This window comes from Centroberyx affinis, unplaced genomic scaffold (assembly GCF_046629955.1).
Source record: "Centroberyx affinis isolate AG114_WGS23_722 - 3 ecotype Tasmania unplaced genomic scaffold, CSIRO-AGI_Caff_v1 ptg003462l_1, whole genome shotgun sequence".
Taxonomy (NCBI): domain Eukaryota; kingdom Metazoa; phylum Chordata; class Actinopteri; order Beryciformes; family Berycidae; genus Centroberyx; species Centroberyx affinis.
Genome location: NW_027281426.1, coordinates 508,606 through 651,203, shown reverse-complemented (window position 1 = coordinate 651,203; position 142,598 = coordinate 508,606). Strand labels below are relative to the sequence as shown.

Below are 142,598 nucleotides of genomic sequence, written 5' to 3'. Positions count from 1 at the left end.
TTCATATGTTTGGTTAAAGTATGTGTCCAAGTAAAACTGACTAATTCTGTTAAACTCTGAATCGGACCTCCACAGGAATGCTCACCTAGGTCTGGTTGATAATTCAATATTATCGTTTATCGTCTTTCAGTGGAATCATATCGTGATGATATGAAGATATTTTGATATCGTGACACACATTTCTGCTGTCTGAATTGATGATGACAAGCAAATTTTACTTAAAAACTCTGATAAAATGAGGTATGGTAGGAATATTATTTGAATATTTCTGTTTTGTTTGACATCACACCTAACATTACCATTCGGTTCAATGAGATGAACATTAATTTGATTATTTAACGGGATTTTGCATACATGAACCAGATCGTGATATATATTGATAGAGAAAAATCCTTGGCCCTGGTTTAACCCTAATAAATACATCAATATATCATCTGGCCTCATTGGTCAAACAAAACAAAAGCAAACAAATATAGGGCAGGTACGCTGCAAAATGTCAATTTATTGTGATCAAAATAAGAATAATTCTTAAATCAGGGGCTGGATCAGGAATAAGATTAGAAATAGGAGTAGCACTGGGATCATGATATTGATTTCAACCATATCCCCCAGCCCTATGCTCACCTTGGATTATGGCACAAGGGATATTAACATCATATCCTGTGTATTGATAAATGCTGAGACATAGGTGTGACAGCCTGATTTGAGTGATTTCAGTAATGCAATTACCCTATATTCTAGTATTATTTACCATTGAAAGCTGATGTAAACAGTATTTTCTAGTATAATTTACCACTGAAAGCTGAGGTGAACAGTATCTTCTAGTAGTAATTGTAGTAAAAGCTGAGCAGAACAGTATTTTCAAGTTGGAAGTTCGTGTCTACCGTGTGTTTCCCACGTGAGTTCAAAATAACGGACAAAAATAACATCATAGTGACATTAGCAGTATAAGACTCCTAGATACTAACTAGTTCGGCTCCACTTTTCCAGTTTAAAAATTGGAGATTTAATCAAATTAGTTCTGCTTGGTAGTTCGGTATGACGGTAAAATGATGTGGCTTCCAGTTCTAAGAGGTAAGTACGTTTGCCGGTGTTCTACCATAATTGGTGACCCATCAGATTCTGTGACCTGCAGTGTTGGTTAGGTTTAGGCATGAGGAGTGAGATGGTTTTGGTTAGGGTAAGAATATAAGGGCAGGTCACAGAATCTGATGGGTCACCAAATTCGGTGTAACACCGGTAAGGAAAACGTTAAGTGTGACTTTAAAGTACATATAAGTGAAAATGCTCAGAGGAATGACAAAAGTAAGTTAGCCGCATTACCTGAAGTGTTTTCCCCACAGTCAGAGCCTGTTTTCGATTCTCACGTGTGTAATGCAACCTCCGACCCGGAAGTGGAAAGAAGCGTCATTTCATTGGAAACGAGTGGAAACGAGCAACGATAGTAAAGGTTCCGCTTACAAAAACGTGCTTCGTTTTCTTCACTTATTTTAATTGTGTGGCCGTTGGCAATCAACTTATTGGTGCATTACTGCCGTCAAGTGGACCGGAGTATGAATCGGGAAACTAACTATAATCTGCTTGATCTCTAGCTAGTTAAATAAATTAACGGCATAGGCTATGAATCGTTCTAGTTGCTTTGCCACTTCTTATTTTCTCTCTTCATCACTGACTTTGCCTCAGCTTTATTTAGGAAGGAATATCTTCACTTGGCTTTCTCTGGTTGCCTCTTTAGCACATCTTAAAACTGGACAAGTCCCGTGTCTACAGACTGCAATAGTATAGCATTCTTAGGACAGACAGCTTCCATCCATACTAGTCTCAAGAACAACATCGCATCCGGACCGTTTCAGAGACTGCGCAGGATCTGTGATGAGGAGGAGGACTTCAAAACAAAAGCAGGAGAGAATGATGCAAACAAGGTTCACAGAAAGGGGATACAAACCACACCTTCTTAACAAATCCATGGAAAAAGCAAAGTCATTGGACAGAAAAAAATCTCCTGCAACCGTGTACTAGGCCAGCCTTTTTCATATCGAGGACCCCTAATTTAGTCCACATTAGAGCCACGAACCCCCATTTGATGAGATTTTGTCTCTCGGATCCAAATCTGAGAATATTTTTATCGTTAGATATGATTTTGTCCAGAATTCCATGACTATCTGTATTGTAGGTAGAGAGATATCAGAGAAACTATGATCAAAATAGTAATTATTCTACATTCTCCTGTGTTAACTTCTTGTAAATGAAATAATGGTGAAGTTAAACAATTCATCAATTTGCTGGGGTCCCCGTGGAACCCCTTCAAGGACCCCTGGTGGTCCCCGGACCCCACATTGGGAACCACTGTACTAGACCCTCCAAAAATGACCAGCTGTACTACGTGATTCAGTTTAGACAGGCAGACAAGGCAATTGGAGGCTGATGGGAGAAGCAGTCAGTATAATACAGATTATACTGTATACACCTGTGTTTGCAGCCTCCTGTATGTTTCATTGTTCCCTGAAGAAGGCCTGGTGGGGGGGAGCGTATCTATGTTCCCAGGGTCCTATGTTCCTCAGTTCTACATATGTGCTCTCTCAGGGTCCTATGTTCCTCAGTTCTACATATGTGCTCTCTCAGGGTCCTATGTTCCCAGGGTCCTATGTTCCTCAGTTCTACATATGTGCTCTCCCAGGGTCCTATGTTCCCAGGGTCCTAAAAATCTACAAACAACCAACCTAACCCTAAACCCTAAACCCTAACCCTAACCTTGACTAACCATATTAAGCGAATACAGAGCTGGGGAACATCTTTTTCAGGTTCTCATTATGTGCTATATAGAGCTGGGGGACATAGGACCCTGGGAACATAGGACCCTGGGAACACAGGACTTTGGGAACATAGGACCCTGGGAACACAGGACCTTGAGAACATAGTACCCTGGGAACACAGGACCTTGGGAACATAGGACCCTAGGAACATAGGACCCTGGGAACACAGGACCTTGAGAACATAGAACCCTGGGAACACAGGACCTTGGGAACATAGGACCCTGGGAACATAGGACCCTGGTAACATAGGACCTTGGGAACATAGGACCTTGGGAACATAGGACCCTGGGAACATAGGACCTTGGGAACATAGGACCCTGGGAACATAGGACCTTGGGAACATAGGACCCTGGGAACATAGGACCCTGGGAACATAGGACCTTGGGAACATAGGACCCTGGGAGAGCACATATGTAGAACTGGGGAACATAGGACCCTGGGAACATAGGAATGACTCCTGGTGGGGCTGCAACGCGTTGGTGCGTTTTAACATGAAATAGCCATGGTCAATAAAGGCTTTTTAACTTCAGGAGAGTGCCTTGGATTTTCTCTTCTCTTCTCTTCACATGTGGACTCCCCACATGAGCACCTCCAGTGAAGACGTCTGAAGCCCAGCAGCGTTCCTCTTCTGATCAACAATAAGTCCCATGCATGTTTTCAATTCATATAGCCATGATAGCCATGAGAAGTTTTTGACTTGGGTGGCCCAAGTGGGGCACTGACTTATGCAGGGGTGGCATGAAGTACGAGCACACACACACACACACACGTCAGAATAGCATTAATTTACCATTTTTGTCTCCACTACCCATATCTACTTTAATTACCAACATTACAGTGTCTTACATTCCTGTGTTTAAAGTTTAATTTAAAAGATAAATAGACCTACCAATCACAACACAACAGAGTGGCACCATACAAATGTAATATAAAGCATCCATACTTTATTCTTTAAAGAAATTGTACCTCCAAACATAGGCTGCATACAAAAGAAAACAATGCACATTCAAAAATACAGTCACAGTATAAAGTGCCAACAAAATTAAAATAAATAAGTTGCACCTATTGCACCTATAAACGAAAGTTTGGTTTACTCGTCAAACAGTTCAAACTAAGTCCCGCCTCTGACTGGGCAGATAGCCAATCATAGTTTAGGATAATGGGGTGGCCAATCAGATTTCAGGGGTGGCCCGTCCCACCCCAGGCCACTCCCTGGACACGCCCCTGCTGGACATTAAGCAAAGGCAGCCCCAACTGTTCCTTCCATTGGCTCTTTAGACCCGTCTGTATAAACTGAGAGGAATCCATAATAGTTTGTGCTCATATATGAAGATACCATACTTTGACTTAGCTCTACATCCCTCTTCTTCCTCACTTTATCCCTTGATCAACCTCAGGATATGGTAAGCCCCGTGATGTTGGATTTTGTGGAAGCCTCTCTGCCGGGAATGAGATTTGTTGCTTTTCTCCCAGCATGGATCAAACACCAGTGCATAAATCTGGGTGTTATCTTTGATAACAAACGTAACTTTGACCAGCAGGTGAAGTCAGTCGTTAAATTGTGCTTTCTGCAACTTTGTAATATCTCGAAAATGAGATCTTTTTCATCTGCTAAGAATCTAGAAACTGTTATCCACGCTTTCATTTCATCCCGCTTAGACTATCGTAACTCGCTGTATTCCTGTCTCTCTCAATACAACCTCTCCAAACTCCAACTAGTTCAAAATGGTGCAGCAAGACTACTCACAAAATCCAATAGAAGAGTCCACATAACGCCTATTTTAGCATCTCTACACTGGTTACCTGTACGTTTTAGAATTGATTTAAAAATTTTAATGATTACTTTTAAAGCACGTTTGGGGTTGGCCCTGGATTATATCTCTGATTTACTAACCCCTTACGAGCCTAAATGCAGCCTGAGATCCTCCGGCAGAGGTCTGTTAGTAATCCCTAGGTCAAGGCTAAAAACCAGAGGAGACCGAGCCTTTGGAATCACGGCCCCCACGACTCTGGGATGTCCTGCCGGAGGAGATCAGGCTAGCTCTGTTTCTTCTTTCAAATCTCTCTTAAAACACTTTTTCAGAATTGCCTTCTCTTGAATCGGTTACTCTTCCATTTTATTTTATTTGTTTTATTGTGTTTTTGTAATCCATACCTCGCTTGTCATGATTACTGTATCAATTCTGCTTTTATTTTTTATCTGGTAATTTCTATTGTTTTTATGTCTTTGTAAAGCACTTTATAACTTGTTTTTGAAAAGTGAGTTTTTCCCAACCAAGTTTTTGGTTGGGAAACTATCATCGTGACCTAAAAGTTCACCCAATACATAACAGCAAGCTGTTTCCTTCTCATCTCTCAAGGCATTCCTCCTACCTCTACCTGTAGTGCTGGCATTGCAGTGGTTCTGTGGGCTCTAAAACAAATCCTCAAAGCCTGGGCTTGAATCACATCCAGCTTTTTAAGCAAACTGCTTGCTGCAGATCCATATGCCACACCACCATAGTCAAATACAAAAAAACCCTCTTAAGAAAAAAAATCTTCTCAAGTGCCATTTTTTTCTTAACTTTAGTCTTAAGAAAAAAAAAACCTAAGAAAAAATCCTATTCTCAAAAACAGTTCTTATATATTTTCTTAACTTTCTTATGTTTCTTCCTAAGAAAAAACGTATGAATAAATGGTATTCTTGAAATGAAAGTTCTCAAATTTGTTCTTGATTTTTTTCTTAACTTTAAGACGGCCCTTCACCTGTCTTAAAACTCCTACAGTGAAAAGGTAAGCCTCTAATATCATATATTTAAACACTTTTTAGACAAGTAGGTTATAGTTCAAAGTCTTCATAGGTTCCCCTACACCTAACATTAAGATGAACATTTATTGTAAAGCTTTATTTGGTGTAGGGCCAGGTAGGCCTCTGTCTCATGTCTGTTGGAAATAAGCTGAAAATTTTACAGTTACCAACAGCAACCAATGTTTAAATCTTTGCTCTAGTTGCTCTAAATAGGTTTTTCCCCAATTGTTTTGTAGATGGAAGCACTTTGGGTTGCCTCCTAGCCTTGTCTCCTAGCCTCCTAGCCTTGTCTCCTAGCCTCCTAGCCTTGTCTCCTAGCCTCAGTGGCAGTAAGCCTAAAGTTTATTAACCCGAATTAATTCAGGCCCTATTTTGAGAAGTTCTTAAGTTGGAAAATTAAAGAAATTCATAAGAAATGAGACTGTTACTAAGAAATTATTGAGGAATTGCACTTAAGAGCCTTCTTAAGAACTTCCTAAAATTTCCTCTTATGTCATTTCTTAAGATCTATCTTAAGAACACATTGGTGAATCCGGTCCCTGATTAAACCAATATAGTTAATTCTCAATGCAGATCTATCTGCTCCCCATTCACTTCCTGCCAAAATGAGTTCCATTGCCTGTCGCATTACATTCGATACTTTCTCATATTTGGTTACAACATTGTTTATATTTATGATTTATTTTATTTATTTACCTTTATTTATTCAGGGTGGACAATTGAGAGCAGGTGCCCTCTTTTACAATGACGCAATACACAATAATATACAAAATGATACAAAATGATAAAACAATCAAAAATAAAACAATAAAACCGCAAAAAAAAAATGCTAAAATCAATTAATAAGACATCAAAAAAGACATTAAATGAAACACATTTGCAGGTCAGTAAAACCAGGAACACTCCACTGTTACCATATCATTCAATAAAAGCTTAAAATAACTGAGTGATGTATGTATGTAAGTCATGAATAAATCAATAAAAAATTGGTCATAAAAAAAAAAAAGATTGAGTGAAACAATCTGTTTTAGTTCCAGCACTTCCTGCAACCTGCTCCACTTCTCCAGTGCATAGAAACTAAAAGCTAATGTCCCAGGTTCAGTGTTAATGAAGAGTTTCAAAAGACAGACATTCCTGTGCACGTGTCTTAGATAGATTTGAGCTTTATACTGCTAAGACAGTGTTGTTCCCTTCTAACACTGAGCGAAGGTCATGCTAATTTCAGATAAAGTAAACAGTGGTGTGCTCTGAAACTATCCCCAGTTATAAACCTCAAGGCACTATGGTAGAATGTATTTAGTGACTTCAGAGTTGTAGGGGCTGCATGCATATAAAGTGTATCACCATAAAGCATGATCTATTTCTGTAGAGAGATCCCAGTTTAATCCTCAGCTTCTTTTTGAGTTCAAATATGTGAGTTTTAAATTATAGCCTTTCATCTAATCAAATACCTAGGGCTGGGTATTGAGAACCGGCTCCAATTTAGTCCCGGTTCCAAATTGACTAATTTACCGGAATCACTAAGCGGCCACATTAACGATACCTCTTATCGATTATTAAGCATTTTAAACAGCTGGACTCTTCTCCAGTAGTTGTGCCACAACCTTTTTGACCCTGTCTGTGGGCCGTCAATTACAAACAATAATGTAACTTGAGGCAGACGGGTCACATACATCATCACCCTCATGACAAACCATGGCAGCCTTTTTCAGAACAACAGAAGTTTCTTTAGAGTATCAAAAACAGCAAATAAAAAGGTCATAAAATTACTCCAAACAGCGCATGCAGCATAATCAAAGTGTTCTGAAGCCAAACGATTCCACTGTGGGTCCAAAAGTCCAATATTTACCTCATTATCTCTCACTTTTTCTGCATGGTGCCAACCGTCACTACAAGTAGATGCTGCCTTTAAGTGCTGTCGTAAATATCATAATAACGGGTCAGTAGCAAATATTTTGTTTTTGTTCTGTGATGTTGACCTCCACTTACTTGCATTTTTTTTTCCACTTGTTCTTGTATTTTGTTCTCTAAAGCAGTGGTTCTCAACGTGGGGTCCGGGGACCACCAGGGGTCCTTGAGGGGGTTCCAGGGGGTCCCCAGCAAATTGATGAATCGTTAAACTTCAGCATTATTTCATTTACAAGAAGTTAACACAATCAGAGAATGTAGAAGTGACTGTTTTGATCATAATTTCTCTGTTATCTCTCTACCTACAATACAGATAGTCATGGAATTCTGGACAAAATCATATCTGACAATAAAAATATTCTCAGATTTGACAAAATCTCATCAAATGGGGGTCCGTGGCTCTAATGTGGACTAAATTAGGGGTCCTTGATATGAAAAAGGTTGAGAATCACTGCTCTAAAGTAAGGCATTATGCCAAATGTAATTCAATAGTAATTTCTGAGACAAAGGTAACTCTACACAGCAGTGTCTGTCTTGAGTAATAAAACATACACATACATACACCTTTAGTTAACTCCACTAAAGGTGTATGTAGTCTTTTACCCCTGGAAATTCATACAGTAGGAACTGATAAGGGAATCTATAAAGAATCGGACCGATAAGAAGAATCGATATTGGTAAAATCCTAATGATACCCAGCCCTACAGATACCTAGATATTTGTACGAGGCTACAAGCTGAATTTGGGCCCCATTAAGGGAGCAAACATTTATTGCTTTGTTGTTTTGGCTTCTGGCCCTTGAGAAGAGCACACTTAGTCTTGTTGAGGACTAGTCTGAGGTCTTTCAAGGATTTCTGAACAAATATTTTATGTTCAGCCCAAGTAAGATTTGAGTCAAACCACACTCCAAGGAATCTAAAGGATGTCACTCGTTCTGTCTGGCTCCAGCCGTGACTAGTTTTTTCCTTGTGTTTCTCTGTGTTCCCTTCCTCCCTCGTGTCTCCACCTCCCCGGTCTGTCTCTCTGTGTAAGTCTGTGTCTGTTAGTGTGTGTGTGTGGCGTGGGTGTTGCTCCCTCTCTCCCCTAGCTCCCGGGCTCCTGCTTCACCTACACACCTGTACCTCATCACTCATCACCACCAGTATATGGACCCCGGCTCTCCATCCACTCACCGCCAGATTGTTCCGCCTTGCTCCTGGTAGTCACTCTCTCGGCCGCTCAGTATCTAGGGCTGTCCCGAATACCATTTTTTGGGCTTCGGAGATTCGGCAGTAATCAACAGCGAATATTCGAAGCTTCGGCCGCAGCGAGGGAGGGGGGGGGGGGGGGGGGTCGAGCGAGCTAGAGAGAGAGAGAGATGGTCGAGCGAGCTAGAAAGTGAATGAAGAGAGGGAGCGGTAGTAGCGAGAAAGCCGGTGAATCAGAGAAATAAAACGTTATTTTCTGATTGTTTCACAGCGGTTACGTTCTAAAGCGCAGAGAGAGAGAGAGAGAGGGAGAGAGAGAGAGAGAGAGAGCCCCGTATCAAAATACCGGTAGCCTACCTTAGATTTTAAAAAAAAGATCAATGGAGAAATGTCTTGCTGCTGCTTCTCCTGGGTTTTGTTCAGCAAATTTGACAACTGACAGCTTGAATTTCAGGTCGTACTTTTTTCTCTGTGCCACCATGGCGATCAACAAATGTGACTGACATTTGAATGCAAGTAAAAAAAAAACGAATTTAATTAATTTTTTAAAAAAAATATCCGAATTCCATAATTGAAAACCGAATACCTACCCAACGAACGAATACCCGAATAGTCGAATATTCGGGTCCAGCCCTATCAGTATCAAGTATACCTGAGTTCATTCCTGTGTTTCCTCATGCCTGTTTGCTGACAGTGTTCCTCCTGTGTTCAGGATTCCTCGTGCCCTCTCCTCCGTGTGTCAGCTTGCCTGTCCGCGCCATTCCAACCAGCCGGTCCGATCGTCTGTTTGTCTTCCTTCCTGCCTGCCGGCTCAGCCCGGATCAGCCACGCCACTCTGCCCCGCTGCCTTCTGCCTCAACCCTTCTCTCTGTTCCATTCCCAAATCGACATCAGCCTAACAATAAACCTTTTTTTCCATCTCCATCCATCGTCGTCTGTGTCTGCATTTGGGTCCAAGAAACTAACCGTAACGCGTTCTAGTTCGCTCCCATAGAGTTTGATGGCTGCGGTCGAATAGTCTTTTTTGCTTAGGAAGGTTCCTAACTGAGTGAAATGACCCGGAAGTACCTAAGTGGCAGCCATGATAAGAGCTGTTGGAATTCTCTAAATGCTAAGGAAAGGTGCTTCAATGCTTCCTTACTTAGCTCCTTTAGCATAGGATACACTGGACCATCCTTTACCAAAGGAAAGGAGGTAATGCTGTCCCACAATTCCTTGCAGCAGCAACATTTAAAGCGACGCACCATCCGGCCGTTCACAAAAACAAACGATCATGACCGACAAGGGACGCAGATCATCATGCAAGTTACTGTTGCTTATTAAGCATTTTCCATCTTATGCCATAACTTGCTAATATGCGAAGAGGCGAACTATGAACGTTACGCTGCTGTTGTAAAATGATCAAAGTGAAGTTAACGTTGTAGTGTAACCTATGCTCAGTTTGCATTAGTTATTTCTTCATTCTGAGCGTTGTTGTATTGCAGCCTTTAGGAATATCATTCATTCATTTGACTTCAGTCACAGATGCTGAAGCCCTTGCCTTACTGTAATAAAGGCCTGTATCAGCCAGAACAACTTCAGAGCACAATCAAGTCAACATTTCAAGGCGTTTACTGAGTTGTGTGGTGGTTCTTAAGCTCTTATATGCATAGGCTTATAATCAGATCATAATCAGCATATTAACCATAACACAGAAGTCTGTCTTTCAAGAAAAAGGGATATGAGACGTTTTTAGCCAGATGATGTTTTTAATTCAACATGTTTGAAACTTAAGAATGATGATATGTACAGTAGTAGATTTGTAGGTTTGTAACATGTTATGCCTATCTTGCATGAATTTAACAATTATTTTTATACAGTCATACTAATTGGGATTCATGTGGATAAATATGAGTGGACAGGAGGGTGAGCGTGAGCAACCATTCTCAATGTGACAACCATTTCCTTTCATTTTTGTGACTGGTAGCCTATATTCCTTTTTTATTTCAATTCCAACCTTGGTGATGAAGTAATATTTTTCACCGGGTCGTCCACGTTTATACAGCCTGCATGAAACACGGTAAGAACACACGGGGCCAAGTATCTAAGATGCTTTTAGTCGTCCATCTTAGGAACATTGTAGTTTCACACGGCAGACCCACGTCATTAACATCCGCCGTCTCATCATCACGTAGCCTAGTGTCATTGCAGTGGGATTCTCTTAGCACCGCGGTTGTCTTTTCCTAAACCCTTATGTTGGAATTCTCCTTCACATCTTTCCTTGACCTCGCTGGAAAATGTCATGAGGTCAAGGAAAGATGTGAAGGAGAATTGGTTAGGAATAGGAGTTAGGACGTATTTTTTTGACTATTCGACCGCAGCCCAAGTTTCAAATCATCTTGTGACTACCATAGAGGGGGAGGTCACTGGGGATTTGACCCTTAGCTATTCCACCTACAATTGAGCTAGGGAGGGGGAACCTGACCACAGTCAATTGCATAGGTTAACTTCAATGACAAAGCTGAAACAATCAGTGTGGGTCAACTTGTTCGCATTGAACAACATTGCTCATTTGTGACAATCACATAGCGATAGTAATCATAGTTAGCTAGCGAACAACGTTTCACTTTTCTTTTCCACATGTACAGGCAATAATAGTCGGCCCGTTTCATTGTCACTTCCGTTGTTATGTTGTGGCTTTTGCGTTTGTGTTTTCTGTTAACGCGCTCGTGTTTTTCGAATTTGCAAAGCGTTTTGGATATGCAGTTCGTTCGACACGTCTAGGCCACCGTAGATACCAAACCGTGTCTTGGCTTCATTCACGTTTTTGCGATCGGATGGCTATCTGATCAGCTCAAGACGCATGAAGTGGCTCAGTGTAACGCAGCATCACACATTAATAGACTCCAGCAGGATTTTTCAGAGATTTGATAGTAGTTCCTTGCTTCCTTGCACACACGTTTTCAGTGCATGTGAAGGATTATACAGGCTCAAAACACTGATAATGGACTATGATGTTTGAGTGTGAATGAAGCTAACAAACCACACATACACAACACAAAGAGAGAGAGATAAAGAGATAAATGTAGCCAAGACTAAATACTTAAGATAACATTAAACATGTTTGATTTTGTTGTAATGGCTAAGACGAGAAAAAAGATGCATTACGCTTCATGGTTGTGCAATAGTATTACATTATCCACTGTATCCTATTATTATTATATTTGTATTTTGCACTGCTACTTTGCACTTTATTCTACTCTGACCTTGAGAAATTGTGACTGAAAAAATGTCCCCCAGGGATGAATAAAGTCTTCTGAATCGAAATCTGAATCTGAATTAAGATGGCTCCGACTGAGTTTTCCACCTAACAAATTGTGGTGTCGGGAGCCACTGACTCCGAAATTTTCTAAAACTGGGAAATTGCTTCAAATATTGTCTAGTGTCATGATGGGAGTGGAATTTTACATGACAATACCACCGTCCACAGGGCATGAACGGTCACTGAATGGTTTGATGAGCATGAAAACGATTGTAAACTATATATCCTAGCAGTGTGATCTAGTGGTTAGAGAAACTCTCAGGTCTTCAGTCCTGGTCCTCTGGACCCAGAGGACCAGTTGGCTCTCTATCCTAAACCAGGTAGTTAAAGGAATAGTTCACCCAAAAATGAAAATTCTGTCATCATCTACTCCCCCTCATGCCAGTTGAAACACAGGTGAAGTTGTCCATATAACACACAGGGAGGTTGCCAGCACAACTCCATAGCAGCCTTCTCCAAAACAACTGAAGTCAGTGGGGACCAGTTCTTCAGAGTTCCAAAAAGACCTACAGTATATTTACACCATCATTTAGAGCAAATCTTAACTACAGCTGATTGATTTGCAACAAATAATATAGGTCTTTCTATTCACAGTGTGATTGTTTGGCTGTTTTTCTTTTGGAACTCTAAAGAACAGGGGGGTATTCCATCAACGCAGCTAATGAAAGCCGTGCTTACTTGAAAAAGCCCGGCTTGAATTAATGTTGACTCTCACTTAGGGCTCGAGCCGTTCCACTAACACAATCCCGCCGTGTCTAGTCAACGTTAACTCTAACCGCCACCCACACTCACTGCTCAAACGACCCAAATCTTCCCACAGGCATTACAGGTGGCATTTATGGAAAATATTATATGTCTGTAGCGTTCTAATAAAATGGTATACAGACTGCTCATGGAGTGACATCTTGGAATAGATATAAAAAAAGTCTCTTCGTTTCACTGTGGGTGTGTGATACAACTGTGCAGTGGTGGAAAGTAACTAAGTACATTTACTCAAGTACTGTACTTAAGTACAATTTTGAGATACTTGTACTTTACTTGAGTATTTCCATTTGATGCTACTTTATACTTCCACCCCACTACATTTCAGAGGGAAATACTGTACTTTCTACTCCACTACATTTATTTGACAGCATTAGTTACTTTTCAGATAACCCTAACTCTTGACACAATGGATAATATAACAAGCTTTTAAAATACAACACATTGTTAAAGATGAAACCAGTGGTTTCCAACCTTTTTGGCTTTTGACGTCTTACAAAAAGCAGTGTGTAGTCGGTCACATTTCAGATGTCTATGAGTTGTTAACAGCTCCACCAAATAGTTATTTTTCCCTCTAAACCTAACATGATTTCATTTCAATAAATGTTCAGATTATCCAATATTTCAGCAAAAATCAAAGATTAGAGAAAAAGTCCAAAAACTGAAAACAGATTTGTGTATCAGAACTTTGTTTTTTCTTCTTTCCTCTCCCATCAATCATCTCATGACCCCTCAGATTTATCTGGTGACCCTTTGGAGGGGCCCGCCCCCTAGGTTGGGAACCACTGGACTAAACTAGCTAACTGTATATAAAGTAGTTCAAACTAGCTCCACCTCCAGCAGCTACAACAGTAACATGCTGCTTACACACTGATGCTTCAGTATTAATAATCTAATGATGTCATATATAATAAAATATCAGTCAGAGGGACCAAACCACTACTTTTACTTTAATACTTTAACTACATTTTGTTGCTAATACTTATGTACTTTTACTTAAGTAGGATTTTTCATGCAGGACTTTTACTTGTAATGGAGTATTTTTACATTGCTGTATTACTACTTTTACTTAAGTAAAGGATCAGAGTACTTCTTCCACCACTGCTAGTGAATATGTCATTTAGATTAGTTAGTTAGTGAATGTATCATTTACAGGAGGGGGCTAGTGAATGTAACATTTAGATTAGATGTCTTATGAATGTAATAGATTAGGTGGTTAGTGAATAGAACAATTCGATTAGATGGTTAGTGAATAACATTTAGAGCAGATGGCCAGTGAATGGAAAACTTGGATTACGTGGCTGGTGAATGTAACATTTAGATTAAGTGATTAATGAAGTAACATTAGATCAGTGGTTCTCAACGTGGGGTACGGGGACCACCAGGGGTCCATGAGACGGTTCCAGGGGGTCCTCAGCAAATTGATGAATTGTTAAACTTCAACATTATTTCATTTCTTCTGACATCTGAACTGGGCTTCTGCATGAATGTTCATCTTGGATAATGGCACAAAGGACTGCAAATCAGAGTGTGTGTATGTAAATGACTAAATTAAATAGTGAGCAAATTCTTTAAAACTCCAGTAACATATCTTTATTTTTGATCATTTTAAAACGACTATAAATTATTGATCACTTTAAAACGACTATAAATTCAATAGTCTTACTACAAAAACGAGCCATATGTATTATTAATAAGGCTGGTTATTATGATCACACTAATCCACTGTTTATAAAATCCCATGCTATGAAATTTAATGATTTGGTATATTATAAAATAATGCAAATAATGTTCAGAGCTAAAACAAAGTCACTCCCAGACTGTGTACAAAGGTTTCTTTCAATGCAGGAGTGCAAATATGATTTGAGAGATGTTTGTAAGTTTACCGTACAAAAATGTATTTCTATTGTTGGGGTTAAATTATGGAACAATGCTAATATAAATTTAAGAATGTGTAACTCGCTTTTGTTTTCAAAAGAATGGTTTATAAAGCTATTTTTGAGGGTTACAAGTGTGAATGATTTTATATTTTATTTATTTTTTATTTCTGGAGGGCAGCTTAAATTGATAAGAATGTAGGATAGGCATATATAAGCATTATGCTTCTGCCTGTGCCTTTTCAATCACTACTTAATACATAGATTGTTGATTTCGTTTATACTGTCTAGACTGCTAATACTTATTGTATATTAGATTGTATATTGTATATACTGTTTATACTTATTGTATCAGAATCAGAATCAGGATCAGAATCAGGTTTATTGCCAAGTAAGTTTTCACAATACAAGGAATTTGCCTTGGTATGAAGGTGCATACAATAAACATAAAACATGGAGAAAAATAATAGGAAAATAATAGGATAGGTTAGGAGGAAGTACTGCAAGTCAACAAAGTCAAGAAACATAAATAATACAGGATATGAAAAATATATAATAAAAATATAATAAAAATATAATAGAAACAAATATGTGCAATATATCTGTTTTTTTTAAGTGAATGAAAAAGATGTACAGTTTGTACAGGAATGTGCAAAATATTGACCAGAGAATGTGCAAAGGTTAACAGTATGGAGTATAGAGGAGTATGGAGTATGGAGTATAGAGTATTGTGTGTGATGACTGAATAAAATACTACTACTAAATACTACTACATCATCACACAGCAAATGAAGTAAATTCATCATTCCTCACTGTTCAAACTATTCATTGAGTCAATATTAACAAAGTAGGAGAATGATTTCCTTTCCTTCGTACAGTAGAATTCTCTAAAAGTAATACCAAACATAGTTAAGCATAACACGGGATAGAAAATGCACCATCAAGTGTAAGTCAGCTGGCCCCTATTTTGATTTTGACACCCCGGTTACCCAGCTAGACATTTTTCGTTCTACAAACGTTCTGAGAATGTTACCTACAATGTTCTAGTAATGTTTTCAGCGGGAAGTTTTTTTTTTGTTCCCAGAATGTTCTAGGATAACATTCTCTAAAAAAACATTCTAAAAATGTTTTGTGGTAACATTCTTAAAATGTTTTTGCTAACATTGTCAGAACATTATGCCCTGACATTCTTAGAACGTTTTCAGCGGGAAGTTTTTTTTTTGTTCCCCAGAATGTTCTAGGTTAACATTCTCTAAAAAACATTCTAAAAATGTTTTGTGGTAACATTCTTAAAATGTTTTTGCTAACATTGTCAGAACATTATGCCCTGACATTCTTAAAACGTTTTCAGTGGTAAGTTTTTTTTTCCCCCCCAGAATGTTCTAGGATAATGTTCTCTAAAAACATTCTAAAAATGTTTTGTGGTAACATTCTTAAAATGTTTTTGCTAACATTGTCAGAACATTATGCCCTGACATTCTTAAAATGTTTTCAGTGGGAAGTTTTTTTTTTTGTTCCCAGAATGTTCTAGGATAATGTTCTCTAAAAACATTCTAAAAAATGTTTTGTGGTAACATTCTTAAAATGTTTTTGCTAACATTGTCAGAACATTATGCCCTGACATTCTTAAAACGTTTTCAGTGGGAAGTTTCCCCCCCCCCCCCCCCCTGATGTTCTAGGATAATGTTCCCCTAAAACATTCTAAAAATGTTTTGTGGTAACATTCTAAAAATGTTTTGTGGTAACATTCTTAAAATGTTTTTGCTAACATTGTCAGAACATTATGCCCTGACATTCTTAAAACGTTTTCAGTGGGAAGTTTTTTTTTTGTTCCCCAGAATGTTCTAGGATAACGTTCTCTAAAGACATTCTAAAAATGTTTGGTGATAACCTTCTTAAAATGTTTAGTGATAACATTCTTAAAATGTTTTTGCTAACATTGTCAGAACATTATTCCTAACATTCTTAAAACATTCTTTGAACATTAGATTAAAACCTTTTCTTTAAAACATTATTAGAACTTGTAGGTAACGTTAGCCAATGTTGTGGGAACGTTCCCTGCTAGCTGGGTAGTGCCACAGAAAGTTTAGAATCATATAGCCATGCCTGCTGCTACAGAAAAAAGAGAAAAAGTTTTTGATTAACTCCTGCTTGTTCTGGACTGGTCTTTGAATAATGCAGGCAGTCATTGCTGGGGGAGGGATTACAACAGAATAACAGGCACAGGAGTAGAAATTTGAGACCTTTGATCAAGAACAGGACAGGACCAACTAGGTCTGAGGTTTTTTTTGGTTTTCAGACAGATCTCAAGAACTACAACTGCCACGCCAAAGCCAAGGAGACCAGGCTAGTCAAACCCATCATCTTTTAACTCATTTTTAAATAGTCACTTTTAAAGACTTGCTTTATTTAATAATTGCATTTTTTTTTTCTTTTATCTGCTATGAAATGTAAAGCAGTGAAATGAAATGTAAATTTGTGACGTTGTTTTCTTTTTGGTGTTGTTGTTCTTTTCAATACAAATAGACTTTAGTGAGATTACTGTAAATAAATGTGTTCAGGAAAATAGGTGAAATCCACCAAAAGAGTCACATGAATCCAAAAACTAATTCTAAATGTCATTGGTAAGGCATGTCGTTTTATGCAAATTGGCCAATTTTGCAACAACGCTGTGTGTTCCCATACATGCACGGATGGATTACTGAACGGGCCAACCGGGCACAGGCCCAGGGGCCCAAGAGCTTAGGGGGGGGCCCCTAAGCCAGAGCCTGATACATGATGATGCTGTCACTAACTTTACATTTACTGTCCTGCAGTCAAAGGGCTTAGTCATTTATATCAGTGGTTCTCAACGTGGGGTCCGGGGGGGCTCACCAGGGGGTCCTTGAGGGGTTCCAGGGGGTCCCCAGCAAATTGATGAATTGTTAAACTTCACAATTATTTCATTTACAAGAAGTTAACACTATTAGAGAATATAGAAGAATGACTGTTTTGATCATAGTTTCTCTGTTATCTCTCTACCTACAAAACAGACAGTCATAGGATTCTGGACAAAATCATATCTAATAATATTCTCAGATTTGGGTCTGAGTGACAAAATCTCATCAAATGGGGGTCCTAATGTGGACTAGATTAGGGGTCCTTGATGTGAAAAAGGTTGAGAATCACTGATTTATATCAACACCAAAGCCCCAAAATCCCCCCTATAATAACCTAAACATTTGTTTTGAAGGTGTCAACATGTCTCTGTCACAGTGAGTGTTCCCCTCAGTTCATCTATAGTGCTTTAGCAGTAAAGCTCTGCATTATTGTCCAAAACCATGCAGCTACTGTGTGGCTATACAGTAGATTTTGGGGCATTGCAATTGCAATTGCAATTAGAGGCATTTTGCATTTTAACATATGTTTTTGGCCTAAGTAATTGTTTATTTAGTTTGTCTCCCATAAGTGCAATAACAAAAAAAGATAATAGCCATAGCAATATTATATAGCCTACGCCAGTGGTTCTCAACGTATAGTAGTTTCACTGTTATCTCTCTACCTACAGTACAGATAGTCATGGAATTCTGGACAAAATCATATCTGACAATAAAAAATATTCTCAGATTTGGGTCCGAGAGACAAAATCTCATCAAATGGGGGTCCGTGGCTCTAATGTGGACTAAATTAGGGGTCCTTGATATGAAAAAGGTTGAGAACCTCTGCTCTAAAGGGTCTCCTGGTGTTGGCTGTCTGCCTCTCTCTCTCTCTCTCTCTCTCTCTCTCTTTTTCCCTGTGCCTCTCCCTCTTTCTCTATCTCCCTGCTAGGCATTCTGTCATATTTTTGTCGAGAATCCTAAATGTTTCATCATGTCCATTTGGACTGAGATGCCACATCAAAGAGTCAATATTTATTAACAAATTGTTTCTGATAGTCTATTCCAGTGGTTCTCAACGTGGGGTCCGGAGTCCTTGAGGGGGTTCCAGGGGGTCCCCAGCAAATGGATGAATTGTTAAACTCTCAGCATTATTTCATTTACAAGAAGTTAACACAGTTAGAGAATGTCGAAGAAAGACTGTTTTGGTCATAGTTTCACTGTTATCTCTCTACCTACAATACATCATCATGGAATTCTGGACAAAATCATATGTAATAATACAAATATTCTCAGATTTGGGTCCGAGAGACAAAATCTCATCAAATAGGGGTCTGTGGCCCTAATGTGGACTAAATTAGGGTCCTTGATATGAAAAGGGTTGAGAATCACTGGCCTACGCAATGAGGGCATACAATAGTTTTTTTATGTTCATCTCACTTTTGTATTTGTATTTTGTATACAAAACTGTTTTGAATATGAATTCGAATGCAATCTAATAGCCTAGTATCCCTACATATGTTATCATCTTTCAAAAAAGATTAGCTGATAGGCTTCCACTTTCGTTTCCATCCTCACTAGATTAACGGGTGTGTTAGACTATTTTATGATTCGTTTAGCCTTCAGAGGTCTACCTGCTATTTCATTTGAGTTTTTCTAACGTGCTGTTGGCTTTGAGTGTGTAAATTCTGAGCTGTGAATCTTGAGTTGAGATTCAGGTGATATTGGCTCTGCGTATACTTGTGCTGTTTACTTGTTGCAATAATTTCTTGTTGTGGTAGCACATGGGCTGGGCTTAGTAGGTATCTTTGTCTCATAATCCGCCTATGCATACATGGGTTTCTGAGTATGTAGGTTTGTGTCAGCATGGTGTTTTTTTTGCCAGTCACCTGTCCCTCCTATGGGTGCTTCCAAAGTGGATGGGGGTGATACTGCTGCTAAAGCTTGTTTGAGAAAACAAAAATTGAGTTCCACGTTGTCCGTGGTCAGCTGGCATCCGAGGCGGTTGCCTATTATGTTATATGTCATCCACTGAATCTGCTGGTTGAGATTTTAGACGGGTGCCCTCACTCCCACCAGGATCAGTTCTACCCCACACCCACGTCATTCATAATCATCTAAAATCATAACAATATGTTTCCTTCGATATACAGCCACCTTTTTATTTATTTTCTTTTAGAAAGCCAGATAAACAAGTTACTTACCACTCCTATGTCCAGGCTTAATCATAGGTGTATTAGCATTTGGCTATTATCATTATGTATTTATGATCATTATAAATAAATATGGTTGACTTAAGCCAAGAAGGCCTACACTGTGCATTCAGTGAATGCAAATACACATACAATCACACTAAATCATGAGATTAATAGGGTGTACAAGGGTAGCTACCAGACAATGGGGCAGTTTTTATTTTATTCTGTGGAACATGACTTGGATGTCTGAAAAATGTATTTTCTGAAAAGGATCCCTGACATGAGGGTCTATGGGACTAAGTCCTCTAGGGACTTAGGGAGGAAAGGGAAATCATGCAAAATTTGCAACCAAGGGACTAAGACTTTAATCTGTGATGTCACACTGAGGTAGAGACTACAGGTCCCGAACCCTAACCCAACCTCTGTTGACAATGAATGGTAGTAGTCTGATGGGATGTTTGAACATAATAGTTTTTTTCCCCACCATTCCCCAGTCACTCAAACAACGGGTTGAATAGACCAGGGATTCTCAACCTTTTTCATATCAAGGACCCTAATTTAGTCCACATTAGAGCCACGGATCCCCATTTTATGAGATTTTGTCTACCCAAATCTGATTTTTATTGTTAGATATGATTTTGTTCAGAATTCCATGATTATCTGCAGAGTAGGTTGAGAGATAACAGTGAAACTATGATCAAAATAATAATTCTTCTACATTCTCTAATTGTGTTAACTTCTTGTAAATGAAATAATGCTGAGGTTTAACACTTCATCAATTTGCTGGGGAGCCCCCTCAAGGACCCCCGGTGGTCCTCGGACCCCATGTTGAGAACCACTGGAATAGACTATCAGAAACAATTTGTTTATAAATACTGACTCTTTGATGTGGCATCTCAGTCCAAATGGACATGATGACATTAAGGATTCTCGACAAAAACATAACAGAAATGCCTAGCAGGGAGATAGAGAAAGAGGGAGAGGCAGAGAGAGAGAGAGAGAGAGAGAGAGAGAGAGCGAGGCAGAGGCAGGCAGACAGCCAACACCAGGAGACCCTTTAGAGCAGAGGTTCTCAACCTTTTTCATATCAAGGACCCCTAATTTAGTCCACATTAGAGCCACGGACCCCCATTTGATGACATTTTGTCTCTCGGACCCAAATCTGAGAATATTTTTTCTTGTCAGATATGATTTTGTCCAGAATTCCATGACTATCTGTACTGTAGGTAGAGAGATAACAGTGAAACTATGATCGAAATAGTCATTCTAAAATGACAAAATAATGAAGTTTAACAATTCATCAATTTGCTGGGGACCCCCTGGAATGCCCCTCAGGGACTGCTGGTGGTCCCCGGACCCCACGTTGAGAACCACTGCTTTAGAGCTGATGACCCACTGTAAACTACTGATTTGGTGTGAATCGATGTAATCTGAGATGACCCAATAATGTGATATTTTTCATGAGCTTAATCTCCCTATTGATGTCCTCCATTATTGCAGCTGTGTGTGTGTGTGTGTGTGTGTGTGTGTGTGTGCGTGCGAGAGAGAGAGAGAGAGAGAGAGAGAGAGAAAGGCAGAGAGAGACAGAGACAGAAATGAATTGATTGTAGGTATTTTTTGAGTTGAAACAGAAATAATTTCGCCTCTCAACCTAACAAACACATACTATACATGTAATGCAGTCAATAGGAAATGGCGTGCCCCGCCATGGTTCATGACTCATATTCCTTCTTGCACATGTACGTTGGCTTGACAATGACGTAGGGCTCATACTGTGAAAATACACACGGGACTCTTACATAAGCTATGTTTTGAAAAACAGAACGTATACTTCTAGAAATAAAATCCGTGTGTGCTGTTTTCTATATGGAGAAATGGTCAGCATAGCACTAGTTTGGTGTATAACAGGTAATCCATATTCATCCGCTTCTACATGACTGTCCAGAGCCATAGCAAGTACCCGGATGGACTGTCATGGCCGCCGTCGCTGAGCTGCCACAGTGAAGAGAAAAGGAAGGCAAATGTTCTCCAGCGTGTGTTTTTAAAGCTTACTTCCACAATATCGGATGTCGACAGGACGCCGCGTGATCTGCCATCAAGTTAACGGTAAGAAATGACTGTTTTTCCTTAAATTTCTATGTCTTCGCGTGGGTGTGGGGCTTTATTTTGTTGTCAAATAACTGGTTAATAAACTCCACAGACACTATATTTCCGCGAAGTAGCTCAGATATTTTAGAACTATCGAGACTGAAATTGGCATGGCGCTGTAAAATGTATATCTATAACGCCTATAGTGCTTTGCTACTGTTTATCTACAGGCTTAATTTTCCTCCTGGTGCAGCGCTCCTTCGCGTTTCCTAAACTTGTGAGACTATGGAGAGCCAGTCACCCGGAAAAGTACAAAATAAATTCAACAAAGATGTCATATCTTACTAATATTTAGGCTGGTATTCGCGTCTTTGCCCACATAATGGACTTGTCTGTATATCAGCCTTTAAGTCATTATGGCCATGGGAATGCCAGTTTTGGGACACTCTGCAACTTTTATTGTTATCTATAAGCTTCACTTATATCTCATTTTTAGATTGTGTGGCTAGTTCAGCCTGCTCTCTGTAGTCCAGGTGTGCTGTGAAGTCCTTCCCAGGTTTTACTATAGGTTATCTGATCACTAGTTTCCTTTGCATTAATGACAGGTAAGTGGGCCTATTTCCTGTACATTTTAATTTGATTTGGATAGTATAATCCTCATTTTATTCAGAGTACATCAAAAGGGTGTTGAATATTTTGCCCTAAACGTTTTGTGAAGACAATGTTAACAGACACTTTTTAATTTTCATAGATTGAACTAGCTGGTGCAGATAAGTCATAAAATCCTGGCAGCCATTTTTTTCCCAACATGGCTCCCTCAGATCCACAGGGTTGACAGCTGACTGAGACATATGGAGCATGCAGAATTACAGCCACACAACTCCTCTTGAATTTAGAATTTGAAGTGTAATGTTGAATTGAGGTTGTAACGCCTGTTATCAACATTTTCCTATTTTTGAAGGAAAAGACCCTGTTGCATTTTCCTTATGTGGCCGGGCCTGTTTTCCTGAATGTCAGTCACCTTGGGTGCACAGGAAATGCAACCCTGTGTACAAATCCTCCATGCTGATTTTTGTTACCTCTATGTAGTCATCCACTGTCTGTTCCTCGGAATTTGTTCGCATTAGAAAAGCCGTAAAAAATAAATGTAAATCTTACGGAAAAAACTAGGTCTGCAAATAACGATTATTTTCATGGTCGATCAATCTGTCGATAGAGGAGTAAAGAAACCAGAAAATATCCACATTTAAGAAGCTGGAATCAGAGAATTTTGACGTATTTTTCTTTAAAAAATTAACCGATTAATCGATTATCAAAATAGTTGCCGATTAATTTAATAGTTGACAACTAATCGATTAATCGTTGCAGCTCTAGAAAAAAAAAAAACAACCCGAACATGCTTTTAAGCATGCTTAAGTTTGAGGAAAAGAAATGTATTTCATATGGTTCAACTTAGTTAATAGTAGTATAATACTACGTATGTATTGTTTTGTTTTCCTTTTTCATGTAATAATTGTGAACTATCTGACTGTAAAAGTGATTTTGACAATTTGACAATTGACTCTAATGAGTAATGTAAAGGAGGCTTCATTTATACTTTGATCAGTAAAATCAAAAATATAGTCAAAAAAGAAAAATGGTCAGTGAAAAGTCAGTCGATAACATATACTCCTGTAGCAGAAATCAAGTGCTAGAATCATGTGCTGTCATTCTTGTATGTGTACACACACACACACACACACACACACACACACACACACACACACGCACACACACACAGATCAAACTGGAGCTGCTGCTACTGAAACATCATCAGTGGTTATACAGTGGTCATGACCACAGTGGCCGCTCACTCTGGCCATGATTCCCCAAAACATAAGGGTTATACGCAAATTACTTCTGCATTCTGTTAAAACGGATTTACTAGTTTCCGGTTCAGTTTCTCTTTACGGAAAGCTCCTTGTTGTAGCAGCTATGTGTGGATATGGTGGTGTTTTATTCACCCTGTCTTCGGAAGCTGCCAGAGACGAGCATTTCCGATGCACCTTGTATATGCAGGTTGACCTCCAAGACTCCCACGACCAAACTGGATAAAGTGTTTAAGCTATGGGCTTCTTCATACATCTGCAACTATGAGGGAAGCTGTCTACTAGCTAGATGGGTAGCTATCCAGGTAGCTCACTACCTAACACTGTTGTTAAGAGAGTCTCTCCCCAGCAAGTTTCTGAATAATTATTGCCAGAGGTGGGATGTAACAAAGTGAAAATACTTAATTACGGTACTTAGGTAAGATTTTCAAGTATCTGTACTTTACTCAGGTTTTTCTTTCACCGAAGACTTGTTACTTCTACTCACTACATTTCAAAAGAAAAATCTGTACTTTCTACTCACTACACTTTCAAAACAGACTCGTTACTCTCGGGAAATCAGCTGATTATCTAAAAAAAATGTATTTTCAGCATCAGACGGCTTCCATCCCGGAAGCAGCTGATCAAGAGCCAGATGTGATCGGCTGCTTGTTCAGCAAAGCGGCACCAAAAATGAGAGAAAGGGACAGAGAGAGAAGCAAGACGAAGAGGAGAGAAGCAACAAGAGAGAGAATTAACATTCATTCAGCTGCTAGGGTTCAGGTTAGTGATCTGAGCTGCAGACTCTTTCTCATCTGGGATTCAGAGGAACGCTCAACAGAAAACCAGTTTAGAACATGAGAAATGACTTTTTTAGAGAACGACTTTTACTTTTATACTTGAAGTAAATTGAAGACCACGTACTTTTATACTTTGACTTAAGTAAAGGATTTGAAATGGTACTTCAACTTCTACCAGAGTATATTTTTAAATGAGTATTTGTACTTTTACTTGAGTAGGGAATTTGTGTACTTCTGCCACCTCTGATTATTGTTTTTCAGGAGCGAAACTGAACCAGAAACTAGTAAATCCGTTTTACCAAAATTGCATAAGTAAGTTGCACATAACCCCTATTGTTGCTAGTAGTGTGTTACAATCAAAATGTCCTTCACCCCCATGGTTTTCCTTACTATAGACAAAATCAAGAGAATGTGACCTCCTGAACATTACTAACATTTGAAATTGGTCAAAACTAGAGCTGACGGGTCTGACGTAACCCATGTGTGACACCAAACTAAGCTTAGTTTAAACTGACAATGTAGATGCCTGTTAGAGAAGGCAATAGTTTTGTCAACCGTTGTGTAAACGTTGTTGTTTTAATGTGAGCCCTCGAAAGAATGATTATTTAGATGAGTCTTACTCATTTTGTACAGTGCAGGTGGGGCTGGACAGGGCAAACTGACTGATGTGTATTCAGAAGTCTTCCCCTTCCCCATATTACACAACAGATCAAAATCAGCAAGAATCAGCAGCATGAATAAAAATATTCATTATTTTCTTTCAACAAGTTCAAAAGAGCCGATTGTCAAAAGGTCAAACTTTTCAAAACTGTTTTCTGCCTTGAAAGAAGAATAAGAAATGAGCGCTTCTTGGATCTGAGAAAGAAGATAGCAAAAAAACAGGTGCTCAGTGGTTGGCGAGTACAATACTGAAGAAAATATAGTAGGGATATTCCTTGCCAGTCACGTAGATATATATGAGAAAACAAAGGCATGCATTCCCCAAAGAAAAACCACGGCACTCGTCTGCAGGTACAAACAGGTAAAAATACTTTATTATAATGGATCCATATTACAAACAGTGACTAACGCGTATCAACCAAGAACTGCTCTTTGTCAAAGTGCTAAAGAGCACCCAAAAAACAGCCTATATATAGAGAGAAGAAAAACAATCATGATTAGATAATTGACATAATCACAATCCACCTGGCCACACTGGCATCAAAAGGGGGGGGAGGGGGGTACATAAAAATGTACACATACTGCCTAATGGCCACAATTATGAAGAAGCCAGTATACAACCATAATCAAGATAAACATTCTTCAAACCCACACAAGCAAATGGGAAGGGCCCCCCCCAATAAAGTACCCTACTACAAATATGGAGAATAATCAATATCATCATTCAAACCCGGGTATAGGCTATACTGACTCTTAATGTTACAATCCAGAAGGTCTCATGCTGTAACGATTTTTTCAGTCCATCACCACCTCTGATAGGCTTGCTCACCCATTTGCACAGCTAATTAACATTAGCTGTGCAAATGGCATTTTTGTGCTCAGCTAGTCCGTCCTTTTTAAACGTCTTTTTGTCCAGCCTGTGTGAAAACACCCACAGGGACTCTCCAGGTGATACAACATTAGTAGAATCACAGGTGGTAGATCTTGGTAGAGGCCACATCAACAAGTTCCTTAGTTTTTACAACATTTTGACAGTGTGAGCAGTTACCACATGGATAAGAGCCCAACGGCTTGTGAAGCCAGGTCCTTTTTTTTTTCTCTTGTGGACGATAACTCCACACCAGCTTATCTCTTAAGAAGGGCGCGTGACGAAAAGGAAAGGAAGGTGGTTCAGAAAACACGGTATTCAAAGTGGAATCACTTTCAAGGATGCCCCAATTGCGTTTAATGATCTCTTTCATTTTAAAAGCCTGCGCACTATAGAGATAGAATTTGATTAGCGTCATCACGATCGCCGCGGCCATATTGTTGACATTGGCATAGTGCTGCAGCTGTCAATAAGTGATAGCCTAGGTTAGGGCTGGGCAATATATCAATATTATATCGATATCGTGATATGAGACTAGATATCGTCTTAGATTTTGGATATCGTAATATCGTGATATGGCATAAGTGTCTTTTCCTGGTTTTAAAGGCTGCATTACAGTAAAGTGATGTCATTTTCTGAACTTACCAGACTGTTCTAGCTGTTCTATTATTTGCCTTTACCCACTTAGTCATTATATCCACATTACTGATGATTATTTATCAAAAATCTCATTGTGTAAATATTTTGTGAAAGCACCAATAGTCATCCCTACAATACTGTCGCAATATCGATATTGAGGTATTTGGTCAAAAATATTGTGATATTTGATTATGTCCATATCGCCCAGCCCTAGGTGTGGTGTAGCTGCTTCTCCAGCTTCCCCACCTCCTCCTTCTCCAATCTCGGAACCCATCGTCTATCGGTCTGATGACGATTAGACTCTGGGGGCGACGGCCAATATTTCGGGGTTTCCGGTGTAGCCGGCGGACATCCGGGCCAAGACTTCCTCTTCCGTGCGCCGGTCATTGTTTATCGGACTGTAAACAGGAGATATGTTTAGAGGAAGTCTTGGCCCGGATGTCCGCTGACTACACCGGAAACCCCAAAATATTGGCCGCCGCTCCCGGGGTCTAATCTTCGTCAGACCGATAGACGATGGATTCCGAGATTGGGTAACCGGTGACACTTCTCTGTAGGTACGTTTAGCTTAGCTATTAGCCTTTATTCATAGTCCGTTGCGAGGTTTGTCCTTTGGAGCCTCTGCAGTCCAGCACTTTTGCTGTGGTTTATTTACAAATGTGTTGTGATTTCTGTCACCCTGTAGTGGTCGGAAAAATCGCTTAGTGCAGCTCTAAATAGATGTTAGCCATTTAGGTGTAACTTAACAAATTAGGCCTTTGGCAACTATTCACACTCGCTCCAAAGGCTCATATTTTACTCAATAGCCTTTGTGGCCAAATAGGTGCCCTTTGCCCCTAAAATGATGTAAATGACCAATTCCAGGCCAGAATTGTATATAACACACTCAAATGACTCTTGGCAATGAGGCATGCATCCATCTGTCCATTAATGTAGATGACAGATTGGACTAAAATGCATTTTTTTCCATTTCCCCTCAATTTACTCAAAGCAATAGATTAATTTCCAGTGTGAAGTCACAGCAACCATCTTTCTTTAATTTAGGCTCCGCATCAACAGCAAATTAATTACAGCATTTGTTTGCCAGCTTTGCTATTAAAACATGTGTTAGGTATTATTTACTCATTAAAGCATCATTATTACTATTAAATTGAGTTATGGCAGCCCCCGGCTGTATTTGCTACAATTTACCGAATGTATATATATCTTTATAACTATCTTCTAACTATGCCTCTCCACCCCTCTCTCCTCCAATAGGTTCTGCGGCCACTCCACAAGTTCCTGTCCTTCAAAGAGAAGATGTGTTGATGTGGATGTTAAAGTTTTTTCCAGAAGAATAAGGGTAAACATATATTTCTATTGAATGCATACTAATTGGTAAATGTTTTTTTTGTTTTTGTTTGTTTGGTCGCAGCAGTGTAACCAAAAAGCCCAGGCAAGTCTCATGATTTTCCCTAAGAAAAAAATACTAAGCCGAAGTTTGGTATTTTCAAAAACTACTAAAGAATATAGGTGATATCTGGTAAAGGCTAGTCCATTTTAGAATGACAGAGCTGGTAGAGCTTAAAGCATAAGTTTGATGATTTTGGACCTATATATAATTTGTCTCTTACTTACCTGTAGTACTTGTGTAGTAGGACCTGCAAAGAATGCTGATTCCCGAGTCATCTCTCGGTTGAAAAGGCGAGCTCACTCACTAGGCCTTTGCTGCTAACAATGACTACGTTTACATGGACTGCAATAATCCGACTATTGACCTTATTCTAAATAAGACAATATTTCGATTAAGGTGTTTACATGAGTTGCTTATAGAATATTCCATTCATATTCCCGTTTACATGCTACAGAGTATAGCCCGATTAATGGCAGTGTCTTATTCAGAGTATTGTCTTAATCGGGTTAATATCAGAATATTGCAGTCCATGTAAAGGTGCTCATTGAGTCCAAATGGGATTTGTCAAAATATCTCCCAAAAAGCCATGTAGGCTCCTCATGGGAGTTGAGAGTAAACATGTCACAATTTTGGCATTACGCATAGGGCTGGGCAGTAAATCGATATTATATCGATATGTCGTGATATGAGACTAGATATCGTCTTAGATTTTGGATATCGTAATATGGTGATATGGCATAAGTGTCTTTTCCTGGTTTTAAAGGCTGCATTACAGTAAAGTGATGTCATTTTCTGAACTTACCAGACTGTTCTAGCTGTTCTATTATTTGCCTTTACCCACTTAGTCATTATATCCACATTACTGATGATTATTTATCAAAAATCTCATTGTGTAAATATTTTGTGAAAGCACCAATAGTCATCCCTACAATATTGTCGCAATATCGATATCGAGGTATTTGGTCAAAAATATTGTGATATTTGATTTTGTCCATATCGCCCAGCCCTACTTACAACTGAACATTTAGCCCACTTCGTAGCAAATACCGAGATATATATCGTGTATCGCCATTCAGCCTAAAAATACCGAGATATGATTTTTGGTCCATATCGCCCAGCCCTAATTACACACACTTTCACTAATAAGGAAATCACGCAACTATTTTTCTGTGTGAAAATGCATTATTGGCGGCATGATCTAGTTTTGCAGACGGTCAGGTCAGATTGTAAAGCGATGCCGCTGCTTTCTGGGCTGTGGATATGTCGGTTGGTCGCCATATCGTTTTCACAGACTCAGGAGTCAATATTCTCTGCGCTTTCCTTTTTTATCTTTAGTACTTTTATTACTTATTACTTTTATCACGGACTGATACTAGTATGGTGTCTTACTCTCGGCAGCAGCAGATCGCCCAGACGCCAGCCGCCGGTCCAGGGCTGAGCGATTTACCAGCCGAGCTGCTGGCTCGATGGAGAGGGAAGAGAGTGGGTGTGAAGGTCAGCAATGAGATTTAAACCCTCTCATCCACCTAATGTCACGGGGAACATGAGGTATTTCCCTGCCAAAATGATTTGAGCATGAAGAATGAATTATTTTAACGAGAAAAATGGATCTGTGGTCTCAACACAGTCCTTTCAGTTACATTTGTACACTTGCACGTCAGTTTGGTGCATGCAGACCAAGTCCAGTGACCTTTGACCCCTTGCTGAAAAAGCTTTGCAGCATGAGTGCAAGGATCGTAAGTGTGTGATCAGTAATTTGCAAGCAAGGTGGTGGGAGCTAAAAGTGAGAGCTAGTATTCTGATTGGTGGGAGGTGTGTCTTCTAACCAGTCTGTAGCTTTCATTGACCAGCATGCTCTGCAGTGATTGGATAAAGAAGCATGGCTACCAACAAGCAGGATAGTTCTTCATTTTCTCTCTTCTTTTGCCATATTAATAGTAAAAACACTATCAATATCATCATGGTAACAGTAAAAGACGCCACCAAATGTGCCGTTTGGGTTCTTAAAATGTTGTTCTGTATGCACCTTTACTGCAACCTTTGTTATATGGTTGTTATATGATTCGTGAAATGTTAAGTTAGAGTACTCGGCACTGGGGTATTTCTACCCAGGGTTATGTGAATGACCTCGCATGTTGGGGTACCTGTTGTACCTAAAAAGACCCAGCAGTGGGTTGCATGTTATTCTCTTGCTTTGTTACTGTCAACTGAGATATTTGTATTTGTTTTGTATTTTATATTTTTAATAACCACCCCTTTTCCACCCTGGGTCTTCTATTTCTGGTACTCAAATGAAATAAGTGAAATTACTAAAGAAAAGAAACGGCTTGTAAAGCAACACAAATCAGTTAAATGTGAAAGTTGCTAATATAACAAATGTTTTGCACTTTCATCAGTATTTATTTGTTGAGATGCCATAGTGAGATCAACCTGCAAAGCAATCTTGTTATGTCAAGAAGCAGTAAATTTGTACAACCTGAAAATCAAAACTCAAACCATGAATGAAATCAAATTATAGTTAATTTCAATTTATAAAGTGTAATTAGTTCAAATGGCCAAACTGTAAACTCATAGCACAGTGTGGGAAATTAATAGTGACTCTGGGCCAAATTACCATTGGAACATTCATGAAATGGTCCTGTATAAACCATGTCATGTCAATCCACTGGAATTTAACACACAAGACATTGAATTTTACACTGGGTTTAAAAAGTAAGCCTAAATATTTTTACAGAAAATTATTATCAGCTAGTCCACACAAGTGATAAACGGTGATAAAAATGGGTGGAACACCGACAATAAAAGCTGATGAGGCTATTAGGCAGTAATTCTATGAATCTGCATTGTATTTGGCTGTGGACATATGTTAGATTAAAATGTCAGTATTATATAATGGGACTAGGGGTCAAAGTGGATTTATCTAAGAAACTTGATGACAGGGACGTTTGTTCCAGGTAGTGGGTGACCAACAGACTGCAAGAATTCCCATACAGGGAAACATTGCTTAGGGCAGTTGATATCAAACATGTAAAAACATTATGAAAATTGCCCTGAACAATGTCCTGTCCTGCAGTATGGAGAGTAGGGCTGAACAATTACTTGAAATTCTAATATCGCAAATCATATCGCAATTGCAATATCAGTCAAAATATTCGCAATTAGATATTTTTTCAAAATCGTTCAGTCCTAATGGAGAGCGGTGTGTGTCGCATCAAATATTTTAGGCTAATACAGTGATTAATTATCAATAATTAATTAAAAGAGAATTAAGTTAAACTATTTATAAACCGATTAATGAAAATGCTTTTAAATTAGCCATTTAAAGAGTAACTAAACCCCACCCAAATATGTGGTGAAGCCTGACATCTACTGGTGAAAAGTCGGGTACTGAACTGGCCATCTGCTATTGGCTGGTGTTTGTGCCAGGTGATGTCACCTTCCATAGAGTACAACAGGTGGTGACATCACCTGGCACAAAAACCAGGCAATAGCAGATGAGCCATGAGGTACCCTACTTTTCACCATTAGGTGTCAGGCTTCACCACAGATTTGGGTTTGGGGTTCAGTTACTCCTTAATAAAACCCAAAATTTCATTTGCAAAATGGCTTTTAAAAAGACATTTATCTTTTCATTTTTTAATTTGCTCACTCATTTTCCTGTTCCTTTCCATTAAGTAAATGCTAACTAAAGCCACAGGGACCAAGAGTGCCAAGCTAATAATAATCCAAAGTCCCACCCACAGAGCAGTAACACAAGCTCTCATTGGCCAGCTGCTGCTCTGTGGTTTCTAACTCTCTCTATCTGCAGTCAGTAGGTTGTAGCATGTTGCTAACGCTAGCAAGCCAGCACAGTGTCATGGACGGGTCTGGCAGACCAGATGGAGCACTACCTGACTGTGTGCTGTCACAGTCCTCCTCCAAGCCATCTAACATCTAACAGCAGTGGAGCAATCCAGTGGACGGTAAGAGGAAGCATTAGCTGTTAGCCGGCTAACTTTAGTTTTACCACCAGCGATTAGCTTGTGAGCCCCCTAGCTACTAGCACGCTCAGCAAAGTAAGTGGTACTACCAAAAGCAATTTGAGTCGAGACGAGTTGAGCCGGTACCATGCGACGGAAAAGCGGCACATGAGAAACTGGGATTTGTTCAGTATGCTGGTGGGATTGCTTGATAGCTTGCAAGCTCATTGCTGGTGGTAAAACCAAAGTTTACCCCCAGCTAACAGCTAATGCTTGCTCTTACCATCCACTGGTTTAACTTACTCCACTGCTGTTAGATGGCTTGGAGGAGGACTGTGATAGTAGACAGTCAGGTTAGTGCTCCATCTGGTCTGCCAGACCAGGCTAAAGCTGAGGAACCCCCGTCCCTGACATTGCCCAGCTACCAAAATCGGTCTGTAGCTTATTTTATTCATTTGAAGCTGACTACATACTGTAGCTCTGCATCAGCTTTCTGGAATAAAGGTCAACTGTAGTGAGAAAGAGTGACTGAGTGAGACCAGCAGCATTGAACTCAAGCCTAGAGTCTCCCGGTGTGAAAACTATTGTGAAACTTAAAACTCCACAATTTGCTCCAAACGTGCCTGTTAGTAACAGGATGTAAACAGTAACTTGATAACTCGTCTTCTGCTGCTCTACAAACTTTAATGGTAGGTAACATTATTACCTTGTGGTTTTAAGTAAAATTAGTGGAATTAGGTCTTTGTGTCAATGCTTCAATGCATTGAATTGACTTGAATTGAGTTGAACACTGTCCAAGATATGTGCTTGTTTTTAACAGACAAAATAGCTTAAATTCAACTGCTAGATGAATCCAACACTGAACATAAAAACACATTCTTGGCATGGAAAAACAAAATATCCCTCATGCCGCCGTGTGCAATGTGGAGGTAGAAGGTCTGGTGAGAGAGAGAGTGAGAGACAGAGGGAGAGTGAGAGACAGAGAGAGAGAGTGAGAGACAGAGAGAGAGAGTGAGAGACAGACAGAGAGAGGGAGAGACAGACCACACAAAGAGACTACTTCTATTTGGATCTCTTCCCAACTCGTCTCTCCCTAACATTGTCGTCTCATTTTTATTTGACGAAAGTGTCAATACATTTCGTCATAGTTTTTGTCATCATAAATTATTATTTATATTATAGTTATTGTCTCGTTTTCATCAATGAAAAAATGTCGTTGCCGAAAATTATTTGTCAAAGAAATTAACAGTGGTGTAAGGGGAACCAAGTAGGGGTTGAGGGAGGCAGAATTGGGACCCTGGTTCAGGTTAGGGATTAAGGTTGGAGGGGAGGGTGAAGGCCTAGGCAGGGGGGCAGCAGGTTAGAGGGCGAAATGGAGTCTGAAGAGATGATTTTTTTCTTATGGTTGAATCACAGTCTTTAGGTGTGGGGGTGCTATGTCCTTGGTCTCCTTGTAGGCTAACAGTGTTTTAAATTGGATGTGAGAAGCCACTGCGAGCCAGTGGAGTGAGGATAGGAGAGGGGGTTACATGGGAGAATTTAGGGAGGTTGAAGACAAGCTGGACTGCAGCATTCTGTAGCTATAAAGGTCTAAGAGTGGATGTAGGGAGTAGAGGTCTTCACGGGTCCAAAATGACGGACCCGAAACCTAATGGACCCGGGGAATTTGTTCCGAGATTCAATTGGACCCGATAATTTAAAGAAATATATATATATACCGACCCGTTTTTGCCCAAGATATTACAGACCCGACCCAGTGCATGTCCGAGAGGAGAGAGACCCGACAAACCCGGTAATTAAAATTGCTACTAAAAATGCTGTTCTACTGCTAAAAAACGTTTATCATGTCGGATACAACATATGGTAGCCCAATAAAAGGAGATCAAAATAACAGAAAGACTTGCCAAGTTGTGTCGTTCTACAGTTTGTCCAGTAGATGACAGTGAGACTCCATAATGGAATCTAGCAGCTACAATAGGCTACAACAGAACAGGTGCCGCTAGGTTTGACCTCTTTATATTCTTTTTCTTTTAGCTTATTTTTCACCTCACTGAAGAAGGTATCCATACATCCCATTCCCTTTGTGTTTTCTAACATCTTAAGAAGACTTTAGAAAGGAATTGGGATTTGTTCAGTAATACTAACTGCAGATAGAGAGAGTTAAAATCCACAGAGCAGCAGCTGGCCAATGTTCAGGACGTATTATTATTACCGTGGCACTCTTGGTTCCTGTGGCTTTAGTTAAAGCATTTACTTAATGGAAAAGGAATAGGAAAACGAGTAAGCAAATGAAAAAATGAAAAGATCAATTGAAATGTCTTTTTAAAAGCCATTTTGCAAATGAAATTTTGAGTCCAGTGTTTTATTTATGGCTTACAGAAAGAATTATGAAATCATATTATTAATTGATCAATTTAATTTCCCATTTTATTGATTACAAAATTTAATGAATTGACACATTTTAAATCCATTTTAATTTAATTAATAAATTGTTTGACTTATTTCTCTTAATTCATCAGTTATATTAAAATACTTCAGTGAGAGCTCTGCAGCTATTACTATTGGTGTGGCACTCTCGGTGCTTGTGCTTAAAGTAAAAGAGATGTCTAATGGTAAAGTAAGGTCCAAAATGAATTGTGAAAAGGAAAAAGAATATGAAAATGAGTAAACAAATGAAAGGCAAATTTTAAATGTCTTTTTAAATAGCATTTTGCAAATCAATTTCGAAATTCAGTCATTTATTTGTCCATTTAATTTAGGGCTGAACGATTTTGAAAAAATATCTAATTGCGATTATTTTGACTGATATTGGAATTGCTATATGATTTGCGATATTAGACGGAAGGATAATTTTTACATCATTATTCTCATTTTCATTGAAAAACGTATTAAAATGATGGTGTGATTTTTGCGTGGATCTGTACCAAACAAAGATGTTTTCTTAAGTCTGTAGAATATGATTAGTAGGCCAGGACATTTCTGCAGCACGACAACATTTAAAATATTTAATTTAAAATGGTATTTCGCCTTTAACAAATATTGCAGTAGGCCATATTGCGATTTCGATAAAATTTCAATTAATTGTTCAGCCCTAATTGAATCAACTTTTTTATAAATAGTTTAGTTATATCTTTTGTCAAGACTTTAGAAACCTTTTCAAGTCATCAAAGTACAAGTCAAAGTCAAGTCCCAAATCACCAGAACTCAAGTCAAGTCTCAAGTAGTCTCTTCATGCATCAAGTCAAGTCTCAAGCAATTAAAATTGTGAATTGAGTGACTCGAGTCAAAGTCATGTGACTCGAGTCCCCACCTCTGCCTGTCACAGATACTCTGGCATGTCTTACCTGTGACTTAGAAAATATTATCTGGCTTTCCATAGTTACCGTGCAATCCTTCAGAAGTGGCAAATTCTTTATCCAATCAGTGCAGAGCATGCTGGTCAATTAAAACCAAATCAGACTGGCTAGAAGAAAGCGGGTCCCACCAATCAGAATACTAGGTCTCTCTATTAGCTGTTGCCTTCTTGCTTGCTTGTATATTTACTGATAACACACTTGCAACCCTTGCTGTCATGCTGTAAAGCTTTTTGACAGGTTGGACGCTGAAACTCGGCCAGATGTCTACATGCACCAAATTGATGTACAGTATGTAAGTGTACAAATGTAACTGGAAAGAGTATTTTGAAAACACAAATCAATTTTTCTTGCTCAAATCTTTATACACTTTACCAAGTCATTCATTATGTTTTTGAAAATAGCTCATTGCAAATACAAATCCATTTTTCATATTCAAATAATTTTGGCATGGAAAGACCCTAATAATGAGTTTGCTGGCGAACAAGATGACTGGGCTCTCTGCTTTTGTCAGGGTTCAAAGTAGGGCTGGGCGATATGGTTGAAATCAATATCATGATAATCATAAGGATTTTTCTCGGTATCAATATATATCACGATATGGTTCATATATTCAAAATCACGTTAAATAATCAAATTAATGTTCATCTCATTGAACCGAATGGTGATGTTAGGTGTGGTGTCAAACAAAACAGAAATATTCAAATAATATTCCTACCATACCTCATTTTATGAGAGTTTTTAAGTAAAATTTGCGAGTTTTTAAGTAAAATTTGCTTGTCATCATCAATTTAGACAGCAGAAATGTGTGTCACGGTATCAAAATATCTTCATATCATCACGATATGATTCCACTGAAAGATGATGAACGATAATATTGAATTATCGCCCAGCCCTAGTTCAAAGGGAATATTGGTAACATTGAGGCACAGAGTAGACTGTTCTTGAGTCTTCTTAAGTCATCAGATGTGTCTAACGGAGCATTTTAACCTAAGGCTACCATTTTCCACAGGTGGCACAAAATGTTGGTGGCGCCAGCTGATAGTTTGGTGGTACTAACATTTTGGTCCAGAAACTGCTTCACACACATAAATAACATCTATCCCAGACAACTAAAAGAGCTGGCCTGCCTTAACAAGCCTGAAAAACACACATTTAACACACAACCAAACTAAATGAGTAATTGGCTGGTTTACACTGGTGATCTATGTACTGTCTGTCTGACAACATTGACCTCTTACATAGGGCTCCGTTATTACATCAATTGGTCAATATGCGCATTCACTGAAAGAAACTGTTTCAGAAATACTAAAACAAAGTGAATAATTACTGGACATACTGTAGATGCAGCGGTCTCCCTTATACTGCCTGTCTCACTGATGGTGCCTTCAAGTGCTCCTTTGAAGCACCTGCTTCCAAGTTTGTCAGGTGTAAATACGACTTATGGTTTACATTTAATTTTTATGTAGGGAAATTATGAATTAAAATTTAGAGACTTTGCTGGGCTTTTAGTTCACACTGGTGCAACCAGAAAATATTCAGTTGCACTGGTACTAAGAAAAAGTCGCAAAAAGTGACAAAAGAGCCACTCTCTGTAGCTCTGCTCTGTCTTTATTTATTTGCTGTATTATTGCTGTATTATTTTCATGTTCTATTGTTGTAATAACTTAACTAATTACTAATGTAATTACTTTTATTATCTTCAGTGCTATGTATTCTTTTCTGTAACCTATTCTCTTCTGCTGTGATTGTGACAAATTCTATTAATTCAAAACTAACCCAAGTAATCATGCAAACCAGTAAACATGTTTTCCCTGGTCCTTGTCGTCACCAGCTCACTGTAAATGCATGTATTAATTACTAAGTACTACTTATAAATAGGGCTCAGTATCGTGAACCAGTTCCAATTTAGTCCTGGTTCCGAATTCACCTGGTTCATTTTGCCTAATTCATCAGAATCGATAATCAACTGCACTAATTATACCTCTTATCGATCATTAAGAATGTTTAACAGCTGGATGCTTCTCCAGTAGCTGCGCAACAATCTTTTTGACCCCTTTGGTGTGCTGTCAATTGCAAACAATCACATAATTTGATATTTGGGGGAAGGGTGGGGGGTGTTGTACATACTCATCCTCTTGTCAGTCAAAACACCAGTTTGTATGTCTATGTAACCAGTGTGATTTTAATTCTTGTGTAGGCTATTATCAATAAAGGATCCCATTACCTGGATGACTGAAAAATGATCTAATATACTCCATTTTCAATAGTTCCAGTTGTCAAACAGATAACTAATATAGTGCTCCCTTTTAAGTACTTAACATAACATAACTTAAAATATAAACAGTGCTACATTGTTCTGTTTGTTGCTTGCTTTTGTCTACATGGTACAGAAGAATAGAAATGAGACCTTTTTACAGAGAAATCTGCTGTTCTGCCCCTCTGCCCTGCTGCATCTCTCTGTGCTGTCAGCTTCACCTGTATCTTTACATCGTTAAATTACTAACCTTTGACATTATTATCTACTCTGTTTTACTGCTCAGCAGCTCCTCTGGTCCAGACTGTCCCTGCTCCTCCTCAGGACGAGTCCTTTTCCTTCTTTGAAAATATTTTTCAATATTAATCTGGATTGAGGGAGCAAACATTCAGAGTCAGAGTTAAAAAGTTAATATTAACAATATCAGTCCACTCAGTGGATACTGACTAGCAGCTATATACAGCGTGCTAATCTGGGAAACCCAGCTGTATTCCATCGTTTTTGCATGGAAAAAAAATATCCCGCACATCCAGAGAGAGAGAGAGAGAGAGTGAGTCAGAGTCAATGCGCTACACGCAGTTCTACAATTTAATAGGGGGAAAAAAACAATACATTGTGGCGGTCAGTGCTGATATTGTGGCGGGCCGCCACAAAGTTTTCTATGTATGGGAAACCCTGCATTTCCATGAGACGTAATGATATAAACAAATAGTCTACCACCTGTGTTGTTGTTTTCACCTCTTTTCTAAAGCTTGTTGTCAAAGTCGGCCCAAGTAATGGCGAATCGATGAAGCGAGTAAAACCACTTACCTCTTCACTTGTCATTGTGGGACATGTAACCTTCAGCAGGAGAAAAATCTGGCAAAGCGAACTGGTAACTGAAACCTAGCTTTTAAATCTGCAAGGAAAGGGCATTTTTACATTTTAAATTATAACATAAGACTTCCAGTCAAAAAAAAATGATGAACCAGTCAAGCGCAATGGGAAACCATGAGTCTTACACTAGGCAATATATTTAAACTAAGCTAAAATAAAATTTAAAAAAAGCGGCAAGGAATTCCCACCATCACCAATCCCTGATTTACTCATCCAATTGCTCAACCCTGTGAAGTACTAACTCCTATCTAGGTGAGACAGACAGGATAGGATTTGCATGTCACAAACACTTTTCCTGGTGTCCAGCCCCCGTGAATCACAGTTTTACCACTTTTTGAATTTGCACGCTGATTTATAGAGGTCTGGACGCAAGCCTATCCACGGCTGATTCACTGACACCCCAACCGATTGGTTGATGTTAGTTCTCAGTTATCAAAATCTTTGACCAATCACAGTAGCAAAGCAGATTGACGTAATCTGGAAACGCCTCAGAGCTAACAACATACATGGTGCCGTTCACTTCCGAGCTGATTGTTCCTGTTTTAATTCATCCATGGTTAGGGTTAGTACATTTTTTAAGGACTCACAAAATCATTAAATTTAGCTTGCATCCAGACTAGGGTTGCAAAATTCCGGGAATTTTCAAAGTTGGAATCTTTCCATGGGAATTAACGGGAATTTATGGGAATAAACGGGAATAAACCAGGAATTTACAAAATTGAAGGTATGCTCTTAATAGGGAACTTAAATATAGTTGGGGAAAATATATTTTAGCATAATCCTGACTAAAACAACCAGATATCATGCAAGTACAGTTGAATATCTATGCTATTCCTCAATCACATGCACACATAGCACACTGCTTACTGCAGGGCTATTGAGACCACGCCCCCTACATGCACTGTGCATTCCTGTGCATTTTTATTGATTTTTGAATGGGTTGGGTCGGGGGGATGAGTAATATTTAACTCAACATTCATGTTTTTGTTCTTCAATGAAATAATTGATTGTTCAATAAAATATTTAACACTTGATAAAGTTCTACTTACAAATAAATCTGTTTTAATTGTATTATTTTGGATGGATGTCTGCTTATAACAAAACAAATATTTATGCTTGGATATGATACCTTTCCATTAAATTACCCTCAATTCCCAGTTAATTCCCATAAATTCCCATTAATTCCCATAAATTCCCATAAATTCCCATAATTCCCATGATTCCCATGGAAAGTTTCCAATTTGGAATATTTCCAAAATTCCCCAGCTTAACTTCCCATGGAAATTAACCGGAAACTTTCTGGAAATTTACCGGAAATTTTCCACCCCTTTGCAACCCTAATCCAGACCCCTATGAATCGCCATTCAAATTCAAAAAGTTCTAACGACTGTGTGAACACTGGCATTGTCCTTTAAATGTGAACACCTATTGTCTTTGATTACGTCCAACCTCTACCGCTCTCAATCTGAGAAGTTGCATGTTAGCAACATTAAATGTCATGGAAGTAATATGATTGAATTCTTAAAAAGTGAGAAATTATTACATTATTTGCAACTGCTAGACAGAGACAACTGACAGTATACAGTTTGTACGATTGTTTGGTAACACTATTGTTTTTATTGACATTTAAGATTCTAAACATGCAATGCATTTCTCCAAATTTAGACTATGTAGATTGCCTTGTATTGCTTCAATGAGATTATGCCATCCTACATGTTACCTAGCTGTATAGGTATGTTACCAATATAATAATAAGTTTCAATGAAGGGAACACTTGTGCTGCTGACACCATTAATGACAACACCTGTTTCTATACACATATTCTAACACATCGTATTGCTTTAATGTGTGGTGATTTCAACAATGACATAATAAATAGGCTGAGTCTTAGTAACTGACTAAATATATGCTGCAATTGTACATATTTTTCATTCCACAGCAATGATAAATGCGTCCAAACTCACTCAGATCATCATGAAGTTGCTTCCTTCAAGATTTCCTGCCTTTTATTAATAGAATACACATTTGATTTCTTTTTACAGAAATCTGCAGTTACAACCATGGAAGAAGACCTCGCAACACCCAGTGATTCTGCCAAAAATGGCAACGTCACAACAATAGAGGATGAAAAAGAAGATATAAAAGACTTTGTGTATAAGCATTTCAAAGAGGTGACAGATCAGTCGAATGGGACACTCTTCTGTGATCCTGAAGAATGTTCCATGGAGGGATCTGGGAGTCCCACCGAGAAAGAAAAAAAAACATTCAAGAAATCCCCTTGCAAAATTCAACAGGGGGCTGTTTTCTCTGGGAAGATTCTCAGCTTTGGCTGTTCAGTGTGTAAAGATGATTTCACATATAGCCCCAATGACCTCCTTAAACATTTTCGAGGGGCCCACAAAGGGACCCTTCCTACATACCCTTGTGATCTATGTGGCTTTGTCACAAACGAGTTCCCTGCTCTTCAACGCCATCGGATCGGTCACAGGAATACTCTGGTCACATGTGAGATCTGCAATGATGATGTTCAGTACTCTCTGCTTTTGCTTACCAGGCACTACATCATGTGTCACAGTCTAAATGGACACTTTCACTGTGAAAAATGTGAGTTTACAACTGTGGATGCAGGTACATTTGTCCAGCATATCCATCATCATAATGAGAGTTGTTTCAAATGTGCAAAATGTCGTCATGTTTGCTTGAACCAAGAGGAATACCAGAAGCACGTGAAAGGTCACTCTGGTACCTTCCCCTTCACTTGTCAGATCTGTGGATATGGTGCAGCAAGGAGCGAGTACCTTACAAAACACATGGTAACTGCCCATGGCGAGGAGACTGAAAGAAAGAGTGTATGGAGAGCTATAGAGGACAACAACAGCTCCCCAGCAAATTCATCTACAAGTCTAAAACTTTTGCTGAAGAAAGGCCCTTCTGGTGGAGAATCAAATGATTCGCAGTGGATGTCAAAAGTGAACTGTCTTCCTGGGAATTTACCAAACAAAAATGGCAGGTTAGTCAAACCAGAGAGATCCCTGGAGGAGACACAGCAGTTTGGTGATAGGACTGTAGTGAAGAAGGACAGCAAAAATTGGGGCAAAAGCTCTCATAACAAAGAACAATCTGTCTCTCTGACAGCATCATCTGTACCATTAATGTCACAGGAATGTGACAACTCTTCAGGGTCTGATGCTGCAAGTCACACCAACCCTAATGGATTGACTGTTCTAATGGTCAAAAACAAAATCTCTCTTCCCCCCAACTGTACAACTAAAGTGATGGGCTTCAAGATGGTTGATGGCAAAAAGCATTTAGTTCTCAAAGTCATACCAACAGCAAAAATAGAGTCATCCACTCAAAATCTTTCTTTGATAGAAGACTTGGGCTCTGCAGCATCAGATTGTACATCTGACGAAAGTAAAGACTCTGCAGAGAATGTGGATTACTCTGATATTAACTGTTCGACATCCCCTTGCTTGGCTGTTTCTCAAACAAGTGGATCTTGCATGCAGACAGATCAAGATGATATTATGGCAGTAAAAGTAAAGATAGAAGAGGAAGAAACCTCTCTTAGCAGCCTTGATCCCACTTTGCATAAGGATGAAGTTGGAGAACAAACGGAACATTCAAAAGAATTGTCTCCAACTTTTGCAGATCCAATATATCCCATGGCAAAAGAGTCTGATAATGTGGGTGAGCTAAATCGCCCTAATCTATCAACCTATTCCGAGAAAAGTAAGCTTGATATTAACCCGATCTCTGCAACTTTTAACACTGATCTAACTGCCCCTAACACTTTTTCTCCTGTATCTGATCAGGTCACTGGTTTATCTTTATCTGCAAAATTGGCTCAAGAAATGTTGCTTCCCAAACCAGTCTCCAAACAAAATGTTGAGAACTGTGGGGATCCAGAACAGATTGCAACAACAGATGTAGTAGCTGATATGCTCATTGACAAACACAAAGGGAACTCTTCCTTTAACACCATGGCAAATGATGACCAGTCCTCTGAAAATGCTCCAGAAAAGACTGATAGAGTTGTCATGGAGATTAAACCTCATTCTGCAGCAGATAAAAATCAGTTGTGTAAAAATACGCGGCAGAATACAAAAAAGCAAACAAATCCAGTTCCTCAACCAGAGCCACCCTCAGCCACGTCAAGTAACTTCAGAGAAACTGCCTTGTACACAGAAAACTCTACACAGAATTCACCAAACCAAGAAGTATTTAGTTTTCATAATTATTCCAAGGAAACTTTCAGCGTTTCACCTAACACTACCCAACCTTTTGACAATCTGTCTGAAATTTCATCAGATAGAGAAAGTCTTTGTGGTGAAGAATCATCAAAGTTTAGCTTGACATTGGCAGAATCTCCACAACCAGGCGGAAATGGAAATGTCACAACTGGAGAAGAAGCTAATCAGTGCGCTCATATGGAGGACATGGAAAAAGTGTCAGATAGTGATATCGAGGTTGACGAATGCATAGCTAGTGTTGAAGATTCTCCCACTGAGGATGAAAATCCTGAGTCGGTACTCCAAGACTTCAATATTATCAAAATTGAGGAGGAAAACATTCCTATATCTAAAAAACAGCCAGAAAGCAAGACTAGTTCAGCTTCCTTGGGCCGTATTGTGGAAGAGCATTCGGATGCAATCATTACCCAGCAGCTTAATAAAGAGAGAATAGGATCTTCAAGTGCAAGCGTTGATTCTGTAAGGCCAACAAAGACAACTTTACGAATTCTTCAAATGCCAGAGGGTAAGCAACAAATGCTCTTGCAGACTACTGAGAATCGATATACCATGCCAGTGCAGCTCAAGGGCAATCCAGGTTTCAAACTGATAACCAATTCCACTAATCCTCAAATCAATGTATCTTACATGAAGCCAGGATTTGAAAGGTCAAGTAACCCAACTGGCCTAGCTGTCACTCCTACCAGTGGAAGGACTGGTGTGTCGACGCCATTGACAGGGGCTCGTGAAAAAGGGGCAACACTTCTGTCTGCTATTCAGCCCGGTGTTGGCACCACCTCAAATCACTACCTTATCAACAGTACAGGTTTTAAGGGTCCTGTCCTCCTTTCAAGCACAGCACATTGCACTCCTGTGGACAAGACTGTGAAGACACAGCCAACCTGTTACTTGGTACAGAGATCACTTCCAATTGTTCAGGCCCCCACTAATGCTGGCTTCAAATTGGCAAGTTCACAGGTACCACTTAATTCACGCCCAGTTCTGGCCATGCCGGTGAGCTCTGCAGACAAATCCACCACTTTGCAGCCTGGGCGTCAAGCCTTCCTGGTAAGGTACATTTCCCCACCCAAATCAGGCATACTTCTGAATAATTCAGAAGGAAAGACTGTGACTCAGTGTAGCCAAACCAGTGAAAATACTGGAAACAAAGTTGTATTCAAAATAGTTTCTCCTACCAGCGGGCTTCTTACCAGTGGTGCTCCCTCCTCAACCAATCAGCCTTTGTTTCTGGCCACTAGACCTCAGACCCAGTGTTTTTTGGTGTCTTCAAACAAAATGAATGCAAATGCCTCCACTGGAGTGAGGAAACTGATCCCCATACAAAATACTGCTCAGAAACATGTCAAGGTATCCTGTCTTTTGCCCTCCCGGCCTAATGTAAAAGTTAAGGTAAAACCACACGAGGGAGAGAAACTTATCTTGGCCCCGAGGCCAATTCGGCCACCAAGCCAAAGGAAAAGGCGCAGGAAACCATTGTTTGATGAGCTTCCAGTGTCTGTGCATAAAGCTAGGAGACTCACAAGTAAAACACTGACTGAGAAAGAGACTACTGTACTCTGGCAGCCTGTAGCCAAAGAATGTGAGAGGACACTGAGACTTTCCCCATTCAGTTCTCTTCAGCAGGTTAAGTGCCCTCGTCGACACCAACCTGTAGTGGTGCTCAACCATCCAGATGCTGACATTCCTGAAGTGGCCAATATCATGAAGTCAGTTAACAGGTACAGAGGTGCTGTTACTAAGGTATCCCTTTCTCGAAAAACTGTCCAAGCACTCTCCGAGCTTGGGGTTCTACGGAAGTCCTTGACCAATGGTCCTTTGTCTCAAGGCAATGATCCGAGACCTCGACCAGTTCACAGTTCTGTCCGTGAGCGATTTCTCCTGAAACTAAAGTTAAGGAAAAAAAGCAAGAAAAAGTACGAGGTAGTGAAACCTTTATCAAGCTGTACAGAGCAGCCCTCTGTGTTTGACTGCTGGTTTTGTGGCCGGCTCTTCAACAGCCAAGAAGATTGGATTGGCCATGGTCAGCGACATCTCATGGAGGCAACTAGAGACTGGAATAAATTGTTCTGAAAGCTTTCCACCACCTCTGGATGGACTGATATACCGTCCTTTTGAGGTCAAACAAATGAATAGGTTAATGTTGTATATTTTTAAATGACTTTCCATTATACTTTTATTCTTGCAGCAATTTCTATTCCTGTAAATACATATTCTCAAGTAAATCACAGTTTATCTTTTCATATGTACATATTCTGGTAACTTATGTACTGCAAATATGATTTTTAAAATCATGCATGTACAGGTCAAATTGAACTGTGAAAACGGTGCACACTGTAATTAAGAGAGTACTGGTAAGAGAGCACTGGTTTGACAACGGGGGAAAATATCAGCAAAGGTTGTAAGCATAGTTGTACTAAATTACTCAGGTGATTTCATATTTTCTGATTCAACTAATCTGGTGTGAAAAAAAGTTATTCATTGCCATTTTTGCTCCCAAGTTTTAAAAAAGAACAGATCTTAAGGGACTTTTGTATATTGTTTTATTCTTTTATTATCCTGCACAAGAGGACAGGAACTTTATTTGTATAGCTTAATTCTAAAGCAGTTAGAAAAATTCTTTGTTTTGTGCTTGTGATGAAACAAATGTTATGATCCAAATGACTCCTTTTTGTATGAAGTTAAATTCAAGGGGATATATACTGTTACACTTACTCTAATGCACCATAGTTTTCTTGTCAGGATGTTGTAGCATGCACTCTCATAGCTAGAGCTGAGAAAGTTTGGGATAATCTCTTTAGTCTGCCAAGTGGTGCAATGAAACATATGTTTTGAGAATACTTGTGCAGAAAAGAAATAATACAGTATCTGTCAAAACAGGGATGGTTCATGGCTCACAATCAGTGCTTGAGAAATACAGCTCAGCCCATTGTACACCCTATGCAGTTACCATGCAAAAATATCCTCAATAGTGAAGCAGTTCAGGCTGTGTTCTCATACTCCATCGTGTATCCTGTCAATCCAGGTTTGCTTGTCAATATCAGATTTAATGTCCTTTAATGATTCCTCTGAAAATTCTTTCTGAGGTGGTTTAATAATGACTCCACACTATTTTTGTTCTGAATACACTTTAAGTTTAGGATCCCCAAAGTAAATATTTGATAATGTTGCTAGCTCCCTGAGTTATGTTAGGGCTCTGTATCAAGCCTCACCTTTTATTGCATTAATCCTGTACTGTTAAAAAATCTCAGTGACATCAACAGCAAAGTCTAGTTTTGCTGTAAACACATTTTATTTGAATAAATTTGAAATTAGGTTTTTTATTTTAAAAATGCATAAATGGCATGGACTTAGCATTTTCTTTGAGTTTTTACACGATTGTGTAACATGAAGCTCTCCATCCATGGAAAAGATTGTTGTATTCAATATGCAAAAGTTACTGAACAATGCAAGCCATGCTAATGCTTTGGGACATATTCAGGATGTTCCAGAACGGCTAACCTCCAATATTTGAAACATCTTCTGCAGAGAGAGGGAGAGGCTGACTTTTGTGCACTTGCTTAAAGATTGAATATCAACAATTGTAAAATATTGATTTGAATCATTGTGAACACCTCCAGTCAACAACAGGGCATTTTATCCTACATGAGGATTTTGCCGTTTTCCCCTATCACTCCCATTAATGTAGCATTAGTAAGAGCTACATTTTGCTGATATTTGTATAGCTATTACCAGTGAACCAAACAATACATTTGACTTTCACTTGGTTCATGAGGTGTTTTCACATAGTTTCACAAGCCCTTTTTAAATACACCAAACTAGTCCTCTAAAAAGAGGCTTGGAGAAAACAAACTCCCTTCTCCTTGTGTTCATAATGTTTTTAATTTTTCAAAAGAAAAATGCCTTTGTTTGGTCCACTTCAGCCGTAGTGAGATCCCAGTTTAAATGTCAGTCCCTTCATGGCTGTTTAAAAATTGCGATTTAAGACTTCTGTTCCAAATTGCTATACAGTGTATCCATTTTAGGAAACAAAATCATGACCTTAAGATCATCATGCAATATCTCTTAAATCATGAGTCAAGCAAGGACTTCACTACCTACTAGCCTTTAATAAGTACCATCATTTGGTTTAATTTTGCGTAGCCAATCATTTTGTAAGAGCAGGTGTCACTCTTTCCAAATGGTGGATAAATCTTTTTGGAACCAAACTCTTCAAATCAAGGTTTACATTGCAAAATATTTTATATAATTTAGGATAAAAATCTCTCTGATGTTAATTATTCAATATTTAAAAAATACAACCGGTGCAACCTCTGCCTTATCTTCCTTAGTTTTTGCCATCATGACGATTGATTGTGTTGGAAATTTTATCACTTCACTGTCGAGCTTTATGTAGCTTTCAGTCTGATGGTAGCACTGCTCTCCAATACACTCAAGAGCCAAAACCAACAGCAAACAGTTGAACCCAAAAAGCGATTGTCATTTCAACAATGGGACATGCCTACATTAGATTTTCCAGTTATCCATTGCCTGAAATTTTGCATATATTGTGATATGGTTTTTGAGCTAGTTTGCAAGTAGACTGCACAAGTACTCTGATGCTGCGTTCAAAGTAGGATATGTGGGATTTTTTTTGTGGGGTCTGTTATTTACAACACAAGCAGTAAACATACCATCCACTGATATCGGCAGTCCAAGGTATTAAAAATCGAAATTATCAGTTATTTTCACACTAATACAGTCAACCGTACTTGCGAAAAATGATAGATATCTGCTGTAGTTCGTTAATGGTTGATTTTTAAGTACAGAAATCCAAATTATTTTTAGATGTTTGCATTCCAACGCAGTCATGATAATTGTTTAATCACAGCTATTTAAAGATGTGGAACTGCAGTGTGAGTGTTATTGTGTTGAAAAGTTATAATCGCTTTTTGGGTGAAGCTGTTGGAGCTTGCTTTGGCCCGTGAGTGTGTACCAGTGCTACCAGGTACTTTGTAAAGGTGGATCTTGGAATTTCAAATTGATTTCTTATTTTTTTAAATGAAACTTACATTTTTGCTTCGTGATGGGAAAACGAATACGAATAGTAGAAAACTAATAATGTCAGTATCATAAGGCCAAAACATATGCCCATTATTGAATTTGGTCAGGCTTGTCATAGGTGGAATCTGATGGGCTTATCATGGACTGTCTCCAAACACTAGCCTTTTAAACACTAGCTCAGTGATTCTCAACCTTTTTCATATCAAGGACCCCTAATTTAGTCCACATTAGGGCCATGGATCCCCATTTGATGAGATTTTGTCTCTCGGACCCAAACCTGAGAATATTTTTATTGTTAGATATGATTTTGTCCAGAATTCCATGACTATCTGTATTGTAGGTAGAGAGATAACAGAGAAACTATGATCAAAACAGTCATTCTTCTACATTCTCTAATTGTGTTAATTTCTTGTAAATTAAATAATGCTTAAGTTTAAGAATTCATTAATTTGCTGGGGACCCCCTCAAGGACCCCCGGTGGTCCCCGGACCCCACGTTGAGAACCACTGCACTAGCTAATATGACAGCCGTGGTAACCCATTAACGACACAATGAAATTAGAAAATCATGTGGGGTTTTTCCTTTTCTTGAAATATGACATGATGGAGCATTCAGTGTATATTATATGCAATAATTTTACCAAAAGATATTTACCGCTATTGTCACCCCACTTGCTCTTTCGTTTTATGAATCGCATCCATCAGCCCATAAGTGAACTGAGACTGCTTGTACTTGATAATATACAAATGAGGATCACAGCCAAATGGACACAAAGGCAAACTGTGCTCGGACCACTTTCCATGGGCGGCTTAGCTTGGTGTATATGCTTCTTTGCAGGGCTCCCAAAAAAAATGCTGACTAATCGATATGAGTTCACTTGAATGGCTGAAATGGACCGAGTAGAGTTCTCTTAGGCCAAAGAACTATGTGGGTTTGACATGGAAAAAACAAATGGCAGAACGGGCTGATGCAAGTGCTGAGGGATTTTAAACTTTATGAGTCTCCGGTTGCCCTGCAATAACCAGAAACCACTATTAAAACATTCTTAATCCATCATACTGGGAAATGCTGCTAGATCAGCTTTTTGCATTCAATGCACAAGTAGTATGATCAAATAAAAAGTTAAGAGTTAAGTTAAAATTAAAAGTGAACAATAATTAGCCCCGTAACGACGCATTATGTAATAACACTGCATTATGTAATAACTCGATAAAATATAATAAATTTTCACTTCATTATGTAATAACCCCCGCATTTTGTAATAATCTGCCGTATGTTGTAATACACAGCCTGAACGCAATATGTAATAAATTTCCCTGTATTTTGTAATAAATTATTACATATTGCGGTGATTATTACAAAATGCAGGAGTTGCACTTTATGATGAAAATGTAATAATACAGTGCATTATGTAATAACCATCTATGGTTCTTTCTATCGTGGCTACTTGATACGTTTTTTTTGCAAGTTAAAACTGAACTGTTTGTATATTAGAAATCCACTGCAAATCAGTGTGTTGTCAGGCTTTATGCTGTGGTTGTTTTTCACTTAATTACTTAAATTCCATGAAACCTCAAGTACAGTTTCTATTAAGCTAAGGAATACAGTGACACTTAATGTAGTTTTGACCAATGAAAGATACTAATCTACTGAACTAATAGTATCTTTGTTGTTATAATGTTATAACGATTTTTATGATATCCATTAGATATCCATTTTCATATCCATTTTGGTTGGTTATTACATAATGCACCATATTATTACATTTTCATCAAAAAAAAAGTGCAACTCCTGTATTTTGTAATAACCGCCGCAATATGTAATCATTTATTACAAAATGCGGGGAAATTTATTACATATTGCGTTCAGGCTGTGTATTACAAAATGTGGCAGATTATTACAAAATGCGGGTGTTATTACATAATGAAGTGAAAATACATTTTGTCGAGTTATTACATAATGCGGTGTTATTACATAATGCATTGTTACAAGCCCTCTTAAAATCTGTTTGGTTGAATCGTCAATTAAACCACTTTCAAGTCAGTAAAACTACATAAATGCATATTCCAGCATCCCTGTGCTGCAGTCCCCTTCAGATGGTTTGATGATTCCACACTTCCACATTGTAGCTTTCAACTCTCTCAAATGCTTGTCTGCACTCAACATGCATACTGTTACTGTCCAACAGGCTGTTATAGTCTATCTTTACTGAATATTTCCTTATGCTAAGTGCCTCAAATGCCTTTGGCAGTTTGACAATATTGTACTGTATTCCCCTGTCCAACTTAATGGTTCTCTTTCCTCAAATAAATGTACATACCTTTTGAAAAAAAAATGTAGTTATTTTTCTTGGTTGTGACTTGTGACTCTGTAAATAATCACCAACGACCAGTGGCAAGCAAAGCACACCAGTATAACATCATTTTGTTAACCTTTTTCCAGCATGGTTGAAAATAAATTAATTTTAGATTTGTCCACATTTAAATGATTGTGTAAAAATCCTAAACAAAAAAGATGAAGCCAAGAGCTCTGTGTAGTATAGGGCTGAAACGATAGCCAGTCCATTTTCAAATGAATGTGATCATGCTGACAAGATCCACATGAGGGCAGTGCATGATTAAATGTGAAGGTATTTCTGGTCTGAGTTTCCGTCCTGTTAAAAATTAAAAGTCACATCCTCTTTCCCTCAAAACAGTTTGTTCTAATGACATTGATGTACTCACCCAAGATCAAAAGTCATGGACAAACAGCTAATTCAAGTCTGTAAATTAAGCCACTTAGGTTTTTGATTAATATTGTTGGCCATTTTGAGTAATTGCTTCAATCATATTTTAATTTCATAGTTCTTTTGCTATCCTCACCGCAAGTCTGACACACACATTTGAATGTTTTTTTCAACTTTCTCTACAATATTACAAAGGACAACAATTTTTTATTAATGCATATTTTAATACAGTTTTTCACAATTGTTTACACACAAAAACTGGAACTTGGGACTCAATCACTAAAACCTGAAATTCATGTAACCAATCCCTAAACCAAGTCTGCAAACCTACAAGCACATTTTCAGCTTTACACACAGTGTAGTGTTTAATAATGTGTAGTTTTCTCTCGTTCTCTACATTAGGCACAACATTCAAAAACTAAAATCACATGTGTTCATTTGGAAGCACTGCCATCCCAAATGCTTAACTTCATTTACCAATTGGCAACATCCACTCATCACACATGTAAACACTAATATCTGGATGGTTCACTCAGAAATCAGAGCTTTAGCACTGTACAATAGGCCACAGGTGAGCTCTCTTGCTTTTGAGAACAATGGAAACCAATGTTGCAGTGAGAGCTAGAGGAAGAGGAGTGAGAGGAAGAGGAGGACGAGGACAAAGAAGAGCAAGGAGAGCACTTATCTCAGATGAGATCCGGGTCACTTTGGTTCACCATGTGGTCCACATGGGTTGAGCATGAGGGAGGCTGGGCAGAGAGTCCAGACCAACCTGAGCTTCACTGCTGCTTCCATCATCCAGACATTCAGACATGAGAACAGGCAAGTAGCCTCCACTCTGCACCATGCTACTGTTCTTTGTAGTACAGTGATTCTCAACCTTTTTCATATCAAGGACCCCTAATTTAGTCCACATTGGGGCCACAGACCCCCATTTAATGACATTTTGTGTCTTAGACCCAAATCTGAAAATGTGTCCAGATTTCCATGAATGTCTGTATTGTAGGTAGAGAGATAACAGTGAAACTATGACCAAAACAGTCATTCTTCTACATTTTCTAATTGTTTTAACTTCTTGTCAATTAAATAATGGTGAAGTTTAACAATTCATCAATTGGCTGGGGACCCCCTGGAACTCCCTCAAGGATCCCTGGTGGTCCCCGGACCCCACGTTGAGAACCACTGCTGTATACTGTAGTAGTAGTAGTAGTAGTAGTAGTAGTAGTAGTAGTAGTCCTACACATCAGTAGGCCTGTGCTACTCAGTGATGGTTGGCCAATGTTACAGTAATGTGTCATTTCATATTGAAAAATAGAAATATTCTTGTACCATAACCAATCACATCATGTTTTTAGATCTTCTGCAGAACTGAGAGAAGACCAGCCTGTGTGAACATGGCTTGTGATGCAGATGAGGTGTCCGACCCAAACAGGAGGCAGGATGCAGCCTCATTTTTTTTATCCTTTTTCTTTTCTTTTTTTTTGTTTACAGAAAACATTTTTTTCTGTTTTTCTCCTACTGCATTGTGTTTTCCATGTAGAACACTTCACATATCCAACACATATTCAAGTGTTGAAATAAAGTATTTCGGCATAGCAATATTTGTGTATATGTACATTACTGTAACAGTCTTTTACAACAGGCTACTGTGCAGGAATGTCCCTCTGAACATGCAAAAGGCATAAGCCTACTGATGAAATATTCATAATAGTGTTTTCCGTTGAGCACATCAGTGTGCAGTCGGTTGTTAGAAAGATGTATTCATGTGATGGTTGTGTGTGTCATTTTACTGCAAAATAACATTTTGAAAAGAGATAAAATGATTTTGAATGCAGTGTTTCATTTTGCAAGAGATTTGTGGGGTTTTGCATTTTGAGCTACTTTCAGAAAATGTGTGTAAGCAATTGTGAAAAACTGTTCCAAGTTCCAAAGCAATAATAAATATAAAGGGCAAAAAGTGCAAAAATCTGAAACAAGTAAAATTTTTGTAATATATTTATAAATATGAAGGCCTACAATATTTTTCTTTTTACTACTTACCACTGCCTACAGTGAGTCATGAATTTGGGAAAGTCCATTCCTGTTTGGGAGGGGGACCAGAAAGAGAACAGTTGATTTAAAAAGAAATATAAATTGATGCACAAATATGGTGGTATAATCAAATCCAAGCCAATACGCCATTAAAAAATATATATATATCTTTATACCAGAATTAGTGGTTTCTTCCAGTTTTCTGACATATAACAAGCTACAACGCAAGGTATGCTGCCTGTGTCAATGTATTATGGTGGTGATAAAGGAAAATGAAATATTCCAATTCTCTGACATACAGCGCATGTTATTTCACATTTCAACACTGATAACAAGCTGATATATTTGACATCCAGAATTCAAGATCTAGTCTACTCATTTAATGATTTAAGTTTTATCTCATCCCAGCCTTTCAGTCCTCTGTGAGCATTGATTGATTGAGTCATAGGCAGATTAATCAATTAGTACATGAAATTGTTGATTGAAATAAAAGTAGGTATTCAAAGTCACAGTTAAAGATTCAATTTCAAATTCAACAAAAGTAAAAGAACAGCAGGGGAAAAGGACATATAGAATATACCCATACAAAGGGAATATAAAGTAGGCAATAAAAATAGCAGAAACAATAAGAAGCGTAAAAATAAAACAAAACAATAAAGAATATACTGTTTACAAAAAATGTGCATGGATATAAGTTAATACAAGTAGATATATAAGTATATATAAATATAGTTATGTATAGAAGTATTTGCTATATTATAGGGCTGGGTGATAATTCAATATTTTTTATTTTTCAATATTTTATTATCGTTTATCATCTTTCAGTGGAATCATATCATGATGATATGAAGATATTTTGATATCGTGACACATTTCTGCTGTCTGAATTGATGATGACAAGCAAATTTTACTTAAAAACTCTCATAAAATGAGGTATGGTAGCAATATTATTTGAATATTTCTGTTTTGTTTGACATCACACCTAACATTACCATTCGGTTCAATGATATGAACATTAATATAATTATTTAACGTGATTTTGCATACATGAACTATATCGTGATATATATTGATATCGAGAAAAATCCTTATGATTATCATGATATTGATTTCAACCATATCGCCCAACCCTACTATATTATAAACATATAGGAATAAATATGTATAAATATAAGTTATAACTTATAAACACATGGAACAGGAAAAGTGTGCAGAGAATGTGCAGAAACATCCAGAGGAAAAAAGAAAAAAAGTGCAGCAAATAAACATTATATATACATATACGAAGATATGAGTATATATAAATATGGGTACGTACAAAACATATTTGCTATAAATGTGTATATATGTATTGTATGTAAAGGAGGCAGGTGCAGGCAATAGGCTGCTGAGGCAGTAGGGGAGCCAGGTCTGCAGACACGTGTAGGATTGTTAAATAGGTCACGCTCACATCAGGGACGTCGTTGCGCGATGCTTCTGACTTCCCCGCTGCAGAAGTGGTTCAGGCCAGTGGCCTGCGGCTCTGGAGGAGAGGACTGGGTGGGGGGATGGGATGAGATTGGGGGGGGGGGTGTCTATATGGTGCATTATCATCCAAAGAGAAGAGCTGGGGTTTTATTCTTTATTATTTATGGCAAAATTCATCCATGTTGATGGAACTGAACTGTGTGATATTAACCTGTTTACTCTTGGGCCAGTGGGTGAACATGATGTGACTTTTTTATAAACCGCATTGGCTCTTGTCTATACCACAACAAGGTCATGTCTGTTTGCAGCTGTAAAGGCCGTTTGAATCGAACAGAGTGACTTCACTTAAAGACAGTGGGATATCATAATGTGATCACTAGATATTATAGATAAAGGCCCTCAAAAAGCTGTGTTTGTTTTTAGGTAGTTTATCTGCGTATAGCCTATACATGGTTACTGTGTCATCTATTGTCATCAAAATAGGCTGAAATTGTTCAGCTTGGTACTGTGGTAGAAAATATTTTGTTTTTCTATTTTTTTGTAGTGATTCAAGGGATTGCATGTGCCATGAGCATGTAAATGCTAGCAGCCACTTCAAAATAAGAGCAGAAATTGCATGTTTGTGTTGGACTGTCAAGGCCAAGGCTCTGTTTATGCCTGTGAGGGACCGAGCAGGTAGGACACAAGAGGCAAAAATAAGGTGCAAAAAATTAAGGGCTTTTATTAACCCAAAAGTATTTACAATAGGATGGGTAACAAAAACCAGGTTTAAAAGCACCCAATTCTGCCTATGCCGTTTTAATAGATGGAACTAATTATTGAGCTCATGTTTGCCATGGGTCCTAATTTAAAGTATCACACACTATCAGGGGGGGTAGGGGCACTCACTCTGTCAGTCATTTTGAAGGAGACAGACACAGATGCAGCAGACACAGATTTCCTCATGTGCTCTGTCCACAACCCTAAATACTGCTCTTCCTAAGGTAAGATGATGTTCAAAGTCACAAATACAATACATCATTTAATTAACTGTAACTTTCCTAAAATAATAATAATGTTTTTTTTCAGATTACATTAATTACATAACTAATAATGTTTTGAGAAGAAATAAGTTAACATTTTGCTATGATTGTTGTTTCTTACAGTAGTTTATTCTTGGAGTCCCCAGGACCCCAGTCGGTAGTCCTTGTATGTTAAATATGTTGGTAGGATGAGGGTTAAAAGTGCGTAATGGCCAAAATAAACAAGGTGCAGGGTGTGGTACTGACATTCAATGTGTGGCTGATGGTGCGGCCGTCACACACTCCTCCTCTTCCAGCACCACGCTGGTGGAGCGGGAAAGGAAGTCAGCAGTGGAATTGTCCCGTCCTGGGATGTACTGGATGGTGAAGTGGAAGGGTTGCATTGCCAGGTACCAATGGGTGATCCTGCTGTTACCATCCTTCATCCTCTCTGTCCATTTCAGGGCCTTGTGGTTCGTTTTCAGGGTGAATTCTCTCCCCAGGATGTAGTATTTGAGTGAGTCGAGGGTCCATTTCACAGCAAGGCACTCTTTCTCCACAGTTGAATAACGAAACAGCTTGCGGCTGATGTACGCCACCAGATGACAGTCATCTGGTGCCCCCTGCAAGAGAACAGCTCCAAGACCACGCCCAGAGGCATCAGTTTGCAGTACAAAAGGCTGGTCAAAATCTGGAGCGTACAGGACAGGATTCTCACTCAGGGCTTGCTGGAGGTCTTTGAAAGCATCCTTTCCCTCGTTTGTCCAGCTGAGCTTGGTAGGACTCATACGTTTGGTCATATCCGTGAGGACAGCAGCTCTGGAAGAATAGTTTGGTATGAATCGTCGGTACCAACCTGACATTCCCAGGAATGACTTGAGCTAGGTCTTTGTCTGGGGAAGAGGACAGGACTCAACAGCTTGGACTTTCTTGATCTGAGGTCGTATGAATCCATTCCCAATGACGTATCCCAGGTACTGTGTCTCGGTCTTGGCGAAGTCACACTTGGATGGGTTGACTGTCAGGCCCGCTGTCTGGAGACATTCAATCACCACCTTCAGGTGTTCGAGGTGCCCAGGTGGCACTGTGAATGATGATATCATCCAGATCTGCAGAGGCAAAATCTGACAGTCCTAAAACCTGATCCATCAACCTTTGAAAGGTAGCTGGTGCACCATGTAGCCCGAAAGGCATAACAGTGAACTGATAAAGTCCCCATGGTGTTCTGAATGCTGTTAGTTCACAGGACTGCGTACTCAGTGGGACTTGCCAATAGCCCTTGCAGAGGTCCATAATGAGTGGTGAGTGGTAGTGAGAAACTTAGCCTTGCCTAAGCGGTCAATGATGTCATCAATGCGAGGAGTTGGATAAGAGTCAAATTTTGAGATGGAATTCAGATAACGGAAATCTATACAGAACCTTATTGTGTCGTCTTTCTTTGGAACCAGGACGATGGGGTGACACCACTCACTTCTGGAAGGCTCAATGATTCCCAGGGACAGCATCAGGTCCACTTACTTTTTCAAGGACACCAGGAGTCACTCTGGGATTCTGTAACTCATCCTCCTCACATTTGCATCATCTTTCAAGACAATGTTATGATCTACAACATTTGTGTGACATGGGGTCTCTTTGAATACTTCTGAGATAAAAAGACGTCTCACCTGTGATCGTCGGTCTTCAGAGAGATGGTTCAGGTCAGGCAGAGATGGAGTTGGAACAGGCAAGTACTGCTCTTCAACCTCCTCTTCCTCCTCTACACTCCTTATCAGCATCACATCTTTCTTTTCAGGTCTTGGTGTCCACTCTTTTAACAGATTGACATGCAGAATCCTCTTTGACCTGCCCGCCCCAGGAGTTGCAATCTCATAAGTAGTAGAGCCTATTTTCTGAGCAGCTTACTTTCCTCTGTGGGAAGCATTGTAGCACCCAATAATGTAATAATTTCCTGAAAATGTAATAATGCCTGAAAATGCAATCAAATTTGCACTTAACTTGATCGAAAATGTAATAAAACCCAATAATGTAATAACTTGACCAATAATGTAATAAAATGTCCTGCCTGATATTGTAATAATAAGCAGTTGATATACATCTTTCAGCATTTTGGACATGAAATTTGTTCCCTGGTCAGTAAGGATTTCACAGGGAAACCCTACCCTGGCAAAGAACTGCACTAGGCAAAAGGCAATGGATTTGGCTTTAACTGTCTTAAGGGGAAAGACTTCTGGGTACCTGGTGGCATAATCAGTAATCACTGGCATGAAACGATTACCTGTCCTGCTCCTCTCTACAGGGCCCACCATGTCCATCCCCAGATGCTCAAATGGAGTGCCAATCACAGGTAAGGGCTGGAGGGGAACCTTGGAGAGACGCTTAGCTGATATCTGCTGACACCTGTGGACAACCTCTGCAAAAGTGGGTAACATCGGACCGTAAACCAGGCCAGTGAAAGTGGCATCTGATGTGAGCTATGGTCTTATGTTTCCCCAGGTGGCCTGCCCAAGGAATAGAGTGACCTAGAGTAAGTACAGTCTCTCTAGCTTCTTTCGGGACCACAAGCTGCCTCACTGACCCAAGTTGGCGGTAAAGTATCCCCTGTTGCATGAAGTACTCATTTCCATGACCATTCTCAAACTCAAGTTCCTCTGAATATCCTTCCTTAGCTCTTTGTAGAAAAGGGGTAAGGCTTGGATCATTCTGTTGCATTTCAATGACATTATCTGGAACCTTGTACCCCAAAGGCAGGTCTGGATTTGGCTCCATTACTTAACTACATCAAGTTACTTTAATGTGTTGAAACTTATCCTGTCTTTTCTGTCTGCGTGACTTACGGGGCTTTACCGGTTCTCTGCCGATATCAGCATCGTAGAAGGGAAGCTGACTGAGGGTCTGAGCTGGCTCTTTTGTCTGCTTGGCTCAGGCTCTGGTAGAGACTAGATTGCAGGCCTTTCCTGGATGGAGTAAATCAAGCAGAATGGGTAGATCATAGCCCAACACCACAAGAAATGGCAAACAGTCAGCAACACCCACATTGAGGAGATAGGCCTGTCCATGCACCTTTACATAAACATCTGCTGTGGGGTAGGGCTTCTCATCACCATGCACACAACAAATGGGAACAGTCTCATTATTCTTCTCATTATATTCTTGGGGTCCCCAGGGACCCCAGTCGGTAGTCCTTGTTAAATATGTTGGTAGGATGAGGGTTAAAAGTGCGTAATGGCCAAAATAAACAAGGTGCAGGGTGTGATACTAACATTCAATGTGCGGCTGATGGTGCGGCCGTCACAATGCCCACTCATGTATGCTTGTCTAAATGCTGGTTGTTTTCCTCTTGTGTCAACCAGAAAAATGCCCACATATCAGGTGTATTTATCTGCTCACATACAGTACAACCGTGTAGGCCAGTGATTCTCAACCTTTTTCATATCAAGGACCCCTAATTTAGTCCACATTTGGGCCACGGACCCCCATTAGATGAGATTTTGTCTCTCGGACTCATATCTGACAATATTTTTATTGTTAGATATGATTTTTTCCAGAATTCCAGGACTATCTGTGTTGTAGGTAGAGAGATAACAGTGAAACTATGATCAAAATAGTCATTCTTCTACATTCTCTAATTGTGTTAATTCATTGTAAATGAAATAATGGTGTAGTTTAAAAATGCATCAATTAGCTGGGGACCCCTTGGAACCCCCTCAAGGACCCCTGGTGGTCCCCGGACCCCATGTTGAAAACCACTGGTGTACGCTACATACCACAGAAAGCTAGCAGTCAATGTATATTACTTAGTATCTTTGGGAAAGCACAACTTTTTAAAGACACGCTGTGCCACTTATATACATGGATGGAGAAGGGTTTACATGTATCATTTGTTTTGTGACAAATGAACATATTCCATGGTCAGTATGTAATGGCCTGTTATTCTTAATAGGCATATCCTTCTGTCTGAAACCATTAGAAATTCCCTTCCTGTAGCTTTAAATCATGCCCCTCTGGTGCAGTGTGGCGAAAGAAATGTGTCATTGCATTCATTATTACACCCATCTGTTCACAGAAATAGTGTACTGTGAGTCCTTATTACACTATTGTTGCCTTCATTATATTGTTTCTCAAGGCATTAGTAATGGATTGTTTTTGTGATTTTTTTGTTTTCGTTAGTTTGTGTGTACTTACAGACCAGGATAGATCCGAATAGTAGTACTGTGACATTTGATGTTTTAATATGGAGGATCATAAAACATCAAAACAGGTTAGAATGAATCAGTAATGTGAAGGCCTACCATAAATAAGAAGACATTTAGTCTGACACACTCATATTTAACTCTCCGTCATCTTAAAATGTGAACAATTATCTGTCTCAACTCAAACTCATGACTTGAGACAGATAATTGTTCACATTTTAAGATTATGTTAAGACAGAGTCATGCAGCATCACACATTAATAGACTCCAGCAGGATTTTTCAGAGATTTGGTAGTATTTCCTTGCTTGCATCACGCAGGTTTTCAGTGCATGTGAAGGATTATACAGGCTCATAACACTGATAATGGGCTATGATGTTTGAGTGTGAATGAAACTGCAACATATCTCTCCTTCACCATCTACACACACACACGCATACCACAAACCACACATATACAACACACAGAGTGAGAGATAAAGAGAGGGATAGTGGAACTGGGATTTCGTGCTTCCCTGCCGGCATTACTACTCTGTCTGCAGAGCCTTGTCACTTCCACCACAAAGTTGTCTATGTATGGGAAACCCTGTGTAACATTCCTGAGGTGGATGGGTCAACGGGAGATGAACTACGAGCTAGGCAGTCGAAAACTGCATATCTCCGCCTGTATGTGATGCACTTTTGGTAGATGTTTGGAAAGTTCGCTTGTGTTTCCTCCCTTACATGCAAAAGACTGTGTGTGTGTATGTGTGTGTGTGTGAGAGAGAGAGAGAGAGAGAGAGAGAGAGAGAGAGAGAGAGAGAGACAGAGGGAGCTGGCCCCGCCCCTCACGCATATGACAGGCTCAGAAAGAGAGGGCGAGAGATCACTTTTCTGGACTGGAATAGCGAAAATGCACGAATGTCTTAATGTTATTGCAACGGAGTCGGAGAGATAAAATTGCAAGATACGTTTATGTAGCATAAATAAATAGGAAATCTATTTATCTATCTATATAATCTATCTAATTTCTCCAATACCGATAGCAGAACCAGTAATGTCGGAGTTTATCAATAGTGCAGTCTTTAATAATTTAGCCCTCCCATTCCTGAAAAAAATCTCGTAATGGCGCAATTGATGAAGCTAGCAAGTAAAATTATTACACTAGGAAACTTGCTACCTACCTCTTCACTTGTCAGAAAAATCTGGCAAAGCGAGACTGGTAACCGCCGGCACTTCTCCGTAGGTACAGTTAGCTTAGCTATTAGCCTTTATGCACAGTCCTTTGCTAGGTGTCCTTTGGGGCCTCTGTAGTCCAGCAGCTTTGCTGTGCTTTATTTACAGATGTGTTTCTGTTACCCTCTAGTGGTCAGAAAATCACTTATTGCAGCTTTAAAATCAATTCTAAAACTAACAGGCAACCAATGTAGAGCTGCTAAATGAGGGTTAGGCTTAAGGCCAAAACACACCGCTGCCGTACGGCACACGTCAAAACAGCCACCCCTATTATTTTCTATGTACAACCCCGACACCGGCGGCGGCTAGGCGCGCACGCGTGCCGCCCCATGACACTTCACACCAATGTCTTATTTCCAGCGTCGCCGCCCCTGAAAAAACATTTTTTTTTCCCAGAGAAAAAGCTGTTTTGTACATCCCGGCTCCCGTAGCAGCTCTTCTTCTCTGCCGTGGCAGCTCGACGTCTTTCCTCTCCTCACCTCTAGCTGTCGCTGTCTCTCGTGTGTGTAGAATATAACTATAACATATAAATAACTACCGGTACTTACTTACAACTACAATAGGCAACTCACCCATGACATTTTGTCTCGTTGTCCCGTTGTCCCGCACTGTGTGTGGTCGGTCGTCTTCCTGTTGACGCGCTGCAGCGCGTCAACAGCAGGGCGGCACATGACACGCGTCATATGACGCGCCGCGGCGCCGATGTGTGTGTTTTGGCCTTTAGGGTTAATATGATCCCGTCTTCTTGATTTGGTTAAGAGCCTTGCTGCTTCATTTTGTACTAGTTGCACCTGAGAGAAGGAACTCTGACTCAAGCAGGAATTTAGGGAATCACAGTAGTCTAAACATGAAGGCATGGACAACTTTTTAAAGGTCAGCAGAGGATAAACAAGCACAGATCCTGTACAGACCCACAGTGCGTGTGTTCAATTCTATGCACTGAAGCACTGCGACACGGTCAAATTACCTAATTCCACTAACGTTACTTAAATACCACAAGATGACATCACTTACCGTTAAAGGTTGTAGGGCAGCAGAAGACGAGTTACTGTCTACAAATCCCTGTTCACTCACTTTTGTTTTCACACTGTTCAATGCTGCTGGTCTGCTGTCTGTACATCTCCAAATTACAGATGTGACGTGATGCGCACATTAGGCACATTAGAGATTGATTTAGATCCATTTCTCTACATTGACCAACTTCTGATTTTGTGCCTCTCTACATTGTATCTCACAGTCAAAGACGCCCTCTAGAGGCCATCTGATGAAGCGCATCATCTCACTAAGCGTTACCTGACCTGAATTTGGCTTATGACGCCCTCGGCTGTGCCGTGGGAAAAAGACCTTATCTTAGAAACATTTTTTAACTGAAAAAAGCAAGACTGAACAACCCTCTTAACCTGATCATTAAAACAGAGGTCTGACTCAAATACCACACACGCAAAATTCTTAGCTATAGGCTTAATTACCAATATCAACTTAACTCTAGTTGATGGCATTCAGAGGGCCAAATAGAACAATCTCAGACTTAATTGGATTAACTAATTTTGTGACATCCAGCACTTTATATGAACAACTTAATGAAATGTTTGAAGCTGTTGAGGGTGCTGGAATCACCTGGTTTTATGGGTATGTATATCTGAGTGTCATCTGCATCACAATGTAAATTAATAATACGTTTGTGGATGATGTCCCCTAGTAGAAGCATGTAAATGGAGAATAATAGAGGGCCTATGATTTACCCTTGTGGATCACCAGATAAGCTGTAAAGGAAGTGTACCTTGTACCAAGCACAACAGAGACAGCTCTATTCAGAAAATAAGATTTAAACCAATTCAGAGCTGTGTCTGGGAGCCTTCAAATTTTCCAGACAATTAGGCAATATATCAACAGCTAAGAGAATCGAGATCAAACCTTTATCACCTTTATCAGCAAGGAGGAGGCTGAATACTGAAAAAACTGATGGATCAACCTCAAGTGCAAATTGGTAAAGCAGTAGACAAATGAACTGAGAGATGGAAATGGAATAACAAAAAGTACAATTTTAATTCCTTTTAAAAATCATTTTACAAATCAGTTAATAAATTCAGTAATTTATTCATCGCTTAAAGACAGAATAATGAAATGGAATTATTAATGATACATTTAATGAACATTTTATTGTTTTATTAACAGTGTTATTCATTATCATTTAATGTGAATTGCATTAATCACTTCATAAATTGTTTTTGATGTATTTATTCATTTAATTAATCCTTTACCTATAGGCCTGGATCTACTAACATGTCGCAATTCCCGGCGCAGCGCAAAAGCAAATGCGGGTGCAAGTGGTACCGCCAGTGCAAGGTATTTACTAAAGTAGGGCACGCAAATGAGCAGAGGTGCAGATAATGAATTAGAATTGCGACTGCGCTAATATAAGGGCCAAGCAATATGCACAATAGCCCATTAGTGGCAACGTAATGATGGGCAAAAGAAGTGTTCTCCAGTGGAGCTGGAAGTGTTGGTGGCAGAGAAAACCCCAAAGAGCTGCAGAGAAGTATGGAAGTCCATTGCCACCAGTGTGATGAAAAAACGGTCCTGCAAGTCATTATAATGAGAAACTTTCTCAAAATAATGACTTAGTATCTTTGAGATACTAACTCATTATTTTATTATTTTCTCATTATAATGACTTACAGGATCTTTTTTTTTTTTTTTCATCACACGGGCGGAAATGGGCTTCCATACAGAAGAGATGTTTTACCCGCGCGTAAAAAGTCACTCTGGAACAATATAAAGTGAATGCAGTTGGGCAACACAAGCGAGATTTAGTCGAGGCAAAGGAAGGAGGAAAAACTGCTGGTATGATATTGGGAGGTGAACCAAAATGTTTACCACAAATAAAACCAATTAAAGCCAAAGAGGAGCCTTAATTTCCTTGGAGGAGCAGCAGGAGAGCCTGACTGAGACACAGGTGCCAGTGTGGGAGGGATGGAGACTTGGTGAAGGTATGGTAGCTGGAGAAGCCCCACACACACCTCTCCACTGTCGTGACAGTTACTACACACACATGTTTTAGCTGCATTGTTTTCATCAAGCCCATGGATGGATTACTGAACGAGCCAACCGGGCACAGGCCCAGGGGCCCAAGAGCTCAGGGGGGCCCCTAAGCCAGAGCCTGATACATGATGATGCTGTCACTAACTTTACATTTACTGCCCTGCAGCCAAAGGGCTTAGTCATTTATATCAACACCAAAGCTCCAATATTCCCCCTATAATAACCTAAACATTAGTTTTGAAGGTGTCAACATGGCTCTGTCACAGTGAGTGTTCCCCTCAGTTTATCTATAGCGCTTTAGCAGTAAAGCTCTGCATTATTGTCCAAAGGCCTCGTAATGTAAACTCATGGTTTACGAAGACCCCAAAATGTTGTTTTCCACTCCTGATCTGTCAGAATAGGACCCACTGACTCATATACCATGAAGCTACTGTGCGGCCATACAGTAGATTTTGGGACATTGCAGGCAATCAGAGGCATTTTGCACTGTAAAATATGTTTTTTAAGCCTAGAATAATATGCGTTTGCAACTTGTAATTCCTTTGTAATTGTTTTCTGTCCCATAAGTAGCAATATTATACACGCAATGAGGGCATTCAGTTGTTAGAAGTGACTTAAACGTATTCCAAAATTATATTCAGATAAGTGTTTGTCTAACATGATGTTGGCTTTGACTGTGTAAATTCTGAGCTGTAAATCCTGAGTTGAGATTCAGGTGATATTGTGCGATTGCCTCTGCGTATACATGCCTGTACTTGTTGCAAAAATGTCCTGTTGTGGTAGCGTGGGAGGTGGGGTGGGGTGGGATGGGGCTTTGTAGGTATCTGTGCCCAGGGGCCCTTTGTCTCATAATCCGCCTATGATCAAGCCAATGTCCTGGAGACATTGGCTCATGTATATTTTGTATATTTAGGTAATAGTCTGCATATGGAGTGTGCATTCTGCTACTCTGCCAATGAGGCTTAAATTGTAAATTTTTAAGTCAGCATACTCATTTAAACCTTGCAATCTAATGACTGCATGTTATGCTGTGTAGATGACTGTGTTACTTTGATCTTGGGGCCGGTTCCAGAGACAGTCTCTGTGGAGCCATCCTACGATCAAAATGATAAGACATGCTTTTCCTAGGTCTTAAATTCCGTGCGCAATCGACAAACGATAACGGCCACCGCCTCTTGATAAATCATGTCCACTGCCAATTTCCATAAATCCCTCTCTTTATTTTGCACCTCAGCCTTGGAACACCCACAAATGCATATGCAATTAGACCAAGCCGTAAAGAACAGTGCACACAGATCAACCCATGATTACCAGTGCAAATGCCCTGTGCGCTGGCTTAGTAGATCAGAAAACAAGGTTTTAGCACCCGCAATGCGATTTGCACTGGCGCAAACCTTTAGTAGATCTGGGCCCTAGTCTATAAAAATAAGCTTGGCACACTAAAGCTCCATATTCTTCACTTTATCTGCAGAAAGAACAATGACACACACAATGTATTAAATCTTTATTTCTAAAGTAGATAACACACAGTGCTCATTCCAACGTACTGATACAACCTTTGTCTTACAAGGTTTCCATTTGTGGCTTTACGCTGTTGAGAACATCCACATTGGTAGTGGGAAAAGAGAAAGGATGTAAACTATATACTGTATATATTAAACTATATTGATATTTCAACATCTTCCAATGTCATATCAACAATATCAGTTGATTCTTTTCCCCAGCCTTTGAAGACTCTTAAGAAACCTTGAAGTATTGAATAGGTTGTAACAGTAACAGAGAGACTTGAACTGACCCATTTTGGTCTCCTCACATCTACAGTCATCAACTTCAGTCTGGAGGTTAGTGTCATTTTGAAGTCAGAGTTATGCCTACTATGGTTTAAGTTGGCATACCAGTGAACATTGTGATTTATGGAAGCCCATTTCTGCCAGTGTGATGAAAAAAATGGTCCTGTAAGTCATTATAATGAGACACTTTCTCAAAATAATGACTTAGTATCTCAAAATAATGCCTTAGTATCTCAAAATAATGACTTAGTATCTCAAAATAATGCCTTAGTATCTCAAAATAATGACTTAGTATCTCAAAATAATGACTTAGTATCTCAAAATAATGAAAAACTTTCTCAAAATAATGACTTAGTATCTCAAAATAATGCCTTAGTATCACAAAATAATGAAAAACTCTCAAAATAATGCCTTAGTATCTCAAAATAATGAAAAACCTTCTCAAAATAAAGAGTTAGTATCTCAAAATAATGCCTTAGTATCTCAAAATAATGACTTACTATCTCAAAATAATGAGAAACTTTCTCAATATTTTGACTTAGTATCTCTAAATAGTGAGAAACTTTCTCAATATTTTGACTTAGTATCTCAAAATAATGAGAAACTTTCTCAAAATAATGACTTAGTATCTCAAACCAATGAGTTAGTATCTCAAAATAATGAGAAACTTTCTCAAAATAATGAGTTAGTATCTTTGAGATACTAAGTCATTATTTTGAGATACTAAGTCATTATTTTGAGAAAGTTTCTCATTATAATGACTTACAGGATCTTTTTTTTTCATCACACTGGTGGAAATGGGCTTCCATAGTGGTTAAACTATAGTACATACAAAAATGTTGTGATAATTGATCCCTCTATTACGTAAAAGGATTAGACCCACGTATTTTTATATAGTCTGCAGTCCAGTTTTAGTGAATGTAGCTTTAAATCAACAGTAGTTCCTGAATGAAGGCCTCATAAAACCCACATAAATTAGTATGGCCTCAAAATACTATAAGGATAAAGTTAAACCAAATGAGATACAAAATGTTTATACACTTTCACTTGTTCCAGCTATTTCTATAAATTACCATGAACTTGGGGATAATATATGGAGGTCTCATGAAAGACTTGAAGGGGATGCTGATGATCCTGTAAAACCTGAGTTTGTATGATGCTGCAAAGCGTTTGATCCATGACACACGGTGAAGTTCGAATGGGTTGTGGTTGTGGGTAGTTTCTCATCACAGTGAATGGCATACAATTTTGGCACCATGCAAAATTAGTGCTTTGTAGCAGTGGTTCTCAACGTGGGGTCCGGGACCACCAGGGGTCCTCGAGGGCATCCCAGGGGGTCCCCAGCAAATTGATGAATCGTTAAACTTCATTATTTCATTTACAAGAACAATTATAGAATGTAGGAGACTGACTATTTTGATCATAGTTTCACTGTTATCTCTCTCCCTACAATACAGATAGTCATGGAGTTCTGGACAAAATCATATCTAACAATAAAAATATTCTCAGATTTGGGTCCGAGGGACAAAATTGCATCAAATGGGGGTCCGTGGCCCTAATGTGGACTAAATTAGGGGTCCTTGATATGAAAAAGGCTGAGAACCACTGCTTTGCACACTGCACTTTTTTCTTGGGATTATTAATACTGTCCCACAAAGTGAGGGTTAATATAGATACTAGTGCAATATTTGTCAGAGAGGGGTCTCTCTTTGATAGCATACATCAAAGGTCTCAATAGACAATCCTGGCCCTCAAATTAAAAAATCTTCCAGGGTGGATCCATATAATAAATACATACAGCACAAACACACCTTACCACATTTGTATGAATGTATGCACCAACACATGCACTCTTGTATGCATACAAAACAACTAAATCACTCTTACGTTACTAGAAATGTACTAATATTAACAAATATGGACATCTTTCAAACGGGTCAGTCATCGTATTTAAATGGAGCAGGAAATGATGAGATAAATACAAACTGTAAACAACTGCCTGTGTGAGGTGGAGCAATATTGAATATTCTTTGTAAAAAGTTGATGTCATGTCATACTAAAAAGTAAGATAGCTTTGGAATAAAGGGTTTGAAATGTTGGTAGGACAGTTAGGCCTCACACCTCACACACAAAACTCTACTCATAGTTTGAAGGGGAAGCTGAAGGCAAAGAGGCCCAAATGTCTACAAAGTAGTTTGATTGTAGGGCTGCTGGAGGGTTTGGCAGGCACAACCATAAGAACGCTATACGGTGGTTTCATTCTTCCAAGGTCCGGTCCGTATGTTTCCCGTGGCATCGGAACCGAACAGGTAGTCCTCCTGCAGACTCCTGTTTCGGCTGATGGTGCCTCTCCGGCTCAGCGTAGGGTGTTGCCGGGGCAGAGTATTCCTGGGGAAAACTGTCTGCTCCACCTCTAAGCAGAGAACACTGTCCTTGTCTTTGTCGGCTGTCTTTGAGCTGCAGCTATATGTGTCTGAATCCTGCTGACATTGCCTGGCGAACTGATCCGATTTCTCGCAACAGCTCATAGCGGCAGACGGATCGGCTTTGGGAGTGCCGTACGTGTGCCAGTGGCAGGTGTGTCCCCCGTGTGAAGGCAGGCACAGGCTGTGACAGGAGATGGTGTCGGCGTGTACGTTGTGCGCCAGGTTGTGGCAGGAATTAATTGGCTCTTGTATGCTGTGGCAGGAGTTCTGGCGGTGCAGGCTGTGGCACGAGGCCAGCTGCTTATCCAAGTGAGGGCTGGGGCAGACCAGCTGGAGGTCCGGGTGGGGGTTACCGCACACCAGCGGCGAGCCGTCGAGGTGGTGCACGCTGTGAGGGCTGTCCAGGTGGGAGCTGTGCACGCTGCCGTCCATGCTAGCAGAAGCCATGTGAGAGTGGTAGTCCTGGAGGCAGGGCCGCGGCCGGTTGAAGGACCGCGACTTTGTCCGGTCCTTGAGGCAGCTCTGCAGGGGCAGAGTGGGGCGAGGGAGCTCATCGGGAAGCGACTGCGGACGCGGAGAGGGCGCCGCCTCTGCCAGAGAGAAGGGCGGGACGAGAGGGACGGGGTTCATCACGGCCACGCAGCATGGGGCCGTGTGATTGGGTGTGGGGCTCAGGGGAGGCGGTGCCAGTGGCATTTTGTAGTGAGTCGTGGGGGCGTGCACGAGATGAGGAGATAGCAGCGGCTGCTTGCCCGAGCAAGGTGAGTCCAGGTGGCAGTGTGCCTGTGGCAGATGGAGCCCCTGCCTCTGTATCTGTCCATCCCCGTTGACCTCCTCGGTCTTGGACTTGGACGGGCAACACGCCCACCAGCGGTGCCACACATCGTCACGTTTGGCACAGTGCTGGATGAGCAGGAAGAGTCCCAGAGTGACAGAAAATGCCCCGTACAAGCAGCTGAATATCATATCTAGGAAATGTCCCTGGGATATGGCCAATGCCCCTAAAGCCCAGGTGGCCAGGAACAGAAAAAGGGTGAAGGCTGCGGCCCGGAGCTGAGCTTTAAATGAGTGCTCATTGGCCAGCACTGATATGCCCGCGGCAAACGACGGGCAGTCCCCAGCAGAATCCCCCACGGTTTCACTGTGGCAATGATGGTTTGACTCACTGGATGCTAATTGCTGCTGTTCCTCACTCATGATTCGCAGCTCGTACTTCCTGTCTGGGTGGCGTTTGAGCTGGATGTAGGTGCACAAGAAGTAGATGGACATGACTAGCACCAGAAGTGCCATGGGGGCATAGAAACCTCCCAGACTTGGCTCCCATGCCATCCAGCAACTGAAAAAGAGAGATAGAGAGAGACCATATATACATTTTATCATATCTTTAAAAAAACATAACATTTTGCATGGTGTTGCAACAACCGTATACCGATATATTGCTGCACCAATGTAGTGGCAAATAAAGAAGACTTATCTGAGATTGTTCAGAAATGACAAGTACTTACTACAGAGCTTCGTCCCTGCTCCCATAGTTATCCATACTAAATGCTGCTGTGACTCCAACAATTATGAGAGGGATTCCATCACTTACAAAATAGAATCTGCAAAAAGAAGAAATAGGTGTTGGCAGCAACAATAAGTAAAAAACAAATTTGATTACAGGGTTATGCAGGGTAACAGGTGGAGGGAGATGAAAAAACAGCTGGATAAAGGAATCTGCTCTCACCAAGATGATTCCTTGGGCAAGTGGGAAGGTGTCAGAGTTGTCTCTCTAAATCCCTGTGTCTTCAAAATTAGTCAAACTGAAAGTTTAACAGTGGCCAGAATTTTTCTTTGAACTATAAATGAACTTTGAGGAACGTAAATCAAAAAGATAATCATTCTGTGTGGCAAGCTGCAGAGGGATTGAGCATTGATCATTGTCGATCGTTGAAGCTGTTTTTCCTCTCTGTCATGGATTATGGTGATGTCATTTATAGGCATGCCTCTGCCTCTACTCTTAAGCCCTTGCATGCTGTTTACCATTCTGCTCTTAGGTTTATTACTGGTGATGTTTCTAGCACTCATCATTGCATCCTGTATGAAAAGGTTGGGTGGTCTTCTCTGTCTGAGAGACGTGATAAGCATATTTATTTATTTATATACAAGGCCCTTATTGGGAAGCTGCCATCTTATATCACATCTATGCTAGACTGCTCCTTTGGACCACATCATACTCGGTCTAATGACTGGCTTTCACTGCAAGTCCCTAGAGTTTGTACTGAGTTTGGGAGATCTGCTTTTTGTTTTTATGCTCCGACCGCCTGGAACTCTTTGCAGAGTAACCCTTGGTCAATTTAAATCTATGATCACTAACCACTTAAGTTCTGTTTGCACCTGTTTTAATTGATTTGTTTTATATCTTGTATCCTGTATCTTTTATTATCTGTACATACATACTTTTTTGAATTGACTGTTTTCTTTTATTGTATTTTTATTATTATTTTATATCTTTTATACTCAACATCATTGTAAATGAGGGCCAGCCCTCAATGATTTTCTCGAGTTTAAATAAAGGTAATAATAATCAAGAAACAGAGAAAGGCAGGGGTGGCTCTTTGGGATAAGAACGTGCCCCTACACCTAGTCAACGTTTCCCTATATTTGTCTCGGTTTCAGTAGATCCTGACAGATGAGGCACTGGATAGAAGCTGTGTGCCAAAGCCATCTCACACAGCACCCTCGATCAGCGATGCCAACCACTACGCATTTTGCATAGTTTGTACGATTTTCATGATCAACTACGCTACTACGACACACACTAGGACGACTACTCCTTAAAAAAAAAAAATCCACCAACGTGAAAGTGACATGTGCCTATGATGTGGCTACTGTTTCTGTAATTCTGTAGCTTGACCAATCTAACTACACAGCATGCGTGGCATTTGTGTATCTACACTTGTTGCAGCCCAGTTGCAGCACTTTAGTACGGTGGCCGAGACGTGTCGAACAAACTGCATATTCAAAACGCTTTGCAAATTCGAAAAACACAAGCGCATTAACAGAAAACACAAATGCAAAAGCCACAACACAAATGCAAAAGCCACAACATAACAACGGAAGTGAGCAACAACGGATGTTGACAATGAAACGGGCCGACAATTATTGCTGGCGGACTATTATTGCCTGCTCATGTGGAAGAGGAAAGTTCTTGCCTGTTTGAGAAGTAAGTGAAACGTTGTTCGCTTACTATCTCTATGTGATTGTCACAAATGAGCAATGTTGTTCTTTAACGGGCAAGAACTTTCCTCTTCCACATGTACAGGCAATAATAGTCCACCGGCAATAATAGTCGGCCCGTTTCATTGTCAACATCCATTGTTGCTCACTTCATTGTTATGTTCTGGCTTTTGCATTTGTGTTGTGATTTTTGCATTTGTGTTTTCCGTTAACGTGCTTGTGTTTTTTCGAATTTGCAAAGCATTTTGGATATGCAGTTCGTTCGACATGTCTCGGCCACCGTACTTTAGGCCTATTAAGCTGCTACACCAGCTCCATTCTCGTTCTGCCTGCGGTCTGTCGGTTGTGTTGCGTGTATCTACGTTTTATCTATGTGAACACACTTATCTAGCTTTGCTTATGTTTCCATAAACAACCCAAGTTGTACTGTGAGGAACATTAACGTACCACATAGGGTACTGTAGGTGTACTGTCGCCAAATAGAAGGCTTCTCAGCAGCTCCATTGATAACCACATCTCTAACATTTATTTAAGTGGCGTTGGTTTATGTATCCTCTATTTTGTTAACTGACGTGGTGATAAATGACTACAATAAGCAAAATCTTGGCATTTATATACATTTATATGGCTCGAATACACAACAGACCACTGCGTTGTCCGACAATAATAAAAGCCATGCACATCTCCAAAGTTGAGGCTCCGATCCGGCTACGTTTCAGATCGTCAATGTGCTGCAGCCAGGACAGCAGCTGCATTGAAGTAAATGGCTATGTATCTGATTCGACCCTTCTGAAACAAACGGAATGAAACGCAACTGGTGTAGTTAAGCTACAGCAGTGCAGCAAATGAGCAGAATGCTTACTTTTACTTTTATACATGCTTATTTTTGCTTAAATTCCTTTATTTTAGCATCAGCATAAACAAAACAGGATATAGTTATCTCCTTATTTACAGTGCACATACCCTATAGCCTACAAGCTCGTCCCAGCTGCATCTTGGTGAGTAGTTTTTATTATGGTTTTCATGGCAGTCAAGTGCAAAATAACCCCCATGTTAAAACTAAGTGGAATATTGCTTTAAGTTGAATAGGCTATCACTTTTATCTCATCTTGTAATTATTTTTCTTCCAGTCCCTGTAAATTAACTAGTTTTGAGATGTAAAAGGTTTATCCAATTCCGAGCACTTAATTCAGTTTGTGTCGGCTTTGCTATGGTCCTACCTCTTGGTTAGAAAAACAAGAGTTAAAACAGAGTATCAAAATCCCCAAATCCTGAATTATGAGAAAGTTTACTGTAGCATGTGAGACATTTTGATAATCATGAGGTAGGGCCATAGCAAATAGGAAGAAAGTGTAATCATTTTGCTTATCTTCAGTTGACATATAGTCCCCATACCATGTTCAGGGGGTCATAATACAATAATGCTACAGTAAAATTCATCATAATTCTTGATTTTGCTACTCTGTTATATTTGACAAACATTTTGACATTCAAGAGGTAGGGCCGTAGCAATTAGGCAGAAAGTGCAATCACACTTGGTTAATTATAGGTTGACCATAGTCTCACATACCATGTGTAGGGGGTCATAATGCAATAATGCTGCAATAAAATTCCTCATAATTCTGGATTTTGATACTCTCTTATATTTTATGTAATGCTCCAGTGTCAGATTCTTGAGACGTTTTGGTAATCAAAAGATAGGGCCATAGCAAATAGGCAGAAAGTGCAATCACAAGTATACCCAACATAGTTGTCAAACTATAACAGTTTGGGTCAACACCTAAACAAAATTATTAAAAAGTCGAGGCCCTGTCTGGTGGAGAACATTTGTATTTTTTCCAAGAATTCTAATATATAAGGCAAAGAACACTCTAAATACAGAGGAAACCCTCATTTTGGATTATTGTGGTCTCTGTTTATTAATGTGCTTTCAATGGTTTATATGCTCAGGTATACAGTTATTGATATGCACTTTAAATGTCTGCCTGGACTGTGATGGTATTTATGATGGCTGCTATAGATGATTTGGATTATTGTCGTTTCTGTTTCTGTTTCTGTTTATTTGATTTGATGTGCTTTAAATGTGTCTATATGTTATGTGTTGTACCACAAATTGCCTCTTGGAGGACATTAAAGTTTTCTAAGTCTAAGTCTAAGTTGTCTCGTTTTGACCCAGATGAAGGATCTCGGAAGCACCGTCGTTATTTGGATACTCATATACAAAACCTGGATCGAGCTTGATAGAACAACAATAATTCACCTCTATCCAAAGCCGCTGTCAGAGCTGTCTTTGGGCAATAAAGTCCACTCATACCGCCTCAGAAGGTTTGCCAAAGAAAGAACTGTGTGACCCCCTAAGAGAGAGTCCCAACTGTAATAATTTCCATCTACAGCATCTCCGCTCATTGGGCTCCCTTCCCAAGACAGTTTTCTGCATACTGATGATGTCACGCCACCTCTAAGAACGCCAGAAAATGTAATCCCCGCTGCCCAGAGTCTTTCCTCCTGCTGCAGCTTCTCCTAAACTAAGTATTAAGCTCAATCGATTTGCTCTTATCATGCAAGCTCATCTATTTGCAGTTGCATTCATCACTACTATGAATTGTGCGCTTGGCTAAACTTAATTTTCAATCCAGGTACTTCTGTATGAAGATGCTGACATGTTGCTGGCTCAAATCAAGAACTTGCCCACTCAACTCAAAACTCTTGTCGATGCCCTCTGGGTGCAGACTCTTGTGCAAACAAGTTAAAAAAAGAGGAAAGTCTGCTCTCCCAATACACAGCAGTAGACAAACGCATTTCTGCTCTAGACCTTCTTCTAGAGCATCGCCCAAAATTTGACATTGATAAAAAGTTGATGTTGTTGCTTGGCATATAGATATTTATATCTATGTAAAGAGGAAGTTCAGGTGGTTGCTGGGTCTGACAGTTAGCTGTGGTTGCATGCTTAGGCTTTAGTTAGGTCACCAGATAAATAAGCCATTTGGCAAAGCTGGCCTAGGCTCACATAGATAGATAGGCCACTAGCTAGGTAAGCCATTCGGCAAGCTGTCCCAAGCTAACATAGATAGATAGGCCACTGGGAGGTAAGCCATTCAGCCAAGCTGGCCCAGGCACACATAGAAAGTTTGGTCATTAGCTGGCCCAGACACACTTAGATAGCTCAGTCACTAGATAAATAAGCCACTCGGCCAAGCTGGCCAAGCTGGCCTAGACACTAATAACTTAGGTTCCACCATTCCATTTAGGTTGCTTTACTGCCGTGCCAAGGTGCAATTCTATAGACGGTACTAACACTCGTCTTGCAGTATCCAACAGCTACCCTGTTCTTTCAGCAGCGTATGTTAAAGGCATACCAGAATTCCGACAGGACATAGGTGCCACGAGGCAGTGCATAGATGCAGTGCATGGAGTGCATAGAGGCAGATAAAGATTTTTTTTAGCAATTACACAGTCCATCAGGTGAGAAGGTGTTCGCTAAAGAGCTGGGTCTTTAGCCTTTTCTTAAAGATCGAGAGGGACTCTGTGGATCGAATGAAGTTTGGTAACTCATTCCACCACTGAGGAACCACAGAAGAAAAGAGTCTGGATAGAGACTTAGGGTCTTGTTGTGGTGGCAGCACCGGGCGCCGTTCCTTGGCAGAGCGTAGTGGGCGGGAGGGAGCGTAGACCTGAATGAGGGAGTTCAGGTAGGTGGGAGCCGTTTTGGTTGCTGCTTTGTAGGCGGGTATCAAGGACTTGAACTTGAGGCAGCAAATTAGAGCCAGTGGAGGGATACGAACAGTGGAGTGACATGTGCTCTTTTGGGCTGGTTGAAGACCAGACGCACCGCTGCGTTCTGGATCATCTGCAGAGGTTTGAACGTACATGCCGGGAGCCCTGCCAGTAAGGAGTTGCAGTAGTCAAGGCGTGATATTACAAGAGCCTGTACCAGGAGTTGTGCTGCATGTTCAGACAGGTAGTTGGTCATCAATCATGACACCCAAGTTTCGGGCAGACTTTGTGGGAATGAGCTGATCTGATTCGAGCTGGATACTGATTTTGTTGTATAGAGGGACTGGCTGGGATGACAAGGAGCTCAGTCTTTGACAGGTTAAGCTGAAGGTGGTGTTCCTTCATCCATGCCGAGATATCGGCGAGGCATGCTGATATCCGTGCTGAGACTGTGGGGTCTTCTGGTGGGAACGATAGGAAGAGCTGGGTGTCGTCAGCATATGAATCATATGAGAAGCCATGTGAGCAGATGACTGCACCAAGTGAGGTGGTGTATATTGAAAAGAGAAAGGGTCCAAGCACTGACCCTTGAGGTTCCCCTGTGGACAAGCAGTGCGAATTAGACACTTCCCCCCTCCGAGACACTCTAAAAGTTCTCCCTGAGAGGTAGGACTCAAACCAGCAGAGAGCAGATCCTGAGAAGCCAAGTTCAGAGAGTGTGGAGAGGAGGATTTGGTGGTTAACCGTGTCAAAGGCAGCCGATAGGTCTAGCAACATTAGAACAGAAGACCGACCAGTAGCTCTAGCTGATCGCAGTGTTTCTACTACAGACAAGAGCGCAGTCTTGGTAGAGTGTCCGCGTTTGTAGCCAGACTGGTTAGGATCATACAGGTTGTTCTCAGAAAGGAATTCAGAGATTTGATTAAAGACTGTGCACTCAAGTATCTTGGAAAGGAAGGAATGAAACCGGCCTGTAATTTTCAACTTGATTGACCTGGACCCTGATTGGCCAACAACAACCTCTAATTCAAATGAGGTAAACCTGCTTTCCAGTTCAAATTCTGCAAACTGACCTGACTGTAAGGATTTCAGTAATTCTTTAGTGAGGGAGCCAATCAGAACCAACTCAGCGCTCACTGGAGTTAGTCTGAAACTGCCAGTAATAAAGTGGGGATTTTTTAAATTGGACTTTAAATTACATTAGCCCACCATGGTGCACATGACATAGTGTAAGCATATGAAATCATGAGGAACACAGGCTTCAAAGAAAAACATTTGATGAATATGACCAATGTCATGGTTGTCAGTGACTGGAAAAGACCGATATTGACGCCATTATTTAGAGCAAATCTTCACTACAGCCGAAAAACATTAGAAAACCGTTGCGCATGCGCAGCCGTGAATCTCCTCCACTTCCTTGTTTACAATCCTAGTCACACAAATTAAAAAACTTATCAGACTTTGAAATGTCGGCTCACTCTAACTCTATACATAATTTCACATACCTCCGTTCTTTGTAGAGACGGGGCAATCTCGGAAACCATCGGTCTGATAACGATTAGACTCTGGGGGCGACGGCCAATATTTTGGGGTTTCTGGTGTAGCCAGCGGACATCCGAGCCAAGACTTCCTCTTATTAGCAACTTGAGACGCGAGAATGGAGTTGGAGTTGAGAGACGACGTCTCATATGCATATGTCTGTCTATAGAGATTAGCCGAAATGTCGTCTGGACTTAAAAAACAATCCGGTCGTAGACGTCGTCTCTCAACTCCATTCTTGCGTCTCAAGTTGCTAATCGGACTGTAAGCAATGGCTGGCGCACGGAAGAGGAAGTCTTGGCCCAGATGTCCGCTGGCTACACCGGAAACCCCAAAATATTGGCCGTCACCCCCAGAGTCTAATCGTTGTCAGACCAATAGACGATGGGTTCCGAGATTGGAGGCAGGGTTCCGTGCAGGACTGTCCCCCCCATTGTAAACACACGCATCGTACACAGCAGTCGGCTTCAGAAGTGGTAATTCCGCTTTTCTTCCCTGGACTTTTGGACAGTAATCCTCTGAGGAAAAGTTCACTGCACAGCCAGAGTGCACGGAAGGATTTAGCAGAGAAATTGACATCCAGCAATTAACCGGGTCGTTGTGAAATGTCACAGTTGTATTCCACAATGACGCCCGGTCATGGAGTCTCACAGGCTGGGGAGAGAAGCTACAACAGCTAAGATACAGACCAAAGACCAAAAAGGTAACGTTAGTGTGACGTAGCCCTATGACTAGGAGTGTAAACAAGGAAGTGGAAGAGATTCATGACTGCTCACACGCAAAGGTTTTTCGGCCATAGCGAAGATTTGCTCTAAATAATGTCAATATCTATCTTTTCCAGTCACTGTGCGATCGTTGGCTGTATGGAGTCATTGTATGGATATTTTCTGTTCTTTTTCTGCTCTTTTCGGAACTCTAAAGATAGGTCCCTAACGACTTCAGTTGTTTTGGTACGAAGTCATGCTGGAAATCTTCAACACTAATCTGAAAGCATGTTTTCAATCAAAAATGTAAATTTCTGCGGCATCCTGGTAGCTCAGTGGGCCGAAGCATGCAAAATGTACTTGCAACATCATCAGGCAAGTCTGACTCACACCCTTTCACAGCCAACATTTAACCCCCTCTCTCTGGTCTTTCTTGTCACTCTCGTCGAGAAAAATCTCTTATAACGCAGATATGCCTAAACAGATCTTTTACAAAAATGCTACTTGACTCTGTTGACTCAATTCCACACAAATGACATAAGTATTACATTACAACAACTAATGAAAGGTGGCATAAGGATGGAATAAGTATTTATGAATGTGCCATGTAGCTCTTAGGCCATGATCACTTAGAACGCTTTTTTCTCCTGCTCAAACTCAGCTATGAGCATTGCTATTAACAGAGAGAGCAAGAGGTCAAAGGGTGCAAGGAACATTGCATCATTCTTGTTACTATGCAACACAACATTTAACAACATCTTTCAAGCTATCTAATTAGCATTAGTTGGAATACCTGGAGCAATATTGTTGAAAAGGAGAAAACAGGGAGATAATATTGTTGCAAATAAAAATGCAGAAGAGAAAATTAGCCCATTGTGAAACATAGTATGTGGGTACATGACATTCTCCTTGGGAGAACAGTGCATGGAATTTTATCATCTCATCCAACTAAACCATTGAAAATAACAGGAAAAAAATACAGTTGCATTAAAAACAGCGTCCCACGTGATCACAACTTTAATCAGTTGTTATAATTGATTATAGTGTTTACTAAATATCCAAATTAACATCCAACAATCTGTCTAATATTGCAGTACTCCACATTGTAATTGATGTGTGTGTCGTACTATGACCGTAATCAAAGTAATAATCATATAAAGGTGTTTGCATTAATAGTCAATTGAAGGTGTTTACAGCAAACAGAGTATAGAGTCATTTGTACACATAAAAATAGAAGGGTTCAACAGTAAGGATTGCCTAATGGCCTAGGGCTATGTAGATGTTGATTTGTGGCAGTTGATTGGCCAGTCAGTGACCAAATTGGGCTAGTGCCTGAAAAAACATTTGTTTTTCTTTGTCTCTGCTCTGCCATTGGCCCACTCTCCTCTCTGTTTTGCTTTTTCTGACTAATAACTGTGACAATAATGGCAATGACTAATAGTTATTCAGTTATTCATTAGAGTTTTGGAGAGCAAACATGGTGGCAGCTACTTCAAATTATATTAATCAAGTAGAAAAAGTCTGTTTCTGTCATTGTGGAGGCAACCATTTTCTTGGTTTTAAAATGATAACTCAACCCCTGCAATGTTTTGTGCAGTTTGTCAGTAGTTTCAGAGTAAGGCAATCAATCTGATTAAGGTAACCCTGCATAGTCAGGAATCATGGACTCTGCTGAGCTTACCTGAGTATGGTTGGCTTGGTCCGAGCCTGGCCAGGCCCATTCCTGTCTTGGGCCTGAGGCGGGGCTTTGGACACGTCATTACAGATGTTTCTAGCAGTGAACGCCAGCCATAGCATAGTGGACAAAGAAGCATAGTGGAGCACGATGCCAACCTAACATAGATGAGGATGTAAGAGTGATTACACAACAATATTACTTAAGTTCTAGATGGGAGTGGAACCATGGTGGTGGACTGCCCACCCCACAAAGGAATAGGACTGAGCAGGGGGTACTAGTTCTGTTCAGTTCAGTTCAGTTCAATTCAGTTTATGTAATTGAATGCAATTCAGTTCAATATGTACATGTAACATGTAGAAAACTTAATCTCAAACTTAAAAAATAAAATTAAAATTTTACATAGTAATGAATAAGATGTTTGTATGAACATGCACAGATCAACAGATCAGTGAAGACAACTTACAACATGTGAAAGCCTCAAATGATGGACTACAATCATGTTTCAGTGAATTGAAGATTGGCAAAACATCTGGCAAAAGATGATAAATTTCAAAATGTAGTTGGGGATTTAAACAAAAACATCTTCATTTTTCTAGTGGATGACTGTTCTACCAACTACATTGACTCAAGTCAAATTAAAGCAATAGATAAAACACTGCTAGATAGACACTACTACACACTTAATGCATCAATTATAGTTGTACTGGGAAATCGAAGCCTGTTCTCGTTTCAAAAGGTCATTGTCCAAATAAGTGTGTGCACGTTTGCGTATTTGTGTTAGTGTATGTGTGTGACATGGAAAGGTAATGAACCATCCTATAAATCATGCTTCATAATGTTACTTTTGCTTCATGCTGCTAATTTTACAGTCACATGTTTCATGGTCAGAAAATGGCTCATAACCAAATAAATAATCAAGGCTATCAAATGAACAGGACCACACAGTTAGGAATACATTAAGTGCATTGAAGGCACACTGAGCACTTTGGTCAAAATCTGTTCATGTTGTATGGTTAGTGGCAATCACTCAGAACTGTGATGTTGGTGTGTAGCTGTGTTTTAAGTTCGACTGAAAAAACTGATAGCATTTAAACATGGATGTGATGGACAACATTTTAAAAAATTTATAATCCCGCAAATTTCCTATTTACATACAGGTATTAGGTGTGTGCAGGGATGCTACTATTTGTAATTGTATCTGTATTTGTTCAAAGAAACAAATTATTTGTATATTATTGTGTTTGTATATCATTTTGCTTGTATACATTATTTGCATAAAATCAGGAGTGGGCGGGGCGTACCCGGAAGTGGGTGTAGCTTAAACTGAAACTTGAAAAAGGATGTGCAGATCTGGTGAACCCAAATGCAGAACGAGGCAGGAGACAGGCTTGGCAAATCAACAAAGGCTTTTACTGAAGACCTCAGGCAGTACATACAGACTATTTGTCTAGACTAACAAACAAGCAAAGTAAAGTGGGCAGATGAGAGCTTAACCCCTTGTTCCCTGACTATACCTGAGTTTACCCTTAAATTTCCCTTTAAGTAGCTTCAAAGTTAGAAAAAAAAAATCCTAACTGTACAACAGTGTCACATCCATATTCTGTATCTGCTCCTTCCAACTGTTTCTTGAAGCTCTGGCTGCTTTTATTGAATGAAATATTCAAATACAAGACGCCATGTTTTTATGGCTGCACCATTACATCAAATGGAAAAAATCGAGATGATTGTGCATCATTATATATACATTTCCCACTAATTCAGCATGACTTATTTGATGTCTTGGAAAACCTGTTATCTTGACTAGAATTTAAAATAAAGTTCTGTGGGTTTGAACAAAGCTTGGCCGTGCAAGCTGCGTTTGTAACGATGGACCCAGCGGCGGGGCCGGCAGGGAGGAATACAAAACTAGCAAATAAACTAATAAGAGACAGCTGGGGAGGCACTGGGAATTCACATGAGGAACACTGGGATGCCATCTGCTGGAAAAACCCAAACAAGGCAGACTAAGGGACATGAGAGAGGGACACAAGGAAAACTGAAGCAGGGCGAGGTTTGGATTCAGGGTGAGCACAGGAGACAACTGAGGTTGTGACATGACCCTCCCTCCTAGGGATGGCTCCCGACATCCAGCTGGCCAGGGCGACGGTGGTGAAAATTCTGAATCAACTGGGGGTTCAGGATGTTGCGAGCTGGAACCCAGGAATGCTGCTTGAGTCCATACAAGTTGACAAGGTACTGGAGTCCTCTGCCTCGACAACAAACTTTCAATAGACGGTGAAAACCGTATAGGCAGGCCCACTGTCAATGAGGCGTGACAGTGGAGGTGGCTTGAGAGCAGGAGCCAGGAGGCTCGAGGAGACAGTTTTTTCACTGGGACACATGGAATGTGGGATGCACTCTGAGAGACCTGGGAAGCTGGAGATTGACAGCAACAGGAATGCTGATGACAGAGAATTTGAAAGGCCATTTGAAAGAGACGGCTTCTGGGACTGGTGTGCCTCTGATGACCAGGCTGAGGTCAGCAAACTCAGGAGGCACTTTAGACAAATCTAGTGGCTCAGAGGAATCTGGAGAGAGAGACTCGAGAGAACAGGAGGCAGAAAGCAGACATCTAGCACGACTCTAAAATGGTGCCCCGAGGCCAGTCTATGTGGGGATTATGAGAGACTAGCCAGGGATGGCCCAACACCACAGGAAACTCAGGAGAATTGAGGAGACGCAATTGAATCTCTTCACTGTGATTACCTGAGATCTGTAGGCTCAAAGGGTCACTAACATGATGAACCAGTCTTGGATGGACATCCATTGGGCAATGGACGTCCATCCAATGCCCTTCTGGGGTTCAGGTAGAGGGGAGGAATGAATCTTGCAGCGATGAGCAAAGGAGGCATCCAGGAAGCAGCCAGCAGCTCCCAAGTCGACAAGGGCAGTTACAGGATGGTCCTGGCCCTCCCAGGAGAGAACAGCAGGAACCTTGCAGCAGGAGGTAGTTGGGAAAGTGACAATATGGCTCACTGGTATCTCCCCAGTTACTGGCAAGCCTGGTTGCTGCCTTCTCAGGACAAGATGAAAGGAACTGGCCTGAAAGGCTACAATACAAACAGTTTCTCTCTCTCTCCTTTTTGCCGGGCCCATGGGACCGGCCTAGAGCAATGAAAGTAGCCAACTGACTGACTGACTACCCATTGTTGAAAGTTGCGTGAGAAGTGGCGTCAAGACCTACACAGTTATGGTGGTATACGTGATATTGCGTTGTGATATTGCACTGTTAAGTCCCCTTCTCACTAGAGCAACAACTATAAAGACAACTACAAACTACTGTATAACGATACACTGTTGCTCAAGCATTTACACTACAAGGATACTGTCGGAGCTGAATATTCAGAGAAGAAATGGAGCATGATTACCAACGTGCTTTTATTTTACTCTCTCTCGAAAGTAAATCACGATATAGCCGAAAGATTTGGGTTCATGAATTGTAGCAAAAGCGAGAGGAGCTGGCAGAATCAATAATGCTCTTTTACAGCGCTTTCATGACATTATTGTGCTTTGTGTATATGACAGCTAGTGGAATTCACCAAGTGAAGCTGTTAATTTCTTTACCTGTAGGTGACTCTGAACACCACATCTACTGTGGATCAAAGAGGTTAGTCTCCATGTCGAGAGAAACACCTGTAACTAACTGTGGCTAAACAGGTTTTCAATAGGCTACTCATTACCTTGCGGTCACAGCCATTGACCTTATTCACATGGCAGCCATTTTGAACACTCGGGTGGGAAACTACATGGAAGATTGGAATAAATCTAGATGTTTCAATGCATAAGTGACTTCAGATAGACAAAACAGTTACCAGCTAGCAACTTCGGGAACAACAACGACAACAACTGCCTGAATTTAGCAGGAAGTTAGTAAGCTATAGTTAGCAAGCTACTAGCTAGCTACCTAGGCTACACTCTGGTGGGTAGTGATAATGGGTCAAATATATTAAAATGTGAACTGATATCCCTCTGATTCTTGAGATACATTTGTTTATAATATGTTTCCCAGTGGGGAAATACTAAATGATGTATCTTGGTTCACAACAGCAGCACAGAGCAGACTGGACTTGCTCTTCCTGGTAGAGTTTACTATCCTGAGTGTTCAAAATGGCCGCTGTGTGAATAAGGTCAATTAGAAAGATAGGATAATAACGCATTTGCCCTCGGCAGATCAGGTTGGCCAAGACATGATGCTATTTTGTTAGTTAGCAAGATAACTAGCAAATACTCTAGTTAGCGAGTATATCATAGTCAGTAAACACGCCTTAGCACTAATCCCAAAAGCTCTTCTGATCCCGACCGCTATGTCATGTTTCTTATCAACATTTTTAGAGGCAATGGCCTTTGTCAAATAGCGCCCGGTTCCTCTGGACTTCTATAATCAGTTCCTCAGCAAGCAATGCCATCACTGCAGTGAACTACTGAATTCTCCCACCCCTTCCTTTGTAGAACTGTATTTTGATTGGTTGAAAATGTTTTATCGTTGTCTCCACATCCAAATAGTTGTGTCGTTTTGGATGTTTTTATAGTTATAGTTGTAGTGTGAACACAGACATTCTATTTACTTAGAACGATTTAAATCTTGTTATAGTATAGTTATCTTTATAGTTATCGTTCTAGATGTGAATGGGCCTTTAAAATTTTACAAACTTGCCAGAACACATATTATACTAGTATAGGGTGCGAAAGCCAAGAGGAGGCAAGACATCAATGGCCCGGCTTGCACAAGATCAACCTAGTCTTGTTTTCCTCTCTTCAGGAGTCAGTCTGGTGTGACAAAGTTGCATTGGCTCACTGGAAGAGTCAGACAGGGGAGCTGGAGAGGAAAAAACAGAGTTGGGAGGTGGGAGAGCTGGATCAGGCACCCTTGGGAAACCTTGGATGTTCTCGGGTAGGCTTGGGAAACTTCAGATGATCACTTTGCTCTCTGCGCCATTCTCAGTGAAGATTGTCCAATCTGAGGGCTAGGGAAATCAAAGATTCCAATCCATCGGAAACCTCTCTGTCGGCCAACTTGTCCTTTAATTCCTCCGACAGGACATGGAGATACGTGGGCAGCAATGCATCCCCCAGCCAGCCAGTCTCAGCAGCAATAATCAGCAGCAGGAATTCCAGGGTGTACTCTGCCACGTCTCTTCCCCAGGCAGGATGGTCAAAAATCTTCCTCATCTCTCGAGTGAAGAGGGAATAATCAAGGCAGATTTCAGACTGTTGCCCATAAGGCATTAGCCCAGAGAAGTGCCTTGACCTTCAGAAGACTCATAACATAAGCAATCTTGGAGCAGTCCGTGAGAAATGAGGAAGGCTGGAGTTGAAAAACCAGAGAACACTGAGACAGGAAACAATTTTCAGGATCCCCTCCGTACCTTTCTGGAGCTTGGACGTGAGGTTCACGAGGAGTGATCTCAGCAGACGAGGAGGCAACAGGTAGAGCTGACTGAGGATGAGCAACAGCAGAGGGCAGACTTGTATCGGGACAGTTGTGGCCGCAATAGACTGAACAGCAGAGGTCAGGTCCAAAAGCTGATTGTAAATCTGGCCGAGGATCTGTTCATGCTGGCTCAGGAACTGACCATGGGAGCTTATGGCTGAATGAATCTGGGTGAGTTCCACTGGGTCCATGTTTGGCTTGTTTGTTCTGTCAGGGGTGTGCAGATCTGTTGAACCCAAATGCAGAACGAGGCAGGAGACAGGCTTGGCAAATCAACAAAGGCTTTTACTGAAGATCAGTAAAGATCAACAGGCAGTACATACAGACCATTTGTCTAGAGTCTAGACTATAGATGGTCTATGGTAACCCCCTATTTTGTGGCCCCTAAATCAATCAATACATATATATATTTTTTTATATCAGGTATTGATTTCACTTTTTTTTGGCTGTAATACTCTGTTTGACCACCCACCTACTGGGGCGCTACATCAAAAGGGAACAGGACTCATTGGTTTCTTGTAGACCAGACAGCAGAAGCCTCACAGAGCGTCGTCCAGCAGTAGTTGTTACCCAGCGAAAGATGAGCACCAAAAGAAAACTCACTCAAGAAACCAGGGCGATGCAGTTCGAAAATGTGACTCTGAAACAGAAACGTCCGAACATGCCGCAAATTTCTGCCTGTCTGCCAACTTCCGGTAAGCTACTGTGTAGACCTTTCAACTTCTGGAGGGAGATAGCAGAGGCTGGGATGCAGCGTTCATCCAGTGTTTCCCCGAGAATTTTATCTTACAGCAGCGGCATTAACCCTTTCATCACAACCAGGTCGTGTGTGTTACCATGTTTGTGTGTAGCCTCAGTGACATGTTGAGTTAGTTCTAAACTGTCCAGTAGGTTGATGAATTCCATCTAATCTCATCTAAGGCCCAGCTCCTGGCCACAGCAAAGTTATTTAAGTGAAAAGAGTGGCATTGCGTGACCCACAACTGAGGTTGCTTTCAGTTCTGTATCACTAACATACATATTTTAAAGGATAAGGCTGGTGTTTTTTAATGCATTTCTTACCATCAACAAATCGTATGAAAATCACAAAATCAGCAATGATTTCGTTTTGCCAACAAGTCTCGTCCATGTAGCCGGTGTCAAATGCAGCCATGTCCCAGCAGCCATAGAACTCCATTGTATTAAAAAAACAATTAAAAACACGTCACAGAGCCATGCCGTCGCTCTGGGCAACATATTTCATCATCATGATGCACCGGGCCGGCCGACTTTTTCCTCAGACAACTTAATAAGCTGGCTGTAAACACGTTTGCGATCTCAGGAAAGTAGTTCCGTACCAAACGCATTGTTGATTTTATTATTTTCATAGGATTTGTTGACGGTAAGAAATACATTAAAAAACACCAGCATTATCCTTTAAAAGTGCTTTAAAATATAGCTATGGTGAGTAGGAAAAGGTAGGAAAAAACAACTTACGATTTGACACACAAACGGGTAGTTGATCTGATTGATGCCCCCAGCAAACACACCAAACGTCAATCCCGTGTGAAAGAGGAAGTTAAGTAGTGTGTGCCAGCCATTCCTGCTAATGCGGATCACACTGCAAACAATTAATGAATACAAGTTAGCATCTCCCCTATTTACCTCCCCCCACAAAAATTGTGATTGTTTGGTTTGTCTCTGAATGTACCAGACCTTTAAGTGGTAACACTTTACAATAAGGGTCACTAAGTTAAGGGTTAGTTAATGCTTAATAAGCATTAATTAACCCTTAATTAACAGTTAACTAATGTGTCTGGTAATCATTACTAATGGTGTTCATGTTAACTAAGGTATTAATTTATACATTATTTAATAGTCATCTTTATAAACTATTAAATAATGTATAAATTAAATAATGTTTTAAATGTGCATCCCTACCATGACTGAAAGTTTTCAAGTGTGTGAGACAAAATAATAATAATAACAACAACAATAATAATAATACTTTTTTTTTTTTTTTTTGATCCATCGACTGGATGCATTACAGTATCCTGGTCTCAATGAGGATATAGACTTCACATGTTTTCTGTCATTTTTCTCTGTATAGGCTCTCCTTTTTTCTCACAGCCTATGAAAACCCTATATATGGGTACCTATTTCCCGTTTATGATGTACATGTAATATTTCTGTGTAATCTCACCTCATGTTATTTCATTTTATTTTTTTTATTTTTTCATTATTTTCAATTTGTTTCACCTGTCATGTTATTATCTGGGTCATGTGACTGCCTCCCATTGGCTGTTGCTATTATATAGGCGAGGCCACACCTGTGTTGTCTGTGTTTAAAGCCCTGAAGAAGACCTACAGTGGTGGAAACATGTTGGCTTTTTTAATGATTTAGCCACTACAATAAAGGCTTTTTAAATATTTCCTTCCTCGTGATTCTATTTTTATATTTGGAGTGCCTGGATTGTCCTTTTGTTTGTAGCACTCTTTTTTCCCCGTTTTCCAAGAGCACCCGATACATTTTTGATCCTAGTTTGACAATATAGAACAACCAGTCATTTCCTTTTTTCTAATACATTATATTTGTTGAAATGCTGAGACAAGTCTTTCATTGAGCGTTGATGAGTTCTTACCTGTGATGTACAATATAAGTCATGATGGAGATGAGCAGACAGAGCAGCATGACTGCCGTGCAGGCATACACGACTGGATGCAGGTAATCCCCTGGGTATGGTGGGAAAGACAGCACCCTCTTCAAATCCTGAAACACAACAAAAGAGAGAGACTGAACAAGAAAGGTAATACTATGTATTCTAGGGGAAACTACGTTTGTCCTTTGCCCGTTGCCAGGCGGCCAGCTTTGCATGGCTTAGGTATGTATGGAATATCTACTAGTATTTTATTAACAATTTGGTAACATTTTATCAAGATCAACATAATGATTGCTGTATTTTATTTATGTTTACTGGTTATTGCTGCTCTGCATGTCTGCATGTATCAAAAGTTGGTTGTGGTCAGTGCTTTGTTTGTTGTTGTTGTATTGTTGTGCTGATGTTTTGCTGTTTCCTGTTGCTCTGCGTGGCTTGTGTTCTGTCTTGAGAGTTCTTGTTTTGTTGCTGTTGCTGTCTCTATGGCGTCTTGTTGTCTTCGTTCTGTAAATTTTATCACTTTATAACATCTCGCCAAAAGGACTACAGTTGAAAATTTGCCAGCTGGCTAACACTGGCACATTTACAGAAATGTTGATTAATGTGTGTTGTCCTTATAAATAAACAAACAAACAAATAAACAAACAAACGTTTCACCTCTCAGTTCACAGAGCATAGAATAATAGTATAGAATAGAATAGAGAACAGTGGTTCTCAACGTGGGGTCCGGGGACCACCAGAGGTCCTTGAGGGCGTTCCAGGGGGTCCCCCGCAAACTATTTCATTTACAAGAAGTTAACAAAATTAGAGAATGTAGAAGAATGACTGTTTTGATCATAGTTTCTCTGTTATCTCTCTACCTACAATACAGACAGTCATTGAGTTCCGGACAAAATCATATCTAACAATAAAAATATTCTCAGATTTGGGTCTGAGAGACAAAATCTCATCAAATGGGGGTCCATGGCCCAAATGTGGACTAAATTTGGGGTCCTTGATATGAAAAAGGTTGAGAATTACTGGAATAGAATAATAAAATAGAATCATCACTTATCAGCATACAAGTGCAAAGCATCCACAAGATCCATAAGAATGGATTATAAAAACGGTAAGTAAAAGAATGAGAAATTATGCCCTCGCTCAACAAAAAACAATGCAAGGACTCTGAAGTGATCTGAACTGCATTAGCATTCCCCTACTTGAGAGGCCAGAGACTATCAGAAAAATAAGGGGAAAAGGTCACTACTAACAGTACTAAGTCTTATCCAGATGGTCCTAAGCTGATTTTAGCCAATCAGGACTTGAGTTGTGTGAAAGGTCACTGAGTACTTGGTCAGGGGTGTGGTGATTCTGTGTGGTAGCATTACTTCTGCTTGAGGAAACAAATCTAGTTTACCCTGAAGTAGTAATGGATGAGTGCATAAGAAAGAGCACTGTGAGAATATGACATTAACACACACATGGAAAATCATACCAAAAGGGCCCAGCAGTTTTACTCCCATCTGAAAGTTATTCTAGACTTTCAGCAGTAGAATTATTAATTTGACAAATAATTATGCAGGGCGAGAAGGAGCTTTTATTGGAAGTACTTTGATTTACATTGTTGTATGAAATGTGTATGTGCTATGTACTGTATGTGCTGATAAAATTTAATACTACCTCTCAGTTTAGCTATTGATGGTATGCTATTCAAGTCAAATGCATAAACTTGTGATTCCCTCTTGAGTCTGCCCTGAGCACTAGGACATGCATTATGTGTGGCCCCATTCGACAGGCACACTTGGTGTGTGATAAGATAAGATCTGATAAGATAAGACCGGCAAATCCAGCACTAGAACATGCCAAGTTGAATTTATTTATGAAAAAGGGAAAAGAATTATTACAGAATTATTAGGCTGTGCAAAATAGCAGGAGTACAACATATTTCTTGCATATCCGATAAGACTGCCCTGTTTATGGTGCTGTCATCAACATGGAGCTGATTTACATTGGCTATCAATGTACCTCTCCTCTACCTCTTTTGGTCCAGATCAAACTAATCTTCCTTTCCTCATGTTTTCAATCTTTTCAATGAAGCATTATTTTTAATATGGAGGCTTCTAACAACGCATTATGTAATAACACCGCACTATGTAATAACTCGACAAAATGTAGGCAGTTTCTATGTCTCTATGAACCCTCAAGTACAGTTTCTATTAAGCTAAGGAATACAGTGACACTTAATGTAGTTTTGACCAATGAAAGATAAAACTAATCTACTGAACTAATAGTATCTTTTTAAAATTAATTTTGAGTCAGTATGATTCATGCTAGAATGCATAAAATAAACATTGTTGTTATAATGTTATAACGATTTTTATGAATGAAGACATCCATTTTGGTTGGTTATTACATACTGCACCATATTATTACATTTTCATAAAAAAAAGTGCAACTCCCGTATTTTGTAATAACCACCGCAATATATAATAATTTATTACAAAATGCGAGGAAATGTATTATATATTGCTTTCAGACTGTGTATTACAAAATGCGGCAGATTATTACAAAATGCGGGTGTTATTACATAATGAAGTGAAAATGTATTACATTTTGTCAAGTTATTACGTAATGTGTTGGTAGCATGGTAATATGCCATGCTGTTTGACAGTTTATCCATCCTTGTCCAGTGGGCGTGTTCATACCACACATGTTTGGAATGGTTTATTTGAGCTCTGGAGTGTTTACTCCTTTAGTTTGGTTCGTCTGGGCAGGTGAAAACAATGCCATTTGAACTTTGAACTCAAAATGCAGATCTCAGTCCTCTTCCAAGCGAACTGCGGTGCAGTTTGTTAGGAGTGAAAACATCAGCACCAAATCAACGTCAGGAAACACCCCAAAACGCAAGGTGTTTTGGCCATGAGGAGACACCTGCAATGGCACACACCAAAGTTGAGGACTGGGCTCTCGTCAGGAGCCTGCTGATGCTGATCCAATCTCGGAACCCATCGTCTATCGGTCTGATGACGATTAGACTCTGGGAGCGACGGCCAATATTTCGGGGTTTCCGGTGTAGTCAGCGGACATCCGGGCCAAGACTTCCTCTTCCATGGGCCGGTCATTGTTTACAGTCCGATTAGCAACGTTTGACACAAGAGTCGAACGTTTCTCCACACGATACACAAACATTGATACTTTTTGTAGGTGTTTTAGGTCCAGGCAACATTTCGGCTTATGAAATATCTGCATATGAGACGTCGTCTCTCAACTCCAACTCCATTCTCGCATCTCAAGTTGCTAATCGGACTGTAAACAATGACCGGCGCACGGAAGAGGAAGTCTTGGCCCGGATGTCCGCTGGATACACCGGAAACCCTGAAATATTGTCCGTCGCCACCAGAGTCTAATCGTCGCCAGACCGATAGACGATGGGTTCCGAGATTGATGCTGGTCTACCCTCGGTGGCCCCACATCTTCCTCACTCTGGGATTCCAAAGTTGACACCTGTGGACAACCCAGAGACATTCCTTTCCATCTTCAAGTGCTCTGCAGCATTGTGTGGGTGGCTAGGGTCTGGCTCTGGGGGGAGGCGCAGCTGGCGGCCCACAGCTTGCCAGCATCCTTTTGTCAAGACCAGATAAAGCAGGTGATCCTGGACTGGCTTGGCTTCACGCCAGATGGTCATTGTCGCTAGTTTCAAACGATCACCTACGAGGGTGCTGGCTGTTGTTCCACCCATGCTATGCAGCTGTGGCCAGTGGCTGCAGCTAGAAGTCAACCCCAGTGATGGGTGCTGGAGCAGTCCAGTGCCACCAACACTTCACCCTGGCTCCAGCAGTGCAACCAACTATGGGGGGGGCACTCAGAATCCCAGGAGACGCCAGCTCCCCGCCCCACGCCACATGCTTCTCTGGCGCGGTGCGCCAATGACCAAGTGATAAAAATCGATGGCTAAATCACATGGGCAATTTACGTATATAGTCACTGTCTAAGTGAATTGTTAAGAAAATACACTTTTGAGTACATTATTTTAATTGTTGCATCTGTCTTCTGACAGGCTGTAATATTCTCTTTTTGTCTTTATCTGCACATGTGGAGTCCTGAAGTTCAGCTGGATTCAAACAAGTCGTATCAAGTCATATCAATGTAGTTTGATTTAATCAATCTAAAGTGATGCTGTTCTACCTGCCAGGCTATACGGTCCTTGTAATACAGATGCCTGTGCGCAAGTCAGTAAATGTGTGAAGCACCAGTTGTTAATACAGAAAGGATTAAAATGACCCCAGGATGTTGTACCAGCCATAAAAAGACGTCTATTCTGTGAGTTTAGTTTGTCCTTTGAATCATCTCCAAGCAAAAGCAATGCCGGACACACAGGTAAAACAACATCCAATAATTGTGACAGGGTTTCTGCTACATTTTTCCAGAAGTCAGCTATAATGGGGCAATCCTAAAACATATGCATAAAAGTACCCAGAGTCTTACCATTGCAAATCTTACAAACGTTATCATTTACAAGCTTTATCTGAAAGACCCTGTGAAGAGTGATATAAAACCTGTGTGCCAACTTAAAGTTAATAACCTGATGTGCCATGTTTTTTGAAGATGTAAATATGTTTCCCCGAATATTATCCCAATTAGGATTCACCCCTGATCTCTCCACTTCCTTATTCCACACAGTGACCACACCAAGAGGACGCTCTTTCACTGTTATTAATTTACCATACAGAAGCGACACAAGCTCTCTCATGTTCTCATCGGGGGTCAGGAGCCTGAGCATAGGGCGGACAGATAATGAGGAGTTCCATGGCACACCATAGGCACGTAGTGCTGAACGCAATCGAGGATAGATAAAATAATTAGTGCCTGGTAAAGAAAATGTTTCTTTCAAATCTTGAAAGGTTATAAGACCATTCTCATCAAACAAGTCATTCAGCACACACACATTTCTATTTGACCAAGAGGTAAAGACAAAGGTTAGGTTTGTTAGAAAAAAGCATCATTATGCCACAAGGGAGAGTCCCTGTGCAATGAGTTAGGAACACATAAATACTTGTCCACTTGGCACCATATTTCTAAAGAATGACTGATGATGGGGCCCAATCGCAAAGAGGCAAATCTGGAATGAACCCCAGCAAAAGGCAGTCTAGTGGTTTGACTATGGATTCTTCTATTGACCGCCAAGAAACCTGTGACCTATATGCTGAGCAATAGGCATTACATTTTCATCAAAAAAAAAGTGCAACTCTCGTATTTTGTAATAACCACCGCAATATGTAATAATTTATTACAAAATACGGGGAAGTTATTACATATTGCGTTCAGGCTGTGTATTACAAAATGCGGCAGATTATTACAAAATGCGAGTGTTATTACATAATGAAGTGAAAATGTATTACATTTTGTCGAGTTATTACATAATGCGGTGTTATTACATAATGCATTGTTACAATGCCTTTAATATTAGATAAGATAAGATAAGATAGCACATTATTAATCCCCTTGGGGAACTTCAGGTGCCACAGCAGCAACTGGCAGAACAGTACCAAGGAAAAAACAAGTATAAGAAGATAATAAAAGAGAAGAGGTAATAAGATAAAAAATAGAGGTAATGTACATAATATAAAAACTATAGAGACCGTGATGCAAATAAATGCAAATAATGCAAATAATGATAATAATAATAGTAATAATAATAGATGTGTATTTGTATATATAATGTATATATACACCGCGCCAGCGCTAGTGGGGTGAAAAGTGGTGACGATAGGGGCCCACAGCTGGAGAGGGCCCACAACAATTCCAGCAGGATGTATGAATTAATGTGTTCTATAGATCCTGCAAAGGCATTTGATACTTCAGAATAAAAAATAATAAACCCAGTAATTATGCAATATGTAATAAGTAGTTTTAATTTTCCAGTCCATCCATCCCCCTCCCCCTCCAAAAAAAATAGTTTGATCCTCTGCTGCGCGTTCAGAAACTGATAGAAGGCAGACGTGAAGTCGGGGTCGGGACCGCGGGTCAGACAGCATGATAGGTAAAAACATAAATCGGGAAGTCTCTCTCTCTCTCTCTCTCTCTTTCTCTCTCTCTGACAGTGTGTGTGTCCCCGCATTGGTTACAGAGTTGCGAACGTATTGCCTGTTAAAGTAATGTTTGTTTCTATAACTATTTTATTTGGTGTATCTACTAATTATGGAAAAAAAAAAACGGATCCACTGTAGAATGTGAAAAAGTAAAATACTTGGAAGCCAATTCTGTATTGTTTGCAGTATTTCTATTGTGTATAATCCTTTCTTCCAGTATAGTACAGTAAAACAAGAGTTCCCATGCTGTTTTACAAGCAAAAGTAAAATAAGCAAATTATCTACAGTAACCTATGCATATTTTATACTAGCAACCAAAGACTCATATAAACCCAAAGGCTCACCGTTTTCTTTGGTCAGTGTGACAGTATCTGCTGTTTTGGTTGACTTTTGGCCTTTTCCAACCATCTGCCAGCTATGGCATTGATAAGGCAGTTTGGGCTACCTTGACACTTAGTTAATGTAAATATTAATAGCTAGTTGTAGATCAATTACTCTTTAAAACATGCATTTGAGTTTTGAGCCGACATGCAAAAGCAAGATACAAGTGAAAAATCCCAAATGCACTGTAGGATCTCCTGCACAGCATGATGTGGCCCCTATTTATTTTTCAGTAGTTATTCATGAATCTGAGTCATGAATCATGAATATAGAGATAGTTCAATTTATAATTCAATGTTACTGAAGATGAAATTGAGGAATTTAATTGCTGGCTGTGTGGGTTTGTGAGTTTTTGGGTTGTTAGTTAGCAACCTGCCAATTGCATTGACATGGAATAATCTCTATTACTTGTCTTGATTTGGAACTAGCATGGTGCTATTGTCCTCAGGAAACATCCTCATTAAGGGATGGCATGGGGGGGACTGTCTTTCTGAGTCAAACCTATTGAAAAACAGGTTTAGCTCATTTGCATGTTCCTGGTTCCCCTCCACAGATGGACCTGATTGTTTGTAGCCAGTAATCCTTTTCATCCCCTTCCACACCTCCTTAGCATCGTTCTGCTGGAGCTTCCTCTCCAGTCTCCCCCTGTAGCTGTTCTTGGCCTCTCTCAGCTCCCTCTTCAGCTCCCTCTGGACAGACTTGACTTCCTCCCTGTCTCTAGCCATGAAAGCCCCCTTCTTCCTGTTCAGCAGAGCTTAAATGTCCTTTGTAATCCACGGCTTGTTGCTTGGAAAGCAGCGTACCCTCTTGGTGGAGATGACGCTGCTCTCACAGAAGCGGATGTAGTCTGTGATGCAATGGGAGAGACCCTCGACGTCCTCCCTGTAGTCCTTCTGGAACAGCTCCCAGTCCGTGGTCTGGAAACAGTCCTGAAGGGCCTCCTCAGCCTCCTCAGACCACACCAACACAGTCCTGGTGGTGGCGGACTGCTGCCTGACAACAGGCTTGTACGTCGGTACAAGGTGTATCAGGTTGTAATCTGATCTGGCGAGGGAGGGGAGGGCAGTGGAGCTGTATGCTTCCTTCACATTAGCATACAGCAGGTCCAAGGTCAGATTTCTGACTAGAATATCAAGATTTTTGGATAGGAAGGCATTAGAGACATTGGCAGGGGCTCCTGTACTCTATTCCTCTCCCTCTTGTTCCTCACCCTCACACCGGCTCTCGTTCCCCGTCTGTGTCTCCTTATCTCTGCTGGTATTCCTGCCGGCGGAGCGGCTGCTTTAGCCTGAAGCGCCTCTTGTGTATAGACAAGCATTGTCTGTCCGTCTGCTGTCCGGCTAAAACTTTGCAGATAAATTACTAGCACTAAGCATCGAGCTAGAACGTTGAAAAGTTGAGTCGTGCAAAATAATTCAAAGGTAGTGCAAAAAAAGTAGCAAAGGTAGACAGAAAATTAGAAAAAGTAGCAAAAAAGTAGATAAATGTGGGAGCTGCTGTGATGACTGCCACTCTCAACGACGGCCTCCATTGGCAAATTCTAAATTCTGAACACTGTTTAAAACTAGCCGTCTTGCTTTCTTCTGGGAGCTTATACAAAGCACAATGGTAAGAGACTACTTAAAGGAGACACAAAGATGAAACAGATTCAGCAATCTTTGTCAATCTGACAACTGGAGTACAGGTAGCCACTCCTCTAGAGTGAACAGGTGGGAACAACTAAGGCAGCGTTAACTTAAAATAACCATATCAAGTGAACAGCACATTCAAATATACAAGGCCAATATACACGCATGTTGAACACTATACAGTTTAAGGGGGTGACAGGGAAAGAGGATAAAATACATATATATGCATATACATACCGTATATACACACACATACAGACATACCCATATGTATGCATATATATATATACACACACATACACATAAACAACTATATTCAGGAAGACCTTATAGGAAATTAGTCAGATCTAAATCTTCATTTAAGCCAGGGTAATGGGTAATGGGTAATGGGTAATGGGTGGGCAAAGACAAATATGTAGAAGAGGCTAACAATCAATACAATGACAGTTTCCCATTTGGCAGACGCTTTTATCCAAAGTGACGTACACATAGGATTTTAATACAACACAAGCAAGGATCTAGGCCAATGGAAAAAAGGCATTTTATATTTTTCACTTCAAGTTGAGCCTTGGATCCTTATTATCTTCCTTGACTTTTTGTGGTTTTGCCCTAATTAATATGGGCTATCAGTTGCAAAAGGAATTTATTCATATGATTTCATGCAACTTACAAAACCACAAAGAGCTAATTTCACCTTGGATTGCGTGCACTATTTAGCGCCTACACAAAACATGTCTTAACTTCTCTGTGTGCCAAATTAGCCTACTGCTGTCTGCTTTATGCTCTATAATATTGCACTGTGCAACAGAATGACTCAGGCTGAAGACAATGTACAAGGGAATCGAGGAGGAGGAGGAAGATGAAGAGGATGATGTATTGCTCTTCAGGCCAGGGATGGACAGCACACGAGAGGGAATTCAGAACGTTTGACAATGACCTAGTTCATGTTCATATTCCCTATACAGAAATAGCCAAGGCTCTTAGGATTCATATTTAATTCAAAGATAAACAGGCAACATACGAATCTACACACAGATATTTCAGTAGAAATGCCCATATTTCATTCCTAGGACCAAGCCTGTAAGAGGCTCAGGAGTTAAATTTACACAATAACTTTTCCTACTTAAAGTTATTTTTTAAATTATGACAAGCATGTTTATAACTTCAGTAAATTCAGGGCTGAACCCCTTGCACCCTGAATTTCCCCCCAATGCTTGTTCTGATGCTTCATTGAAGCTATAGCGCACTTATATTGAGTGACATATTAAAACCCGAGACACAATTTTTGGGAAAAATCAAGTTGTCTTGTGCACCACTTTATACACATTTCTTATTCAGCATGACATATTTGGCATCTTTGGAAACCTTGGGATCTTGACTAGAATTTAAACTTAAAATTCTGTGGGTTTGAACAAAGTTTTTACATAAAATGTGCGTTTGTCATGATGGTCCCACCGGCCGGACCAGCAGGGTGGAAGAGTTCTTTTACCTTTAACTAAGTTAGGAAATAGCCTAGTCATTATATTTTAGTTAAAAATTTGTACAAGACAATGAAACAAAACTACTATATAGGCCAACTTGACAAAATGTTTTGGAAACATATGTTAAATGTGTAATATTTCTGCTTTACTGAAGCATAATATGACTAGTAAATATCAGCCACGGCGCACATGCTGCAGAGATTTCTGCATTCAAAAACACAGGGGCGGGCCTGGGCTGTGTTTTTGTTGTTGCTGTCCTACCACACCAGAGGCCTGTCTCACGAAGCTTAGTGGGTTTTAACCCTGGTTAAAATGGTCCAATCAATCAACCCAATGGGAGCATTACCTGACATAATTCTAATTCTAAAATCTACAAAATTCTGATTAAAATGTATGTTAATATAAATGTTTATATTAGTGATGATTTGTGAGCTCATAAATTTTTTATCTTTTTAGTGAATCAGGATCAACAATTTTACTCCAGTGACTTTTGGACAAGGAATTGAACAAGTCTTGTCCCCCACCCAGAGGCCAACATGTAAGGGATAATGCCCTTCGAGGTGTCCATTATCAGGAATTAATGGACAAGTCCGCTTATACTATGGTCACTTGCCAAAGAAAAAAAAATGAAGACCATTCATTTATATTTTCATGCGTTTTGTATTCAAAATCTAAAGTTTTTCACAAGCCATAACTCAGTTTCCCTGGTAACACCTGAGGGTTTGCCTAATACCTGGAACAATCATTACCATCCCATAAAGTTCTTATGCAACGGAAACGTTGTTCACTGCTCCAGTAAACAGGACGAACCTTAGATAGGACTTGGCAGCGGGAGATATTTCTAGTCCGCTCAGCTCATAGAACCCTTTGGCTCAGCTAGGAGCCAGAAAGCTAACGTTATGCTAGCAACAATCAAAGTCAATAACAAACAGTAATTTGACAGTATGTTTAACAACAAGACTAGCTAGCTATCCAGCCATGTCATTGTCCCCAAATCAATATCAAGATTTTCACAAACATACAAACTGTAAACGGAGGCTTTGACTGTTGCTATGGTTACTCATTTTAGATACAGGCTGATGCTACGTAGCCAGCGCATTAATTTAGAACGGTGAACAGACAGTTTCACTGGAACTACTTAGTAGGTGTCTATTATCAGGAATTAATGGGCACCCTGCAGCCAATCAGAATCGAGTATTCACCCAGACCATGGTATAAACCTATATTATATTAAACTATGTTCCAACATGAGTCACCTTCATTGAATCAGAACCACACTCTAGATTTTTGTTCATTGGTCACTGGAAGTCTACCCTGCTCACACATGCTTGAAGGCACTGAACGATGAATTTGTCTGGTTAACAACGAGACGACAATGTTTCTCCATTTTTGCAGATTACATTGCTATCAGCCACACTCTTTTCACCAAACCGTTTGTTTCCCTGCTCCAGTAAATTGTGTCTATACTACATGGGATTGAAGGCATATCCTTATGGTCCCATCACTTGTCAGTTAGGCACAGCTTGAATTGCTTTTCTTTTTTTTGTCTCCCTGTAGAAAAAAGCAATATTGGAATACAAATAGGCAAATCAGGAAAACAGGAATCACAAGACTCATGGCATACCAGTGCAAGTAATACAAGCAAATAGTAAACATGTTGTCCCCCACCAGTGATGTAGTTCCACCCTTGGGTCAGTCAGTGATTGCTGAGTGTACTTGAAATATGAGTGAAATTGTATAAGCATTTTCGTATGGGACAATGAAAGGACAGATTGACCATATGTTTCTGTTGCCTACTCTCCTCAGAATTAGGCTTACAAGTTATATCTTGAAATGTAGTAATTGTAATTGTCCTGTTTTTACTCAATACAGTACAAAATATAAGAACTACAATACGCAATAAATACAATCCGTTCATTACACAATGTACACTACAATACAATTTATAATACAATATACAATATAACATACAACACCAGGAGCGTGAGTGTTATGAATAATATAAATGCTAAATGATAAGTGATATATGGTATTGCACAGTAGGTAAGTGGTAATATGATATAAGTAGTCAACACTGAGGCACAGTGGTAGTGCAGTGATGATGCAATAACAGTACAACAGTCCAACAACTGTACAATAACTACAGTGTCTTGTGGTTAGAGGTTTGCCCAAAAATTCTCCATTGACTCTCACTTCAACACATCAACCCAGTCTGATGTCTCCAAGTGTGTAGCGTGTGTAGACTATTATGTTACCTATGATAACTTTAACTGTATTGCTTTACCACTGAGTCCCCATTCATTGTCAGTGCCGCCCCCTAGCAGCACTGAATCTCAAACTTTGTAATATCAACTAAGTCTGACAAATTCAGTACTTGTGTGTAGAGGCCCAGTCTGTAAATGTTAAGCTAGGCTGTAGCAAAAAAATTATAATTCAGCCTGAACTGCCTAGGTCAGAAACATATTTCAATGACATTAAGAAATACATGATTTTATATCATTTCTCCTAGTCTACTGTAATGCTTTGTTCTCTCCTGTCTCAGTCGTAAAGCCCTGGCACAGCTTCGGGTTGTGCAGAATTACTCTGCCAATTTATTTATGAAGATTAAATGTATGTCATAGTATCGTAATACCCCTATTTTAGAGTCTCTACACTGGTTGACTGTTAGTTTTAGAATCCATATAATGATTTAGCTGATTGGTTTTAAGACTTGGCAAGGTCTAGCTCCCCCCGCATCTCATAAATCCTAACCTCTTATGAGCTGAAGACAGGCCAGGGACAACTGTGCTATTCAGGCTGCTGGAAGAGTTAGGAAAAATCACACATCTTTTAATTCACTTCTTAAAACACATTGTTATTGGCAGTCTTTTGTGTGTTTTTGGGGGATTTTTTTTAAACTTATTTTATTTCTGTTGTATTTGCCTGTTTATGTCTGATTTTGATTTATATCTATTTTTTTTTTATTGTTTATCCCATTCCATCACCTGACCTGATAACTCACTCAATGCTGCAATCCTGATAATGCTCCCACCTTGTTAAAAAAAACACTACCTTTTCTTCCTAGCTCGTATTTCCTGCCTAGCATGCCTCTATCATATCAGATAGTTTAGGGAAACAGGAATATTTGTCATCTGGGTACCATGGCTGTGCCTTTCCCCGCACCCTTGCACTCCACACAATTAGTTACTTGTAATTAGGGCCGCAACTAACGATTATTTTACCATTGTCAATTAATCTGTCGATTATTTTCTCGATTAATCGATTAGTAGTTTGGTCTATAAAATGTGGATCAGTGTTTCCCAAAGCCCAAGATGACGTCCTCAAATGTCTTGTTTTGTCCACAACCCAAAGATATTCAGTTTACTGTCATAGAGGAGCAAAGAAACCAGAATATATTCACATTTAAGAAGCTGGAATCAGAGAATTTTGACTTATTTTTCTTAAAAAATTACTCAAACCGATTAATCGATTATCAAAATAGTTGGTGATTAATTTAATAGTTGACAACTAATCGATTAATCGTTGCAGCTCTACTTGTAATGTTGGCAGTTTTACTCAACTGCAAATTTAATGTTAAAGGGAGTCTCAATGGGTTTTCCATGGAAGAAACATTAACTGAATGGTAAAATTAGTGTAACCAAGCATGGTGGGACAAATTTTACAAAGCCTACATTTCAGTCCTCCCACTCTAACGGCGGCACTATCAGTTAAATGTACTAGCACTAATATTGGTTTACCAGGCTCAGCTTACTTATCTCGGGAAGCAAAAATGTGGAGGGGGTCTTGGGGAAATGGAATCACATACACAGTGGTGGAAGAAGTACTCAGATCTTTTACTTAAATAAAAAATACTTACAATACTTACAAGTAAAAGTCCTGCATTCAAAATGTCCTGCATTCAAAATGCTAAAAGGTATTAGCATCAAAATGTACTTAAAGCAACAAAAGTAAAAGTACTCATTATGCAGAATGGCCCATTTCAGAATAATACAGTATATATTATATTATTGAATTATAATTATTGATGCATTAATGTGTAAGCATCACTTTAATGTTGCAGCTGGAAAAGGTGGGGCTGATTTCCACTACTTTATATACTGCTGGGTAGCTTACAGTAATCTATAATAATACATCACAATTTATTAGTTGATTATATTTTGTATTAATAATCTGAATCTGCAAAGTAACTAGTAACTTAAATTATCAAATAAAGGTAGTGGAGTAAAAAGTACAATATTTCCCTCTGAAATGTAGTGGAGTAGAAGTATAAAGTAGCACAAAATGGTAATACTCAAGTAAAGTACAAGTACCTCAAAATTGTACTTAAGTACAGTATCGGAGTAAATGTACTTAGTCATTTTCCACCTCTGCACATACAGTAAGTGATGTGCAAACCCTGGACAGTTCTAGAATGCCCTGGAATGGTAAATAGGCTAAAACAATGGTCAGCCCTTCCCCATGTATTTCACTGGGACACACTGATGTATATGTGCATAATTCAAGTTAAGGATTCCTGAGGAGGCAGCAAATCAAGAGCTAGCTCGGCTCCATCTTTGCGACAGCGTCAACTCGCTCTTCCTCTGTGATCCAAGGCCTTGCATTTTAGAGACACTGTCATGTCTCTCTCCTCTTATCTCTCTCTCTCTCTTTCTACGGGACAGCGCACTCTCTTATCACGCTTCGGTGAACAACCCATCTTTCAGACAGAGCATGACTGATTAAATTCATTGCAGATCACATAAAATGCAAAAATACAAGAATGCACACACAGCAACGGGGGTCTGTCTGCACTATACTCCAGTGTCTCCAGTGTGTACAGATGACCAACTGCGTGCTATCTCACTAGATAACATTATGTAATTAGGGCTGTGTTTGTTTAATTCCCTATTTGATGCCTGTGCTTATCCCTAAATGTTCTATTTTTATGGCATCAACTGAGCTTTTTCCCAGCTTAAACGTCCATGGTGACTCTAGGTACAGGTTTATGTTGCAAACAAAATTGCATTGCTTTTACATGTCATCATGTACATATCAGGCTTTGTTACCAGATGCTTTCAGCCCTTGTATTAATCCATATGAGAGTGATAAATGTCTTCCAAACTCTTGGTTTTGCTTTCTACTGTTTACTTTTCTTGGATTAAATATTACCTTTTTCATTAGTGAGAAGTGATTGGTTTGGAGAGAAATTGTAGCTGATTCTGCCTCTGTAGAAAATAACATAAACCTGAAAACTAAAAATTGTTCTAATTATATTATACTAATTATACTAAAAAAGATCAAATCCCAACGTATGAAGGATTCTGCACATTTCAGTGCGACATGTGGCTGACATTTCAGTCAAAAGACCTTTCTCAAGACAAACACAACCATGATATACATCAGTCATACCTATAACTGGAGAATAAAATATCTAAATAGCTTCAATCTGAACACAACATAAAGCAAATACGAAAGAGAAAAAAACATTAAAAGGAAAAACGAAAGAGAGACAACAAAACATGGAAACTGAATCAAATGAGAAATAATGATGACTACAGAAACCACAACTGAAAACATTTCTATTGCTTTCTAGACAGTGTGCCAAACTCTGCAGGGTCTGTTCATGAGGTGAATCACAACCAAAATATAGTGGAGAAACCTGTATGTGTATGCATGTTTGTGTGGACTAAGATTTAGAGGGTAAGGTACTGTAATTGACACTTTGTATCAAGACCTGGCTAGGGATGTAACGGTATGAAATTTCACCGTACGGTACGGTATCTACCAAAATACCACGGTATACTGTATTTCACTGTATTAATTTTTTTCCCCCTTTTAATTAAACATACTATTGATATATATTAACGTATATCATATATTAACGGAGTTAAACCTACGAAGAGTTTGTTATTTAGGCTAAGTATATAATCACAACACTATCCACCTAAACAACACGTTGGATTACGTTTGCAATGACTTTTTTTTTTGTAAAACTCTTATTGTTTCTGCCGTTTTAGCAACTAAATGTGGGGAAAGGTCTTCAGTCTACTTGAATGAATCGTTTTTTATTTACTGCTGCGTGAGTAGTGAGATAACGTTAATGTTCTAGCGCCCTACAAAGTCCACTGTTGCAATTCAATATTGCTAGCAACTTGAAGTTTTTCCCCTGGGTAGGTAACCCTCCATTATAGTGGCGTGCGGCGCTGTGCATATGCACATTGCACAACATAAATTTATACCGTGGGCACGGTATTACAGGGAAAGGCTTATGGTTCAGAACCGTGGGTGCTTGATACCACGGTATACCTTAAAACGATATACCGTTACATCGCTAGACCTGACTGTATTTAATACCTCAGTACCTGAACAACAGTGTCAATGATTAGCTTTTTGGAAGTGAACAGCAACTGAGCTGTATTTACATTTCTGATCACTGAAGAATGAGAAATTGAGAGAAAATGATTTATTTACACATCAAAATTCAGATTTTTTTTGTGGAAAAAAAATGATTTCATGTGTTGTTAAATTATACAATTTGTTAACTTGTGAGGTAAATTTGACAAAACTTATTTTACTCAGCTTTCTTGGACCTCTAGGGAAGAACACAACTGCCCTGCAACCACATGGAAAAGCCATGGACCTAAACAGTAGGTATATTACTACACTATGGAGGAATGCATAAAAATGATCTGGAAGTTGCTACATTGAGAATTTTTGCATAATCCACATAAAAATAAAAACGCTCTCCAATACACTGTGAGCGGGCACGAGGTGGCAGAGGTTTGTCACATCTGCTCCTTGAGACCGGCAAGACCATGCATCTCCCCCCGGGGGGCAGTCTGCAATTCAGCACCCTGGATGGACCCACCACTACAGGAGCTCAGCTGTCTTGGGTCATATTGATCAGAAGCAGTGGTGGAAAGTAACTAAGTACATTTACTCAAGTACTGTACTTAAGTACAATTTTGAGGTACTTGTACTTTACTTGAGCATTTCCATTTTATGCTACTTTGTACTTCTACTATTTTAGAGGGAAATATTGTACTTTTTACTCCATTACATTTATTTCACAGCTATAGTTATTAGTTACTTTTAAGATCAATATTTTATATTTAAAACATTTGATCATCTTTATAAAATAACTATAAAATATCATTGTTATAGATTAGACTACACAAAAGTATAGCTAAATTGTTAAGATTAGCTTCACGTTGACAACTTTAAAATGCTGCTTACATGTACATGTATGTCAATAAATCAGTATTAATATTCCAGTAATTTATGAAAAATATAACTCTCTAAATGGGGACAGTTTGCATAATGAGTATGTTTACTTTGATACTCTAAGTACATTTTGCTGCCAATACTTATGTACTTTTACTTAAGTAAGATTTTGAATGCAGGACTTTTACTAGTAATGGAGTATCTTTACATTGTTGTATTGCTACTTTTACTAAGTAAAAGATCTCAGTACTTCTTCCACCACTGATCAGAAGTTATTCCTGTGGGGCCCACCTGAAGCTCATTCACTAATTGCTAGGCCCTGGCACCCAGAAGGCAGCATGGGTGTTACTGTGTTGGGTTAGAATAACCTGTTCTGTGCTCTCTCCCCAAGAGACTGCTGAGTGGAATTCCTGGTTACCTCACAACACGCATTAGCATTTATTGTTCAGTACTTATGAAATCCACTTTACTATCAACTCTCAATCTCCGTGTTCTGGAAAACACACACACTCACCAGTCTACCATCTCTGTGTCGCTGTCCATGGTGCTGAGGAAAGCTTTTTTCTATGGACCCTGCCAATATCTCTACTCTGTCCTCTGATTCTACCAGAAACAGACAATTGATCCATATCTGAGTAATATTAAAACCTAAGGCAGTGGTTCTCAACGTGGGGTACGGGGACCACCAGGGGTCCTTGAGGGGGTTCCAGGGGGTCCCCACCAACCTGATGAATCGTTAAACTTCACCATTACTCATTTTCAAGAAGTTAACAAAATTAGAGAATGTAGAATTGTTTTGATCATAGTTTCTCTGTTATCTCTCTATTTATAATACAGATAGTCATGGAATTTTGGACAAAATCATATCTAACAATAAAAATATTCTCGGATTTGGGTCCGAGAGACAAAATCCCATCAAATGGGGGTCTGTGGCCCTAATGTGGACTAAATTAGGGGTCCCTGATATGAAAAAGGTTGAGAACCCTATTGCAAATGTAAGGCTAAACACACACACTTTTATATTTTAAATTTATTTTTCACATATAACTGTAGCCTCGTTGAGAATAGACAAAATTCCAATGCTGGGACTATATACGGTATTAAGATTTTATGTTTTTGTGAGCGTAAAAAAAAAAAATCATGCAATCACAGACCATCTGTGCAAAGGCCTAGCAATGAAAGTGGCAATGCTTAGTGAAGGCAAAAGAAATGGACATTAATAGGCCTAATTAATCAGTCAGAATGCCAACTTACCATTAGCTTTAGTGGAGTTCCAGTTCAGTTGTGAAGCTGATTTCTCCCTGAGGCCCCTGGTGCGCCCCCCCCCCCCCTACCCCCTGCGCCCTACGGGTCCATGTAAGGATGATGACTTTCAGCAGAGCCTCTCCAGCAGGCCGGCGCTCTTCCTCCGGCTCGCCGGGTCCAGGAGCAGCGCTGTCGGGCAGCCACAGCCTCCCGGTCCCTGCTCCATCTGCACAGCAACAGTAAAAGCGAGTGAATCAGAGCAGAAGCCATCGAGGCTAGGATCGCTCCACTTCACATCCTTCACTACCTACTGTAACGTGGTCTGCCTTGACGTAAGAAACGGGGATCACGGGACCAGGGTCATTATGATCGTTTTGAAAATACACTGAGCGACTGTTTTCAAAATATCAAAATATATAAACGACGGGCATATAATTCATGATGATCAGGCAAAATTCTTAGGCAAAGAGTCGCGCCATGACCATTGGTTAAGCCGTTGTGCTTGTTATAATTAGCGTGGCTGTTAAGGCTTAATATAGGATCATATATGATAGGTTATATGAGTCTGTGTATTAACTATAATTTCAACTACAGCACGAATGAGTTCAAGTAGTTCTCGAAATGTGCGTAGTAGGCTATTTGCGGGTTCATCCCAGCAAAGAGTAGGCTATAGCAATACATCATTATTAATGCCAAACACAGTACTAATCAAATATTTCTAAGGAAGAGTCCCACACACACACACGTTATCATTTCTTACTTAATCTGATGAAAACGTTTGCAAATATGTCTTTCTCATAAGCCTACATATAATCAGCGATATTTTAAGAAGGATAACGTTACCTGCGTTGGCATCAGCCTCTCAGTTGAGGAGAATCCAAACCTTGCTCAGTCCAGGTCAGTGAAGTCAGTATATTTAATAATCAATATCATATGGAATAAAATCCCACCAGTGGACCAGAGTCCCGCAGATAAACCTAGAGAGATGGGTTAATCTCTGTGATGCGACTTTCTCCCTATTAACGCAATTTTTTCTGGCTTTTATTCCCATCAAGCAAACCCCCACTATGGGAAATGTTATCCTCACTCTTCTCGTGACTGGGAATCGCCGACGCACAAAGTGTGTGAATAGCACTTTGCTCTGACTTGACGGAGAGCGCGCGCACACGGCTCCCCCTGCAGAGGTGGAGATGGTAGGGTCTGAGCTGGAAGGCACGTCAGCGCCACGCCGATGATGTGAAGAGACATCACACTAGGCTGCACGCTTCATAAAGCACAGAAATGTTGATCTTTCCCATGACTATGTTGGCTTTTTTATAAGGGAATCCAATTTATGTAGGAGTAGGATTCTGGTTATTTACGAGAATAGCAATTCATTCAAAATAAAGTGTTTCCATCACACCAGGGGCCCAGGATTTCAAAACTAGATCAGAATTATTATTTTGAAATCCCTTTTTTTCTATCCTAGATCAGATTGATTTTGTTGGTTTTGCCATGGTTTTCAAAGAATTTTTAGTATCATTCTGATCCAGATTACAGAATCTAGATTTGCAGTCTTTGGATATGCCTCTATCTGTTGGTGAAAATAATGCAAAATTCCATTAAGAGAAGTGTGAGCAAGTGAACATGTTGGAAAAAGTGTAAATCAGTTTGCATATTGCTCCTATTCAAGTTAACTTAATTTAAGAATTCAATGTGTCATTGGATAATAAAATAATTCCAAACACAAAACTGTTTTGTCAGCATACTGTTTTTATTGATCAAAAGACCATATTTAAAATAAAGGTTCACCAGAATGTCTCTCATTGACCCTCCATCTGGCTGTAGTGCTGCCAGTGGTTTTCTTTAGCTTTAGTTTTGTGGGGTTATAATTGAAAATATTTTGTTGTCCATTTAGAATGGATATTATTAAGATAATTAAATAAATAAATAAATAAATAATTATTAAGATGTGCCATGTGTCCCACATGTCTCTACATCAACCACTAATCCATCCTGAATCCACCCTTCCAGTAGAATCAAGATTCAGTATCAAAACAAGCAAATAGTAAACATGTTGTCCCCCACCAGTGATGTAGTTCCTCAATACAGTACAAAATATAAGAACTACAATATGCAATAAACACAACCCGTACATTACACAATGTACACTACAATACAATTTATAATACAATATACAATATAACATACAACACCAGGAGCGTGAGTGTTATGAATAATATAAATGCTAAATGATAAGTGATATATGGTATTGCACAGTAGGTAAGTGGTAATATGATATAAGTAGTCAACACTGACAGCACAGTGGTAGTGCAGTGATGATGCAATAACAGTACAACAGTCCAACAACTGTACAATAACTACAGTGTCTTGTGGTTAGAGGTTTGCCCAAAAATTCTCCATTGACTCTCACTTCAACACATCAACCCAGTCTGATGTCTCCAAGTGTGTAGCCTGTGTAGACTATTATGTATGGAGGTATAATTGGAGCAAAACATCTGAGCACCTGTGACAGTGGAATTTGTAGTTGTAGAAAATACTCACTTACTCAATAACTTTGTGCTAGAAAAATATCCAAGAAAAAAAAAATATTTGTGAGAAAATATTCTACAGGTGTGCAACTCTCATTGCATGAATTCACATACTGATTTGCGGATGTGCAAATTTTGTCCATGACTTCACATTATTTGATACGGGTGTGTGAATGTGTTTTGCACCATATTCACTGCAGCAACTGTAGCAAAAATGTGAGCGTATGAGTTTCTTAATTTGTGATTCGTAGAGTAGGATTTGTGCACCTGTAAATGAAGAATTTGAGAAGGTGTAACTGTTGTGTTGTGTTTGTGGGAGAGAAAAAAATTCTACAAGTTTGCAACTCTTAAAGCATTTTTCTCTGTGACTTCAAATTTACTGATACACATGTGTGAGTATTTTCTACAACTACAAATTCCACTGTCACAGGTGCTCAGATGTTTTGCTCCAATAATACCTCCATAGATTGCGGGGCTAATAAGAAGATTTCAGATTTAGCTTCATTAAGTTGGAAGGAAGTTCTGAGACATCCAACACTTAATGTCAGAGAGGCAGGACATAATCAGGTGAAATACATTTTCTCCTCATGCCAGATTTGAATTGGTCTTACATTTTTCCCCCTGAGCATGTGTTAGCATACAGGGTAGGTGTAGTGGCTTTCACAATCGCCTCACATATGAAATGTCCCTGGTTTGAAACTGGGCAGGAACATTATGGATTTCTCTCATGTCCTTAAGGTAAACAGCTTACAGAATTGATGGATATGCATTCCGTGGTCATTCTTGACTGTCAGAAGATTTAAATAGGGGTTTCTGTGGTGTGGTGACCATCATCTTTGCCCAACATGTGAAGGTCCCTGGTATGGTCCCTGGTATTGAACTGAAACTCTGAAGTCTCCTTTAACATAATGTTCAAGGTTTGCCCAAGTAGAAAAAGAGACAGAAGACAGAACAGAGGTACATTGGACTTAAGGCTTCGTCTTCCAGGACCGCAACTTTGTAGTAATTTCCTAGAGGGAGTTGATAAGTAACTCATGATTTCTTAGGAATTTTCCTGGAAAGAACCATAAATAGTGTACTAATTATAGGGAAAATAGAGGAAGAGTTCAATGGTGAAGTTGGTAAGTATCTAGGAATTTCTTTTGGAGTTCCCAAGAAAGAACCATAAAATGATGTAGTAGTTGTATAGAGAATGGAAGCGATAAGTTTCCAGTTAAGAAATTCATGTTCTAAAGGAGTTTCCTGGAAAGAACTGCAAAACTATAAACTATTGAGAAAAATGAGAGGCGGAGGTCGATTCGGTAACCCAAGTAAATATTCATATAATTATATATAGAAAATTAGAGGAAGAAGTTATTTTAGGTATATATTTTATATTATATTATCTGTAATTTATAACCTTACAGGAAGACAGACATAGACTATTGTTGCCTGTTCAGCTGACATGTTGACCGTTGAGCAAAACATCCTGTAGGCCAGTGATTCTCAACCTTTTTCATATCAAGGACCCCTAATTGAGTCCACATTAGGGCCACAGACCCCCCATTTGATGAGATTTTGTCTGTCAGACCCAAATCTGAGAATATTTGTATTGTTAGATATGATTTTGTCCAGAATTCCTTGACTATCTGTATTGTAGGTAGAGAGATAACAGTGAAGCTATGATAAACAGTCATTCTTCTACATTCTCTAATTGTGTTAACTTCTTGTAAATGAAATAATGGTGAAGAAGAACCCCCTGGAACCCCCTCAAGGACCCCTGGTGGTCCCCGGACCCCACGTTGAGAACCACTGCTGTAGGCTATGCTACTGTGCAGTGGAGTCCAACACAAACTTCGTCGGCAGCCTCGTCAGCAACCCACTAAAGGGTAAGTTTGCCTACCAAAAGCTGCATGTATTTGACCGATCATTCCATACCCACAGCTTCACTCAAACATTTCTGTTTTCCAACTAGTTTCTACCTCCTTTCCACAGATTACACCTGTCAATTAAAGTGACAGAATGCTGTACATTTGCCAGCTAATTTCTATCTACTTTCCACAGATTAGACATGTAATGTGGTATCTGTAGCAGCCAATAATGTAATAACTACCGTTAATGTAATAACTGCCAATGACATAATAATTTTTCCGTTCCGAATGTAATAAAAGTCGATACTGTAATAACTGGCCAATAACGTAATACATTGTGCATAATGTAATAAGTTATTACATTATTGGCTGGTTATTACATTATTAGCTGGGTTAATAAAACAAATCATGAAAATGTAATAACTGGAGCCGATAATGTAATAATATATTTAAATCACTTTATTTAAGTTCTATTTATTGGCTATAAAGTGTCACACTTCCATGACACTTATCCTTACTGTTGCCTCTTTCAAATAGCTGCTCAAAAACCTGACCACACACACACACACACGCATACACGCACGCAAACACACACACACACACACACGCACACACACACACTAGGAATTATGACTGTGAGAACTAAGTCTTCGACACAAGCTCTGAAGGACCAGGGTTGAAGATTAATTTGAGATGCAGCTCAGCACTGTGTCAAGTTTTTCTAGTAATAAATCTGTAATAAACATTGTGTTTTAATAATAAAATATATCTTAAATTAGCATTTTGACAGGTCATAATGTAATGAGAGATATCTTAAATGCTAATGCTGCAGCAGCTGTAGTAGCAGCAGCAGCAGCAGTGTTGTTGCTTGCCACTACTGACTAAAACCACGCGGCTTAAAAGTACTGCTGCAGCCCTGGAGCCCCTGGTAAAGCTCTTACTGTGGACTTTGACAAGGCTACAACCCTGTTTTTTTTTTTGTTAATTTTTTTTTTGTTTTGTTTTGTTTTGGGGTTTTTTTTGTTAATTTTTTTTTTTGTTTGTTTTGTTATGGGGTTTTTTTGTTAATTTTTTTTTGTTTTGTTTTGGGGTTTTTTTGTTAATTTTTTTTTTGTTTTGGGGGTTTTTTTGGGGGGGTTTTTTGTAAAATTTTGTAAAATTTTTGTTAATTTTGCCAGTTTGGACTGGGTGGCAGGTTTGCGTCTCTTTGTACCAACCATCAGCTCTTCAGTGAACCGGGTCTCTTGGTACCCACCACAGGCTCTTTAACGAACTGCCATCGCTAACCGCCAGACCGCTGCTGGCAGCTCGGCTTCCGCGGGACGCGAGCCGCGCCTCAATCGCGACCACCAGGCCACCTTTTGTAGGCTCCTGGCTGGCAGGCTAGCTTCAGCGGGAGGCGAACAGCGTCTGATCGTACCGACCGGCACGTCTTCAACCAACCGCCATCGCTAACCGCCAGATCAAACCTTTGGAGCGGCTGGCAGCTCGGCTTCAGCGGGACGCGAACGGCGCCTATTCGTACCAACCACCAGCTCTTCAATGAACCGCGTTCACTAGCCGCCACGCTACCTGGTCCAAACTATAGAAATTAACTGAAAAAAAAAAAAAACTAAAGAGAAAGTCTCCAAACACGCTTATCAAGCGTCCAATACTGGTCTGCATTGAGGAGCATGTACAGAGGTTCCCAGAGAGAGCCTCTTGCCGCGGTCCAAGCATCAGCTGTACCAGCGCCCAGGGGAGGATACCTTACCGAGGTAAGGTATGAGACTCAACACCTCCAGCGCGGCCTTTTATCCCCTGGCTGCTGTGACCAAACAGCAGAATTCTGATTGTGATGTCATCAGTGCAGCTGAGACAGGCTCTGATTGGTAGAGCCAGCTCCATCCAATGATGTCATAATCAGTTAGAATGGAGAAGCGATGCCGTGTTCTGATTGGTTCCATGTGTGTGTGTGTGTGTGTGTGTGTTTCCAGTTAATTTCTATAGTTTGGACCAGGTAGCGTGGCGGCTAGTGAACGCGGTTCATTGAAGAGCTGGTGGTTGGTACGAATAGGCGCCGTTCGCGTCCCGCTGAAGCCGAGCTGCCAGCCGCTCCAAAGGTTTGATCTGGCGGTTAGCGATGGCGGTTGGTTGAAGACGTGCCGGTCGGTACGATCAGACGCTGTTCGCCTCCCGCTGAAGCGAGCCTGCCAGCCAGGAGCCTACAAAAGGTGGCCTGGCCGTCGCGATTGAGGCGCGGCTCACGTCCCGCTGAAGCCGAGCTGCCAGCAGCGGTCTGGCGGTTAGCGATGGCAGTTCGTTAAAGAGCCTGTGGTGGGTACCAAGAGACCCGGTTCACTGAAGAGCTGATGGTTGGTACAAAGAGACGCAAACCTGCCACCCAGTCCAAACTAGCAAAATTAACAAAAATTAAACAAAATTTTACAAAAAAAAACCAACAAAATTTTACAAAAAAAAAAAATTAACAAAAAAAACAACAAATAAAAAACAGGGTTGTAGCCTTGTCAAAGTCCACAGTAAGAGCTTTACCAGGGGCTCCAGGGAGTGCGGTGGGTGCCACTGCTGCTGCTGCTGCAGCAGTACTTTTAAGCTGCGTGGTTTTAGTCAGTAGTGGCAAGCAACAACACTGCTGCTGCTGCTGCTACTACAGCTGCTGCAGCATTAGCATTTAAGATATCTCTCATTACATTATGACCTGTCAAAATGCTAATTTAAGATATCTTTTATTATTAAAACACAATGTTTATTACAGATTTATTACTAGAAAAACTTGACACAGTGCTGAGCTGCATCTCAAATTAATCTTCAACCCTGGTCCTTCAGAGCTTGTGTCGAAGACTTAGTTCTCACCAACCGATTAATGTACCACAAACAAATAAATAGTCATAATTCCTAGTGTGTGTGTGTGTGCGTGTGTGTGTGTGTTTGTGTGTTTGCGTGTGTGCATGCGTGTGTGTTTGTGTGTGTGTGTGTGTGTGGTCAGGTTTTTGAGCAGCTATTTGAAAGAGGCAACAGTAAGGATAAGTGTCATGGAAGTGTGACACTTCATAGCCAATAAATAAAACTTAAATAAAGTGATATAAGTATATTATTACATTATCGGCTCCAGTTATTACATTTTCATGATTATTAACCCAGCTAATAATGTAATAACCAGCCATTAATGTAATAACTTATTACATTATGCACAAAAAGTTATTACGTTATTGGTTCAGAAAATGTATTACGTTATTGGCCAGTTATTACATTATCGACTTTTATTACATTAAGAACGGAAAAATTCTTACGTTATTGGCAGTTATTACATTAATGGTAGTTATTACATTATTGGCTGCTACAGGTATCTCACATAACAATACAAATCTCTATTTCAAGCAGGCACATCAGAACAAGAACAGGTACAAAATGACTGAAATGAAAACGAATGTCAAGGCAGCAGTCTGTCTCTGAGTACAAGATTCAAGATTCAAAAAACTTTAATGTCCCCGAGGGGCAATTTGCTTTGCAGACAGTAGTCCAACACAATACATACAATACATCATACACAACACAGCACAAGCTCCATATCTCCTACACTGTCACCATGAATCATGGAAAAAAGAAAGACGCGATGACATCCGGGGTTATAGTTTGTTTAAAAAACCAGTAGCAGATGGAACAAAGGACAGTCTGTATCTATTAGTGCTGCCTTTGGGGAGACTAAACCTCCGCCCTGATGGAAGCATCTGGAACTCAACATGTAAAGGATGCTGAGGGTCCAAAACAACAGTCTGTGCCTTTAAGATGGCCCTCAGTTCATACAGGTGCTGAAGGTCAATAAGGGTCGCACCAGTAATCTGACGGAACAACTTGACAAATTTTTCTAGTTTGTTCCTATTTTTAAGACTAAGACTGCCAAACCAGCAAATCATAGAAAAAGAAAGGACAGACTCAATAAAAGAAGAATAAAACATATTCATCAGTGTCATGTTAAAACTTTGCAACTTCCTTAAAAAACCAACCGTTGATTTGCCTTTTTACATATAGCATCAAAGTTAAGCTTCTCGTCTAGGACAGTGCCCAAATACTTATATTGCTGCAATGCTGTCACTGGCTCAGCCTATGACTTTTGGGAAGTAAGGCAAATCTGCAGGAGCTTCTGACTGTGGCAAATACATCGTTAGTTCTAGACTTTCCATTTGATGACAAAAAAAAACTGATTTTATCATTAAGAGTGACCTTAAAATCCCCACAGATCCTTGGAGCTCCATCGTCTTCATTCCACTCTGCACCAGCCTTTCTAGTTCTGCTTCTAGGTTTGATGGCCTGCGGGACAGGTCTCGCTTTAAAGGAATTTTACCTTGTTCCCTGGTTTAACAGTCAGTCTTTCATACTGCCAAATTCTCCACTGATTCACACTTTCTGAAGATCTCCTGTAGTGAACCTGTGTCTCCGTCACAGAGAGACACTTGTTGCCACTTCAACTGAAGCTGCCGCCTAGCAGAGCTGGACAGTTTCCTTGACTGATGTGCAGTGGGAGCATCCTTGACTATTTGTTATGTTCCACTGACACATGTACAACTCCCAACACTGTAAGAGGCTCACCAGTGCAGGTCCTTAACTTACTAACTAACTAAATTCTTTTCTTTCTTTCTTCTTTCTGTTCGTGTTCCATGATATTTACATGATTGGTATCACTTTCTATGCAGGCCATGTCTGTACTGCAGAGGTGGGGACTCAAGTCACATGACTTGGACTCGAGACTTGAGTTACAATTTTAATGGCTTGAGACTTTTTTTCTTTTAAACTTAAAAATGTTATTGAGTTTTCACAAGTAAATGTGCAGTGGCCCTCATACAAAACAATACATACAAAAAACAACAAAACATAGAATAAACAGACATGCCTATATATATATATATATATATATATACATTGTCCCAATATACCCTTCTCCTTGTACAATTCCAAAAAATATGTTTATGGTTTGCCTACATGTTACCACATAACCTCCAACATGGTTGTAGTGCAGCAAGTTGCCTGCTTTTGATTTGGGGTGTAATAAAAAAACAAGTCAAACAAAATTCTTCCAACAGAAATCCCTCCACTTTATCGAATTTGAGCAGGCACATGATGTCACATCATATACCACTCTCCCACTGAGATTTCAATATTCAATTCTGCTTCTCATTTAGATTTTATGTAAAGTGTTGAGTCCCCCCTGCTTCCCACCAAGTCTTGGCAGAAAGCAGAAATGACCCGAGGCCTGCCCTGTTTATAAGCATCAGCAAGAACACCAGTTACACTGTTCATTCTCATGGGAGGTTCACCAGGTTCAATTCTTATCTCTTTTGTAAAGTAGTCCCTTAATTGTAGGTATCTGAAAAATCTTGGTTGTGAAGGTCATATTTCCTCTTCAGATCCTGAAAACTCATGAATTCCCCATTCTCTGTAATTGTACATAATGCAGTGATACATTCTTTGAATCATGGGTCACAGAGCCCTGGCTTAAATTTTTAATCATATGCAAACCAGCTCAGAATCCCCATCTCCTTTTCTAACTTGTAGCATGAAGGCTGGTATTGGATCCATTACATGTCTCAAAGTCCATGCCAATTCTTTATCTCCCATTAGAATCTGGATTTAATAACTCTGTAGTCAGAGGTGGAAAGTAACTAAGTACATTTACTCGAATACTGTACTTAAGTACAATTTTGAGGTACTTGTACTTTACTTGAGTATTACCATTTTATGCTACTTTATACTTCTACTCCACTACATTTCAGAGGGAAATATTGTACTTTTTACTCCACTACCTTTATTTGATAACTTAAGTTACTAGTTACTTTGCAGATTCAGATTATGAATACAAAATATAATCAACTAATACATTGTGATGTATTATTATAGATTACTGTAAGCAACCCAGCAGTATATAAAGTAGTGGAAATCAGCCCCACCTTTTCCAGCTGCAACATTAAAGTGATGCTTACACATTAACGCATAAATAATTGTAATTCAATAATATAATATATACTGTATTATTCTTTTGATGCTAATACCTTTGTACTTTGAATGCAGGACTTTTACTTGTAACAGAGTACTTTTTATACTGTGGTATTTCTACTTTTACTTAAGTAAAAGAGCTGAGTACTTCTTCCACCACTGTCTGTAGTACTTCCCTTTCTATGTCTTTCCACCGAGCCTCATAGCCTGGTCTACACCAGCAGGCTAGAGGTCTGAGCTGGGCCGCATAAAAATATTCAGTCAATATTGGTAGAGCCATATTAAATAATGTATACATTAATACCTTAGTTAACATGAACACCATTAGTAAATTACACATTAACTGTTAACTGTTAATTAATCTTAGTTAGTTAATCTTATTAAGCATTAACTAACCCTTATTAAGCATTAACTAACCCTTAACTTACTTACTTATTGTAAAGTGTTACCCAAATCTTTTTAATACTTGATATAAGAATACCCAGCTGACACTATCAAATGCCTTTTCTGCATCTAGGCTGATCAGGGCAGTACTTCTACCATTTCTATGTGCATGTTCTACAATATGGAGAGTTCTTCTGATATTGTCCCGGGTCTGACGACCTTTAATAAACCCAGTTTGGTTTTCATCAATCAGGTCTGGTATGAGTCTCAAATCTTTTACATATGATTAAAAAAATTGAGATTGGCCTAAAATTCTTACAATGTTCTTCGTCCTTGCCTTCCTTGGGTATAATGGAGATAATGGCTTCCTTTCATGATGGAGGAGCCCTAGCCTCTTTGGGCAGGAAATCTATCAAAAACTTTCTGGTAACACCACTTCGATACAGGCACATGATATCAGACTTAACGAAGCAGAGGCACGAATTGGTGAGATGGATGCCCGAGGAGACAGAGGTTTCCATCTTTGTTGAGCAACTTCTCAAAACTGAACTCGCACTTCCAGCGGACACCACTCTACAAATCCAACACGCCCACAGATCCCTAGCTCAGAAACCAGATCGAAACATGCCGCCAATAGCTTAGTGACTAACTGTCAAAAAGGGCTTTAGTTTTTGAGATACTCCTACCAGAGCTAAAACAAAACACAACAATGTTTTTCCTCATCTCTTAGGTCTCCCATATATGAAATGGATTCTTGTATAAAAATATTTTACTGCAAAAATGGTTAAAAATATTTTACTGCAAAAATGGTTAAATTGAGTCAGGGTGGAGTTGTTGGCTTCATATTACGAAAGGGAGCTCTCACAAGATGGTTGATGACAAGACATGTGACCACAGCATATGTGGATGCCATGAAAGACCTTTGTGACTGATGCAAAGAGCCCAAAAGCACACCAGGAGCATGGAGCATCCAGAATGAACAGAGATGAGAGAGACGTACAGAAGATAATGGAAGCTGTGGAGCAGAAGCAGAACCCTTTTGACCTCGATAGCATTCCTGAGGAACTGATCAATATTGCAAGTGGTCAGGTTGCATCTGAGAAAGTTGCAAAAGAGCTCTTAAGCTTCCTCCAAGACGGTGCAAAGCAGAAAGCCATCTTTATTGAACAACGCCTGGCAAAATCCAAAAGAACTAAGAGCTTCTGGGAGCCTGAGAAAAGAAAACCGTGTGCAACCTTCAAAGACATGAAAACATCAGTTGGAGTCAGCATATCTAGAGAGGTTCACAGAAGGTTCACAGAGGCACTCAGATGTGCTCTTTCGAAGGTTACTTGCTGTCTCCAAGCAAAGAGAGGTGTCCATGGAGACTGTGATGTCTCATGAACTTGCTGCTGTTCCCCCTCTTTGTTTTATGATGATGGAAGCATGAGGAAGACAACAAAAGCTGACCTTGCTAAGAAACTGGAGTCTGTAGTTGAAGAGACACAGCAGCTGCCTAATGTTGCAGAACCATCAGCATATATCATCGATGGCATGGCTCTTCTACAGAGTCTCCATGACTCAGGCTTTCAGACATTCATTGACCTGGGCGAGTGTATCTTGAAAAAGATCACAACGTTAATGGGAAAGGAAGGCATCAACTGTGTTGTTATAGTGTTTGACAGATATGACCATCAACACTCAATCAAAGACCTTGAAAGGCAAAGAAGAGGCACCATCCAAACCAGCAGAGCAACACATATTATCACAGGAAAATCAAGTGTTCCAAACTACAGGAAATACCTGAGGATCAGTGGGAACAAGGCTGCTCTATGTAGCTTTGTCAGCAACTACATAACCAATACAGGGTCACAGAGAATCTCTTCAGAGAACACAGTCATCTTGGCAGGTGGCTTTGAAAATGGTGAGGAGGTCAAGATGGTTAGCAAGTCAGGCGTTGACTGCTTGATGGATCTTTATAGTGACGAGGAGGAGGCTGACACAAGATTGGTGTTACATGCAATACACCTTGCACAGTCACATTCTCGTCTCATTGTCAAATGTGATGATACAGATGTACTGGTTTTGCTTGTGTACTATTCAAGCAAAGGGATGTTTGGATCCTCAACAGTGTTCATGCACTCTGGACATGGCCCAAAGGAAAGATTTGACCCAGTCTGTTCCATCGCTCAGAAGCTTGTAGCAGCACTTTGTGAGTGTTTACCTGCATGCCACGCCCTCATGGGTTGCGATACTACAAACAGCTTGTACAGAATTGGGAAGACTACTGTCTGAAGACCCATCTGAGTGAATTAAAAGAAATGGCCAATTTTGGACTGTCTGGAAGCCTAGAGGAGGCTTTTCCAGTGGCAAGAATGTATGCCCTCCTCCTGTATGGCCAAAAGAAAAAGGAGAATAGGCGTCCTTGCACCAACCTGGATGAGCTGAGGTACACACTAGCATCTACAACCGATTCATCAGCTGCAAATCTACCCCCAACGGAAGATGCCTTCCAGCAACGTGTTGAGAGCCTTGTACCAAACAGCAGTGTGGCCTCACAAGCATCTGGCCAAGCCTCATCTCTGGAACCCAGTTGGTAGAGGGTGGAGGCTCAGAGAAGATGGGTCCATTGAACCTGTGATGTTCCAGAAAGCACCGGCACCTAAGGAAGTCCTAGACATCACCCACCTGTACTGTAAAGACGGAAACTGCAATGATACCAGCAAATGGCAATGTCTTTCAGTGGGCTTGACTTGCACCGAGTTTTGCTCTTGCTCTTTCCGACTTCCCAAATGTGACCCATTTTGTCATTGATGATAATGTGGATGAGTGACGGTGATGTGTTGCAGTAGATTGCAGTGCTAATGAAAAGTCAACAACAGAGACAACAAAAAACTGAAATCACAATTTTTTCATTCACTGATTTAAACTATTAAACTATTATTTTCCATTCTGTAGTAATGATTTGGCCAAAAAGTAACTAAAGTGGATGTAAATATTTCAATAAAGGTGTTCTATTTCATTTTCAACCTGATTCAATTGGATCTTTGTTTCCATATATGAAATGTATCATAAATATATTAACATTATAGACCAGCACTTTTCCTCAAGTGACTTTGTTTTCTTTGCAGTGACATTGAATTTGTCAACATTCTTCTCACCACTGATAAAGGGTTTTAGACTGGAGACTTCATTATGTCAATGTTTCATTTTCTTTCGTTTGGGACACCTTATACATTTAGTGATGTAACTCCCTGACTATGCATTCTATATTTACACATATGGTATTGCTGGATTCAGCACAACCACACCTTTCCAACAAGCATTGGTGTTTCTATGACAATCCATGGCAGAGTTACTACAAAGTAAATGAGTACATTCAGCATAGATATTCATTTTTTACATTTCCGCTTATTTTAGGTATATGTTCATAGGTCTATATTTCCTACATGCATCAAGATATTCACATCCAGTTTTTTCTGTTAAGCAACTTTCTGACTGCTAGCATGTCAAGTTTGAAAGCTCTCAGAGCTTGTATTATTAATCTACATGAGTTTATATGTCTCAACTCCCATACGGCCAGGCTATAGTTTGGCTCTTTTTTAGTTTTGGAGTGTATAACAATATCTATCAATTTAACCATTTTTGCAGTAAAATATTTTTATACAAGAATCCATTTCATACAGGGGAGACCTTAGAGATGAGGAAAAACATTGTTGTGTTTTGTTCTACCTCTGGGAGGGGTATCTCAAAGTTTTGGGGGCATTGTCACTAGCCTACAAGGTCTAATGAGAGTGCCTGGTTAAATCCACCAGCTACATTGGCTACTGAGGGCTACTGGTTCCACAGTAAATACTCAGTGGGGGCTTGGGCTGACTGGATTCTTTCTGCCGTTACTGCATCACAGCCGTAGGTGATTTTGACTTTATCAGCACTGTCAAACATTGGTTCCGTGTTCGTCTCTATAAAAAAAAATATGCTTTTGACACAGAGCTATTGACGTTAAAAGGCGCATCAACTGGTGAACATCCAACTTCAAACTAACTTCACCTCGGTGATCAACGGAGCCTTAACCGATCCGGTCTGGTCTCAAAATAAACGGCAGACTGCAAGCGCTTTCAATTCAAATCTTAGGTATGACAGTGAAAGCTAAACTTACAGTTTACAAAAATGTTCTTATCCTTCTCTTCGATCAGTTCAAAGTAATGTGAATATTTCCAAGTTCTTCAGTTTATTGTTGTGTTCATTCTGAAAGCGAGTCGTAACCTACAAGCCTCCACCGCACCGCCAGCCTTCTGCAGAGTCTGCTTTTAATAACATGTAGTGTACAATACCTTCATTTTTTTTATTTGAACTAACTAAACATTTAACAATTAACAATAAACAAGAAAAATAAAAGTAGCGAAATGTAACTTTGAGAAAGTAACTAATAACTGATCACATAAATTGGAAAACTGCCAACTGCCAATTGACAACACTGCTCATAACAACAAAAAAACGTGTAGTTAAACAACAGGACTGTGCTATCTGCCAGGCAAATGAATAACATTTCCTTTCTTAAAGGATTTACCCATAATGCAACCCCTTCGACTCTATTTTCTACATACAGTCACACTGACTGATCCTACATCATGAGCCGGCAGCTTAGTGGAGCAGAAAGCATTGTGACTCATTGATTTAATAGAATGTAGCTGCTCCCATTTCACCAGCACTTCATGAGGAATTAACTCTCAGTCTCTTCTCTGCACACACAAACGTGCCTCAAATTCATGCTTTATGTACAGTGTGTAAAATATGCAAACATCAGGATAAAATTACATTTATTGGGCATAGGTCAGTGGTTCTCAACGTGGGGTCCGGGGACCACCAGGGGTCCTTGAGGGGGTTCCAGAGGGTCCCCAGAAAATTAATGAAATGTTAAACTTCAGCATTATTTCATTTAAAAGAAAACACAATTAGAGAATGTAGAAGAATGACTGTTTTGATCATAGTTTCTCTGTTATCTCTCTACCTACAATACAGACAGTCATGGGATTCTGAACAAAATCATATCTAGCAATAAAAATATTCTCAGATTTGGGACCGAGAGACAAAATCCGGGGTCTGTGGCTCTACTGAATTAAGGGTCCTTGATATGATAAAGGTTGAGAATCACTGGCATAGGTCAATATGGCCTTTACATTATGACATGTATGCTACTGTGCCACATAAAATCTGATTTTGTTTGAAGGGAAAGAAAATATGTAGGCTTAGTTTGCTTAGATTCCCCACTAAAAAGCTATGCATGCAAAAATGCGCTCTCACATAGAGGGTCGGTGGGCCCACCTCACACCCCGGCCACACACTGTTTGCCCTCCTCCCCTCTGGGAGGCGCTACAGGAATCTCTGTTCCAGGACCAGCAGGCACAGGAACAGCTTCTTCCCCCTCAGCTGTCACCTTACTGAACTCTGCAGCACGGTGATAGCCCCCATCCTCGGATACCTCCCCATCCCCCCACCCCACCAGTACCCCCCTCCCACACAACAACACCCAGACACCCTCCTCCAGTGGCTATACATACTTTCTATACACATGTTCATCCTGTATATACTATACACCATACTGTTTATACTATAAATATACTGTATATATCTTGCATTTCATATCCACTGTTCATACTGTTTATACTGTTCACACTGTTATTTATCTTAGCACACTCATACAACCCCTTACAGCTTATTCTATTTATATACTTAGCCTATTCATACCACTCTGTTCATACTGTTCATTCTGTTAATACTGTTCATACTGTATATACAACATACTGCATATACTATATTATATTAGTATATATTATTATATACATCTTGCATATTCATATATCTTGCATACTCATATCCACTGTTGATACTGTTGATACTGTTAATACTGTTCATACTGTATATATCTTAGCACATTCATAATACCCTTATAGCTTATTTTATTTATATATTATACATATGCACATTACATTGCACTGCACCTTTACCACTTTTGCACTTCTGGTTAGATGCTAAACTGCATTTCGTTGTCTTAGTACTTGTACTCTGTGCAATGACAATAAAGTTGAATCTAATCTAATCTAATTTGCCGCTTGTTCATCACAGATTCTAGTCAGTGGCCCACTATTGGACCCCTGCTCATTTTCAGTTCATAGTGATTTAATTTAACCAATGAAATGATTGTATTTTAGTCAGTAAACTAATAAAATTATTTTTTTATATTAATTTTTACATTATAACAATTACACAACATAACAAGCAAATAGTAAACATGTTGTCCCCCACCAGTGATGTAGTTCCACCCTTGGATCAGTCAGTGATTGCTGAGTGAACTTGAAATATGAGTGAAATTGTATAAGCATTTTCGTATGGGACAATGAAAGGACAGATTGACCATATATTTCTGTTGCCTACTCTCCTCAGAATTAGGCTTACAAGTTATATCTTGAAATGTAGAAACTGTAATTGTCCTGTTTTTACTCAATACAGTACAAAATATAAGAACTACAATACGCAATAAAAACAATCCGTGCATTACACAATGTACACTACAATACAATTAATACAATATACAATATAACATACAACACCAGGAGCGTGAGTGTTATGAAAAATATAAATGCTAAATGATAAGTGATATATGGTATTGCACAGTAGGTAAGTGGTAATATGATATAAGTAGTCAACACTGACGGCACAGTGGTAGTGTAGTGATGATGCAATAACAGAACAACAGTCCAACAACTGTACAATAACTACAGTGTCTTGTGGTTAGAGGTTTGCCCAAAAATTCTGCATTGACTCTCACTTCAACACATCAACCCAGTCTGATGTCTCCAAGTGTGTAGCGTGTGTAGACTATTATGTTACCTATGATAACTTTAACTGTATTGCTTTACCACTGAGTTCCCATTCATTGTCAATGCTGCCCCCTAGCGGCACAAAGTCAATGTTACAGTGTGACTACCTAACTAACGAACGAACGAACGGACGGACGGAGACCGATCCATAGTCCCCCCTTTGGTGGGGGACAATAAAGCCTAGAAAGGTTAACATTTCTGAAGAAAATGGGTGTCGCTTGCAAGTGCAAAGAATAAAGCAGTGCTTTATTAGTGTGCTCCAGTCTCCTGTTGATTAGTCCATGGAAGTTTCAGGAAGTTCATGGAAGTTACAGATACCTTCATTCTAGTGAACAAATTGTCATTTTTTTGGGGTGACATACTTTGAAAAAATACAACCAGTATCAAAATAATACTAGAAAGCAATGATCTGACTTAAAGACTCAATAACAGTATACAGATTTATTCAGTATTTGAAAGGTTTAAAGTTCAAACTCTATGAAGCTGCTAGAGTCTGGAGGGTGGAGTAGTGGTGGTCATGGCTGGCTGTTGCAGGGGTTGCTGAAGTCCATGTGTGTGTGTGTGTGTTTCTGAACTTGACTGACCGTGGATCGTCTGTTCAAACTGAAGCGGCTGAACCAAAGTGTAATATATGTATGTAATGTTAAAACTGTGGGAAATGTGGCAGTTTAAGACACTTCTGTGAAGGAGCTGTAATGAGTGTCAAAGTGATAAGTAATAATGTTAAAAATGTACTAAAATGTAACAATAGTGAGAAGAAAAGGGTAAGAAAATATGTAAAAGTTAAAATGGAGAAGAGTGAAAAAATGAGAAGTGTGTGTGGCCAACAATGGGAGAGAGAGAGAAAAAAAATACTTTATTCTATCAATCTTTCAACATGCCATTTACAAAAATAAAACCATCTTCAAAACACAAATAAATAAATACTCAAAAATAAATCACATCACATCAACTCCACAGAAAAAGTAAGTTGGTTTTCATTTACAGAACACAACACATCACCATAAGCCCAGATCATGCTGAACTACATCCTTCATTTCTTTGTAATAATTAAAATCAATCACTAATCAGTAACTTTACATCAATGTCTACTGAGTCATCAATCTTCCTCTTCCTGCTTACATAAATAGCCATCTTTGTTTGTCCCAAGATAAAATTCAAGAGTTGACATTTGTGTTTTGCAGACTTTTTGTATTTAAAACCAAGAATGAACATTTGCATTTGCACTCCAAGTAACAGTGGAACAGTTTCTTTGCAAGGACAAAAAGGACATTTATCACTCACACCTTGATTAATAACAGAAATAAAAGCATTGACTGCTACTATTCAATTCAATTCAATTTGCTTTATTGGCATGAATGTCATAACAACAAAATTGCCAAAGCGTCTCAGGACAATCAACAAAAGGATACAACTGATCTAACAACAAAGTAAACAGTGGATACATTACTGAATAAGACAGAATCAGTTCTAGTACTAGTACTAGAACTAGTCAAGTACTATCTAATCAGGTACTATCCCATGCAAAACTCAGCTACCCTTTTTGTTAATGGTGGCTTATATAAACCCCTCCAAGCAGGTTTGACATCACATCCCAAGCACAGATGATCTCACCAAGGTGTGACAATCCGATTGTTTAGTTTACTCTTATTTAGACACTTAACCATCATTTTATACAAAGCTTTACCTTTTACCTCTTCCAAGTTTAATTAAGTACGACTTTTCTCGTCTAAAAAAGAACCAGCACAGTTATCGAAACTGGGACGAATACCTAAACAAGGAAAAGGATCATCTATATGAGGCACAATCAAACCATTACTGTATTCATTCAATAGGAGGCATTCATGTCCAGTCAAATACTGTTTCCAGTGTACAAGCAACTTGCTGATGATCCTCACAGATCTCACTCCCAGGCTAGCTGCTAGAGCAGCTGCATTGTCCAATTCAGGTCCAGCAATGTTCACTACAGATCCAAAGGTTAGAATCCCTGCTCTGCAACTCCTGATCCTGCCCAGCAGGGGGCGTCCAAACGTCCTCCATGCACCACAGGCTCCCGCAACAGCCAGTATAAGGAGTCACTTTGCATTATTCTCTCCCTCACCAACATTTTCCACACTGTGAAAACTCCACGGTAGAAAATGAGCAAAGTCTGGAACTTCAGAGTCCTTAAATCCATCAGGAATAGTGAGTCATGCAGTCCCAGACCACAAAACTGTTGCAGAACTGTGTGTGCCAGTGGTCTCCATACCAAGTCTTCAGGGCCAAACAGCAGTCTATGAATAAACTGAAGGCGGAAAGCAGCACCTCTGCTGACCAAATGTAGAAGTCCTTGTCCTCCTCCTTTCTTTGAAAGAAAAAGAACAGCCAGAGGAATCCAATACAATTTATCCCAAAAGAAATAAACCAAAACAGCTTGAATTTGTGAAAGCAAGTTTGAAGGGGGGATTCACACAAACTAATCTGTGCCATAATGAGAGAGAGAGAGAGAGAGAGAGAGAGAGAGAGAGACAGTCAGTAGTGGTAGAAGGAAGAGAGAGAGAGAGGGAGAGAGGGGGAGAGACAGAGAGAGAGAGAGAGAAAGAGAGAGCTTACACAGAAGCCCAGCCTGACAGTTCAGGCCATGCCACCCCTTCAGAGACAACATAGGGGAGGGCCGGGACGAAAGTATAGGGGGGACGGTTGCAACACAGACCTTTTCTCTTGTAACACGGAAGTTAGGAACTTGCCGTGAACACCACACGAGGTATATCCCGCCATTGAGTCTGCATCAAAAAATCAGCCCGATCCAATCACTTTTGCCAGAGTTACAGCAAAAACAACTATAACTATGGGCTGAGTCCTCATGAGGTAAGCTTAGATAATTGTGACAGTTCATGCTAGAGCATGTCAGGCTTTATTGCTAAGGCTCATGGTGTGTGAGAAAAAAAAAACAGGGTCAGCATTGCACGTGCACCAGGTTACAGGGCTAACTAACAAACCTACCAAATATTAAATCAATTTTATGTCTTCAGAATTCAATGACAAAGTTCATAATCATTCATAAATTAGCCTAAGTTCATGCAAATTCATAAATAATTGATAAGTTACAAGTTAATTAAGTTAAAAACAATAAATAGATACAGTTCATAGGTTAAAAATATTGACAAATGCATAAATAATAAGTTAAAGTGGATACAGAGAACTTTTCAACTTTCCCCCCGTTGTCCCCCCCTAGTGTTTCCAAGTGGTATTGTTGTTTGCGCCGCTGTCACAAAGACAACCGGATCTCTTTCTGTTAGAGCCTAGCTCTGTGCAACAGAACAAACCATCTGTCTGCTTATCAACTCCTTGATCATAACACAATATAGTAACTTTCACCACTGCTCATTTTAGAAAGGCCACTGCAAGAAAACGTGTTCTTTATTTAGATTATCAAACGGACAATGGATCATTTGTTCGTTTCTGGCTGCTAGTGTTAGCTAGCGTTAGCAACAGCTAACGCTAGCTAACGCTAGCTAACTATAACATAGTTAGATGTTTGTTTCTTTTGTTCCAGAAACAAACATAGATGTTTGTTTCTGACTGGTCCTGGCTTCCTTATAGCTCCTGGTTCGTTTTCTGGCTGCTAGTGGTAGCGTTAGCAACATGGCTAACGCTACCACCAGCAGCCTGGCTACTGTCCAAAGCAAGAAACAACCGTAGCTACCTGGGAAAACCTATCCTATCCTCTTTTGGTTGCGCAATGGATGACACACTGCCTTTGTGCCGTAAGTCGAGCCTTCATTCTCCCGGGAGATCGTACCCGGTGGCAGACAGAATTGCATAGTGAAAGCGAGGCTTATAGGGAACCAATCTAAAGGCCGATGGTGTCATTATTCTATAGCCATTACACTGTGCAATCAACATTTACTTCATAATGATAAGTTAAAGCAAAAAAGTTGTCTATAGGATCTTTAAGATAATTAGGTTAAAAATACATAGATACTACAGTTCATAGGTTAAAAATGCTGGCAAATTCATAAATGCTAAGTTAAAAGATAATTGAGTTAACAACAATATAGATATTATAGTTCATTGGTTAAAAATGTTAATAATTCATTGTGGCCCTTTAATGTCCACAGGTTCGTAGGCTTGCCTACCAGCTGGCCAAGAAGCATGAATGTGGTTATCCGAAGACCTGGGATGCCAGCCAGATGGCTGGGAAGGACTGGTTTACCAGCTTCCTACAGCGGAATCCACAACTTTCCATTCGTCGTCCTCAGGCCACCAGCCTTTCAAGGGGCGACAAGCTTCAATCCCACTCATGTGGCAAACTTCTTTTCAAACCTGTCCAAAGTCCTGGACCACCACTGCTTCCAAGCAAAAGACGTGAGGAATGTTGACGAGACCAGCACAGTCACTGTCCAAGTGCCCGACAAAATAATTGCCAGCCGAGGAAGGAAGCAGGTTGGAGCAATGACATCTGCGGAGAGAGGGACATTAGTCACCATGGCATTAGCTGTCAACGCTCAGGGTAACAGCACTTTGTGTTTCCCCGCAAGATTTACCATGACCACTTTGTCCGTGATGGGTCCACAGGCTGCGTCGACTCGTGCAGTGGGTCAGGGTGGATGCAGGAGAATGACTTCCTGACATTCCTGAAGCACTTTGTGAATTACACCAGAGCATCCCCTGAGTCAAAAGTGCTTTTGCTTCTTGACAACCATGTCTCTCACTTCTCGCTGGAAGGCATAGAGTATTGCAGAGCCAACGGTGTGGCTCTGCAACCCCCCCCACTGCTCCCACAAGCTCCAGCCCCTGGATCGCAGTGTTTTTGGCCCCCTGAAGAGATACATCAACACAGCTATGGATCACTGGATGATGGGAAATCCTGGAAAAACCATGACCATTTATGACTTACCAGGTATTGTGGCAACAGCGCTTCCATCTGCTGCAACACCATCCAACATAACAGCCGGCTTCAGGTGCACGGGAATTTGGCCCTTTAACCCCAACATCTTCGGTGAGAGGGATTTCTCACCTGCTTATGTGACGGATGGACCTGCACCTCCATCAACCACTGAGGTGCTCCGGCCTTTCCCCAAGGCTGGACCTAGAATGGAGCAGAGAAGGGGGAGAAAAGGATCAACCGCCATCCTCACTGACACCCCTGAATCTTATTTTCCATGGTGACCTGAAAACAAACAACAAAAACAATGAATAAATGTTTGTGCACCATCCATTGTGCAAGGCTACTTTGTATTATTTTTAATGTAATGTAATTTTTAATGCTGATGTTCTAAACAAGTGACTGAATGAAAATGCCCTTGATCAGTTTTACTTAATTGATTGCCTTTGTGTCTAAACAACTGACATTAATTGGTTAATGGTAAAAAAAAAAAAGTTCTCTGGAATAACTTGCCTTGCGTGAAGCCTTACTGGTCCATTTATTTAATGGATTATCTTTGTGTCTAGGCCTAAATCCTAGGCTACAACTGACATTGATAGGATAGTGGGCCCTTATCAATGCAGACATTTTGACTTGTCATAAATGGGTTGACACAGGTGTAACCATTAAAGAATAATTAACTTTTCATTATTCTATAGGTTACACCTGTTTACCCCTCTATGACAAGTCAAAATGTCTTGTGGAAAGGGCCAGTGCTAAAAGAAAAAACGTTATCTGAAACAACTTACCTCGAGTGAAGTTGCTGATTGGTTTGCTTCGACTGTCCTTGCTGTTAATGAAAAAGAGGAACGCGCATGATTTGGAGATGGAGTCAGGGGCGTAAATATAGACAGTGCACTGGGGCCCGTGGGGTAGGGGGGCCGTAGAGAGAGCGGGCCCTCCAACAATGTATTGGGCGGAAAAGGGGCCCTTGTGAGGTCAGATTGCCACCTCAGAAATTAGCCTGTGTTCAAAGAAGAACTCCTGTTAAATTAAAAGTGGTGCCATTTGCTATATATGCCCTCAAAAAGGCAAACCCATCTCCATCGTGGTTTTCATTTTTTTTGGTAAAATAGTCAATAGCAATCTATAACAAAATTCTATGCTTATTCTACAGAAACTATAAAAACTATAAATAAAGTATAAAAAAATATTCAATTAAATGAATAATTTATTATTTTCTTTGGTATTTTTGTCATATACAGATATGCAATGATGATTGCTGGGTAATATGTATGTTGTTGTCCAATGTCATGTCTCTATTTGATCATGTGACGAGACGATACGATATAGCTAGTTTAGGCGCAGAATCTGAACGTCAAGACTGACAAGCTGAGCACATCTGCAAGCCGAGCGAGCGGTCATGCCTTTCAGACATAAAAGCAGCAGTAAGAAAAGACAAGAGAAAAGAACAGGAGGAGAAGGTATCAAAGCTCCCTAAATTAGATTCCTTTGGCTCTTTTATAAACAGTCGCCAGCCCACGGATGACGTCCTGCCCTCTCCTAGCAGCAAAGCAGCAGGTGGGCTGGCATCAGCATCGCTGCCCTCGGTGGCGTGTCAACAACCATGCAGCAGGTAACGTTAGGATAGCAAGCTAGATATAACATTAGTCCTAAATAATCGTAACGTTATTTGCTATTGTGTTAGATATAATTTTCAAGAAGAGTTATACATACATTATGGTAGGCTTACTAGGCTACAAGTTGGGTAAATTATGGCCGCTACCAGGTGGATAGCCAGCCTACAAATTATTATGGTAAGCTAGCTAATAGCCTAGTAGGTAGGCTATTCCTAGCATTAGATAACCCTTTCGCGCATACGGTCAAACGTGTGTCAACCACGGTTTAAGTAACTCATTCAACTGTAAAATCCAACACATTGTTGGTAAAATATATATACTCCTAATGGTGTGTGTGTGTGCGCTTGATAACTAGCGTGCACTAGGGTCCGTCATAATAGCGTGCACTGGGGCCCGTCATAACTACCTTCCGCCACTGGATGGAGTGCACGTGATGGGTACGTGATAATGCACTAAGGTGAGTTTGACGCATTGGACCAATTTCATACAATTGCGACATTTAACATGATAAATTGATTTGAGAGTAACATGGTTGTTTGCTTGGAGGACTGAAGCATTAATGAGCGTTATATGCCAGAAATATTAAGTACTTTGTGGTCGATTTATCCAACCGATACTTTCGTCACGCGCCTGTGTTTCTTTCGTCCTGACAAAGAGGGGCGAAAGTAACAATGCGCAACGTCAATTTCCGGCCTGATTGCGTCCGACTCGTTTATCCAAAATTTTCAAAAACGGTTGGTATTGGTAGAGGACATGTTGTTCACACTAAAATATGGATACTATAAATAAATGCATCTCTGTGCAAAGAGGGAAATACAAAAAAGTTATACTTTCGTCCCGGCTCTCCCCTAAAAGTTAAAATGGAGAAGAGTGAAAAAATGAGAAGAAAAGTGTGTGTGAGAGATAGAGAGACCGTCAGTAGTGGTAGAAGGAAGAGAGAGAGAGAGAGAGAGAGAGAGAGAGAGCGAGATTCCATAAGAGTAGCTGCACCAAAAATGAGCTCCTGAATGCATCTCAAACTTTGACCTAAAAAAGTGGAATATTTTGCAAAATAACCTTCAAATAATCTTCAGAAAGGACTCTAAAGAAGAGGTAACAGCATTAATCAGCAAGAACAGAAGAAGAAATATCATCTTTGGATATATTTTTTAAATCAAAACAACTAGCTAGCTGTCAACTGCTAACTGTTACCAACATTCCAAAGGAGAAACTGCAGTAAAGAAGTTGACAGAAGAGTTATTTTATGAAGACAAGAAGAAAAATTAAAAGATCCTTGTTGGTAACATTAATATATCTGGTAAACTGTACGTAGTTTAGTTTTTTTTTTTGCCAGTGTCTATAGGCTAGAAAAGCTAGCAAAGTAAATAGTTAGCCTAACTCCCCTTGGAGTAAACAAGTGGTCGCCATGGAAACCGGTCAGCAGGCAGCTAACGTCACTGTGTCCTGAGTCGGACACCCTCCGCTGCTATTGTCCTAAGTCGGACACATCCGGATTGACGCACTCTGACGCATTTTCCGGTCTTTTCGCGGGGATTTGAAGACACCGATCGCCACCTAGTGTAAGTGGAGTGAATTTACACATATCTAAGAATCTATATGTCAAATTTCATATGAATACATGGACATTTAAATGTCCAATTACTTTTTAAGTGATTTTGATGAGAGAAAGCCGAGAAAGCCGTAAGAACGCGCTTGGGCGACGATTTTTACTCCTACAAGTAGTGTCTGTTTTTTCACTGTAATGGCTAAACCCTGCACTCATATGAGTGAATTTGGTAGCTAGCTTTACACTGCTTTGTCTAACCAATGAAAATGTAGGACACTGAGTGACATAATCTGTAGTCCAGTTGGAGGGGGGCAGAAAAGTGGGCTGTCTAGAAAAAAAAGTTGTCGCCGCGGGAAAGATTTCAACAAAGAACAAAGAATCACGTCTCAAATGCAGTTATTTGTCTGATATCTACAACATGACAGTAGACATGAGAGATATTTTTAACATAGGATTTTAAAAAGTTGTTTTAGTTGTTCTAAAGTTTGTCTAGATCACGTATATTTTATGCACCATGATTTAAAATGAAAATAACTTGTGTGTGTGTGTGCGGGAGAGTGTGTGTCTGTGTGTATGTGTTGAAGCCAGCCAGCTCTTGTGATCAGAAAGGTTGAATATATAGATGAAACTTCAATGTAATGTTAATTAATAATAATAATACAAATAAATAATTTATATGAGTTGACCACATGTAAAACCAAAATTGAATAGAGTTGACACAGACTTTGTGCTCTTGTGTGGGTTAGGGTTAGGCAAAAGAAGACAGAGCAGAAAGAAAGAAAGGCAAGAGGACAGAGAAGAAAGAGAGAAAGAAAGAAAGGCAAAAGGACAGAAGAAAGAAAGGCAAGAGGACAGGAGACAGAAAGAAACAAAGAAAGAAAGGCAAGAGGACAGAGAAGAAAGAAAGGCAAGAGGACAGGAGACAGAAAGAAACAAAGAAAGAAAGGCAAGAGGACAGAAAAGAAAGAAAGAAAGAGGACAGGAGACAGAAAGAAACAAAGAAAGAAAGGCAAGAGGACAGAGAAGAAAGAAAGGCAAGAGGACAGGAGACAGAAAGAAACAAAGAAAGAAAGGCAAGAGGACAGAAAAGAAAGAAAGAAAGAGGACAGGAGACAGAAAGAAACAAAGAACGAAAGGCAAGAGGACAGAGAAGAAAGAAAGAAAGGCAAGAGGACAGGAGAAAGAAAGAAAGAGAAGAAGACAAGGAGCAAAAGGAAGGAGAAAAGAGACTAACAGTGAGGACCACAGAAAGAGAAAGTAAGTTAGATAAGGTGTGTGTGTGTGTGTGTGTGTGTGAGTGAGTGAGAGAGAGAGGGATTTTTTTTTTACAGGAGCATCAAGATGTTAAAAGTAAAGGTGGATATAGAAATTTAAATGCTGCTTCGGTTTAAGGTAAATTATACATGTCTATGAATGGTGATATGGCAATTTATAGAATTTATAAAATTTTTCAGCCTTATTCAAGGCATGCAATGTGCCTGTAGATGTAATTTTGAGTTTATTTCTGACATGGCATCTGAAAAATGTATATCAATTTACAGGTGCCAAACATCCGGCAAATTAAGAAGAGGGAGAGGAAGACGAGGAAGTGGACCCCGGAGGCCATGGAACAGGCCAAGCAGGAGGTGGAAGCAGGCAGGCTCACTTGCAGGCAGGCAGCCAAGCGGTTTGGGGTTCCGAAGTCCAGCCTGAGCGACCGAGTCAGTGGAAGGGTGGCCTCTGGCTGTGTCCATGGTCAGAGGCCACTTCTCGCCCCTGAAGATGAGAATTCCCTGGTGGAGTACTGTTTGTATTCTGCCAGTCATGGGTTTCCACTGACGAAGCCTCAGATCCTGGCCCACGCTCTGGCCCACGCTCTGGCCATTCATAACTACCGCCGTGAACGGCACCACCATCGCCTCACTGCCCGGACCCCAGACATAATTGACCGTGGGAGGGCATCCTGTGCCAAGAGGGGGCCCATAAATGAATATTTCAGGCTCCTCACTGCCACCCTGGAGGAGCACGGGTTGAGGGAGAAACCCCGTCAGATCTACAACTGCGACGAGACGAGGTTTCGGCTGGACTCAATGAGGAGAAAGGTCATCGTGCCCCGAGGGACCAAACACGCTTACAGACAGGCCCAGGGAACCAGGGACCACATCACCGTCCTGGCCTGCTTCAATGCGGCTGGGGAGGATGTCCCCCCTCTTGTCATTTACAAGGGGGGATATCCAGGGGGCCCCTATAACAAGGAAGGGGTCCCTGATGCCCTCTACGGGAAGTCGCAGGCAGGGTACATGGACAGTGAGCTGTTTAGGAAGTGGTTTGTCGGGCACTTCCTGAAGTTTGCCGCCCAGGAGCGCCCGCTGCTGCTGATCATGGACGGACACCAGTCCCACCTGGATCCAGAGCTGGTCCGAGCGGCACAGAGGGAGGGGGTCATTCTCCTGTGCCTGCCGCCACACACATCTCACATCCTGCAGCCACTGGATGTGAGTTTCTTTGGACCCTTGAAGGCAGATTTCTCTGGTCTTACAGGAGATCTGTCGGCTGTGAGCCACTCTTTCTTGGTTTCCAAGAAAGAGTTTTCAAGGGTCCTTAGGGACTCATACCAGAGGCTGAAGGATCGGAGAGTGGTGGTGGCTGGGTTCAGGAGGTGTGGCCTCTACCCTCTGGACCCGACGGCCATTGACTGGTCTCGGGTCATGCCGTCCGGGCCGCGGCGTGGGACCTCCTCACCACCTCCGCCAACCCCATCGGCATCTTCCTGGGCCATGCCTGATGCTACCCACCCCATCCAACCTCCCCTATCCCCAGTTGCCCCACCCCCAAGCCCACCTGCCACAACAACCCCGGCCCAGACTCATCCTACCCCTGCCCCCCATCCCCTGAGCCCACCCCCTGTCCCCAATACCCAGAATCCACCTCCCCCTCCACCTGCCAATCCTTACCTCACCCATCCCCTGGTAGTATCAGGCCAGATAACAGCAGACCTGGCCCACCTCCTGGCCGAAATCAACTACGCCCGCAACACCGGCAAGGTCAGGAGGAACACGACCAAGGCCAGGATCCTAACGGCTCAGGAGATGTCCGACGCCATCGAGGAGGCGGAGGACCGCGCTGCAAGGCGGGAGGCCCAAGCTCTGGCCAGACGAGACCGAGAGCAGCAGCGGGCCGAAGACACCAGCCCGGCAGCCACTTCCTCTACCCTGCCTGGCGGCTCCCGCCCCAGCCGCAGAATGTCCCTCGGGGCTGCTCCAGCCACCAGCTCCGGCCTTCCCATCGCCGGTCCCTCAACCCCCTTGGCCCCCTCTTGTGCCTCCCACGGTCCCCGGCTGCCTGCCCCCAGCGGCACACCATCCCCAACGAGCCTGCCTGCTCAGGAACATCAACACCATCCCCCATCTCCTGCTGGACAAGCGGACGGTAAATCATATCTATTTTACATTTGACAGTGCATTTAATTGAATTTAAATATCGAAATGTAAGAACTACTGTGATGCACAGACGTTATTGGGAGTATGTATTTTCATGTTTTAATATAAAATATTATTATTCTTTTAGAGCCTTCAGCATCAGGATGTGGCCTCCGGGGGTCCCAAATGTCTTCCTCTCCCTCCCAAAGTAAATCCTTTATATAATCTGTAAAAACAAACAACATTTTAACATGTTGGTGACAGCAGCCTTGATGAAGAATAAACAAGACATGTCTAAGCTTTGTCTCTTATTTTTACAGCCTCCAACCAGGCTTTGGTGTCCTTGTCATCCAGCTCCTCCTCGTCTGCTGGACCCACGACATCCACCGGTAGTGTACTTCATGTTGACTGTCTTTGCATGCCAACACATGATAATCAGGCAATTTCCGTACAATTTTTTTGTGTGTGAATAGGTCACACCGCTGGGAAAACAAGGCAGGAGCCGACTGTTTGGCGGTGTGGCCGGTGCAGGAAACCTGACCCTCCGCAGAATTCGGAGGGATTGGTGTCGTGGGTCCAGTGTGACAACTGTCACAAATGGTGCCATGCCATTTGTGTAGGCTGGGAGGAGGAGCTGGACGACGAGGACGAGGACTTTTGGTGTTTTTGGTGTCTTGACGTTTGATTTTGTTTGTCTTATTTATTTATTTTTATTTGAATTTTTTGTCCTGTCTATTTTATGTTTATCAATAAATGTTTTATGTTTATCAATAAATTGCTTTAATCTTTTCCATCATTTGTTATAGTCATTTGTCTTTGATTCAGACGTTACCATTTTAGTCATTAACACTTATGTTTATAGTCCTGCCATAAATACTCTTGTGTGTGTTACTGGCAATTGTTATACTGTATGTTCATATGTATGAGTGTATAATTGCTCAATTTAATGCATCAGCTGGTATTTTGTAAGTGATCAAACTTAGAAGAGAGTTTAACAAAACATCCAGCAGGTGGCGGTAACGCAGCAAAATGGAAATTAAGGAGCCTTAACTGTATTATTTGGAGTTGTTGAAGCATGTTATCTTATTGTGAAGGACGGAAGTACGGTGCCGGATGTTTTGTCATGATTGATGTAGACTTGGTTGACTCAGGAACAACCTAAAGGCCCTGCAAAATCAGCAGCGCGTAGTGTTTACAGCGTGAAGAGAGGGGTGTCCGACTCAGGACAAGCCTAGCGCGCAGCTAAATGACCGGCGATAGCGTCCTTTTTCCGACTCTGGTAAAGACAAATCTAAAGTAAATGATTAAAACGATATATGGTTAGAAAGGTAATAGGTTATACTTGACTTTTACACCATTAAACTAGTTGGAAACATTACATGATCGTTTATAACAGTAGTTAAAGCAAAATTTTAATAGAATGTTAGCAAGAAAGTGTTCGACTCAGGACACACTTCCGTAAGCACAGCACAGCTCTCAGAGCAGGGAGGTTGAGTACCCTGCTAAATGTAACGCCCGGGCCACACCGCCTGCGTGAGCGGCGCGTGTGCGTCGCGGAACCTGTTGCTTTTAATTTCGGCGCCCATGTTAACAGGTTAGAGCAGCCACACAGCCCGCGTGAGCAGCGCGTCTCTGGTGCGTCTCAGGCGCGGCGCGGCTGCGGCTCATCCAGAGATTCGGCGTCTCGCCTATTTTTTCAGCGTGACGCGCGCAGTTGTCAGCACAAATAGACAGGGAAAATGATCTGTTGGTAGTCATATTGACATCATACCAGCAACATTACACCTTTCAATACAGTTTCAATGTCTATCTCTGTAGAATATGTCACAAATTTCAAATTAAAAGCCTTCTAGCGTTTTTGTGGACAGAATCCCTTCATTTGTTAACACAAGGCGTCTATTGTTAAATATTTGCAGGACCGTGTTGTAGAAAATTCAGTGACTTGCACGGCTAAATTAGTGGAGTACTGGCTTTTAATTGTGGAAATACGGTAGTCATAGCAGAAACCCCACGTAGGCTATAGGCAGTATTTTTCCGGTGCTCGCTCGCTCGCTCTCTCTTTCTATCTCTCTATCTCTCTCTCTCTCTGAACAAGGGTAAACAAAAACCACGCGACTGCTTCCTTGGTACAACTCTTGACTTTTTGGACCGCTCATCAACATATAAATTACATTTATAATGACATGAAATTAAACATTCTATGGCCATTATCAAAGGCAAACTCATGTAGAAAGATAGGCAGCGCCGCAGCAGCAACGCTCTCTGTGTGGACACCACAGGCGTGCGAGCCGCAGCAGTTCAGCGAGGTAGCCGTCACGCACCACTCACGCAGGCGGTGTGGCCCGGGCGTAAGAGTGGAGCAGCTAGGGAGAAACACAAGGAGAAAACACTGCGTTAAAACCCAGAGGTCCTCTTCACTGACTACGCCCAACAAAAAGAAGGAAGGAAGAAGAACCACCTCATATTCCTCACTGATTCCATCTACATCTGAAAAGATACTAGCTGTGTCCCATTTCCGGGTCCGCCTCCTTCGAAGGACGCGGTCCACGTAGGTGTGGCCTACGGAGGAGCGAAGGCTAGGCTGGACCTGCGCCAACTGCCCAAAATGGGACGGTCTACAGAGGATTCCCTTCTACGTCATAGCGAGTTCCCGCCCCTACGCTCCAGACAATAGTAAATACAGTAAATACCGGTCGCTTGCTACACTAGAAAATCACAGAAGATGGAGTTGAGCGATCTCACGATGGTTTTGGTTATTTATTTAATTTACCTTATAGTGGAGGAAATGGAGAGACTGGCTGAGAACCGCCAGGCTCGGCGTCGCTTGGTTTACCTGAGGATGAGCTCTGCAGGAGACCGTGGTCAGGTAAGGAAGCTAGATAAATCAAGTGTTATTTAAAGCTTTATGCCTAACAGCCAACTTGTAGCTAGCTGCTGTGTGGCAGTTTCCACTAAACCTAGGCAACAATGTAATGTTACACTAGAAAATGTTTTAGTTTAGTTCTAGTCATGGTTTAGTAACATTCAAGTAATAATTCTAGTCATTAATCAAATACAGTAGTAGGCCTGTTGAACAACAGCACAGTAGACCAAATACTGGTTGTCGCAATCAGAAAATCACTGAGGTAGTTTTTTATGTCTGCCAGTCACCACATCAAATATGTGTCTGTACATATACTGTATATTTGATGTGATGATAAAGACATAAAAGATGATTTTAATATTGTGTATATACAGTATACTGTATATGTATACAGTACATATATGTATATATGTATATATATGTGTATATATATTCTATATATACACATTGGAGACAGACATATGTATATGTATTTGATGTGGTGACACAGACTTGATTATGATTGTGACAACCAGTATTTGGGCTACTGTGCTGTTGTTCAATAGGCCTACTACTGTAGGCTATTTGATTAATGACTAGAATGTACATGTAGTAATGTTGGGTTTTTAAGAGGAAAAACAAAATCTACTACCTTGAAGAAACTATTTCTTTAGTAACTGTCAAGATGGGTAACACAAATTTTATATGAACTCTCCTCAATTTAACATGATTTATTTTATAACTTTGATACTTTTCTTCCAATGCAGAGACCCCCATACTGCAGGATAAACCTGTCAGTGCCTGTGCTGGAGAGGTTTTATGATAACCACGACACCCGTCCGGATTTCCGGCTGAGTCGGGAGGCCCTGGCAGTCCTGCTTGACCTGCTCAGCCAAGATCGGCGTCATGGATGGGGTGCCACAATCGAAACCTTGGTGTTCCTTTTCTGGCTGTCAAGTGGGGCATCATATCGGGTGGTCTCTAGAGTGTTTGGGATGCCCCGTTCCGCTGTCCACCGCATCGTCCACAGAGTGACAGAAGAGGTTGTGGCGATCAGGCACAGGGTCATCCACTTCCCGAAGACTCCGGAAGACCTTGAAGCTGTGTCTCATGGGTTTGCAGGGCTGGCGAGACACCAGGCATTCCAGAGGGCTGTTGGAGCAATCGACGGCTGCCATGTCCGTATCAAGCCACCGGGCAGCCCTGATGGTCAGTGCTACAGAAACAGGAAACTGTTTCCCTCCATAATCCTCCAAGCTGTGTGTGACCATCGGGGCTGCTTCATCGACACCTATGTGGGCTGGCCTGGGTCAGTTCATGACTCCAGGGTGCTCCGCCACAGCCCACTGTACCAGAGGGCTGTCTATCCTCCTCCAGGGAACTTCCTCCTTGCAGATGGGGGGGTACCCTTGCCTTCAACACCCACTCCCCCTCATCACCCCTTACAAGAGGCCTGTACAAGGTGTGGCAGCCCAGCGCTTTAACTCACACCACTCCATGTGAGTCATTCCAAAGGGGGGACTCCATGTGCTCCTTTGGAATGATGAAGACCAGGTTCCGGGCCATCTTACTGCAAGCACTGGAGGTCAAGCCCGCCTTTGTACCTCAGGTAAGTCATTACTCCATGATGGGTTTTTTTTCTATAATTACATAAATAATTCTGTCTAGATAAACAAATCTAACAGTAGTGTATCTTTTTGTTGTCTAACAATTTGTTTCAGGTGATAACAGCATGTGCCGTCCTGCATAACATCTGCCTCGGGGCTGGCGATGTCATGGCACCAGAGGATGAGCCTGAGGAAGATGTGGATGAGGATGAGAGTGAGGAGTTGGAGGCAGCAAGTGGGGCTCCCTGGCGCAACCAGCTGTGTGCAGAGGTGTCCACCCTGGAGGAGGTGGCCCCTGACCATAACTATTTTCAGTAGGCAAGTTAAAGCACTAAACTGTTACATTCCATCCGCCTGTGAATCAGGGCAGGGATGCACAGCTATGTCTTATCTAAATTAGCAGAACTCAGTTGTTATTCCTACTTTTCCCTGTACACCAGTGATTTACTTACAAAGCCTTGTAGTAATTGTATTCTACCAATTGAGTAGGAACTGTATTTTGCCAATTGGGACAGACATCCCTGCCCTGATTCCCCTGTTTAACACCTAGGCCCTGTTCGAAACTGTTCCCTATTACAGAAACAGTGGACTATATAGTGTGTTCGCCATTTTCTACTAGTGTCCGAATTCTCAACGGTTAATTTGATTCACTAAATAGTCCACTATAAGATACCCACAATGCACTACAAATTGTAGTGAACAGACAGTGTACCCTACAATTTCTCCCGTATACCACAATGCAATGCGTTCGTGTCTTACCAAAGAAGAAGAGAGTCGTGAAGATGGCAGAAGGCGGCAATTTCGTTTACAAATGTAAGTAAGCTAGCTGCCTTTTCTGTATTTAACACGGTAGTAGACTAGCTTTTGTATGTTTTTGTAAAGCCCAGTAAGTGCCATTACGTTTGAAATGTGCTATATAAAGAAATATTTGTCCTGCCTCTCCGTTATTTTATACCAACCGTAGCAATGGCTCTAAAGTCGTCCTCTTTTCGCTTTTATGTTGATACGTTTTTATCCTGTACAGTTATTAACCACACTGCGAGCAGTTCCAGGCATTCAATATATTTCTATGGCCTTGTATCAGTAGCCTACAGTTGTAAATTGACCAAATTTGCCACAAAAAAACTGAAAATGTTTGCGTTGGGAGTGGAGAAAAAAACAGTATTATGTGAAATATCCTGTTTGTTCATTAGCCTCTGCCTGTGTTAGCTAATCTAAAATATCAAAAGAATGGAGAAGCCGCACACTCGTAACTCCAATGCGAAAGTTTTAATTTAATTATAATCGACGTTTCGGCATATAATGCCTTCAGGATAAAGAAATCACATCATAAACTTTCGCATCGGAGTTACGAGTGTGTGGCTTCTCCATTCTTTTGACGTCTACCTTGTCAGCCAGCACCTCACATATATAGGTGTGCGTTTTTCTTCTTTTCCTAACTAAAATAAAATAACCACTCCTCCCTCACTTTATTCCAAGGGACTGATGAGGACGTGGAAAGCCTGATAAAGCTCAGGATTAAACACACCGCTGTCTTTTCTGGGAAAAGGAATGCAGCACTTAATGGATGGGAGTAAGAGCTATAATACGGTGTATAACAATCTTTTGAGTGATACGTTATTTTCCCTACTGAATTTAATACTTTTGTCAAATAATGTTAGTCTTAAACACTGTTTACCAGTGCTTATCAGTCCATCATCATCTGTTAGTCTGTACAATTCATAGGGAAATTAATTTACTTACCTGTAACAGTTATGACCTTATTGTTCATAAAGGATTTAGCCACAAAGCTTTATAATATTAATGTTCTTTTAACACGTCATTTGATGAATGCAAATTTAAGTAATACTTTGCTTGTGTTACCTAGGATTGTCCTTAAAGAAATGGGTCTGGAGGGGGTGGTAACCCCAGCCAGAGCAGCCAAAAAATGGGAGAACCTCAAAAAAACATACAAGGTCTGTTTTGCCTCAGCTCTTAGCACAAAGCTTGTACTACAGTTTAAGAATCATTCCTGTAGTGACAATACTGTGCCTTATTATATCAGTTTTTGACAAGTCCATGCATTGATAATTTTAAGGAACTCAAAAAACCACCAACTGGCCAGGGGACAGAGTCAGGGGAAGCCACTGCGGGGTCCTGGAAATGGTACCCCCTTATGGATGAGGCACTTGGGGGGAGGCCGTCTATTCAGCCTCCTGTCCTTGTTGCCTCAGCTTGGGGGGAAAATTCCCGGGCTACTGCAGTGGCCCCCTCTGATGCCCAAACAGCGTCCCCTGGCCCTGCAGCAGGACAGGAGGAGTCAGGGCCAGGGCCAGCAAAGAGGAAGCGAGGCGACCCTGTCCTGGAGTTTCTTGAGAGAGAAACACAGAAGGCAGAGGAGAGGGCCAGGAGGGAGGAAGAGCGGGAGGAGAGGCTTCTGTCTCTCCTTGAGAAAATTGTAGATAAAATGTAAAGTAGTTGTGTAGAGTAGATAAATGTTTTATGAGAATATTAATAAAAAAAAATATTTAAAAATATGCCTGGCTAATTAATGCTACATTTGCATATTTTTTGGTTTAAAAAATAGTATAGGTAATGTTCAATTACTTCATTGTAGTAATGACAGGGAAAGATGAAGGAAGGAAGACTGATGGCAGGAATGATCTGTTCAAGATGTATTGAGAAAAAAATTTTGTTTAGGCTTTTTTTTTGTTTAAATACATCTGTAACACATCTCTGTATTACTATAGCAAAAACTTTACCACACCCAGTAAAACAGTAGAACTGTTAATCAGAACACTCACTTTACTCTAACACAGTCAAATGGCCAACCACACCTGAACCACCACAGTGAGCCTTACCTGCAGTGACCCTCTGACTGAAGACGGATTTAAATCTCACAGATTTTGAGGTAAGTGTTACACCTGCTGTTGCAGAGAGGCATGGACCAACATAATCTTGTGAGTAATAGCAACATATTAGTGTTATGAATAACAAAGTTTAATAGAGAAAAACACATTTGAGAGTAGGGCAGTTTTGATTTGAGTTTTGATTATCAACTATTTACAAAAAAAAAACCTTAAACGGTAATAATAGAACCCAGCAACCATCTTGACTGGTGTTCGTTAAAGGATATTAGAAATGTTTCTTTTTTTTTTGTTAAATGTAATCGTGGACCTCCAGAGCTGCCACCAGACCATCCGGAGCAGAAACAGCTGCTGCCATTTGCTCCCTGATCTGCTCCCCACGCTGCTGATCTTGGTGGAGATGTGGCTCGTCGTTGTTGTCATCAGGCCTGAAGACCTCCTCGGCTGGCTCCATAATGTCTCCATTGGAAACACAGATGTTGTGTAATATTGCACAACAAGCAATGACTTCAACCGCGAAGGTTGGCTTCACCTCCAGTGACTTGAAGAAAATTGATCTCCAGCGGGTTTTCATAATGCCAAATGACCGTTCAATTATTGACCTGGCCTTGGAATGATGGTGGTTGAACCTCCTCGAAACAGCAAGGCGTACTGGCTCTTTGTAGGGAGTGATGAGTGCAATGGGCACTGACAGGCATGGATACCCACCATCCCCAAGGATGTAGAAACCCTCTGGTGGGTACAGCTGCTGCATGTACAGTGGGCTATTTTTGAGGACCCTTGAGTCATGGACAGACCCTGGGTATCCTGTAAAAATATCCATGAACATCCCGGTGTGGTCGCAGATTGCCTGAAGCTGAACAGAATGAAACAACTTTCGATTTAGGTAGCATTGGGCATCTGCAGAGGGGGGTTTTATCCGGATTTGGCAGCCATCAATGCTGCCCACTACCCTGGAGAAGGCCGGGGAGCCAGCAAGCCGAGCAAATCCATTTCCCATATTCTCCAGGTCAGTGTGGCTCGGGAAATGTATGACACGGTTCTTCATTTTCAGCAGTTTCTTGGCAACCCTGTGCACCATATCATGGACTGTTGTTCGTGGGATGTCGAAACTCCTCGACACCACACGATAGGAGGTGGCACTGGCTAACCAAAATACAAAGACCAGCACCTCGAGGTAATGGCCCCATCCATGATCTTGTTGGCTACGGAGCATTCCAATCAGGTGCTGTAGAGAAGCTCTGTTAAGCCTGTAATCTGGCTTCAGGTCTGCGTCTTCATCCATGTAGAGACGAAGAACTGGCATGGTGGCATTTAGGTTGCAGTATGTGGTCTGGGGCTCCAACTAAAATTAACATTATGATGGCATTTAATAACATTGTTAAAATTCATAAATGTTTATGTTCATAAATGTTAGTGTTCATGTTTAAGTGTTTATAAATTCATGTTGAAGTGTTAACAAATTAATAAATGTTTCTACACAACTGTCACAATTTAGCTGGAGTTGTCTATCACGGGGTAAATGGAACACTAATAAAGTAGCCTACAGTATACTAATTATGTTTACCGATGTGTTGATAATTATACCTACTGTTCCGTTTATTTTCCACTAACGTAAGTAAGTTACTTGACTGGCCAATAGGGTTTACCTTAAAGCTAGTTAACATGTTAGCTAATAGAAGTTGGTCTA

General features: G+C 40.4%; 2 protein-coding genes and 1 pseudogene across 5 annotated transcripts; 2 read left to right on the top strand and 1 right to left on the bottom strand.

Moving 5' to 3' along the window:
• The first annotated feature begins 21,656 nt into the window (after positions 1-21,656).
• On the top strand, positions 21,657-47,376 carry LOC139661138 (zinc finger protein 518A). 4 transcript variants are annotated; one of them, XM_071539498.1, is made up of 4 exons: positions 21,657-21,792; positions 27,846-27,930; positions 29,383-29,529; positions 40,469-47,376. In XM_071539498.1, the coding sequence occupies exon 4, from the start codon at positions 40,487-40,489 to the stop codon at positions 44,747-44,749; it is 4,263 nt and encodes a 1,420-aa protein (XP_071395599.1). In that variant the 5' UTR covers positions 21,657-21,792; positions 27,846-27,930; positions 29,383-29,529; positions 40,469-40,486; the 3' UTR covers positions 44,750-47,376. The 4 variants fall into 4 exon arrangements, with proteins under 4 accessions (XP_071395599.1, XP_071395598.1, XP_071395597.1 ...); XM_071539497.1 differs by having other exon boundaries at positions 29,380-29,475; XM_071539496.1 differs by having other exon boundaries at positions 29,380-29,529.
• A 20,045-nt stretch (positions 47,377-67,421) lies between these two features.
• adgra1a (adhesion G protein-coupled receptor A1a) lies at positions 67,422-93,738 on the bottom strand. The gene is made up of 6 exons (XM_071539487.1): positions 93,616-93,738; positions 86,550-86,701; positions 85,405-85,528; positions 78,462-78,613; positions 69,110-69,205; positions 67,422-68,940 (listed from the first exon to the last, which is right to left on the bottom strand). The coding sequence occupies exons 1-6, from the start codon at positions 93,736-93,738 to the stop codon at positions 67,422-67,424; spliced, it is 2,166 nt and encodes a 721-aa protein (XP_071395588.1).
• A 42,660-nt stretch (positions 93,739-136,398) lies between these two features.
• On the top strand, positions 136,399-138,380 carry LOC139661133 (putative nuclease HARBI1; annotated as a pseudogene).
• Positions 138,381-142,598: the final 4,218 nt, after the last annotated feature.

What these genes read in the sequence shown, in the direction of transcription:
- LOC139661138 (XM_071539498.1), top strand. Translation starts at nt 40,487, where the DNA reads ATGGAAGAAGACCTCGCAACACCCAGTGATTCTGCCAAAAATGGCAAC.
- adgra1a (XM_071539487.1), bottom strand. Translation starts at nt 93,738, where the DNA reads ATGGCTAGAGACAGGGAGGAAGTCAAGTCTGTCCAGAGGGAGCTGAAG. An exon ending in AGCAGAACGATGCTAAGGAG is followed by an intron (nt 86,702 to 93,615) that starts GTGTGGAAGGGG and finishes TTTCTTGTTCAG; the next exon opens with TCTCTCTCTTTTGTTGTGTT. An exon ending in ACCAAGCCAACCATACTCAG is followed by an intron (nt 69,206 to 78,461) that starts GTAAGCTCAGCA and finishes TTCTTTTTGCAG; the next exon opens with ATTCTATTTTGTAAGTGATG.